We start from the raw sequence: 144179 nt of genomic DNA, 5'->3' as shown, positions 1-144179 counted from the left end.
ACCCCAGTGAATATATGCATGATCTACTGGGACTGAGGAGGTTTACTGAGTCTAGTTCATGAATAAGGAATATGTTGAATATGTTGCTAAAAGACTGGAAACTGACTGATGTCCTTAAATGCCTTTAAATCCAAACTCAAAGTGCTAGAGACGAACTCAATGACTTGCGCTTGTTTTTCATCGTTTGACATGTTCTGTAAATTATTGTATGTTGTAACTGTGCGTTGTATTTCATGCTGTCTCTTGGTCAGGACTCTCTTGGAAAAGATGTTTTTAATCTAAATGAGATCTTTTTCCCTGGTTAAATAAAGTTTAAAAAAAGGAACATTTGAGGTCATGGGCTCCAAGTTTAAACATATTTTCAGTCTGGACTACAACCACTGCTGCTGATAAATAATTATGGAGAAATACTGGAGAAATGTTGGTCTGAAGTCTGGACCTGATATGAGCAAATGTGGAGACGGAACTAGTTAGAAAACGGAACAAATTAAGAAGGAATTCAAACAGGCTGTAGAAATCCACTGGATTTTTGTCCAAATGAATCTAAAGATAGTTTTGCAGCAGCTGGAGGGTTCAAATTCAAACTGTCTGAACTATTAGGGTCCAAATACACAAAGAAATGAAACACAGACTAAGAAAAGTGGGTTTAGTTAAATATGACCCCTTTAAAAATCAAAAAAAAAAAAAAAAATCAACTAAAACTGCATATTTAGTTAATAAGTTAGACCATTCTTATTGCACATAGTTTCACTGTCTGAGCTTCGGTGTCGTTAAAGCTCAGAGAAAGAAACTGTCCATCAGAAATCAATTAAAATAAATATATAAATTTAAAAAATTTATATAATAAAATAAATAAATGAAATAATAAATAATAATAAAAAATAAATAAAGAAAAAGGAAATCAGTTAAAATTTAACTTCATTAAATTCAACTTAAAGCTATTTTATTTAATAAACATTAACTCAACTTGGTCTCACATATTAAATAGGGCTGTGTATTGGCAAGAATCTGTCGATACGATACAAATCACAATACTAGGGTCACGATACGATATATCACGATACTATTAAAAAGGCAATTTTTTGGTTGTTTCTTTTTTAAATTGATTATTACCTTGAAGAATTGAATTACACCAGAAATCTGCACAAATACTAAACACATTTTTATTGGATCCCAACAGGATCTAATGCTATATCACAAAATGTCCCTGTGTTCAAACTGAAATGATATTTGTTCAAATGTTCATATTCTACTGATTCAGAACTAACATCAGAACACTATTTTAGTTCAATCCCAACAAAGGAACAAACATTATTTAACAAAAGAGTGTTAAATAAGAATAAATAAAATATAAACAAAACACAAAAAAACAAAAATGAACCTCCACAATATCTGCATTTGAATAAATACCTAAAAAAAAAATCGATACGGTAACTTTTTTAATATCGATACAGTATTGTGAAATGAAATATCGCGATATATTGCAGAACCGATATTTTCTTACACTCCTAATATTAAAGTACATTTTTATTTTGAATCTACTTGGACTACAGTGTTTTTTTCCCTCAGTTTTTCTGTTCTCTTCAGTGACAGGCTCTCAGTATTGGGTCAAAGACCTTTGGTTTTTCAACAGGACGTAGAAGAAACACAGCGTCACAGTTTTCACACTTTGAGGTTTTGAGAACGTGTTGAGTGGACGTGGAATGTAGTGTAACAGATGAGACACTAACGCCTGAGTCATGACCTCCGGATGTGAACACACACACACACACACACAGTAATGTCTCACTCTTAATTTGACAGGATTTTTCTGTTTGGCTGATGTGTTATATTGCGTAACCATGGTAACCGTCTCACACACCGACCCTCTGGTCCATAACGTGCCACAGCAGGACTTAGTTCCGGTGTCGGAGCTGCATCCTCACATGCTCTCGACCGCAGAACCATCTGATGGATGTACTGTCAAGAACCGGACACACAGGGGAGAGCGGGGTCAGATGGAACACAGCGTGTCCTCCAGAAAATGGACGGATTTGAGCAAAGTAGAAAAATAAACAAGAGCAGAAGTACTTCCTGTGGCTCCATTACTTCTTTTAAGTCCTATTTTTTCTGGTGTCTTCTACCTCATAAGATGTAAGGACATAAGGAACCTCATCAGTGTCATTGCAGTTTCTCCAAAATTTAATTATTTCTAACTTTCTCACTCAACAGATGCAGCATGTTACATAAATGAAAACAGTAAAAACTATGAAAACAGTAAAAAGCAGTAAAAACTCATTTCCCTCATGTTTACATCTAGTCTTGTTACATCTTTTGCAGCGTTTCATTCATTTTCTAAATCACTTTGGTTATGTTTGCGCTGCAGGTCTAAATGAACAAATCTGATTTTTTAGATTAGATTATATAGACTTTATTGATCCCACAGCTGGGAACTTTAACAGTCAAAACAGCAACAAATTAAGTGCAAGAAAAAATGTATATGAATAAATATAGTACAAAAGACACCGTATATAATGTAAATATAAAGAAGGAATATAAAACAGGAATAACAGTAATAAAACTCTAACAACTATATACATGTCATTAACCTCATTGCATCATTGCCTGTATCATACACTATATGGACAAAAGTATGTGGACACATTGAATTCAGGTGTTTCTTTTCTAACAGTGTTCTGGGATACACAACAATAATGACTAATGTCAGAATATAGTTTTATATTATGGGATAAATATTGCATCGCATTGGTTAGTTTGCTTTACAGTAAATAGTTACCTTTGCTTCCAAAATGCCTCAGAGATGGTTTTTACTTAATTTGTTAACATTTTCTTGTTTTTTTGGTGTTTTTAATCCATGACTATGATTTTAAATGTTCTTCCTCTAAATTTCTAAAATATTTTTCCTGCTCTGACTGTAAATAATAATTTTCTACCACAACTAACCATCTACTTTCATCACATCTCACTGAGGAAGAAAAGTCTACCATTAAACTATATGGACATAAATATTGGGGCACATCATGTTTACAGCTTTAAGATGTCCTGTTCATGAGGATCTGGGATACAAACATCAATATTTCTTTAAAGTTTAATGGGAGATTTTTCTTCCTAAGTGAGATGCGAAGAAAGTAGATGGTTAGATGTGGAAGAAAATTATTATTTACAGTCAAAGCAGGAAAAATATTTTAGAAATTTAGAGGAGGAACATTTAAAATCATAGACATGGATCAATGTTGAGAGAAATTAAATAGAAACTATTTTGGAAAGAAATATAACAATTCAACCCAAACTAACCAATACAATATTTATCCCATAATATAAAACTATATTCTGACATTAGCCATTATTGTTTTGTATCCCAGACCCCTGTTAGAAAAGAAACACCTGAATTCAGTGTGTCCACAAAATGTATTTTATTTCCTTAAGTGAAAGCAGTAAGAATATATTTGCCTATTGTCTTTTTTTTTCCTTTCCTTTTCTTTTTCTTGTGATTTTTGCCTATTGTCTTGGTTCTTGTCTATTAGTTTCTTGTTTTCTTTGCTTTTCCTTCATGGCTATTGTTTTTTTATTTTTTTTTTCCCAGATGTTTTTTTATTTCTGGTGACTTGTAGTTTCTTCTTGTTGTTGTGATTTTGTAAGCAAAATAAAAATTAATAATAGAGAATAATTGGGGGAAAAAAAACAGCAGGAAGAATAACATGACGTCTTCTTTTCTTGCTGCTTCGGCTTCACCTCCACCAAACTACTCATCTCTATGACTCTGACTCTTGACCTACAGTACGGAAGATGACTGATCACCCTGCTGGGAAAATTGGGCGGAATATGTATGTTTAAAAAAAAAACTTAAATCGTGCAAGAATTTAGAAAAAGATATATGACTGTTCTTTTTCTAGTCCTATGGTTTTGGGGCTGCATGCTGGGGGAAGGTCTGTATGACTGACAGCCTGTCAGGAGGAGCAGCAGAGTGTATGTTCATCTTTTATTGTCAAAGGAGATGTGAGATCATGGGACGATGTGAAAAAATAGTAGCATGTGGTGGTTGATGAAAAGAGAAAAATAGGACCAATATCCTTGTATGAAAGAAACACCTGGATTCAACGTGTCCACATACTTTTGTCCACATAGTGTATTTTGGATGACAGACTTACCCACTTCCAGTCTGATGTCACATGGTTGTACCTTTGTGAGGGTCTCCTGCAAAAAAAAAAAAAAAAAAAGGCATTTTGACATGAATTAGTAACGACCATAATGTGAAACCAGTGATTTCCATTAGCGTCTGCGTCCTCATTCATAAAGTCTGTACGCTTGGACTCAACGTAAATCAGGAGCACATGCCCGTGAGATGAAGCTGATGATAGGCCGCTGTTCTGCCCGTTCACATCAGGGGTGTCAAACTTATTTTAGTTCAGGTTCCACATTCAGACCAATATGATCAGAGCACTAAAATAATAACATAATAAACTATAAATAATGACATCTACAAACATTTCTCTGTGATTTACAGTGAAAAAAATTAAATTACATGATGAAAATATTTACATCTATAAACTATCCTTTGAAAAATGTGAAAAACATGAACAACCCGAAATTTCTTAAGAAAAATAAATGTAATTTTAACAATATTCTGCCTCAGTTTATCATTTACACATGTGCATTAGAACATTCAGATCTCAGTGGATCTACAAATACACAAAACATTTAGTAACAAGCAGAATATTGGTAAAATTGCTCTTAATTTTCTTTAGACATTTCAGGTTGTTCACATTTGTTCAGATTTTTCACATTTCTTCTTGGTTTAATGTGAAAAAAAATTACACTATGCCTATAAACGGTCCATAAAAACTCAATTTTTTTCTCTGTTTTAGAGTGAAAAAAAAATAAGATTACATTATGAAAATATTTACATCTATAAACTATCATTTAAAAATGTGAATAATATGAACAACCTGAAATTTGTTAAGAAAAATAAGTGTAATTTTAACAATATTCTGCCTCAGTTTATCATTTACACATGTACATTACACGTACAGATCACAGTGGATCTACAAATACACAAAACATTTAGTAACAGGAAAATATTGGTAAAATTACACTTTTCTTTCAGGACATTTCTGGTTGAATATTGGAGTTGTCTTTATTTATAGGTTAACATGATATTATTTTACTGGTCTGACCGACTTGAGATCCAATTGCACTGAATGTGGAACCTGATATAAAATAATTATTAAACCTTTAGGAGTTTTTGGGGGTTTTTTTCCCAGAAAATATTCAATTTTGATATCCAGATTTCAAAAAGTTGTATCCTGGAAGTGCTTAGAGATAAAGTCAGACTGTAAATGACAAAAATATTGGGTTTGACCCAAAGTTTATGATGGGAGTAAATGTACTCATCTAATTTGCATATTGTGACATCACATGGCGGCAGCCATATTGGATTGAGTAACTTTTAGTAAAATTGAATCGCAATGCGATCTTTGGAACACTTTGACCTCACGACCTGTTTGTTTTGTTTGTTGTTTTTGAATCTGTAGAAAAACTTTCATAGAGTTAAAAAAAATAAACAACAAAAACTGTGAACAAACTTTGTAGACATTGTCCCAAAGATGGTAAAATTATTAAATGAATCTGACCAGTAATTTCAGAGGATTATTGAAATATAGACATTAGTGACTTTGAATTTGACCCTTCGAGGTCACTCAAATAAAGACCAAGTACAACTTTCAACCTGAAACGTCAAAGTTAAATAATTATTTTAGTTCAGGTTCCACATTCAGCCCATTTCGATCTCAAGTGGGTCAGACCAGTAAAATAATAACACTCTAACCCAGTGGTTCCCAACCTTTTTTGGCTTCTGACCCCAGTTTAACATCACAAATTTCTGGCGACCCCAGACATTCAAAACAGAGACTTTTTTTTTGCTACAATTAATTTGTTTTGATCATGTAATAGTTTGCTATACTATGTTGCAAATAAACATTAATTTCAGAGGACATTTAGTCTATATAATGTCTATTATTATGGACGGAGGCAGTAAATCCAGGTGTAGATTACTGCAGAAAGTGAGAATTTTATTTTCCTTGGTCAGGATATGTCCAGTCAGTCCAGCTTGGATTTACAAGGCTGACAATTAACACTGACCAAACAAGAACTCAAACTATGAATTATGAAAGAGCTGCAGCATCTGAAACTGACCACAATGAACATTTGACACAGAAACAGAACCACAGTGCTGCAGTTTCATAACCACAGTTTGTCTTTTATGGATTGGGATTGTCTCTGTCAACTCACCATATATATTTTATTGGTAAGTTTTTTATTTTTTATTTTTATCAATTACTAGAAATTTCAGGCGACCCCACGTGGGGTCCCGACCCCAAGGTTGAAAAACCCTGTGATAACCTATAAATAATGACAACTGTTCAACCTTAAGTGTCCTGAAAGAGAAGTGTAATTGTACCAATATTCTGCCTGTTATTAAATGTTTTGTGTATTTGCAGATCCACTGTGATCTGTAAGTTATAATATACGTGTGTAAATTATAAACTGAGGCAGAATATTGTTAAAATTGCAGTTATTTTACTTAACTCTCCGGTATCCGGGTGTGCCTTTTAGGCACACTTTGCACTTCCTGTTCAAAAACTTCATATTATTTTTCACAATTTAAATAAGGTTAGAATTCAAAAGTTGTTCATTTTTGCATGATCTTTAAAATTCTGGCCACCAACTAAAATGTGGACATTGTAAACAAAAGAAAATGACCAGACTAACATCTGTCTGCCAAGTGTGCCTAAAATGCACTATTTCTTCCTTTTGATCTGTATGATTAGGGCTGACCTGGATGTGCAAAAATAAAATCACATTAGTGCAGAAAAATAAATCAATATATAATATTTAATAGTTTGATTTATAGGTGTGCATTTTACGCACACTTGGTGACAGATGCTAGTATTTTTGAACATTTGATCTAGCGCCAAAAATAATCATGTAAATTAACCAGTGTTGGAGTTAATCACTGACATATGCCCGGCTGCAAAAATCAAATAATGTTTGATCCACTTTTTATGTAGTATATTGAAAAAAAACATTTTTTTGTGTTTTTTTACATCCAAAAAAATGGTTTGTTTACATTACAAACACGGCATTTCAAGGGTTAAAAAATGTGAAAATTATTGAGTGTTTGGTATTTTTATTTATGGCTCAAGTTGATGAAATAGAAAAAAAGTGTAAAAGAATTAAAAACAAACTGTATGAAATTTTTTTTGACATTATTCCACAAGTGTGCGAAAAAGGCACACTTGGTGCTTAGTAGGGGCCCTGCTGGACGGGATACCGGAGGGTTAATATACTTCAGTTTTGCTCATGTTATTCACATTTTTTAAAGGTTAGTTAGCAGATATATACCTCTTCATAATGTAATTTTAATTTTTCCACTCTTAAAAAAAAGAATAGAAACACTTGTATTTGTCATTATTTATAGGTTCTTAGTTTACTGGTCTGACCCACTCATATTTAGCTGAATGTCTTATACTTTCGTTATAAACCTGTGCTTTGCCTGTAGAGACCAGAGGTGCAAAGTGCTACTGTATGCCTTTTTACTGCCCTACTTTACTGCCCCAGAGGGAATAGTCCCACTGCCTCTCATCTATTGTACTTTAGGGAGTTCTCACCAACCCAAGAGGAGAGGAAACCCAACACTTACGTAACATCCAGATGGTTTCAATAAGAGCTGTCGGTGAAACACTCACCTCACTACAGCCTCTACAATGGTTTCCATCTGTCCGATCCAGGGCTGAGGATGAGGATGAGGATGAGGATGCACCAGACCAGGGGTGGCAAACCTGCAGCCCAAAATTACACTAAAGATATTAACAGTCAAGGATGTAAAACTCACTGTAGTTCAGGTTCTACATCCAGAATATCATGATTTTAAGTAAAATAACAAAATATAAATAATGACTTCAAATTTTCCTTTTGGTTTAATGTGAAAGAAATATTATATTGTGGCTATAAATACTGACAACTCCAAATTTTTCTCTTTTAGTGCAAAAAAATACCATTTAACTTTATGAAAATATTTGCATCAACGAACTATCCTTGAATAAAATGTGAATAACCTGAACAAATTTGAAAAATCTGAAATGTCTAAAGAAAATTAAGCATAATTTTAACAATATTCTGCCTGTTACTAAATGTTTGTGTAACATTTTCTGTGACGTACATGTGTAAATGATGAGTTGAAGCACAATGTTGTTAAAATCATGTTCATTCCACTCCTTTTCGAATGGTTTACTTTTCTTTTTATATAATTCTTTTGTTGTTTGATTTTATTGCAAATACTCAAAATAAATAAAACAAAATTGCTCTTTTCCTAATAAATTTCAGTTTTTTTCAGATTGTTCACATCTTTTTTGTTTGGTTAGTTTGTAAATGTAAATATTTTCAGAATTTAATGGGGTTTTTTTTGGACTAAAACAAAGAGAAAAGTTGTTGGATATGTCATTCATAGATTTTATAGGTTGTTATTACTAGTGTGGGTCATATTAATACTGATATCTAGGGACTGAAGTTAGTAAATGCATTGTTTCTGTTTTGAACTTTTTGTTTTTTCTATGTTTATTTGATAGGGACAATGCAAATTACACAGTATAACTTCTACCTGTTACAAACAAGCTGTAGTAACTAATGATTCCCATAAAGAGATTACAGCTATTGTTAGTTTCCGTCTCCAGTCCCTAGTCAGGCTTTTAGCAAAGGAAAAAAAAGAAAGGAGGAAAGAGAGAGAAGTAAAAAACATTTAAGGTTGAATAAAATGACAATGTACAGTCACAGATGTTAAAATATATACAAACACACACATACATACACTATATTTCCAAAAGTATTTGCTCACCTGCCTTGACTCACATATGAATTTCAGGTCCATCCCATTCCTAGTCCATGGGTTCAGTCTGACGTGGGTCCACCCTTTGCAGCTATAACAGCTTCAACTCTTCTGGGAAGGCTGTCCACAAGGTTTAGGAGTGTGTTCATGGGAATTTTGGACCATTCTTCCAGAAGCTCATTTGTGAGGTCACACACTGATGTTGGACAGAAGGCCTGGCTCTCAGTCTCCGCTCTAATTCATCCAAAGGTGTTCTATGGGGTTGAGGTCAGGACTGTGTGCAGGCCAGTCCAGTTCATCCACACCAGACTCTGTCCTCCATGTCCAAATGGACCTTGCTTTGTGCACTGGTGCACAGTCATGTTGGAAGAGGAAGGGGCCGGCTCCAAACTGTTCCCACAAAGTTGGGAGCATGGAATTGTCCAAAATGTCTTGGTATGCTGAAGCATTCCCAGTTCCTTTCACTGGAACTAAGGGGCCGAGTCCAGCTCCTAAAAAACAACCCCACACCATAACCCCCCCTCCACCAAACTTTACACTCGGCACAATGTGGTCTGACAGGTATCGTTCTCCTGGAGACCGCCAAACCCAGACCCGTCCATCAGATTGCCAGATGGAGAAGTGTGATTGGTCACTCCAGAGAAGGCTCCTCCCCTGCTCTACAGTCCAGTGGCGGCGTGCTTTACACCACTGCATCCACCGCTTTGCATTGCACTTGGTGATGTATGGCTTGGATGCAGCTGCTCGGCCATGGAAACCCATTCCATGAAGCTCTGTGCGCACTGTTCTGGAGCTGATCTGAAGGACACATGAAGTTCAGAGGTCTGTACCACTGACTCTGCAGAAAGTTGGTGACCTCTTCGCACTCTGCGCCTCAGCATCCGCTGACCCCGCTCCGTCAGTTTACGTGGCCTACCATTGCGTGGTGGAGTTGCTGTCATTCCCAAACACTTCCACTTTCCTATAATCCAGCTGACAGTTGACTGTGGAATATTTAGGAGTGAGGAAATTTCACCACTGGATTTGTTGCACAGGTGGCATCCTATCACAGTTCCACGCTGGAATTCACTGAGCTCCTGAGAGCGACCCATTCTGTCACAAATGTTTGTAAAAGCAGTCTGCATGCCTAGGGCTGGATTTTATACACCTGTGGACATGGAAGTGACTGGAACACCTGATTCTGATTATTTGGATGGGGGAGACAATACTTTTGGTAATATAGTGTACATTCATATATATACACATATAAACAGGAATACAGCATATGTAAATATCTAAAGTCATTTCCCATCATGCAGCGTGGTACTGCGCTTCAAGTGAACCGAGTAACGTGACTGTAAGGTTATTGTATTCCAAAATGACTAATATGTCTCAAAATATTGGTCCAATCAACTTGTGGGGATATTTAATGTGGAGACAGGACTATTCCTCAACTGTAGGAACCAAATTAAACGGGTAAAAGCGTCTACATTTCAGTTCTTGTCTGCAAAAAGGTTGTCACAAGGAACTGGTTACAAAGTGACCCACTTTGACCACAGCAATGGATGGACGTTATAGAGGAAACATATACCATGGAAAAATTAACGTTTCATCTGAGGATTAAGGTGGGAACTTTTAATGGAAGATGAAAGAAATGGACCATATTTAAGGACACTAATTCTTGTTAGTAGATCAAAATCAAAATCAAATCAAATTTTATTTATATAGCGCCAAATCATAACAAAAGTTATCTCATGATGCTTTGCATATAGAGTTGGTCCAAACCAGACTCTAAGCCAATTTACAGAAACCAACAGAACCCTCCAGGAGCAAACACTAGTGAGTGGAGACAGTGGAAGGAAAAAGTACCTGTAACAGCAGAAACCTGGAACAGAACCAGACTGAGGAGGATGGACGACTGCCAGGACCAGTAGGGTTAAAGAGAGAGAGTAAAGGAGGAGAAAAGAGAGAGCGAGAGAGAGACTGGGGGAGAGGGGGAGAAGGGGGAAGAAGGGGGAGACACATGGATGCAGGTGATGCACAGATAACTGAACTAGAACTGTCAAAAGTAGATCAGCTGGTGTTAGTAAGATTACTAGAAACCACAACAAAGGACCATGACTGTTAATACTACTACTACAAATACAAGTACTAACAGTGGATATACTACTACTACAAATACAAGTACTAACAGTGGATATACTACTACTACAAATACAAGTACTAACAGTGGATATACTACTACTACAAATACAAGTACTAACAGTGGATATACTACTACTACAAATACAAGTACTAACAGTGGATATACTACTACTACAAATACAAGTACTAACAGTGGATATACTACTACTACAAATACAAATACTAACAGTGGATGTACTACTACTACAAATACAAATACTAAACAGTGGATTTACTACTACTACAAATACAAGTACTAACAGTGAATATACTACTACTACAAATACAAGTACTAACAGTGGATATACTACTACTACAAATACAAATACTAACAGTGGATGTACTACTACTACAAATACAAATACTAAACAGTGGATGTACTACTACTACAAATACAAGTACTAACAGTGAATATACTACTACTACAAATACAAGTACTAACAGTGGATATACTACTACTACAAATACAAGTACTAACAGTGGATATACTACTACTACAAATACAAATACTAACAGTGGATGTACTACTACTACAAATACAAATACTAAACAGTGGATTTACTACTACTACAAATACAAGTACTAACAGTGAATATACTACTACTACAAATACAAGTACTAACAGTGGATATACTACAACAGTTAGTACAAATAACAGAAACCTCTACCATCTATGGAACTACATAATAAACACTATCATAACTATATTTATAAGTGAGTGATGACGATGAAGGCAGGAGAAAGGCAGGACCACAGCAGCAGATCTGATGTGAAAAAGACGAGTGGAACAGCACCCTCCCCCCCACGTTGTTTTGGGCTGTAAAAATCTTTTAAAATTTATAAAGTTGGAAAAAAAAAAACAGTTAATGTCTCAGAACTGCAGATACACAGACAACCCTTGTCGTCCTGCCTGGGGGTGGACAAATAATCCGCGTCACCTGGGCCCGGGTGACCCTGGCCTATAAACTGAGCTGCCCTTCTGCCCCCCCCGCCATCTTTTCTTCCCAGATATGCCTACAGACCTGAGTGCATGTGGGAGGGGTGATGGACCTCCTGGGTTTCGACAAAAGCTTCAATTTGATCCTTGCATTTTTATTATTAATAAAAGACGACTACTTCTATAAACTCCCTGAGGTCGGCTCTATCCTTGTCATGTTCCCCCTGAACCATAACACACACACACACACACACACACACACACACACACATACACTCTGAGACCTTCCAGTATTATAATATATATTTTACTGGTCTGACCCACTTGATTTCGGAACGTGTAACCTGAACTAAAAGGACTTCCATGCCCCAGACAGTTCAACCAGCTCTACCCGTTTGGTCCAAATCCAGATCAGACCACCTGTTTGGTCCAGATCCAGGTCTTAACACTAAGACCTGATGCATCTGAGACCACGTGCACATGGTAGTCTCACATCAGACCTGTGAGTGTTTCAGTGACTCGTCCACACACACACAGTGACTAAAAATGACACACAAACGCCTGGTATTACCAAGAACAAGAAACAACTTTATTTACAAAACAAACCACTACCCCCCCCCCCCCCCTCCCCCTTTTTATTCCACAAACCCCTAAAATTCGGTGACTACTGAGGAATGCTATGTCTGCGCTTTGTGGCTGAGGTTGGGAATTTACAGGACTGAGCTGAACACCACCCAGCGCAGACCTTGGCTGTTTTCTTCCACCCACTTATTTAGTCTGAGTTCATCCGTCGTCTAATGCAGCAGAATGACCACTACACTGGGTCGGAGGTTAAGTGGTGGCAAACATACAGCCCGCGGGTCAAAACTGGCCCCCCAGATGGACCAATCTGGCCCACGGGATGAACATTAAGTAGCAGTGATAAAGTCAAATAATAGCATCATAACCTATAAATCAAACATATGGCTCATGGACCAAAAGTTGGACGCCAAATGGTCCAATTTGGCCTGTGGGACGAATTTGTGAAATGAAAAAAATACACTTTTAGTTCAGGTTCAATTTGATCTCAAATGGGTCAGTCCAGTAAAATACTAAAATGACATTATGACAATTTATTTATCCTTTCACAAAACAGTAAATAACCTGAACAAATATGTGTAAATGACAAACTGAGGTGTAAAATTATTAAAATTGCACTAATTTTTCTGAATAAATTTCAGTTTTTTTCACGTTTGTTCATGTTATTCATATTTTTTAAAGGATAGTTTGCAGACGTTATTCATAATGTAATTTTACATTTTTTACACAAAAGTTTGTAGTTGTCATTATTTATATGTTTTTTATGTTATTTTACTGGTCAGACCCATTTGAGATCATATTGGTCTGAATGTGGAACCTGAACTGAAATGAGTTCAACACCCCTGCTATAAATAATGAATCCAAATGTCCTCCTTGGTTTAGTGCAGGAAAAAAAAAAATACATTGTGAAACTATTTAAATTCAGGAACTATCCTGTCACTATAAAATGGGAATAACCTGAACAAATACTAACAACCTGAAATTTCTTGAGAAAAATAAGTGCAATTTACCATTAATAATAAGCAGAGACATAATATTGTTAAATTGCACTTATATTTTTTAAAAGATATTTCAGGGTGTACATGGTTTTTCGGGTTATTCACGTATTCATAATGTAATTTAAGTCTCACACTTTAACACAAAGAAAATTTTTGATTATTATGTTATTATTTTACTGGTCTGGCCCATTTGAAATCATATTGGCCTAAATGTGGAACCTGAACAAACCCTGGTTTAGGGGTTGGGGGTCACATGGGAGGGATGATTCTAATCCAAACATATAAAAAACTAGTTTCATTTTGCTGAAATCAAACAAACAATGACGCAGTAAAAAAAATGTTGTCGCTATAAATATCCTTGGCTTTTCTGTTCATCTCTAGACATCATGTTGTTCCTGGAAACAACGACCCCAAGGCGACGCTTTGACCCTGATGTGTTACCGTTTGCAGATGACGATGCAAATAATCTCCACATTTAAGCAAGGTGTGAATTCTGTTCACATCGGCCGTATGTGCGAGTGTTGTTCACACAGCTCTAGGTGTGAATAGATGTGATTATGGTGACACTTATGTTCACGTAATGTTCATGTTTCCATTGGACCGCTGAGGTTTCTGCTGAAAAAGGTGTGAAGAACCGATTCGGTGTCATTGCATTATGTTGCGTGGGTAAATGTCAGTGGTTTCAGTATTAATGTAGGTGTTTGTGTTGGAAAAGATGGTGTGACTGTTAATCGGGAACGATCTCATCTCATTTTCACAGCGATGGTGCAGATGTGTCATTAAATACGCCATGTTTTAAATAGTTGAAGTATGAGTGTAGCTGCTGTGCTTTAGCATTAATTTGGCTAAAATAGAGAATTCATTGCCAGTGGTGGAAAAACGTTTTTCTTTACCCCATGTATTTGTGATTTTTTTACATTGAGAATCACTGTTAAGTCTCTGAACTGTACCAAGTATTGTTCCATTCTCCAAACGCACATGCTCTTTCTGCACATGCTCAGTTCCATTGGAGTCAAAACTGGATGTTTCAGCAATTAATGACATGCATCCAGGACAGGACATGATGAAACTGTCAATTTAGGTTTGTTTTTTTTTTTTCTTCTAAATAAAAAAACAAAAACAAAACAATAATATGCATTTGTTTGTCTGGTGCAGCTGCACCTTTAAAAACAAATAAGATAATAAAGTTTTAAGGGTGTCCAAAAACTTTTTTCCACAACTGTATGTCTGTTTATAGTCTGATTCTGCTGAGTTTCTGTGCTGCTCAAGAAACTGTCTTATTGATGGCGTCAGATGCGACGAAAACACAATGTTGAAACTTTTCTCGTTCCATTCTAAAACTCCGAGACAAATTTTGCCGTCACAGATGCAAAGAGATTAGAAAACGTGGGCCAGTGTCAAGCAGATTTCGGTTTTTAGTTAAAACAGAAAGCATCCGCAAAAATAAAAGTTTAGTTGCGACTAATTTTGTGTTTTATGGAGGGTAAGAAAGTTTCCATCCAGTCTGAACTCATGATCACGGCTGCATTTCCATGTAGTGACACGTGTCTGCCCTCGTTCAAGTGTTGAACCCCGTACTTGTCCGTGAGTCTGTGCCACAGCAGGACGTCTGTCAATGTGTCCGTCTAAGTTTAGAAGGCGTAGCGGGTGCGAATGTCCTCCAGCTTTTTGGAGACCTCGGGCGGCGTCCTGTCCAGCTCCTCGGCCACGCTCTTCTGTTTGTGGGGGTCCATGCTGTTGAACTGCTCGCACAGATCTCCGTCGATCACGTTCTGCAGACACAGAGAACACAGGGACTTCAATGGACGCCAGGCGCTGATAGTCTACGACACTGGAATGTGCACAAGACGGATTAGAGGCCAGATAAACGGGTCAGATGAAAGAACACCTACCTTTACTGGGAAGTAGTAGGATCTGAAGCTGAGGTGGTCCCGGCCGCAAAGTGGAGGGAACTCTGAGCGCATGTGCATCTCCAAGTGTTGGAAGAAGTCATGATCCTGGGGGAGGACGGAGAACAATAAGACCAAAGCTCCTTTTTGGAAAAACATCTGCACATTTCCACTCAAATTACCCAGGTAATATGGGACGAATAAAGCTGATCATCATGTTTTTTGGAGCTGTCCTAAACTGTCTCAATATTGGGAGAAAATAAAATGAAGGGTTTATAAAGTAATTGAGACAAGGATTCGTTTTAAATTTTGAGACTATGTTCTTAGGCAAACAAAAAAAGTATGAAAGGATTTTGTAAAAAAAAAAAAAAAAAATCTGTTTAATATATGTTGGTTGCTAGCAAGAAAGTAATCACCAGAAAATGGATGACTGACAAATAACCTACATTAGAAGACTGGACAGAACTTGTTAAAGTAATGTCACAGATGGAGGAAGTCATATTTGCATTGAGATTAGAACACGACAAATCTGAAAAATGCTGGAAACCATGGACAGACTTTGTGAACGCTAAAAAGGAACAAAACATGACACCCACTGTTGGTTAGATACTACAGTTGCAGAACAAATTATTAGACCACTCCTTGTTTTTTTCAATTTCTTGATCATTTTAATGCCTGGTCCAACTAAAGGTCCATTTGTTTGGACAAATATAATGAAAACAACAAAAATAGCTCATAGTAGTTTAATTTCAGAGCTGATATCTATCCATTTAACATGTTTCCTTGATAATAACCAAAATCACTTCAGTTCTTCCATCAATATCTATGGCATTGTACTGACAAACACAGTGCTTTTAGGCACTCCATGTTTTCTTTTCTGTCTATTTTAGTCACATGATACACACAGGAGTTAGGAATGGATTGCATAACCAGTGTTTTGATGACTTTTGATGGTCTAATAATTTTTTCCACGACTGTATGTTACTGTTGTTTTTATTTACTTTTATATTTTTAATTACTGTTCTGTTGTTTAAAAAAAGGGATAAGAAAATAAGAAGTGAAAACACTGGAGATATACACAGGAAACTAAACGTACAGAGAGATTGTTGCATTTTTCTCTGAAAAGAAAAGAAATATAGAAAAATAACATTGGAAAATGCTATATTTGTACGTGAATGTAAAACATGTAAATTCTCTTACAAAATCAAATAAAAAACGTAAAATATATATATATATGTGTGTGTGTGTGTGTGTGTATGTATATGTCTGTACATGTATGTGTTTGAAGGGAGTTCATATATTTCTGTATGTAAATGTATTATATCTGGCGGTATATAAACTTAATCAAAGTCCAGTACTTGGGGTGGGTGGGATGGGTGGGAGGGAAAGTGGATAGGAACTGGATACAACAATTTCATGTTCAAGTTGTATGTTTCTTCTTGTGCATTTGCTTTTGCATTTGAAAAGGGAAAATAAAAAAGACCTTAATCCAAAAAAAAAAAAGAAAGAATTTTTTTTAACCAAATTACCCAGGTTAAAAAAAAAAAAACTTTCCCACAACCCCAAACTTTCCTTGAAAAGTTCCTGGTTTGGGGGGAGGGATTGAAAGGGCCAAAACACAGACATTTCAGATACAGGTACGACTTCATCCTCATACAAAGGCACAGATAAAACAGTATGGACTGGAGTTTGTGTTTCACCTCGTGTGACGTGAATGGGACCAGTATACCGATGCCTCCAGACAGTGTGGTGTAAACCAGCGACTCAGAACCGCCCGGGATCAGAGTGGTTTTCTGTAGCGATAACACCGTCTCTCCTATGTGGTAGTTGACAATCACCTCAGCCTGGAGAAAAAACAGGAGGAAAACAGTGTAGAGGTTTAGTTGTTTGGTCAGAATCACCTGTTGAACAGTCTCATCCTGTCCCTTTATGTCTCTTATTTACATGACAACACTCACATTACACCAATATTTCAACAAACTGACACATGGCCCAAAAACACCATCGTATGAACTACAGGGTGTCCGTAAAGTCTCTTTAATCATTTGTTTTTGTAATAAATGGGTTAAATTGTAGACAAATCTGTGGAAATTATTACAAAATGAAAGTTAGATGTTGAAGAGTTCTGTCTTTACTAAACATTAATATTTCCTTAAAGTTAAATGTTAGATTTTTCTTCCTCAGTGAGATGTGAAGAAAGTAGATGGTTAGTTGTGGTAGAAAATTGTTTACAGTCAGAGCAGGAAAAATATTTTGGAAATTTAGAACAAAATCAGTCATGGATAAAAAAAAAAAAAAAAAAATCAATGTTAAGAGATATTAAGTAAACACCATCTCTGAGGCATTTTGGAGGCAAAGATAACTATTTAAACCAAACTAACCAATGCAATGATATTTATCCCAATACAGGGTGTATCAGATAAACTATACATTTTGAAAAATTACCCTCAGTTCCGTATTTGATAATTTTTTTGAATTTTCTTTTCTGGACATCTGTAGGTAGGGGATTGGTGGTTATCGGTCCAAATTTACAGACCCAGGTTTTTTAATGCGCGACTGAGCAGGGGCAAATTGTGCAATCCAGGTTAAAATTGGTTTGCGCAAAGTAACGGTGGGATTTAAATCCAATCAAAGGTCATGGGAGGGGACAATGGGCATCCATCTTGTTTTCCGTTAAATTGCCAAGTTACAGCATTAACACTTTGGCCTCCATGTCAGTTTCATTTCTTTACCCATGGCAGCTGTTCCTGCCTTTCAAAGTTACTTCAACTTGTTTAGGCGTGGAAATGGGATGGAGATACGTAAAAATGAGAATGGCAGGATGTATCTCCGCTTCCCAGGTTGCAGTCATCCTGTTATTGCAACATGAATTCTCATGTGCAGACAGGTGCTGGAATCTGGGGAGTGCCAACCTCCCATACATGCAGGCACGTCAGGGTAAATCTGAGTCGGAGATAATGAGAAGCAACACCTACATGTAATTTCACATGTATTCAACAAGGCTGTACACATTATGAGATGACTTCATTCTTCCATGTGTCCTCCATTTCCCTGGATACATACTCGTGCCCCCCTGGGCATATCGAATACCTCTGATTGGATTTAAATCCCACCGCTACTGCAAACCAGTTTTAACTTGGATTGTGCAATTTGCCCCTGCTCACTCATGCATGAAAACCTGAGTCTGTAAATTTGGACAAATATCCACCAATCCCCTACCTACCAACGTCCAGAAAAGAAAATTCCAAAAATTGTCAAATGTGGAACTCGGGGTAATTTTTCAAAATGTGTGTATATATATATATATATATATATATATATATATATATGTATATTTTATACACCCTGTATAAAACTATATTCTGACATTGTTTTGTATCCCAGACCCCTGTTAGAAAAGGAACACCTGAATTCAACATGTCCACATACTTTTGTCCATATAGTGAATAGGGTTGGGTAAAAAAATCGATTTGATCGATTTTGAATTGATTTCTTTTTAAGTTTGCGTAATCGATTAATGGTGGATGAGATCAATTTTTCAGAGCAGGACCGCGAGTAAATGAGCCGGAAACTGCCGGTGTGGAAGCACAGCCGCAACCACAACTGCCGATGTGGTTGTGCTTGCAACGTGCGGGAGGAACGGGGAGGAAGGGTGGAAAAAACCCCTCCGCTGGAGGTCCTCCCGGCCCGACCCTCAAACCCGCAGTGCGGAGGAACAGGCCAGTGGAGGCGGATCGCAGAAACCAGTCGTTCTAGAACTATTAACTTGGATCACCTGTGGCTGAGTTCGGAGTTAGAGGAATAGTAAAGCGGAAATCACGAAGCTCTGCCCACCCTCCCCCTCCAGTGAGCTTCTTGCACCACGGGCCCAACATGAGTCTGTTTCAGGAGGGGCCAGACTGGTGTCAGTGCCCCAGGGTGACAGTAATGTGCCTTAAGACTGGAAGCACCAGGTATAAAACAGAATAAAGATGAGACAGAAGTCTGTTCTGAGCTGCTGGATTAACATGGACATGTTTGTGTCCTGTTCATTATTCAAGAGCAGATTCATCTGTTTCCTGATGAAATGTCATATTTATTTCCTTTGTAATATTAATATTGATTCTGTGTTGCATGGCTGCAGTAGACAAATAATCAAGTTACAACTCAAAATTGTACTTTGGTATCACTAAATGAATCTGAATCAATTAATACTGAATCGAATCGCAATTAATCAATTCAGAACCCTATGAATTGAAACCGAATTGATTAAGGAAACTGGCCATGATACCCAGTCCTAATAGTGAATATATAAACTACCTTAAACCACTGGTCTTCACGTGGTCTTAGATTTTCCCCAACTGGAAGGTCTGTGGACGTTCACATGCATCTAGAGGTATTTGTAACTACTGATTTTACAACAAATGGACCCTGGAAACCAGTCTGACCACTGAGGGCATGTGGAATTCAAGGTGTCCCAATACTTTTGACTGGTATGATGACAATGGACAAATGACTGGTATAAGAACACTTATAATATTTGACCAAAGCATAAACCAAACAGGGACAAATAAGTTGAATATTCAGCGAAAGGGAAATGTGTTGTTGCAGAGGCGTAGACCTCCTGATGGTCCGTTCAGTCAAGTTTAGAGCAGTTTGAAAGCAGCTCAGTGCAGACACAGTAAAGGTATAAGATCAGGTCAGGTCTCGAGACAGCTGCAAGTATAGAAACAGTCCACGGACTGTCAGAAACAAGACACACTATGTTCTTCTTCTCAGAGGAAATTAGTCCAGATGGTCAGATCTAATCCAATAACCATCAAAAAACCGCTTGGCCAATAACCAGGTAATGACCAGGACGTTTCCTGTGTACAAAGACTGCATTGGGGAGCAATAAAGGCCCAGTATATGTCTGAGTAAACCATGGATGAAGCAAACATGACGGACGCCATGAGACCGACAAGGCACATGGGAAATTAAAGAATAAACTGCAGCCGAGACGGAGCTGAGCCAAGCCACGACAAAGAACCCATCACGACCGAAGTTGTGTTTCTGCACCTGATAGAGGTGGACGATCACAGGCCAAAAGATCCTATCGCTGTGTTTAAATCCCCATCTATAACAGAGACGTATGTGATGACAAATTTCTCTATTCGATTGCAAAACAATATTAAAGACACTGCTATAGACGATTACAGCTGCAGGCCTTTTACTTCTTACATGGTGTCGATCATTCTGAGTTGTTCAGCTTCCCTGCGTCCACCTGGGGAAAACTATGTGGACGTATTTGTGCTGTATTACTGATCCAAAATCTGCATCAGCATCTGAAAACCTACACTGTTCAACTTTTTTCTTTGTTGGCAATTTCATAAAACATCTTCTCTAATGAAATCATTTTACTTATAATGGTCCATATTTTGACAGTTTATAACATGTAAATGGTTACAAATATCAATATAGTTCCTATTGATCACTGATAGGAAGTCATATATGGATTTTCATTTGGGTCCATGACCTTTGACCTTGATTGACTTTAAGGGTCAAACTCGAGGTTACCAATGTCTGGATTTCAAAAATCTTCTCCAAAACTACTGGTCAGATTAATTTCAAATTTTATATGCATCATCCTTGGGACATGTTTGTTCACAGTTTTGAAAAATGTAGATTTTTGATTGATATTACAAATATGTCTTTCCTTATAATGGTCCATATTTTAATGGTTTATAACATGTAAATGGTTACAGATATCAATATAGTTCCTACTGATCACTGATAGAAGTCATATATGGACTTTGACTGAATTAGTTGAGTTATTCTCCACTGAAAGTCCCGCCCACTTCTATTAGGAGATTGATCTCCTGCATCACGACCACTGGACTCTACCACAGACAGAACCTGACAACCTCACAAATTCAACTGGGATTGATCCTTGAAAGAACATGACTCTGACATACGGAGACATTGGTCCTATTTTCTGATGCTATTGTGTCTTTGGTTTAACGTACTCTCCTGCACATTTTACTGCCTTGGTCAAAGTTGTTCAGTTCTTAAAGGAGTGATATTTTGCTTTTCTTTAAATGGAATTCTTCATTTTCCCACATTTCCCTGTGGTCTCCATAAACTGTAAATGCTCTGCTTGGGTCTGAATTCTTCATTCATTCAACTCCACAGGTCCATCTTCAACCCTATTTCTGAGTAATGACACCAGAAAGGTGGTTTGGAGCGCTGGCCCTTTAAATGCACATGAGCCACTTCAGGCCCCGCCCCCTCCAGGTTGTCAGCTGTACTGCTCTGTCCCATTCAACCAACAACTGAACATTTTAGGTAATGGGCTCCAAGTTTGCACATACTTTCAGTATGGACTACAACCGCTGCTGCTGACAAACAATTATGTCGAACTGGAGAAATGCTCGTCTGAAATCTGGACCTGATCTGTGCAAATGTCGTGACGTAACAAATTAAGTAGGAATTAAAACAGGTTGTAAAAATCCACTTGATTTTTGCCAGAATGAATATAACAATGGTTTTGCAGCAGCTGGAGGGTTCAAATTCAAACTGTATGAACTATTAGGGTCCAAATACACAAATAAATGAACCAGACTAAGAAAAGTGGGTTTAGAGAAATACGAGCCCTTTAATGCCTCATTTAGGGGTAACTGTTTTGGTTTTATAACCTGGCCTTTGCATTGTTTACTTGTGCGCCACATTAGGGCAGAAGGAGGTATCCGACCTCATCTAATGAATCACATATTATGTTACATGGATCTGAGGGATAGTTGATGTGATGTTAACGCTGATCCACGTTATTAAATCAACTCAAAGTTAGATTAAATTTGGAATGGGAATGACATAAAACGGCCCCATCTCCACCACCGGCCTCTGGAGATTAAACATCTGTAAGAAAGAACATGGTCGATGCATCTAAGGTGTTACCGCCATGTGGGAATAACTCATCTAGACATGGAAAGGTAACTAGGTTCACATGTTACAAGATGTTTTACACATGAAAGCATCTGAGGAAACAAAATGACACAGAGTAAAGAGGCCTGAAGGTGTTTAAGAATGAAAAAGTACAAGGTTTGGTCTCAGTCTTTAGTTTTTTTGTACTTTACTCTGCAGAAATCTGGGAATTTAATTCAAATCATCCACTAATACAAAAACATTTATAAAACATTTGATACGTAACACTGACATTTATCACTTATTGTTGTGTAAATGTGTCCTTGTGTGGATTTAAACTGATTTAGCTTTTACGCAAATTTTATCAAGAAATTCACCATTGCCAAACTGAACAAAATTAGAGCAACAGGAAGAAACAACATGGAGAGAATCCCCCCGCACAGTCAAACCTTTCATTTAATCTCAGACGGCTGTGTCTCTTTGACCTTGATCTTTTCAGATACATTAATCGAATCAAAGTGGAATGCATCTAATTTAATGTACGACCGCATTTAGCCAAGGCATACATAATTAAGTTCGTTTAGATGCAAACACACACAGACCTGTCTCTCTATCTTTAGACCCTTTCAGACGAGGACGGCAACCTTGAACTTATGCAGACGTTAATCCTTTAGCCCCCGACATGTCTGTGGTGAGCGTTCTGAATGTATGATTTTTTTTTTTAGATATTCATAAAAATTCAACCATTTGCTCAATAAGAAATTTTTCAAAACGTGCTGATAGAACAGACCTTGTTCTTTCCATAGACATCTGAGCATGCTCACACAGAGCAGTGAATGACATCAACTCTCTATAAAAATAGACAGTTTGGGCTTTTTAACACTGTTTTCTTTGTGGTTTTTTGTTTTTAATGTTATTTGAAGTGCTGTGGTGATTTTTCTTTATTTTTTTTAACTGTGTTTTTACCAAATTTTGACCATATATTTTCTTTTTGGAGTTCAACCACTTGCCAAAAGTAGCTGGACTGATTTAGAGAAAAGAGCCCCAAAACAAAAACTACTAGGTCCAAATTCAAAAAGTTGTTGTTCAGTGTGTTCCAGTTCACAGTTCATGTTCAACATCCTAAATCTCTTATTGATGTACATTCTGAGTGCCTTATTTAGTAAATGTATGATTTATTGGAAATATTCATAAAAATTCAACCATTTGCTCAATAAGGAAAATTTTCAAAAATGTGTTGATAGAACAGACCTTGTTCTTTCCACAGACATCTGAGCATGCTCACACAGAGCAGTGAATGACATCAACTCGCTATAAAAATAGACAGTTTGGGCTTTTTAACACCGTTTTCTTTGTGTTTTTTTATATTTTTACTGTTGTTTCCAGTGTTGTGGTGATTTTTCTCCTTTTTTTTTTTGCTGTGTTTCTACTTAATTTTGACCGTGTAACTGCTTTTTGAAGTTCAACCAGTTGCCAAAATGTAGCTGGACTGATTTAGAAAAAGAAGAGCTCAAAACATAAACTACTGGGCCCAAATTCAAATCCTTGTTGATGTTCAGTGTGTTCCAGTTCAGTTGATGTTCAACATCCTAAATCTCTTATTGATGTACATTCTGAGTGCCTTATTTAGTAAATGTATGATTTATTTTAAATATTCACAAAAATTCAACTGTTTGCTCAATAAGAAAAATTTCAAAACATGCTGATAGAATAGACCTTGTTCTCTCCATAGACATCTGAGCATGCTCACACAGAGCAGTGAATGGGACCAATTCACTTTAAAAAAAATAGACAGTTTGGGCTTTCTAACACCGTTTTCTTTGTGGGTTTTTGTTTTTATTGTTTTTTTTTTTCTCAGTGTTGTGGCGATTTTTCTTTCTTTCTTTCTTTTTTTGTTTTTTAAACTTGTGTTTTTACTTAGTTTTGACTGTGTAACTACTTTTTGAAGTTCCACCAGGTGTCAAAAAGTAGCTGGACTAAAAAACAAACAAACCAAAAAAAACTACTGGGCTCAAATTCAAATACTTGTTGTTGTTCAGTGTTCCAGTTCACAGCTGATGTTCAACATCCTAAATCTTACTGATGTACATTCTAGTGCCTTATTTAGTAAAAACCTGTCAAACTTCAATTCCTCTCTTTGTCTTTTTCTGTTATTCCACCTGTTTTGACCCTAAAACACACAGTAAAAATAAAATACTGAAGAAAAGGAACACAAGCACATACTCACAGCAGCTTTAACCCTTGTACGGTGTTCAGGTCTGTGGGACCCGTTTTCATTTGTTATTAAAAGAAAAATGATGACTAATTATTTTTTTATGAATTTGTTTCCTCTCATATCTTGATTATGTTACATTTTATTAAAAAAACAAACTAAAAACAAGCAGCACTTCAATTCATAAATGTGATCTAGCAAAGGCAGAAGGCAAATATTCAGCATATATGCTTTTTATGTTGCTTGTAATTGGGATGACGTAAACATCTGTTGAGTATTTTAACATAAAATTGTTTGATTATGTTGAATTAAAAGCCCACACATGCAGCGGGTCCACCACACCCACAAACACTGGCTGAATAACAAAAATATAAACGTCACACAAGGGTTAATAAACCTGAAACAGACGACAATTCATCTGAAATAATGTCTTGGGGGTTAAAGGGTTAAGCTGAGTAGCCGCATTACAGAAGATAAATGTGTGAATCAGTTGGACTGGACATTAGATTTAACTCTGACTGCAGCCAGATTCAGTCCACAGCTGAATAACACACATTATAAGCCAAGAATCCACAGCCAGAGAGTGGACGTGTTGATGACGTTACTATTATCTGATTGTCTGCAGGAACAGAGAACACTTAACCAGATTCTGGAGTTTCTGTCAGTAACGGCCAACGTTCAAATGTTCAACGGAAAAGAACAATCTATCACCACTTTTTTTCACAACCTCCTGGACACTTCAACTAAATGGAGGATTTCCAGAGAGAAGAGTTCTGGCACAAACAACCCCGTTACGTAGAAAAAGACCGAGGGGTTGGAGATGAGCGGATTGAGTCGAGTTCTTATGAGAGACAGCTTCTGTGAGGAACTGAATATTGAGCCTAACCCAGTGTTTTTCAATCTTGGGGTCGGGACCCCACATGGGGTCGCCTGGAAGTCAAATGGGGTCGCCTGAAATTTCTAGTAATTGATAAAAATTAAGAAAACCTTACTAATAAAAAAAAAATTATATATGGTGAGTTGACAGAGACAATCCCAATCCATAAAAGACATGACAAACTGTGAAGCTGAAACTGCAGCACTGTGGTTCTGTTTATCTATCAAATGTTCATTGTGGTCAGTTTCAGATGCTGCAGCTCTTTCATAATTCATAGTTTGAGTTCTTGTTTATTCAGTATTAATTGTCAGCCTTATAAATTGTACTGTACATATCCTGACCAAGGAAAATCAAATTCTCACTTTGTGCAGTAATCTACACCTGGATTTACTGCCTCCGTCCATAATAATATACATTATATAGACTAAATGTCATCTAAAATTAACAATTATGTGCAACATAGTATAGCAAACTATTACACTATCAAAAACAAATTAATTTTAGCAAAAAAAAAAAAAGTCTCTGTTTTGAATGTCTGGGGTCGCCAGAAATTTGGGTTATTAAAATGGGGTTACAAGCCAAAAAAGGTTGGGAACCACTGGCCTAACCTCATCTGCCTTAATTCTAAACCTAAAACTGTGTCTCAACCCAATGAAGAAGACATTTAAATTTGTGCAGAGGAGCTAAAATAGACTATATGGACATGTCGAATTCAGGTGTTTCTTTTCTTACAGGGGTCTGGGATATAAAACAATAATGACTAATGTCAGAATATAGTTTTATATTATGGAATGAATTTCATTGCATTGGTTAGTTTGGTTTAAATTGTTATCTTTGCTTCCAATATGCCTCAGAGATGGATTTTACTTCATTTCTCTCAACAATGATTTTTTTTTGTCCATGACTATGATTTCAAATGCTCTTACTCTAAATTTCTAAAATATTTTTCATGCTTTGACTGTAAATAATAATTTTCTACCACAACTAACCATCTACTTTCTTCACATCTCACTGAGGAGGAAAAATCCTCCATTAAACTTTAAGGAAATATTGATGCTGATGAACAGGACATCTTATAATTTTGTCCATGTAATTTATAAACATCAATATTTCCTTAGTAAGTAGATGGTTAGTTGTGGTAGAAAATAGCTATTTACAGTCAGAATGAAAAATATTTTAGAAAAATAGAGCTAGAACATTTAAAATCATAGTCATGGATTTTTTTTAAAAAAAAATCAATGTTGAGAGAAATGAAGTAAAAACCATCTCTGAGGTATTTTGGAAACAAATATAACAATTTAAAACTAACCAATGCAATGATATTTATCCCAATATAAAACTATATTATAACATTTGTCATTATTGCTTCAACTCCTGTTAGAAAAGAAACACCTGAATTCAACATGTCCACATACTTTTGTCTATATAGCGTACATCTGGGCAGGGGAGCTAAAATGTCCTTGGCAACAACAAAATGTCGTTCTAATTTACAACAATACTAAACACATTGTACAAAACACATGTGTGTACACATTGAGATAGAGCTGTCAGAATATGGGCAAATCCAGACATCCACACCCAAATCTAAAAACAGACGGCGCATTTCCAAACTCAAATGCGATTCTCAATCAGCGTGCACAGAAGCAGAAATAGCTGACAAACACGGTATGACAGAGACGACTGGGACTGACACATTGCGTCTAAATTGGAGGGACTTTCCCAGTCTGTCTGCTACCTAAACAGTTTTTGACCAGGATTGAAATGTGGGATGGTTGATGCCGTGTGTGTGTGTCCATACACACACTTGCATTTGTGAGTAGGTTAAACTTGTGGTTGCCAGTGTTATGCAGTTGTGCATGTCAGCGGTCGGAGGTCAGAGCAGTGGAGGCGGCAGATTAGTGTTTGAGGCCAGAGTCCGGTCCAGGACTGAAACTCTGGCAGCAGAAGGAAGATCGGCAGCAAATACAGCATGAACACTTGACACAGTATCCCATTCCATCTACATCTGTGAATACTGATGGATGGATGAGTTCAAATCTCAAACTGAAAACTGTCAGTGAAACAGCACAGCAGGTATATTTTCATTTTAGACTAAAATTCCTCATAGTTTTGCAGAAATAGATGTGTTACAGCACCACCTGCTGGTGTCGTCTGCACAGTGTAACAGAACTTATGAAATCCAACAGGATTCAACCCATGAAGACCCAAACATCCACCATCAAACAAAATCATCCACATATCTAAACCATTCAAAACCTGCTGATACACTAATCCTACCAACACATGTAAATAGCTGGTGTAAAATGCAGTTCTTTTCATGGTCATGGAAAAATCCCTTTTGTCTTGGAATTTACATGTAATTAAGTTTTGAGTAACGTCACATTCTGAATAAATCTCATGTAGAATAGTGGTTTAGTAGCTTTTGCAGATTCCATCAATGTAAAATCACACCTCCCTTCCATATAAACGGTGCTTTTTCTGTATTTTTAGTTTGTTTTAGTGGGAAAAGAACCTTATTTTTTGATATTGTGTTGTGCAAAAACAAATGCACCAACTGTAAATGTAAAAGTATTGTTGTTCAATTACCTAATTTTCAATGAAAATTGCAAAATACAGAGGATAATATTATAATAAATGGAGATAAATCATTTAAGAAAGGTTAAATAAAGAGAAGAGATTAACTGGTTAACGGCCACAAAAGTAGGACTGGGTCTTTATGGGTTAATTCACGTAACACGTACAATATTAGAAATAAAATGCATTATACTGAGTGACTCTTGGACTAGTTTTTATAACGGATGTATTTATGTGCATTATTTATTTATGAATATTTACATATAGTTTTCTACTGATTTTTTTTTTATCTGGTTTATTTTATTCAGTGTTTTATCTACGAGTTTTTATTGTGGCCAAAGCAACCTAATTTAGTTTTGCATTAATGTTGTGTTATGATGTAACATTATGATGTAATGTGTAAATGACAATAAAGAAATCTGAATTCCTGTAGCAGTAAAAGGACACAGAACGTAGGGAATGGTCACTTTACCTTCTGTGATGCTCCATTAAGGAGGCCTCTGTCCCACAATGCCTTGTTCCCTGTGGGGTCTTCATCTACATCATCGCTTGTGTTTGGAGGAAGACGCACCTGGAAAAGTTAAACAGGAATATTCAATATTTCCATCATATTTAGTCTTAATATTCGAACACAGTGGGGTCAAACATGTGGCTTGACAAGGGGTCCAATCCAGCCCACGGGATGAATTTACAAAGTGCAAAAATTACACTGAAGATATTAACAATCAAGGGTGTGCACTGGTTTAGTTCAGGTTCCACATCCAGACCAATATAATCTGAAGTAAAATAATAACATAATAACCTATAAATACTGACAACAAATTTTCTTCTTGGTTTAATTTGAAAAAAATATTATATTATGCCTATAAAAAATGACAACTCCAAATTTTCTCGATTTTAGTGCAAAAAATAACATTAAATAATGAAAATATTTACATTAACAAACAATATTTTAACAATAAAATGTGAATAACCTGAACAAATATAAACAACCTGAAATGTCTCAAGAAAATTAAGTGTAACTTTAACAATATTCTGCCTGTTACTAAATATTTTCTGCCTTTGTAGATCTGATCCATAATGCACATGTATAAATGATAACTTGAGGCAGAATATTGTTAAAATTGCAGTTATTTTTCTAAAGAAATTTAGGTTTTTTCAGGTTATGCACATTTTTTTTGCTTAAATAGTTTGGAACTATAACATTAAATTCTGAAAATATTTACATTTTTGCACTAAAACAAAAAGAAAAATTTGGAATCTTCATTAGTTATAGGTATAATGTAAAAAAAAAATTTTCACATTAAACCAAAATAAAATTTGGAGTCATTATTTATAGGTTATTATGTTATTATTTTACTGATCTGACTCACTTGACATTAAACTGGGCTGAATGTGGAACCTTCAATGCCTTTGACACTCCTGTTCTAACATAATTAGACAGCCAAAACACTGCCTCCCGCTGCTTACGATGCTGATGTTCCCAAACTTGTCAGCGGACGCCATGGTGTCGTAGTCCAGCAGACAGGCCGTCGTCACCCAGCGAGGATACGTGTCATCGGCGAAAATGATGAGCTGGTTCTCGTTGCGTCTGTATCGAACCCAGAACAGACTCTCCTGCACGTCGGAGATGATGACGCGCTGTCCGATGGTGTGGATGCCCGTCACCAGGTTGGGAACATGCTACAGAAGAAGACAGAGAACCAGAGGAGAATGCTCAGCGAAAATGGATCTACGGACATCCCTGAACTTCTCCTGTCTCCTACAGTTACATCTGGATGTTCAGGTCTCCTCACCCCCGTTCACAAATATAGATGAGCTCAGAATGGGGATGAAGTTACATTTCAACCCTATAAGGTCAATCATAATAAAATCTTCTTGTTCTTACCTTGTTCTCACATTTGCGCAGCAGCTTCTTTTTTCCCAGGTCGTAGATTCGGAGCAGTTTTCCGACTCCCACCAGGACGCGCCCTTGGAACGGCGCGATGGCCAACGGCACATCCTCCACTGGTGTCTGTCAATCACAACACAACCAAGGAATCAGGTCAAACTAAAACTCTGGTCATTTTTTCAGCACAATTTCAGATAAAAGATGCAGAATCTCCCCGGGTCAGCGCTGTGATCATCAACCTTTAACCCATAAAAACCTAAAATGTACATGTTGTTGAGTTAAAAGTAGTAATATTCTGAATAAATCTCATGTAGAATAGTGGTTTAGCGGCTTTTGCCGAATCTGTCAACGTAAAATCACACCTTCATAGTGTTGTTTTTTTATTTTTGTTTGATTTAGGGGGAAAAAGACGAATCTTATTTATATACTGTGTCATGCAAAAGCAAATGAACCAACTGCAGATGTAACACCATTGTTGTTCATTTAACCCTCAAAGACCTCAACATCCACCGGAGACCAAAATCATCTACTCATCTAAACTGTTTAATACCTGTTGATCCACTAATACTGTCAATCCATGTAAGTAATTGGTGTAAAATACGGTTCTTCATCTTTTCATGGTCATCAGATATGACCCACTTGGACGTTCAGAGGCTCCGCAGTTACCGTGGAAACTCTGTCATCTTCTACAACATTAATTCACCAGGAAAACCCATGGAGTTGGATCAATGACAGTGGATGGACACACTGGGTTTATGTTCAGTTATTAATGTCTTTGCTTTAAAAAATGACTTGAAAATTGCACTTATTTTTCTTCAGAAATTTCAGGTTGTTTATGTTATCCGCATTTTTAAAGGATAGTTTGCAGATTTAAATATTTTTTAAAAAAAATTTTTCACTCTACAACAGAAAAAAAATTCATGATAAGGTGGGGCAAATTGATTAGTTTCCTTAAAAACAATTACTGTGTGGTTTGTCTCATACTCCTTTGAAAGGTTATATAACCTGCTGCTCTAAAAATTTTATTGTGTAACTTGATTGCTATTTCATAACTGTAAACTAAATTATCTTTACTGTTAGATTGTGACTTATCTATTGCCGATTATTGTCTGTTATGTTCTATATGACAAAATGATAACTAATAAAAACTAAGTGTTAAAAAAAACAAAACAGGAAAAAAATGGAGTTGACATTATTTATAGGAATAATGAAACGTTTTTTCCACATTAAACCAAGGAATGTGAAAAACCTGAACAAATATGAACAACCTGAAATATCTAAAGAAAATTAAGTGCAATTGGACCAATATTCTGCTTGTTACGAAATGTTTTGTGTATTTGTAGATCCACTGTGATCTGTAAATTCTAATGCACAGGCAGAATATTGTTAAAATTTTTTGTGACATTTATTTACTGATTTTGGACTGGTAAAATGTTTTTGCATCATTTCATCAGGTTTATATTTACCTGTTTTGTACTTTCTGGACATGTAGTTTTGCACTTGGTTTTGTATTCATTTGGTACTATCTTGGATGTATTTAGTTGGTTTGTTTGACTTTATACAGTATGATTTTATAGCTAAGTTGTGTATGGCTAACCATTAAGGTTATTATTATTTAGAAGGGGGCAGGAAATATAAGATTTTCTTCATCCTGCTCCTTTTCGAGCATGGGTGTGTACATGTTTGTTTACTTAATGATTATTGAATGTTTATTGATGAAATGCACAACCATGAACTAAATAAATAAATAAATGAATAAATAAAATTTGCACATCATTTTCATAAGAACTTAAAAAATTTCATTACATCTTTTTTGTTTGGATAATTGTAAATGCAAATAGTTTCATAATTGAATGGGGGGTTTTTTCATCCTAAAACAGAAAAAGGTTGCTGTCATTCTGTTATTATTCAACTGGTCTGACCCACTTTAGATCATACTGTTCTGGATATAATATGACATCACTGCTCTATATGCTCGTCTGTGTGTCTGACCATCTAGACTCATCTTAAAAAACTAAATAAAACATTTCTGATCTGGCTAAGTGGTTGGGAAATTCCTCTAATGGGAAAAGAAGTGGCTAAGAACCCAGTGTAATCCAGCAGTCATGAGTCACTTCCCTGTTAATCCACATCAGGTAACACACATGTGGGCCGGTCCACCCGCCGGCCTCCACCCTGATCCAGTTTCTGGGGAATTACCCGCTGAGTGGTGCTCGTCCCCATGGACACCCACATCTGCGTTCGGTGTCATTAAAAGTTTACTTCAGACTGTTCTGCACGGTGGCCTTTACTCCCACGAACCCGAACTTTATGTAAGCATCCATTTCAGACGGCAGCGTTTTCATAAACACAGGGTACTTCCCCTTTAGCCCAATAAAAAGTCCAGACTTTTTCAAAACTGATATTTTTTTTCCTCCAGACTTTGACTTTATATACATTTATCAAGGTTCCTACAGGTTTCTACAAGTTCAATTTAAGACTTTAAGACAGAATTTAATGCTCATTTCACAGTCATACTGGCAAAAATTTGTGACTCCCAGAAATTAGGAAAATGGATTAATTTACTCCAACGCCTTGATTCTCAAGGTTCTAAGTTGAACTGATTTCTTACACAAGGTCCAATGAACTTCTAACACATTTCCCTGCACTCATGTCAGCCAGGTCCAGAATGATCTTTCCTCCAACCAGGCATTATTAAATGTACACTTCCCCATGCTTACTTTTCTCTTCTGTGATAATTTCTCACCGGGGGCTGCAAAGTTAGCGATAATAGGTTCCTAATTTCAGTATAAATTGTCAGGTTGGAACGGGTAGATCTCTAATGTTACTATCTTTGCAGCTTGGACACATTCAAACACAACATTGCGAACAGTTTACTGAAAACGTAAGTTAAGACCTACCATATGACATTTAATATGTTTTAAAGACTTTTTTAAGGTATTAAATGCAGATTTGTAAATTTAAGACTTAAGACTTTTTAAGACCCCGCAGGAACCCTGTTTTATACTTGTGTGCTGACGTTTTTGGTTGAGATTGAACCTGTTGTGTGTAGTAGAAATTAAGTTCATTTTAATAAATGTATGAATCCATAATTAGCAGTAAATTATGTTTTACTGACAGAAACATTTTCAAAACATACTATATGAAAATCCCAAACGTACATGGATATCACACAAGCAAGTTTCACTAGATATCATTCCAGTACCGACCAGTTAGCGAAACCATATCATGTTTTTTATGTTTTCCTCATGCATTTCTTATCTTACCTGTTTATGTGCCTTTGTACATACTCTAAAATTCAACTATCAGAGAAACTTTGTTCGACTTTCACACAAAGTTCCAGACTTTTCAAGGTCTGGAAACCCACGTTTCGAAATTCCATACTTTTTAAGACTTTCAAGACCTGCACAAGCAGCCTGTCAACACCTTCTGCAGAACAGTTAACTCCTCTATGTCGGTGCATTTTCAACCTGTTCCACTGTTCATCTGTTCATTCAGACTGTTATGAGTTGAACTTATCTGACCATAACCATTTCTAAACCAAACACTAAATTGTATTCTCATCAACAGAACAAGATATTACGATACAATACACAACAGCAAATGCAAGGGTGTCAAACGTAGAGCCTGTGGGCCAAAACCAGCCCACCAGAAGGTTCAATCTGGTCCTTCAATGCAAAAATTACACTGAAGATGTTAACAGTCAAGGGTGTTGAACTGGTTTTAATTCAGGCTCCACATACAGACTAATATGATCTGAGGTAAAATAATAATTTAATAACCTATAAATAATGACAACAACAATTTTTTTCTTGGTTTAATCTGAAAGATGTAAAATTCCATTATGAAAATATTTACATTTACAAACTATCCTTTAACAACAAAATGTGAATGACCTGAACAAATACCTGAAACATCTTTGATTCTGACAATATTCTGCCTGTTACTAGTTGTTTTTATTGTTTGTTACTGTGATCTGGAATAATGATCTGAGACATAATATTGTTGAAACTATACTAATTTTTATTTATAAATTTCAGGCTGTACATGGTTGTTCAGGTTATTCACATTTTCATTATGTAGTGTACTTTTTTTCACACTGAAACGAAGGGAAATTTGGATTATTATTTATAGGTTATTATGTGTTGGATTATTTTACCATACCTGCGTTTAATTAATAAGTTTTTATTTTCGAAAGGATCATACAGACAATAGATCCTCTTGTCCAAGAGGGCTTACCCGAACCATGGGTTGTCCCCAAGCAAATCTTACCTTCACATTTAAAACAGCCCACTTAAGATCAGAGTGGGTCACATGTGGTCCCTGAACTAAAATGAGTTCAACACCCCTGAGCTAATGTGCTCCAAAAGACGCTCTAAATGCCAAATGAAACCCACCTTGTGCACAAACTCTAGCTTCTCGCCACCACTGGTGAGCCGGTACGTGTAGATAAAGCCACCGCCCACCGACCTGGGGTTGAGAATCATGTCTCTGGCCACGCCCACTAGAACGTACCAGTCATCTCCAGTGTTGGTGAAGCGACAAACTGCAACACTGAAAAGAGAGAAATACACGTACTGTATAACCACAAAACTTGAATATTTTTGCAAACTTTATGTACAAGTCTTATAATTATCATATATACATACACATAACACACACACATATATATGTCTGTGTGTGTATAAATTTAGAGCATTATATAATTTTTGGTCACATTGATCATTTCTTTCCTGCTACTTTTTTTTATACTTGCAATGGTGATCTGTAACACACACCAGTTTCCCCTTTGTGTTTTCAGAATCAGAATACACTATTAATCAAAGAGGGAATCAGTGGAGGTAAGAGCAGCTACAACAATCCTCTTTATACAAATTTAACTGAGGCTCCGTAGTTACCGTGGAAACACTGTCATCTACTACATCACTAATTCATCTGTAAAACCCACAGAGTTGGATCAATGACAGTGGATGGAAACACTAGGTTTTGTATATATTAAGCAACACATAAAATGAACAAAAATTAATTCAAAAATGTACAAAATAATGTGATAAGAATCAGAAAAATTTACTAAAATGAAATAGAAGAAGAATAAATTGAGCAACAAAATGTACAAAAACAGCCAAAGCAATATATAAATTTGTCAAAAATGATTAATAAAACAAAATGAGTAACACGAACAAAATAAGCCACAAACAGAACAAAACTGAAGAAAAAATAAACACAGAGCTGGATCAATGACAGTGAATGGACACTTGTATAGATGGATGGATGGATGGATGGATGGATGGATGGATGGATGGATAGATGGATAGATGGATAGATGGATAGATAGATAGATAGATAGATAGATAGATAGATAGATAGATAGATAGATAGATACTTTATTGATCCTGAGGGAAATTCAATGTGTTCAGTAAATGATATATTTTACTAAAAAGGTCACTTTTTCTTCAGTTTTCTGTTATGATATAACCTTTAAATTTACTCTGAGCTTTTATGAACATCTACATGATCAGTAAATTAAATATAGCAAAATACCTGATTCACACTCAAAACTGCAGAGGATAGTATTAAAACAAATGGTGATTCATCACTTAATAAAGGTTGAATTAACCAAACAGATCAAGGTCTTTAAAGGTTAATATTCAAATAGGATGTTATACAAACACCTTTAAACCCAGCCTCTGGTTCAGTTGGACTCCACCTCTTTCCATCCACAGGTAACACCTGTACGTACCTGAATGCAGCTTCGTTCTGCTCCAGCTGCACCTGGTCCAGTGTTGAGCCCTGGATGGGGTTGACCAGTCGGACCAGCGACGCCCACTGCCCGGCGCCAGCTTTAGGGGCCCCAAAAATGGCTTCGGGCAGATTCTCGTTAAGGAAAGCGGCGGCCATCTCAGCGGCCAGTTCTCTTTCATCCTCACCGGCGGCCTCCACCATCTCCTGCAAGGGCGACACCAAAAGAAGAAACAGGTCAACGGGACATCCTGAACTGAGAGACCTGGACACTCAGGTTCTGTTCAGGATTATTGATCATTACATCATCATTCCTACAAATTACTTCTGTCCAGCTCACATACTTATATTCTTAACCCTTTTATAACAGGCCTAGATTTCTTTATGTTGTTTTTGCAAGAAAAGTGTCAGAAAATGTCTGTTTTGCCAATTCTTTTGCACATTTTTTTTAGGAAGAATTTAACTTTCAATATCTGGCCATTATTTATCATAATTATATGAAATAAATGCTTAAAACTGTGTGATACAGCACAAAAATTAAAAAAAAAAATGGACATGAATTTTTATCTTAATCTTATATTTATTATGAAAAACAACTGTAAATGTTCAGAATGAAACTTTGTGAGATTACAGGAATAAACTTTTAACTAATAAAGTATTTTCCATGTGCTCAAACATTTTAGTTTGTCTAGATCATTCTGTGTCCATGTTCTTATTTTTAGTTCTTTCTTGTCATTTTGATCCTACTGATAGTCTATGTTCACATTCTGTCTAGTTGTAGACAGAGCCCCTCATTTCACTGTCAAAAACATCCATCATCTGATTCAAAGACAGACACTGTATCGGTGTATGCCCTGGCTTGCTCTCTGCCTATAGTTTTACATATATAAAAATATACATACATTCATACAATATTTACAGCTAAAATACAACTATCAATGACTATACAATAACTTTACAAACTGGAAAAATACAGATAAAAACAGTGAAAAACAGGTGGAGAAAACTGCAAAAAACAGCATCTTAAAAGGGTTCATTCAAAGGGTTCGACTGCAGCTGAATATAATGGGGTTCTCCTGTAATCTGATCTAATACATGAAATACAACCCCAGTGTAGAAAAGAATGAAGTAGAGAGTGTGGAGGAGACAGCAGATCAAAGGGAGCAAAAAAACAAACGGGCAGAAAAACACATGGAACGAGGTTAAGCCAAACATTTTAGTAACCTCTAAAATACTGCTCCATGTGAACTACAGGTGTAGCACTGGCCACAAATGTCAAATATGTAGTATTACAATATCTATTTAACCCTAGACTGAAATATTTTAGATGTAACAATTCACCTGTAAATCATCTAGATAAGGTTTAGATGAGTTTCAAAATAATTTTAGTTCAGGGGCCACATTAAGCCCAATATGATCTCAAAAAGGTTATAAAATAGCAGCAAATTAATAACTTAACCTATAAATAATGACACCTCCAAATTAATTCTTTGTTTTAGTGCAAAAAAAAAGTAAAACTAACCCATAAAGACCCAAACATCCACTGGCGACCAAAAGCATCTACTGATCTAAACTGTTTAATACCTGTTGATCCACTAATCCTATCAATACATGTACAGTGCGCTCAAGAATAATAATACTGATATCTGTAACTATTTGTATGTTATAAACCACCAAAACAGAAACCATTGTAAGTCTAGGCACATTTTCTGGCCCAGCAGCCACATGTTGCCCACCCCTGGTCTATGGGTGCAGATATACATGCACATACCTCAGCCATCTGCTGCTTCCTCTGTGCTTTGGTCGCCTCGGTATAGGCATTGTGGTCAGTCTCAATCAAAATCAGATTGTTGGTTTCTGGGTGAATGACGAACTTCCTGGGGGTGTACTGTAGAGGAAACGCCACCTGGTTGAAGACGGCGCCTAATTTCTCCAATGCCAAAATCCTGTTGGACAAAGTGACGAAAGTAAAATAGAGAAGGAGTATGAGATATTAACAACACCCAGGTCTGATGATGGGTTTATAATTCTCTAAAGGACTGTAACTTCATTTTCACACAAATACAATGAGAGCTCTGCTCCTTATATACACTGTATGGACAAAAGTATGTGGACACGTTGAATTCAGGTGTTTCTTTTCTAACAGGGGTCTGGGATACAAAACAATAATGACTAATGTCAGAATATAGCTTTATATTGGGATAATTTTTTGTTTTGGTAGTTTTTTGTTCATTTATTTGTTTTATGTTAGCTACTTTTTTGTTTCGTTGAGTAGATAATTGTTGTATCTGTTCTGTACTGATTACTTGTCAGTATTGGATTTACATTAAGAATTGCCTTCTTTTGGGTAGGGTGGGATTATGGGAGGGATAAAAAGAAAAATGGAAGTCCTTTTTCATCACATTGGGCTGTCATGCCTGTGAAATTACTTCCAATAAAGAAAGTTAATAAAAAAAATATTAGGATCATTATCATTGCATTGCATTGATTTTGTTTGTTTTTAATATCCATTACAATGACTTTACATGTTCTGCCTCTAAATTTCTAAAATATTTTTCATGCTCTGACTGTAAATCATAATTTTCTACAACTAACCATCTATGTTCTTCACATCTCACTGAGGAAGAAAAATCTCCCATTAAACTTTAAGGAATATTGATGTTTTATCTCAAATCCTCATGAACAGGACACCTTACAGCTGTAGACATGATGTGTCCCAATATTTATGTCCGTATAGTTTAGAAACATCAATATTTATATCAATCAATGTTGAGAGAAATGAAGTAAAAAACATCTGAGGCGTTTTAGAAGCAAAGATAACAATTTAAACCAAACTAACCAATGCAATGATATTTATCCCAATATAAAAACATATTCTGTCATTAGTCATTATTGTTTTGTATCCCAGACCCCTGCTAGAAAATAAACACCTGGACTCAATGTGTCCACATACTTTTGTCTGCATAGTGTACTTCCAACTGTATCTGTACCTCAGGGTGTTGGTGGAGATGGCCACTATGCCTTCCGGACACTGCTCGGATGCAAAACCAGAGGCGTATTCCAGAGTCTCATAGGACAGAGGGGTCAGATGGAAGCGAGACTGATATGAGTAGCTGAGCCACGAGCGACTGGACATGGCCAACACCTGTTAGTGACAAAACAGACAATATGTTACAGCTCATTTTCACTCCGGTTTGAAAAATCACAGGTTATCTGGACTCAAAAATGACAACAACTACAAATCATGAGGATTATTTACAATTCAATCAGGGCTGTGAAAGTCATATCAGAGTTACATACAGCTTCCTGTCCCTGCATCCTGACTCTGAAGAGTTTAACTGGTCGTGAACCCAGGTAACGTGTTCTGGTGTCGGACAGGTCGCCGGTCACCGGATCCAGAACCGTTCGCAGCAGGACACCGTTCTGACAAAACACCAAACACACTCACATTACCAGGCTGCAGGGCTATGAAGAAACTGCACCATGCACAAATAAATGCAAAGGAAGACAAGTACAATACCAGGTGTTCTGCACATTATACAGATATAATCATTAGATCAGATTAAATTAGATAGAACTTTATTGATCACTCAGGAAATTAAGGTTCCAGTAGCAGAACAACTACTAATGCACACATATAAGAAATATAACAAGACAAAAGGAAAGAAAATAGTAATAACATTAGCTGTAAAAAATAGTGAAAAACAGGCAATTGCACATTAGAAAGTACTAGTGGAAATAGTAATAGTAAAAAAAGTAGCAATAACAGTAAAACAGTAATTACGTTCTACAGATTGAGACAGATAGCAAAACTACTAATGCTAATTATACTAAAGTGACAGTAGCTGTACTATTAGAGTGCTGTAGATGAATACCTGAAGGCCTATGTTGAGGTAGAGGAAGCCGATGGTTCCCTTTTCTCCCAGTTCGTCCTGCTTCTCCACACCGCCCATCTCCACGATACACAGACTCTCAGGCTGAGCTGGTAGAGCCTGCATACTCAGAGGCTGCAGACAGTCCTGTACACGATGCAGAAATACAGCAGGTTATGACACCTGGTTTTAGTCTCACAAACGCAAGACATCCACGATGCAGGGCAGTGCATCTATGGTCTTACTGTCAGTCAAACCATGCAGCTTCCACCAGAGCGAGTACAGGCCTATAACCTTCAACATATCTGCCTACGTGACCAGGGATGCACTGGCACCACTATTGCATATAGGTCCAACGCTGGACTGAATACACTATATGGACACAAGTATGTGGACACATTGAATTCAGGTGTTTCTTTTCTAACAGTGGTCTGGGATATAAAACAGTAATGGAAATAAAAACAACTAAATATTGATGTTTATATCTCAAACCACAATGAACAGGACCTCTTGCAGCTGTAGCCATTATGTGTCCCAATATTTTTGTCCATATCATTTATAAACATCAGTATTTCCTTAAAGTTTAATGGAAGATTTTTCTTCCTAAGTGAGATGTGAAGAAAGTAGATGGTTAGATGTGTTAGAAAATTATTATTTAGAGTCAGAGGATGAAAAGTATTTGAGAAATTTAGAGGAAGAACATTTAAAATCAACGCTGATAGAATTCCCCAGGGGTAGATGAAACACTGCTACTGTTATCCGACAAAACAGATCAGATTATCCTCTTTACATAATCTATATTATAAGAAGCCAAGTGGCCTCTGTGTGTGTGTGTTTGTGTCCAGGGATTCACACAAAATCCATACAGGGCTGACTGCTGCAGTTTGTCATACTTATGTATTTTTGGTCAATGAACAGACTAGTGGAAACGGCAAGTTGATAGGACCAATATTTTTGGAGATATTAGTAATTTTGAAATACAATAGCCTTACAATCACATTGCTATGCCCAGAATACTTTGGCGGTAACTGCTGGATAAATGGGGTACAGCATACACAAATACACAACAGCAAAAAAACTACCACATCTAGAACCCAGGTCCAGAACCGGGTCAACACGCTAGTCACTTAAATAATCTGACAACTCCAGAAATCAGATAATGACCAGAGTATTGGTGTGAGTGTAAACAAGCTCAGTGATGAGTTCCACAGAGGGAGAACGTGGACGTGCAGATCCACACATTCAGTAGTTTAGAAGAAGGAGCACATGTTCAGTGTCACGGTCCATTCAATTTATATGAGCTTGTTAAGATCTTACAACTGACTGAGAATCACTGAGCTACGTTGCTATATTAAGCAGAAAGGCTTCGTCTCTTACCGACGGGTCCAGGGAAATGATTCGGACGGTGTTGTCCACGAGTCCCACAGCCAGAAATCTGGAACGCTGCTCGCCAGGTGGAACATTAGCCAAGCTCATACACACCACATCTGCAGACATCTCCTTCCGCTCGGTGTACTCGTTCAGCTGACCCGACTGCACAGGAAGAGGAAAAAAAAAGACAAAAATCAGGATTAATACACACGTTTTTACCAATCAAACTACGAATGTACTCCTTTATTTTACAGTGACAGATGATGAAACATGGGAACATTCAAAAGTGTAAAAACTTTATTCCAAGTATAAAAAAGCAGAAAAATAAGATGACATTATTAGAACATTTTTTGTTGTCTTTGCTCTCAACATGATTTGTTGTTTTCGAAGTGGATTCAAGTATTTTACATTGTTTGGTGGTCATTATTATTAGTTTGTTTTGAGCTTTACTTGTTCTAGTTTATGTTCCTATCTACTATTTTTAGTAAATCTCACTTCGACATCCATATATATATCAAAGAAATCACTCAAATATGTTTTACTGTCCATTATTTTTAATGTATTTGAGTTACTGTGCTGAGGTGTGGGGAAACCCATACAAAACCAATATACAAACAATATATGCAACAAAAAACGCCATAAGACTGATAAATAATGCAGGATATAGAGACCATACAAATTAACTTTTTTTAAGTTTAAAAACTCTAAAATTTCCAGATTTATGCCGGTAATGGCAGTGTTTAAAGAAAGACATTTAGCTGTATTGTTTTGCGCTTTTCAAGTAGTTCTATCTATCTATCACAGATCTATCTACAGAAGATTTAAAATACATCGATTAAACCTCAGTATGCGTCACTCATTTGTCTTCTCTTTAGTTAATATTTAGTATATTATTTTTATTAATATTATTATCATTCTCTTTAGTTATTGTCTTGTTATTAATGTTTACATAGAAGGGATGTTTTTATAAACCTCTTGGGGTTTTTTGTCTCAGCACAGTCTACTGTATTTTGAGTTGTTTCTGTTGCTTTTCTTTTATTGTGCAAACAAATAAATATAAAACAAGTGGTGCCAGGCACAACAAACCCCGCCCCTCACATGATTTCGCTAATTATAAGTAAGTGGGAAGATTTTTAAAAATCATAAAAAATTTCAACTTTGACCCACTTTCCCAAAATGTAATCAGATCTATTCCGGGTCACTGGAAATTTATAAACTCAACTTGGTATGAATTCAACCAATTGTTTTGCTGCTAGAGTGTTAAACAAACAAACAAACCAAAATCAATACCCCTTGCCCCCCCTTCGGGGGGCGGGGTAATAAATTAAAACGCTCTTACCGGGTCCATTTCGAAGTAGACCAACTCCCCTCCGGTCAGAGCGATGACCACCTGCCTCTGGTTCACGGCACAGCGGACGATGGTTTTTTTGCCGGGTGTTTTCCACTCGTTCACACGCTTATCTGCTCTGATGTGGCGAATACCGTCTGGGTAAACCTGCAGACAGGACATGGAGGAGGACAACGGTGAGCAGTTTAATTTGTGTCTGAGGCAAATAATTCAGCAAACACGCAGGAAAATTAGGAGCATTTGGTTCTTTTATCAGGATACAATATGTTGCAATATTCCAGGTACAGGTCACTCACCTGGACCAGAGCGTCTTCACCGAGTAACGAGCAGGACAGAGTGGGCGTCGTTCCCAAGAAACCAGAGTCTGTCACTTCCTCTACGGTTTCTCCGATGGACAGGACCAAAGTAGCGTTGACGAAAGACACGATGATGTAGGCGTCAAACTCATCTGGTGAAACACAAAGAGAAACAAACATCAAAAATTAGGAAAAAAATTAAGGTTGATTAAGGATTTAAGAACTGAAATGAATAATACATGCAGGAGTAGATGATTTACATGAATATGTGCTACTGAAATCACACCGACTGGTCATTCAAATCTACTTTTGGGTTTTGTGTGTGTGTGTGTGTATGTGTGTTTTATAGTGATTCATGTCTGAGCCTGAGTATCAGGATTCAACAGCAGTTTCTGAAATCTTTTTCATGCCAGCTTTTAGAAAACCTCATAAATAGAAAACTACGTAACAGTACACTTTCAGCTCATTGTCCTTTTACACATTCAAAGCCGATGAAGATATAAAAAACAACACATGGTTTAACTTAATAAGTACCGTCAACTCTAGTTTGTTTAAATACACTTTTTTGTATTAACTCTTAGATGCATAAGTGGGTCAAAATTACCTGGTGAGGTTGTTTTGTTGCAATATCTAATTTCATATTCCAGGTATCCCTCAAAAACATGTTATTGACATCATGCCCTTACTTACATTTGATTGATTTTATGAAATTGTAGTTTTTGTATTATTGCCTCAACCCTCCATAGGTGGGTCAAAACGAGCCGCATTCATTTACAACAGAATTACATTTGAACCTTTGATTCATTCAACAACAAAACCAAAGGACTCACTTACTAAATACACGCTGACGTTGTATTGCTGTTATATATTATATACACTTTGCCTTTCAAATTTTCAAAATATTTTGAAAAGCATTTTAAAATTGTTTAAAAAATGAAAAATAAAAATTTCAAACATGAAATCCTTTTTTTGGACCAAAATAAAATGCAATTTTTTTTTTTTTTTTTTAAACATGACAAAATGACAAAAGTGCCATAAAAACATGTTGACTTCAACACAGGCCATTTTGACCCATTCATGGAAGAGTGGAGTCCAGACACTCGTGCATCTAAGGGTTAAGTAAACTATCATTTCAGAAAAAACAGACTGTTCTCCCAGAGGATCAACATAAATCCTGGACATAGATGACTTTTATTCTGTCCTTCCATGTTATTTTTTACTTCCATAAATTTCCCCGACCTTTGCGTTTTCTGCTCATGAAAAACAAACCATGAAAACGAGTCTCTTTCGTCTTCCACATCAGTGTCTAAAGTGATCTGGCTAAGGTTGATTCATTAAAACTGTTCAGATGCTGGGAAACCTTTTGGCTTCTACTTTAAACTGTGAACCTGAAACCGTATATGTGTTCTATGGGAGGTTGTTGCGTTCGTTACCTTCTACGTGTCGGCGTACGGTCCACACAGCATTGGGGTTACCGGGCAGCTCTGACACAGCCATCTCTGAAACCTACAGATGACGGAGGAATGAAGCAGAGAGAAGAAAAAAACTAAATAACAGCTGTGCTTTCAAAGTGGAAATGTGTGACTATTATCTGACAATATTCAGCATTTTTTACAACTGTCACTACTATAATTCTCATATATTTAATTACCAACGGTAACTTTGTTTTACTGCTGAAGTTGAAACACTGAAGTTTTTGAGTTTGTGCAGTGAGACTTTGCTGAGATCAGAGCTTAAAAAGACTCTTCAGCTTTTACTCAGAGAAGAGACATGAAAGAACTCATCACTTTCTCAGTCTGTAACATGTCTGTGTCTGTATGAGTGTCATAAACCACATGGTGAACATACCTCCAATCCGTGTCGAAGGACTCGGAGAGTAGACTTGGGTCCTCGTCCACAGGCCACATACAGCTGAGGAGTGTCCTCATTGGCCAAATCAGCAATCTGTCACAAAACAGGAAATCATCAACCCTTTATGAACAGTTGTACGCTATTGACATAATTCAAACATCATCTTTTAGCTGATATTGGGTTCCTTCTATTGGTCTGTAACACTTTAGGGTAGAGGCCTGCATTGACTGAGGGGGAGGGGGGGGGGGGGCAGAGAGCAGCAGAGTGCAGTCGGTAAGAGAGAGATGGAAGGTTTTTATTACAATGTGCAGCATTTTAACTGTGTTTTATGGTGAATTCTTGTAATTAATTGTATACAATAGTGATAGTGCTGTTTTGGAGTATTCTACTAGTGTGTTTTCATGCGTTTTTGTGGAGTTTAGATGTTTTTTTTCTCCTTTTTTCAGTTCTTACCCGCATCTTTCCGGTTTATATAGTTCAATCTTAGCTGTATTTTAGCTGTAATTATACAAATATTTCAATCTATGCATATATGTAAATCTTATTTGCGGAGCTAGCCAGGGTATGAGATGCAGTGTCTGTAAAAGAATCAGGTGATGGATGTTTTTGTCAGCGAAATGAGGGGCTCTGTCTACAACTAGACAGAAAGTGAACACAAACTATCACACAGGATCAAAATGACTATAAAGAACTAAAAATATGAAGCTGGAACATGGACAACGAATGATCTAGACAAACTCAAATGTTTGAGTACATGGAACATAGTAAAAAATGTATTTCTGTAATCGCGTAAAGTTTTGTTAATCACATTTACAGTTGTTTTCCAAAATAAATGATAAAAAATTCAGGTCTTTTTTTTAATTTTTGCTATAACACACTGTTTTTTTTAACAGTTATTACATTTAATAATGATAATTAAGGGCCAGGTATTGAAAGTTAAGTTCTTCCTGAAAAAAGTTGTAAAAGAATTGGCAAAAAAAGACAGTTTCTGACGCTTGTATTACAAAAAACCCCCAAAGAAATCCAGGTCTGTTATAATGGTAGTCCTAAAAGGGTTAATGGGCTCGGTGAGAGAGGCACTGTCAAATCCTAACCAAGCAGGACTGTTTCTTACGATATGGTAACATAGGCAGGAGGATTCAAGCAGGACTATGTGAGGAAACACACCTGACAAGACATGATGGGTGATAAGTTCTCCTGTTCATCCACCAGCACCAGGTTCTTGAGGGGGCGGGGCTGAAAGAAGAAGGTGTCTCCCTCTTCCAATGGCATCGCAGAGGAGAACTCTGGCTCCTCATCATCATCACCCAAGTGGGCGATCTGGTAGAGGTAACTGCAGCACAAACAGAACAGTGTGAGCAGTGAGGTCATCAAAGAGATGGGAACTGAGGAGGCATTCTTCTACCAGAGAAAAGTACAAGTGTCAAATGAGCCACAAATAAGATTTAAGTGGGAGGAAAACTAAATGATTACAGACTTACTGGTTTCCAAATTCTGAGGACACAAACAAGAAGCCTGTCTTCAGGACACACATGGCTGCTGCCACTGGGATGGTGTCGAAGTACTTCAGCCTGATTTCTGTGACCTGAGGAACAGCACAGAGTCATTCAGCCTTTCAAACATCATTAAACCATTAAACATACAGCTTAAGAGACATTTCTGTCGCTAATACAGGCCACTGTACTAACTGGCTTATCTTAGTGGATTTATTGTGATGCTTTATCATTTCTCCACACTTAATTGAACAGTTTGTCTACATTTTAATGTGCAGTGTTTGAGTGATGTGTTGTTTTGTTTCATAGGACATGTGTTAAATGATCCCTTTTCTTTTTCTTACCATTTCTTCATCTGTTTCCAGGGTAACTTTAAAGATGTCTCCCTGCTCCGTCTGGGCCAGAAAGAAGAACATGGACTTGGTCTTATGAGTGGCAGAGCATACGAAGATCATGCCTCTCTCTGGGTCATCCAGGTCATTCTGTGTGATGGGACGGACGAAGAACATGAACAAAATTAAAAGAATAAAGGTACAATGTACAGGGGTTGGACAAAATAACGGAAACACCTTCTATGATGCCACAATGTTAGGTGTTTCCATTATTTTGTCCAACCCCTGTAGATAAAGATATAAAACCACATGATACCAGGTCAGAAATTATCATCTTACAGAACTCATCGTCAAAGCATTTCCATATAATGTGGGACTGTGATGCTGTTAAACAACATTATAGAAGTAATCATAATGTCCTACACAATATTTTAAATATGTCATTCCCTTTGAAATCAAAACTTTATATTATGGGTGTATACCACAGGAATGAAGGAATGGAGGGTGGAGAATAGAGAGAATAACTGCATTGGTACATCATCATCCTCATAAAACTACAACACTGTAAGTAAGGTAAATAACATTCTATTTTAGCACTATTATGGCATGTTAAGTTACTTTGTAACTTATTTGTTTTTGGGGGGGGGGGGGGGTTTCTTCTGTTTTATCTGCCTACTATGCGGCCACATGGCTAGGTTGTCATTGTAAATTAGAACTTGTTCTCAATTGACCTACCTACTAAAATAAAGGTTAAATAAGTAAATAAACTGGAACTATTTGCTTCATGTTGGGAGAAATGGGTTCAACATACAAGATAATCCACAGGCCTAATTTTATTTTATATAAATGAACAATCACTGCCACATGGTCATTCCCAAATATTCATTGTTCAAGATTCATTTAATTACTTTATTTCAATTGTCCTTTCCACTGACTGATCAGAAAATGGATATATCAGAGATGAGAAAATGAGCCTGTAGTCCACGTGTAAATATGAACATAGATATGATGTGTGTGTGAATATCTGTATGAGCCTAAGATGTACATGTCTGTGAAAAATTATTAAATGAATAAATAAATAACACACAAATATCTAGTCAGTGGAATAAGATGCCTTCATTCAGGACTCACCCTGCGGCGTGGGATGGGACACCGAATGTCAGGTTGGTCTCCAAAATTCTTGTATGTGATGTAGTTTTCAGAGCAGATCAGGACTCCGCTGGGTCCATCTGAACCACCAGGAACTGGACAAAGAGGAGAATGTACTGGTGTGAGTTTCAACAGTAGTTCACTGACAGTTACCTGAAATATGTTTGAGGTTCGCTGAGATCAGAGATGCTTCATCTTTCTCCAGATTCAGTCAGAGAAGAGACATGACAAACTCATCACATCTCATCTTTTCATGCACATTACAGACATATGCTGTAAAAAACTGAGATAATTTACTCCAAATGTTGACCTTTGGAATGTGTCACCACAACTGGATGACCTTCAACCAATCATCATTTTCCAGGTAGATGGTGCACCACCACATTGGGTTCTGCATGTTGGTGGGTTCTACATCAAACACTTCCAGTTCGCTGGATTGGAAGGGATGGTCCAAGTCCCTGGACACCTCATTCACCAGATATCACTGCCCTGGATTTATGTCCATGGGGTTATGTTACAGATGTGTATCGAACAAAGATTTGAGACATCAATGACCTGAAGTAAAAGATCACTGATGCCATTGATGAGGCCATGATACAGCCAATATGGAAACAAATCCAGAACCGTCTGGATGTGCTTCATTCAACTAATGGTCCCACATAAGGTGGATTAAATGAAGCACAAAAAAAAAAAAAAAAAACCTTCAATATCTACTTTGCATTTTGTAATAATTTCCACACATTTGTCTATTCAGGGCTTGTACATATTTTTCACGGTCAAATTCAAGCACTTTTAAGGATCATCTTAAAATTTTTCCAGCACAGCACCTTATCACCGGGGTCAAATACATATCTAAAAGAATACATATACTCAGGATTTTTTTCCCACTTTCAATCAAAAGGATGTACATTGTATTATAATATAAACATCTAAAATTATGTTTCATAATAACAAAAAGTTTACAAATTAAAGACGAACACAATGTTTTATCCAAAAAAAGGGAAGGCACTTGGCATTCTCCAGATACATTCGTATCGAGACAAAGATAAAAATAAAAATGTACCCGGAGTCGACCTGAGAACGCCTGGTAGTTTTCTTTTTTGACAACGCTTTATTTTTCAAAATGTATCACCTCTCTGTAAGTAGCTTTGGTTATAATAGCAGACACTTTCAAACACTTTTTAGACCTTGAAACGCAACATTAAAATTCAAGCATTTTCAAGGACTTCAAGCACCCGTATGAACCCTGTCTATTTATTTGGTTTTGTAATAAATGTGTTAAGTCGTAAAGAGACTTCATGGACACCTTGCAATCTACCGTCTGCTTGAGCTGCTCACCAGTGATAAGGAAATTTCCGTGCTCCTCCAACGCCTCGCTGTATTTGCGAACCACGTGATTCAAGCCCAGGTCCAGCTCGTAAAAGGTGAGTGTCTGTTGCGTGTTGGCAGCTGCTTCTCCTGTCGGATCATTGTCAGCTTCCTACAGAGAATATGTCAAACAGGGTGAGACGCTGACGGCGGGAGCGTTTAAGTACAAGGTAAATAAATGTCAGGTTACTGATGCATAAATGACTAATGTGCTGAGATCAGAGCTGTTGGTGTTTCTCCACTAGAAGTCAGAGAAGAGACATGATACACTCATCACATCTACAACAAACGGAGTAACACAGGGTGTCCCTAATGTCTGGACACAGGAAATCTAATTAACCCTTTAGACCCTGACGTGTCTGTGGTGAGCATTCTGAATGTATGATTTATTTTAAATATTCATACAAATTTAACTGTTTACTCAATAGGAAAGATTTCAAAACATGCTGAGAATAGACTTTGTGGTTTCCATAGACATCCGAGCATGCTCAGTGCACTTGTTGTTCAGTGTGTTCCAGTTCACAGTTCATGTTCAACATCCTAAATCTCTTATTGATGTACATTCTGAGTGCCTTATTCAGTAAAACCTGTCAAACTTCAGTTCCTCTCTGTCTTTGAATGTTTTGTTGAATGTCGTTGAAAACTGTATTTCTTGAAAATATGCATTTTTATCTACATGTCCAGACTTTGGAGACACCCTATATTAGAATCTTCCATAACCTTAAAAATCATGTGTGATAGTTTTCCAGGTTTTCGTGAACTTACTTCATAGTCCATCTCAAGACAGGCGAACATGGGATTTTCAAAGCCAACATCGACTCCTACCACATGGTACACCAGTGTGTTGGCTTTGTGAGCTTCCAGTGGAGATGAGATGGTGAGTCGAGCAGCTGCGTCTCTGTTCAGAATATAAACCAACTTCTGTTTCTCTATAGCGCCTAAACAAAAGGACAAAAAGCAGGTAAGGCTTTGATACACAGATTTTTCTCATATTTATGGAAAAATGTTCAACATTATAAATAAGAAATAACTGAAGAAATGTCTTGTAACCTTACACTGGAAATACTGACATGCCTGGCTAAGACTTTTATAAGATATGGATACTTTTTACAATTTGTACGGGACTTGTCTTATAAATAATTCAATTTTAACTGCCAAGTATATTTTGTTGCAGAGTATGATACTGTTGGGCGGGTGGGGGGTTAGAGGGACTGTTTTCACCTGTAAGTGTCGTTATCTGTTTCTACATAACAATGTTAGACAACAATAATATATCTATGAAAAAATATATATATGTGTAGAAGAGCCTATAATAAAGAGTGTGTTTTATGGATACACTACCTATCATGACAGCTCTGCCTTTTGGGTCAACAGCCAGGAACTGTCCAGGGACAATGCGTCGGCAGCCACTCTTCCCAAATGTTTCCTGGTGGATTTTCTCAAACATGTTTTTGGAAGGATGATATTCCAGGATAACAATACGACCACTGTCACTTCCCACAACAATGTAATCTACAAAATGCACAGAAACAACGCAGGATAATGATTCTGTTAGCACAGATTCTCACTTGTTTACACACATCACTATCATTTTATCGACCACAAATCCGTATGTGTTTTCACATACACCTAAAAAGACTCGGTTAACCTACCCTTTGTTCCTCCAGTGAGTCTGAAGGCCATCAGGGACCTAATGATGCCAAACACCTCAACAGTGAGCAGGGTGTGCACCTTTCCAGTGTTGGCATCGGGCCTCAACAGTTCCAAGATCTTTCCCCTGGAAACAACAATCTCCTGCATCTTGGTTCCTACCAAGACACAAAAAAAATTCACATCAGCACATCTTGACTGTTAGCAACAAAGTGAAAAGCAAGGCTAGGCTACAATGTATAAACTGATGGTAGCTGAAAAAATCCGTCCCTTATGTGGAAGTTAAAACGAGTATACTGCCAAGCACATCTTTTACAAGTACCGTTTTTAACCGGTTTAATTCATGTTTTAAAAGCAATCTACTGTATATACAAGAGTTATCTCAGACCTTTTTGGCCTAAAATCCAGACCATATGGGTGCAGGATTTTAAAGAACTGATGCAAACCCTGGGGGCAACATGGAATCAACAAAAATGAACAGAAAAGAACATGCAGAGCCAGCTCACCGGAGAAGTTCCCATGGATGGCATGGGTAATGCCAGTGGCTCTTTGCAGGGTGATGTTGTAGAGAAACATGGCTCCTTTTCAGTGGGTTTTCCACCAAGATCTCCAGGAGCAGAAACAGAGGATTCACCCCGGCTACAGGACAGAAAAATATAAATCAGTTAGGTCTAAAAATGTGCACACGAATCTGTAACATGTATAACACATCTCCACTTTAACACATTTCTCGGTTCGACACTGTTATTAAATGACTGTTTCCGAGGGAAGTGCAAACCGTGGAGCACAAGGAAGCAGCACTGCGACTAAATACACCACAACAAAACTATGAAAGTACGACTGGTACCAGTACAAACTGAACCAGGTCCTCACACTCAAGCCTTGATATGTTGATGAAGGCTATAAATGTTTACTGGACAAACTGAGAAGCTTATATTTCTTCTGTTTACATTCCAATGACCGCCAAGCTCTGCTAACGCCTAGCTAGCTGTTAAGAAGTTACAAATGCTAGCTTCACAAATAGTAAGCACACTGAATTTCTTAACAGAATGCCTGCATTGTACAAGGTGCAACCCATTTTGTGTAAGCTCTATTTGATGGCTATATGCATGTGACTACTTTAATAATAAAGACGGCTTATTTAACTGGTTGATTAACTTGTAGAATGGACCGGAGCCCATTCATACAAAGCGCCACTTTTGGCGCTCTGTTTTCTTTCACTATCACACACAAACGTGTATAATTTAAATACAAAAACAATCTACTGGATTTTTGAGAGTTTGTAGATGTGTATAGAAGTATATTTACCGCTGTATCAGGGAAGATGACTTAGATTTCGGATCGATACAGTTTCATTTATTCAAGCGGCTCCTGCGCCACTTCAGTAACTTACGACGAGCCGCCGTACGTGGGTCCTTCATCGGCATACGCGACGGACTGTGAGGTGTCCGACGCACTGCCTGACCAAAAAGACTGGGCTGCAGTGGCGCTACATCCCCGTTAGGTGACGCAAAAGAATAATATAAAAAAAAAAAAAAAAAAAAAAAAACTGACGAAAAATAATAGAATGACCGAGTTTGTATACCTGGTTTTTAAAATGAATTTGGTACAACACATCAGTCTGAATCAACAGAAGAAATAACAACTTTTCTGTTTTCTGTTACTGTATTATTTGACAAATTATGCTGATTAAGTTACACAGTATTGAATTGTATTACGTATAACCTCAAAAAACGCCTGTTGGTAATTAAGCAGCAATTACAGTCTAATCCATAATTATGTCTATTGGGATACATCTCCTGAATAATTGAGAACACATAAGAACAATGTTCATTTGTTTGTTTTTGCTGGACCGAAAGGCTGTTATGACCAAATGGATAGGAGAAGAACCTCCTTCAATACATCTGTGGAAGTGTTTGATATCAGACTATATTTCTCAGAATCAGAATCCACTTTATTGGCCAAGTATGTGAACACATACAAGGAATTTGGCTTCAGTTTTGACAACGCTCATGACATACAGTTCCGACATGAACCCAGACAACATGTGGACCCAGACACAATATAGACAAACAGTCCACTGGAGACAGAGACAACAATGGGTTGAGATTTACAATAAATTTACAATGTGATATGTACAGAGTGCAAATTGGAGTTTTTATACAGTGAGTGGGTGTGTGGGTTCAGTCTATTAAAAATATATGTATATGTGTATATTATTTACAGCGGGTTTTTACATTGTAATATGTACAGAAAGTGCAAACTGAAGTATTTACAGTGTTTACAGTGAGTGGATATGTACAGGAATACAGTCTGTAAAAATATGTTTGTGTATATATATATATATATATAAATTATTGTAGTGCAAATAGAGTTTTTTACATAGTGCAAATTAGACAGTTCTTTGGAAAAGACAAAGATTTTATATTAGCGATCAGAAGGACATCTTTAGAGCAAGGTTTGGCAAAGTGCTGGAGTATCTGGGAACTCGGACTGCAATTGCCTGAAATAGACCTAATAAGGACTTTTGAGATGATTGCTGTGGACGTGTTTTGGATTTCCTATATATTTCTTACAACCTGTATGTACTGTACTGGACTGTTATAATTTTGAAATCGTTCAATAAAAAGAATGTTTGAAAAATAAATAAATAAAAACATCTGTCACTCCAATGGCTGGACAAATGAAACAGTACTTCAGTACTGTGCGTCAAATATGTCAACAGGTCAAGAATTCTAAATGAAATTTATGTGATTTAAACACTGTAAACGCTGGTTCTGTATTTCTTGATGACCCTGATGAAGGACACTAGTCAAAATACACTGGTTTCTAATTATGATGAAACACACATTTATTTTTTTATTTACTGTATCATGATGTCCTCAAGGAGCAAACGCATGACTGAATGCATTTCTGGAAACATTCACAAATGAGCATCCCTTTATTCACAAACACTAAAGAGACTTAGAGCAGTCATGTGAAGATCTTTTATTATTGCAAGGCTGGCCAAAATATGTTTGAACTAAATGTACTCTGGAAGACTACCTCCCTTTATGTGGGCTAACCCTGAGGGATTATCTTTTGTGGATCTTACAATGGCCTGAGAGATCCAAAAAAGTTCAACAGAAGTACTTAGCCAAGTGTACCATATGATGAAGAAATGACTTGTATTGTGTTTATTACTTTGAACTGTTATTTAACTGACAAAAGTAGAAAGTAAACATATTCACTACGAACCACCTTAACTGTATTTTGTAGATATGAACAAACATTGATGATTTCCACAGATTTTGATTTTTGCAATATGTGCAAAATTATGACAGAGGCAAAATAAGACTGAAAAGTTTATATAATGTAGAAGTCCCACTGTTCTGCCAGATTCCACAATCAGCAGGTTAACTGGTTACAGATGAAGGATCGTAGTTGGACATAAAAAGGCTCCATGTTTCAGCTTGTTTTTAGGGAAAACAGATGTCAGGTTCTACATGTCAAACGTGAAATAGGCCATTCAGGCTGTTTTCAATGAATGGTGCAAAAGCCTCCTCTGTGATGGTCTAGAGCTGCTTCAGTGTCTACATAGCTGACCTACATATCATTAGCCTTGTAGCATAATTGTCATATTTTTAGCCAAATTGTGATATCTGCATAACTTTACTCTCCTAACACTGCTCATTAATTTTTCATCATTGGTTATGATCTTTAAAATACATTACTTAGGCAGTTAGGCAATGAGGCTAACAATACGTGTGAAGGAATCACCAATGTGGAGGAATAGACTGAATTTAAGACATACACTGCCATCAACTCGCCAACTTTTCCCTGAAGTGTATGGTTTTTGCAGCAGTAATTTCAATATACTACATTTTGTGCGACTTTGTAATTTTATCCAGTGTCACACTACCCTCTTTTTGTTCTGTGTCGTCATAAACATAATCTAGTTTATGAGCTACATACACTTTTTATTTTATTTTACTTTATTTTTTAAATTTCACTGATTTTCTTAAAGAACTAAAGACAAAAGCACATCTGATTTCACTGCTAAGTGATGTATTTTCTATATATAAAAGATAAAGGAAAACAAGCCACAACATTTTGACACATTCCACATTTACAGCATGGAACAAAAACATGTATGACAATTAGTCATCAAGCCAATTTCTGATAGATAGATAGATAGATAGATAGATAGATAGATAGATAGATAGATAGATAGATAGATAGATAGATAGATAGATAGATAGATAGATAGATAGATAGATAGATAGATAGATAGATAGATAGATAGATAAAAAAACAGATATTGACGTGATCATAGCATACAAGATATGTGAATTAATTTATGTAATTTATTATTCTTTTATGCTTTATTAGATACAGTATTAGAGAATTAAATGATAATTTTTTTTTTTCTTGATCCTTCATATTATATCTATTCATCCTGAATGAAAGAACCATTTAAATTCATAGCTTTAGCTAATAATAACTGTATTGTGTTTTTCCCTGCATTTTGATAGTAATAAAGCATGTGTTACATGTGGTTCTCACGCAGCCTTTAATTTCGAGGACGTACAACCGGAAGTGGTCTGTGTGCTCGCGACGGTGGCCGCAGGGGTCTGCCAGGACCGTCCCTCCCAGGAAGACACGAACCGACGCCGCCTCCTGCTCCTCCTGACCCGCGGTTCAGGGCCGTCCTGGGTTACAACAGTCCGGGTCTTCTTCGGGTCTCCGCCGGACCCCGCCTCATCACTCATTTTTATTCCGCGTGCGGTTTAGCAGGTTCCTCACGCGGACCCTCCACTAGTGTTTGGCTTTAGCTTTAGCTAAAACTGGAACCGTTAAGGTTTGTGTCGAGGCTCGCGCACGTTCCGCTGCTCGTTTAGATGTAGAGTGAAGAAAAAAAAAAAAAAAAAACAACCTCCGCACACATTTGTGTTCAGACGTGACTGGGCACCGAGGACGGGGAGAGCCGATAGATGCCCGAAATAAGCAGCAGCAGCAGCAGCAGCGGCGGTGACGGCGGAGAACAGGACCGAACAGGACCGGCTGTTGGAAGCATCTGGGAAATACAAGTGGAGCAGCAGGAAGGTGAGCCCTGAACGCACCATCCACCTTCTGATACTCAGATGTTTATATATGAGCACAGACACAGTGGGGAGGACAGATGAAGAGCAGGAGGCATCCTCCTCCTCCTTCTCCTCCTCCTCTGCTGCTGGTGTCGGAGGCCATCGGCTCGGTGCATCCCCCTCTCCCCGGACCCACATGCATTGTAGTGCGTCCACGTTTTCTTCTGTGTCATTCTTGTACAATTGAACGCCTCATTGAACCCAGTTAATTCTGCAGATTTTATTATGAGACCAAAAGTTACACACATGCCATAGATTTAGCCTTTCACTCCGGACTCACTGCTTCCTCTGGTGAAGTTTGGACTTTATATTTGTGTGCATTGTAATGTTTGGCTGAATTCACCTTTTGGCTCCTTGATCCTCTTGACTCTTCCTCTCCATCTTATTCTTTGCTCTCTGCCCGTGGCTGTCCGTGCCCTTCTCCCCTCCTCTCACCACTCTTCCTCCCCTTTTGTCCTCCCACCCTTCATTTATCTCTCTGTCTTTTCCCTTTTTCCCCTCCATTGATCTGCCTTGCGGGCGTTGCTAAGAGACGACAGCAGCCGGAGAGCAGTGAAGGAACGAGTAGATGGAGGCTTTGCCTGTTGAAGGGGAAGAGGTACAGATACCAAGGCGAGCTGCTTCTCTCCTTTTGTTGGGTTTCTAGTGGCGAATACACGTTCAATAGTATCAGTGGCTCCTAGAGATTCTTTAGTGTTGTTGGTACAGATGTTTCTTGGTGTTTGGTCAGATTATTTCTTTGTGTTTTGTTGGATTGGGGCAAACTCTCTGGAAAAAAGCCTTTGTAAAATATGCATCAGTGCTGCTGCAGTTGTTGGGAGACCATTGGATGTTGATGCACATTTCAAGACAATCACATGTTGTGGCACCTTATTGGTTTTTATGTCAATGCAATTTCATTCAAGACATCGCAACTTGATTAGAAGCGAAAAGGAATGTTATGGCATGCACATGAATAGACAGTTAAGTTTAATTTCTATGGTTCTTCTTTATTACTGTTTTACTTTACATGCGTGTTCCTGTTCTGCAGCTTCTCAGTGTCATTGCTGTTTCTTTTTGGGCTTTTAACAAAGTTTTTCTGCGCATCAAAAACAGTCTCAAAGAATAATTGATCAACAAAAACCCTTAAACCAGTACCTCTGTCCTGGTCTGTCTCTGGTTACATGTTAATAAATACACCTGAGCCTTAGTAGGAGATTAAAGCCTTATTAGTCTTGTAAGATCTGACAAGGATGGTTAAAATATTAACATCAATAATACCCAACATTAAAGAGTCATATTCTCTAAAGTCTGCTATACTTTACTATCCAACAAGCTAGAGGATAAGGCCAACTAAAGAATGGAGTTGGGTTGATTTTCAGTTTTCTGATGCTGAAACTTAAACTGGTTTGATTTATTCAAACCAGCTGAAACCACATTCATCATTATGATAGATTGTGTAAAACTAAGAAGAGTTCTACATCAGCAGCCTGTCGCTAATGGCATCATGGCACAATATCCTTCTTATTGTGTTTCAGTAATAAACAACACAATGAATGTAATATTATTATATTGTCATATATTGTATTGTTATTAACAGACTACTGAGCCATGAGGGTTTGGTGAAGTGTAAGTGATTTACTGCTGAGCAAAGCCAGAGGACCACATTTCAGTTTGTTTAGGAGAAAGTTTATGGGCTGTTTGAGACAACATGAGTGATAGATGTGAAGTGGCTGATTTGAACATGACCCTAGAAATGAGACAAAAAAAATTTAGATGACACAACATATAAACACTAAAAAAAGTGATGGACAGTCTTCATCACCAGTCCTATTGTAACACTACCAAAGATGGTGTTGCTCTTCTCTATTGTCATTATTTGGTGTTTGGACTGGTTCTGGAATTGCTTCACTCTATCATGGGCTTTGGGAGTCTCATTTCTTCTCCTCTGCTCTGTGGAAGTCTGGCATAGTGGTAAAAGCTGGTGTGCTGATTGGGCCCATATTTTGGCTCCATATCTAACTGGTTTGAATAATTTTACACCTTAGAGAATGTATGTCATGTTATTAGATGGGTTGTGTTTGTGATCTTGTCTACATGTAGTTGCTAGTGAAAAAACCCCCAAAAATATTCATTAAGTTACGGATCTTCATGGTGCTGAATGCACGATACTTCAATAGTGAATTTGCAAAATAGTGTCAGTACAGAAATAGTTTCTCTGGAATTTGTGCCTGAGGTAGTATTTAGTGTGATTAAAATACCTAAATCCCTACCAAACAAAAGAGCACATGAAAGACTGTGTATGTCATGGTTGAAACTTGCCATTTTCAGGGCGTAGTTGCAGCTTGAGGGTTGTTGTTCATTCACGTTTGAAGGACTTTCACAGCGATAATGCACAGAGAGAAGAAGATAGAAGAATGATGATCCACCACCATTACCACTGAGCCATAGATATATTCAGTCAATTATTCCAGCACAATACTTCCAGCAAACCACACTAGCATGCACATTCCAATAACATGGCATGAGGAACATTTCTGCCACAGCAATTCTAAGAAAACCATCATGCCTCGAGTCAGTTTGGACATTCTTAATATAGCATGGAAATCCCCATGAAGTGTCATAACCCTCACCTGGTCCATCTAACTCAAACATGCAACCCAGTGGACAAAACTGGCCCAGCAAAGGTTCTGATCCAGTCCACGGGATCAAATTTGCAAAGTTCAAAATATTACACTGAAGATATTAACAGGGGTGTCAGACTCCTTTTAGTTCAGGTTCCACATACATACCAATATGATCTCAAGCAAAACAACAGCATAATAACCTATAAATAATGACTCCAAATTTTTTTCTTGGTTCAGTGTGAAAAAAATAACATTACACTATGAAAATATTTCCATTTACAATTAGCCTTTAACAATAAAATGCGAATAACCTGAACGAATATGAACAACCTGAAATGTCTAAAGAAAATTAAGTGCAATTTTATCAATATTCTGCCTGTTACTGAATGTGTTGTGCATTTGTAGATCCACTGTGATTTGTACGTTGTGTTAATAACAAACTGAGACGTAATATTGTAGAAATTGTTCTTAATTTAGCTCCAAACTCCAAAATTCTAGCAATGTTATGTCTATTACCAAAGGTTTGTGAAACATTGTGTGTAATGTACATGTACAAATAAGATGAGGCATAAAATTGTGCAAATTTCACTTATTTTTCTGATTAAATTTCATTTTTTTCAGGTTATTCATGTTTTTTTATGAAAGGATAATTTGTAAATGTAAATATTTTCATAATTTAATGTTTTTATTGCACTAAAACAAAGATAAAAAGTTGGAGTTGTCATTATTTATAGGTTAATATGTTATTATTTTACTGGTCCGGCCCATTGGAGATCAAATAGGCCTGAATGTGGCCACTGAACTATAATGATCTTACTGTTAGGAATAACCTCAAACTTCAGCACACTGTCACAGAAAGAACACATACAGGTAGAGACAGGCACCATGAAAAAGGCTAAAAAAAGCAGCTTATCCTTGGTGTTCTGCAGCCTCATATATTTTCACATTTGGGACCTATTGTCAAAGCATTTTTTGCAATGTCTCTGGGGTAATGGACCCTTCCCATGTGTGTCCAATTCTTTGAACACAGAGCTTGCATTTCCATTCTAGTTTTTTCCTGGCTTTGGAAGAGGCTTAGATGTTTCCTCGACAAAGCGCGGCAGGCTTTATAGTCACGGCCAATATAACACCTAAAGCCCCTCTATTCTAATTTTATGCTTGTATAGACAGTGCATTTCGGAATAGGCTCATGTAACACTGCCCTAGTTGTTGCAGTCTTCAGCTTCTAGATCAATTTATGTCATATTTCCATTACTAAGAGGACCACAGCGGACACATCAGTTTGTCAGAATTCATCACCATGAATGGATTCTGTCTTATCTCTCTGGTGCATATATGTAACACAGTGCAATGACATAAAAGACCCAAGGTTTCTCAGTGAAGAGAACAAGAAATAAAGTAATTACTGCACTCATATCTATGAATATATTAGTCCATAGACATGAGTACAGTTAAAGGCAGGGCAGTCAAACTCATTTTAGTTCAGGTTCCACATTCAGCCCAATATGACCTCAAGTGGGCTGGACCAGTAAAGCAATAGAAAAATAGCCTACACATACTGACAAGTCCAATTTTTTTTCTTTGCTTTAGTGCAAGAAAGTAAAATTAATATGTGAAAATGTTAAAATGTCTACATTTCCAAACATTCAATAATGAATAACCTGAACAATCTGAAATTTCTCTAGAAAAACACGTGCAATTTTAACAATATTATGTCTCAACTTATCATTTATACATGTGCATTACAGATCACAGTGGATCTACAAAGGCACAAAACATTTAGTAACAGACAGAATATTGTTAAAATTTTGCAGTTTAGAATTTGTAATTGTCATTATTTACAGGTTATTCTACTGTTATTTTAGGGTCAAAACACAGTAATGTCCCATCAGAGAACAAACTTTAATTGATTGCCATTCCAACATTTATTTCAATATAAAGTAGCTCCTTGTCTTGGATAATCCCTTATGGCAGTGTTTTTCAACCTTGGGGTCAGGACCCCACGTGGGGTTGCCTGGAATTCAAATGGGATCACCTGAAATTTCTAGTAATTGATAAAAATTAAAATAAAAACTTACTAATAAAAAAATTATGGTGAGTTGAGAGAGACAATCACAATACATAAAGACATGACAAACTGTGAGTCTGAAACTGCAGCACTGTGGTTCTGTTTATCTGTCAAATGTTCATTGCGGTCAGTTTCAGATGCTGCAGCTCTTTCATAATTCATAGTTTGAGTTATTGTTTGTTCAGTATTAATTGTCAGCCTTGTAAATCCAAGCTGGACTGACTGTACATATCCTGACCAAGGAAAATCAAAGTCTCCCTTTGTGCAGTAATCTACACCTGGCTTTACTGGCTCCGTCCATAATAATATACATTATATAGTCTAAATGTCGTCTAAAATTAATGTTTATTTGCAACATAATATAGCAAACTACTACATGATCAAAAACAAATTAATTTTAGCAAAAAAAAAAAAAAAAGTCTCTGTTTTTAATGTCTGGGGTTGCCAGAAATTTGTGATGTTAAACTGGGGTCATGAGCCAAAAAAGGTTGGGAACCACTGCCTTATGGTCCAACTAAAGCAAAAATAAATTTAAAAGTAAAAATGTGGGTCATTTAGCAACACTAATCAGTCAAATTGTCTCTAAAATGTCCCATCAGAGAGATTTTGAATACTGTGTTTTGACCCTTTACTGGTCCAACCCATTTGTGATCAAATTGGGCTAAAATGAGTTTGACATCATTGACTGTTAATGTTGTCAGTGTAAATTTTGCACTTTAAAAATTCATCCCACGGGCCTTTTGGAATCTGTGGCAGGCCGGTTTTGGCCCACGGGTCTTATGTTTGACACCAGTGGTTTAAGGAAATAAGGGTAAAACTGGTCTGCATTAAAGTCATGTAGTTTGGAGTTTGTCCTCTTGATGGCCCTCTTTCTATTTTCCAATAGGTCACTCTATAATAAATATGCAAAGCCTGTCTACTTACACACTCTCTCTCTACATTTACTTCATAGTATTGGAGCTGGTCTTTTCCTCTGGAGATTGGTCTCAGACTCTTTCCAGGCCTGAAGTTATTTATGATACTTCCAGGGCTCTCTGCATTTGATGTATACATAAGCCAACGCAAGTGTATAAATCAGCAAAAAATACGCACATACATAAAAAAAAAGATATAAACCCCCAGTATGCAGAGGTAGACTCATTTGAAGTTCTTATGTTTAATATTTAACATATTTAGATATTTGGTGTAGACTCAGACAAACACAACACTCCTCTGAATTCATCTGTAAAGAGCTTAAGAGAAAATATTAAAGGAAACATCCAGTTAAGCTTTTGCATCTGAGTTGATTATTTCACGCTATAGTCCATAACAATGATGGTTCTTTTTTCTGTGATTTATCTTTATACTGGTTTATGTTTCAAGACCAGTCTGCGATGGAACGTAGAGGAGCTAAAAGTCGCCATTTCAAGGCGTCGACACTTTTAATGTATCAGCGGCCATAAAATGGGCCACAACATAAAAATGTCACACCATAAAACTCCCAAAGCGACGATGACCTTGAGGCTCTGCGAAAGTGCTATGTATTAGGGAAAAGGGAAAGAAACCACCTTGTAAAAACATGTGCATGTGGAAAAAAAATCTCGTCAAAATGCAAGTCAAGTAGCAAATTTTTTTCTTCTTTTCAGAAAATATAAAATTCCTAAGAAGCTGTTGGCTAATGAAAACGAATCTTCCTCTAATGTTCCTGTTTATATGCAGCCGAGCAGCCAGACACAGACGTCCCACTGTGGACTGTGAACAATGCATGACACTGTCAACCCTCCCAAAGCTTTTCCATATTTGCTCATATCCAAAACAGGTGTTGTGAGTCGCAACCACTGGTAGAGCAAAGAAGTGAGATAAATATTCAAGGATTAACATTACATGTCCAATGAATCCTTATAAAACCAGAATAATATCAGCATATCCCATGTGTTAATTGGAAAATGCCTCACATGTAAAAGGACATTATTAAAACATGATAGTGGAACATGAGCGTGACTGTTTTGGTTTCTGAAAATGTGACCTGTCGGAGGTGAGACAGTCCATAATACATTCTTTGGCAGTGTGAGTGTTATTATTTGTCATTATTGTCAATTAATTTATTATCTTTATGAACAGTTTGGTTGTTTTGGTCTATAAAAAGTCACAAAAGTAGAGAAATGCATTCATCAGTGTTTACTGAAAATTGATTTTGTTGAGCTTTTAGCTGTCATTCTTCTGGTTACTTGGATGTGTAGCGTCGCGTAGCATTACCATGACAACAGATAGAACTGCAGCTGTGTAAGACGCTACTTATTTGGTAAAGAAAATATCAGAAAATGACCCCAAGACACCTTTTTCATCATCGTATTATCACACAGGAAGAAAGAAGTCAGAAAAATACTGACATTATGATGCTGGAATTTAGACTTTATCTCTTAAAAAACTTACTCAGACCCGTTATTGGTTTAGCAAAATAATTGATTAATGTATTAGTTGACGACCAATTAATGAAATAATCTCACTAAAGAAGAAAGAAGAAGAAGAAACACATTGTCCAATATGAAAGAGTTTTAGAAGGGATTTTGGAGTAAAAAAAAAAAAAAAGACAAATGTGATTTGGAATACAGAATATACATATGATAAATGTTTATGTTACAAAGAAATGATTCCAACTGGAAATAAATGGACTAGAATTAACAGGTTCTTTGAGAAAACATCCAGGAAATTAATCAACCAGTCAATCAAAATGAACTGTTTGATGCAGAGATAGTGGACACAGCTCACTGAAGTTGCAGTTCTTCACTTGACAACGTTTTTACTTATCTTCTAATACAGTCACAGAGTATTTTTGGCTGAATTGGTCTCGTTTATTAGTTTGTTAAGACAGTCTACTACTCCTATTCTGCAGTGTGTGGTGTGTTCCTACATGTTCTTTTTTCACAATTTAATTTTTCAAGGTTTTGTACAGAAAAAAAGAGTAGAATAACAAGAACATTTAAAGAGGGGTGTACATGATCAAATAAATTACAAGAATAATACAGGGAAATACAGTTTCCTAAGGAAAAGAGAATTTAAAAAAAAAGATTTACACAAAGTCCGGTTGTCTTAATAAGATATATGTCCTCCATGTCTCCCATATTTTATCAAATCTGTCATTTTGGAGTTTGTTGTAAAATGTGATTCGCTCCGTCACAAAAACTGTGTAAACAATTCGATGTCAGTCTTCCAGGGTGGGGGCGTTTACATTTAACCATTTTTTAGTAATAGCTTTCCGAGCAGGTATACCTAACATTCCAAACAAACATTTACTGTCCTTATTTGTGTCCAATGAGTAAATATAACAAAAAAGCAACTCATCCCACTTGAAAATTGTCTGCACCTTTAAGAGTTTCCTAATCTGTAAATGAATGACATTCCAAAAATTTGTAATCTGAGGGCATGACCAAAATAGGTGGAAATGTTTTACTGCCTGACTTCCACAGTTTCTCCAACAGCTGGAAGAGCCTGAATAATGTTTACTGTTATATATATATGTTCAGCTAGTGATGGGTTCAAATTTGAGGTCCCATTTCAGTGTGTGTTGCATGTCTACATTTGCAAAATACAGACAAACGTTTTTCTTCTTCTCATTTTGTCGACAACCAAAAGCTGTTCAGTTTATTGTCACAGTGCAGGAAAGACATCAGTTGATGTTGAAAGTTAGGGCAACAGATTTAATCAAACGCTAGCATCAGCCCGTGCAATTACATTATGACAAAAGGCTGCAACTTAATGGTCCAGATGGAGGTGGATTTGGATAAATTTAATTGCAGAAATGGGGAAAAAAAAATGAAAATGTCTCTTGGATATTGATTATTTTGATTGTGACACTGAGCAGATGGAAGTACTGTGTAAGACCTGCCAAAGGAAAGTCAAAAAACACATTTCCTTAGTTTTCATAGTGACTTGTAGGTTTTAGTAATCTGTGCATTTTCTTTAATAATGTGATAAACAGACTCAAATGACAATCGCATTATTACCCACGATAATCACCGAATTGTGCCTTTCTAGTGACAGTTCAAATCACATCAAATAATCATGTGATCTAAATGCACACACTGCAACAGGAAACTGAAGCATAGTATGTGCTACAGGACCTGGGACATCAGCTGACAGACTAATTACAGAGCCAAGAAGCTGCTAATAGGATTCTTAACCTCAGAACAACCGTACTCTTATACTCTTTGAGAATACCAAGAAAGGATTTGCAAATCCCTGCTTTTCTATCGCACATGTTGTTACGGGGTCCTTGATTGGCCCATTGCGTCCTCACAGAACAAACAAACCAACTGTTGACTGTGTCGACTACAAAAATAAAAGCATATCACCTCCGACCACGTATTCACTTACACTCAGAGCAGATCTTTTGGCGGCGGTGGGTTGGAGCCTTGATATGTGGCCAGAGCGACACCAAGCCTGAGTGTAGGTGAAGCTGTTGGATGCCATATACGATCAGTAGGTTTAAAGGGTACCTGTAGTGAAATTTTATCGCCAGCTATTTCAAAAGTTTACGTATAATACTTAGGGGTGTAAGAAAATATCGGTTCCACAATTTATTGTGATATTTCATTTCATGATACTGTACAGATATTAAAAAGCACTGTATCAATATTTTTAGGTATTTATTCAAATGGAGATATGGCGGAGGTTCATGGTTTTGTTTTGGTTTTTTGTGCTTCTTTTATTTCTATATTCACATGGGTATTTTGTTCTGTTGTTTGTTTACTAAAAAAGTAGTATTGTGATATTGCAGGTCATGCATTTAGTTTTTTTAAACTCATAACACTGTTTTGTTAAATAAGAGTTATTTCAATCACCCTAAAAGCATTTCTTACTGTCTTAGAGGCAGATGTTAATTTCTTTGTTGGGATCACACAAAAAAAATGTTATGATGTTGGAGGATTCAGGAACTGTGCACTATGCATTCTTTTCACAACTAATAGAATATGAACATTTGAGCAGGATGTTAAACTGTAATGTCTGTAAACATAATTTTATTTATTTATTTATTAATTATTATTATTTCTAACAAAATTTCATTTTCACAGAGGAAAGTTTTGTGATACAGTATTAAATCTTGTTCTAATCAAATAAAAATCTGTTTAGTATTTGTGCATATTTCTAGTATAATTGAATTTTTCCAGGAAATATTCTCTTAGAAGAAGAAACAAAACAAACAAAAAATATTGCCTTGTTAACAGTATCATGATATATTGTGATATATGGTATCGTGGTCCTTATATTGTGATTTATATCATATTGCCAGATTCTTCCCAATACACACCGCTATTAATACTAGCAGTTCTGTCGGGTTACTTATGTTATAGCCCGTTGTCAATTACATGAGAGGACTAAGTCTACTGACAAAGCTCATAGTATTGTCACATTACCTGGGCTGAGATGGACTGATCACTGACCCTGTGCAGCAGACACCAGTCTATGATGACACATTATCGGCCAGTGCTGGGTCGCATCTCAAGGACAATGGTGGAGTGTAAAGCTTACGACTGCACAAAGAACAAACAAGAACATGTACTTTCCACTCAGTCTTGCTCACTGACTGCTGCTTGTTTACTTGCACTCAGTCACCCAGAATCAACTTGGGTACGTCACTTCCGGCCGGCAATGGCTGCTCCCCTAGGTTCTGCCACCTCCCATAATTCATGTAATAAAAAGATCCAAAACAAAGATGACTTTGAAGACACAAAAGAATGTAAAACAGGGGTGTCAAATATAAGGCCTGTGAGCAAAATACTCCATAAATAATGACAAGCCCAAATTTTCTCCTTGGTTTAATGTGAAAAAAGTAAAATTACATTATGAAAATGATATGTAAACTGTGTCAATAATAAGTGGAGACATAACATTGTTGAAATTACACATATTTTTTATAAAGATATTTCAGGTTGGACATGGTGGTTCAAGTTTTCACTAATACAAAAAGAAAAATTTTGATTATTACTGACTATCGGTTATAATTTTTCTGGTCCAGCCCAGTAGAGATCACTTTGGGCTGAACGTGGAACCTGAACTAAAATGAGTTTGACCGCCTTGGTGTAAAAGATGAAACAAGATGAAAATGACAAAAAACAAAACAGGAAAACAAAGTAAAAGATGCAGAAAGATGAAAATGATGCGAGACACAAAAGAATTAAAACTGAGCAAATGATACGAGACAGAAAAGATGTTGAAGATACAGCAGCACAAAAAATATGCAAATGAAACAAAGTTAGAGGTTTTAAACCACATATAGATGTAAAACTTCAGTGAAAGCTTTGTCAGGATGCTTTGTACAAATTTGGCCGTAGCAGCAGATTTATTGCTAAATGAGTTGGAGAATTTTTTTGTTATGCTCCACTTTAAACACTGCCCTCAGGTAAAAGGTGTGAAATATAGCTCAAGGGCCTGCACGAAAACCCTGTGATACAAAAGCAAAAGCCCTTCAGCCTGTGAAACACATGCATTAGATCGGAGGGGATATGACTGTGTTCTTCTTTTTACCCTCTGACACGCACACAAACACATAATCCTATCACTTTAAACATCTTACAGTAACCGTATTTATGCACACAAACATGCACACACATTCAATCCTATTATTGTAAACTACTTAACTTTCTCACACACATTTAACTCATTTATTTACATGGATATTTGAATCAACACTAAAAACCACTTAGTGTAAAACCAAAGAAAGGCCTGCAGTGGGCTCTGTACCACTGTTAATGTAAATGAATGGAAATCGATTCAGTCTGGCTTTTGTTTGTGCTGATCTTCATTTGTGTCCACATCATTGATTATCTAGTGTTGCTGTTTATGTCTAATTAGTTCTCCAATGGAAATCACATCGCTGCTCCAACCATGACCATGTGGGCCCGTTTATCTTCACTCTTTTTGTCTTGGGTGTTCACAGATGGCTTCATTCTGCAAGTGACCACAGTTACACTCTACGACCCCTAGTCTGGGTAGCTTAGGTCGACTGTGTAAGAGTTAAAGGGATGTACAGGGATCTAATTAGACAAATGCACAAATACACTCACTGACAACATTCTCACTTACACCTTACTAGTACCATCCCTGAACTGCATTAACCCATAAACACCCCACACATCCACTGACGACCTAAAGCGTCTACTGATCTAAACTGTTTAATAAATGTTGATCCATTAATCCTATCAATACATGTCAATAATTGGTGTAAAATACAGCTATTCATCTTTTCATGGTCATCAGATATGACCCATTTGGACGTTCAGAGGCTATGTAGTTACCGTGGAAACACCATCATCTTCAACAACATTGATACACTAGTAAAATCCATGGAGTTGGATCAGTGACAGTGGACGGACACGCATGGTTTTATATACAATAACAAATAAAATCAAGAAAAATGAATAAAAAACCTGCAAAATAATAGATAATGCGGAAAGAAATAGCAAAAAAAATATGAAAATTCAATTAAAAAAGGATCAAATGAGCAAAAACAGCCAAAGTAATGAATAAAATGAATGAAAATGAATAAAAAAAACAACAAAATAATAAATAACTTAAACAAAATAAGCCACAAACTGAAGTAATTTGAAGTAAAATGTTAAATAGGGCAACAAAATAAAATGAAGAAAAACATGTAAAATAACAAAAATGAACAACATAAATAAGAGAATTTATAAAATAATTAACATGAATAAAATAAGCAACAAAGTAAATAAAAAATCGAAACATTGATTCACCAGTGAAACGCATGTCAGTTAGTTTAATAAATGACAGTGGATGGAGACACTTGGTTTTATGTTCAGTTAATGATATATTTGATTGAAAATGTCACTTTTTCATCAGTTTCTCTGTTTCTAATATAATTTCCCTCAACATAAATCTGAGCCTTTATGAACATCTTCATGATCTGTAAATTAAGTATAGGAAAATGTCTGATTTTCACTGAAAAAATGCCAAATACAGAGGATACTATTGTAATTAATGGTGATAAGAAAAGTTAAATATAGAGGAAAAAATATTTGGGAACTTCCACAAAAGTAGCACTTTATGGGTTAATTCATCATGTCATAGATTCAACAGGCTGCTGGAAACGTTTCTCAGAGGGTTTGGCCCATATTGATGTGATAATAGGACACATTTGCTGCAGATTTTTCTGCTGCATCTTTACACAGTAAATCAAGCAGTGTTAAGAGTTGAGTTAATGAGTGTTGATTGGGGTCTGTGGGCGGAGCTAATTCCTCGGTCTCATTGTTTCGAGTCATGGGGACAGTCACAGGGTTCCCAGGGGGTCTTAAAGAGTCTTAAAAGTCTTGAATTTACAAATCTGCATTTAATACCTTCAAAAAGTCTTTAAAAGGTATTAAATCTGATATGGTAGCTCTTAAGTTATGTTGCCATGAACTTGTTTGTTGTGTTTAAATGTGTCTGTTAAATGTCCAAGTTGTAAAGAAGGTAACATTATTCTACTCAGTTCCACTTGTTCCAACCCCACAATTTATATTGAAATTAGGAACCAATTATCGCTAACTTTACCACCCCTGGTGAGAAATGACTGGGAACGGTGGGAATCAAGGTGTTGGAGTAAATAAATACATTTTCCTAAATTCTAGGAGTTATGAATTTTATTCAGTATGGTTGAGAAATACGCAGTGAAATGGGCATTAAATTCTGTTCTAAGTCGTCTTAAAAAGGTCTTAAATTTAACCTTGTAGAAACCTGGGGAACCCTGCAGGCACTTATTTATGTATATTTTTAAAATTATCATCATGATAATATATTGTATAAATTGCTGTTCTAATTGTGTTTAATAGAGTGTTTTAATATGTATATTTGGTAGATATGTGTATATTCAGACCTATACATGTTTTGTATATTTAGAGCTTTATTTTCATTTTTTTTCTTTTTGTTGTAGTGATAATTTCTTTCCTGCTACTTTTTGTTAGAAAAAAATAAAAGGGGCGTGTCATGGAGGATGTCCGGTTATAGCAGCAATATGTTAGATCAGTGATGTTGTAACACCGTAAGTAATAATGATTAAAAAATGCATTTAAAAAGCACTTTTCATTTAAAAGAATCTCACAGTGTTACAGTGAAAAGAGAAAGTGGTAGATTAAAATACTAAAAAATACTAAATGTAAAATGAAACCAAACATCATGGTGGGCCCGCTATAGACGAGGGTGTCTCTATAGCAGCAGTCGAACCTAGTTATAAGAACAACCCTGTGATACATTTGCAGCTAAGAGCAGATATTTAGAGCCTTATTCAGGCGGTATAATATTTCCTGCAAGATATAATTAAGCCATGCAGATTAGTTTGAAATGAACTAAACTAAGGAGCGAGGGCTGCTCGTCTCCCCCAGTCTGTTTTTTTTTCCATCTGTAGGAACAATTCACCGTTCAATGAAGTGACCGAAGTCAACTGGAATCTCTCTAATCTCTAATGTGTTTGCACAGAGGTGTCAAGGAAATTGAGAGGACTAAAAGCCCTAGTAAATAAAAACAAAAAATTCACTCAGGGTAGCGCTGTCCTCCAAGATTAAACTCTCATCAAAAAGCCATGACTGTTGCAGTGTTTCCCCATGGTTAATTCAATGCCCAAATACCAGATTAAATCACTAGGCAGTCTGTGATGTTGCACCACAGTGGACACTTTGGAATTTGAACCCAGCTGGATGTTATAATTATAGATCACCATCCGGTTCTGAGGCCCGAGCTGCTGATGTTCATCATATCATTAACAATCTGCCGTGGCGGCGCTCAGACACCCTTTCCAATTTTGTCTAATTAACTCATCAGGAGAAGCTTCAACTAGGTTAATCTGATACCTAGGGAGCAGACAGAGTTTTAATGGAGTCACACAACCCTAACTGGGTTACCATCCTTTGCTCTCCCCTCCCCTCCTTTTCAGATTCCCTCTCTAGTTTTTGATGGTACGGGTCTCGTCACTGCCGCTCCACAGAGGTTTCAAACTGGGTTAACACACAGGTCATCCTATTGATACACAGCCTTGAAAAGGTTATTTTCTGTCACTCTCAGACTTACTTTGGCTCCACATCTGTTACTCACAAAGGGATAAATCAGTCACACAAGGCACACACAATGAAGCTCCGCTGAATAAATAAGTAAACACACAATATCGAGGTGTCAAACACTCAGAGGAGAGCTGCTGTCACACATGAAGAACACACACACTTCAGATTGAGAACATCGTGTTTGCCAATGGGGACAAACAACGCTGATGGTGGATTCATTTATAGATTAGTGTGGTTTAGCAGGTGCATGGTGGTCCTTGTGAGCAGACACATCTGGACAAATGGACAGAAAACTCCCACAGATGATGACATTTCAGCAGACTTACGAATTTATCAGCAGCCACATTTTTAGGGACATCTGTTAAGATTGGGAGTTTATGCAATGATTATATTGTGTAATATTGTAATATATGATAATACTGTTAATATTGAGATAATATAATATAAGACAAGACTTTATTACCTCCGCCAAGGTGGTTTTGTTTTCATCGGGGTTTGTCTGTTTGTTTGGTTGTCTGTTAGTAAGATAACTCAAAAAGTTATGGACAGATTTTGATGAAATTTTCAGGAAATGTTGATACTGGCACAAGGAACAAATGATTACATTTTGGTGGTGATGGGGGGGACTGGTCTGCCTTGGCGGAGGTCTCCACTCTCCGAGTGCTTTTGTAGTTTATTTATATGAAATTAATATTGTGATCATTCATATTTTATGTCTATTTTTATTTATATTCTACTTTTAGTTCTATTCTATTTTACTTTTTGCAGTTTTATATTCTATTTTCTTATCTTGTTTTTAGTTTTGTAATACTATATTTACGCTATTCCTATTTTCTGAAGTATTGGTTTTTTTTTATTAATGTTGTGGCACTACTAATTTCATTGCTCACATAATGACAAAGTTTGTTCTATTCTATTCTATTCTATTCTATTCTATTCTATTCTATTCTATTCTATTCTATATCTCAGGCTCCAACTTACATTAGGTAAATGTACACGAAACACACATCATGTACCTGTGAAGCTATTGTTGTAAACACTTAAACCAAAATAATGATCACACCGTAACAAAGTGGTAAAACCTCCAAAGTGCAGGGAAAGAGAAAAATATAACGAGCCAATCTAGGATGACAGTTTAGCAAAGTATTTTTAGCTACATAAGCTCACAGTGATCAGCCATAACATTATAACCACTGACAGGTAAAGTGGTATTAATGTTGATTATGTCATTCCAATGGGACCTGTCAGTGAGTGGGTTATATTAGGCACTAAGTGAACATGTAGACCTGGACGCTGATATAGAAACAGCAAAATGTCTAAACTGGGGTGAAAATTCTATTGGAAGTATGTATTTTCATAGTGTGGTTGATTTGTCCGTACATTATGTAATAATTGTAACATGTAATCATTCACCTGGGGACTAATAATTAATGTAAACACACCTCATATCACTACCTAGAACAGGGGTGTCAAACATACGGTCCGAGGGCCAAAAGCAGCCCACCGAAACAAATGTAAAACCAAAACCAATGCAAAAATTACACTCATAATATGCACAATCAAGGATGTTGAGGTTTAATTCAGGTTCCACATACAGACTAATCTGATCTAAAGTGAGTCAGACCAGTAAAATACTATCATAATAACCCATAAATAATTTAAAAATTTCTTAGTTTAAGTGTAAAAAGTACAATTACTTGAAAATATTTATAGTCACAAACTAACCTTTTACAAAAAATGTGAATAACCTGAACAAATAAGAACAACCGGAAATGTTTGAAGAGAAGTAAAGTGTAGTTTTACAAATATTCTACCTGTCATTAGGGGTTTAACGGCACAGAAAAAATTCGGTTCGGTATGTTTTTGGCACAGGGGTCTTCGGTTCGATACATTTTCAGTACAGTGAAGGAGACCAGTGAAGGAGAGGGGGGGTGTTATATGGGGGTGCTCTCTGTAAGTACCGAAACCAAAAGTGAAACTTAACACGCTTTGAACATCCGACCCGGCTTCAGTGCCTGTTATACCCTCTGTTGTCATGTTTACTCCCCCTTATCGGCACCCCAGCCTCAGGGTTAGAGTTAGGGTTATCATTTTTTTTTCAGCAGCAGTGTTGAGAATTCGCCATTGCTGAATGTACCGTACTTTCTGGACTATAAGCCGCACCCACCCTGTCTCCAACATCTCACCATCGATTCATTGATTCCAAGCTTATGTTCAGAAGTTCTATTTCCTTCTTCGACAGCCAGATCGATCGTTAGCCTGGAAAACATAAATTAGCCACATCATTTTTGAGCCGCGGGTTCACAGCGTGTGGAAAAAAGTAGTGGCTTATAGACCAGACATTACGGTATATAGGGGAAACCCTGCACATGGGTTCTGCTTGCAGCCACCCTGCTCATACTGTGTGTCTTCTGCTTCAAGGTTCGTGTGGAAACTTAAGACGAGTGTTTGCGTTCTTCACATAGGCTACATGTATTCATTCCGTATTGTATCAAAGGCTGAGACTGTTCGGTACAAACGAGTGCACCGTTAACACCCCTACCTGTTATTAAATGTTTTGTTTATTTGTAGATCCACAGTGATCTGTAAGTTGTAATACACTTTCAGTTTGTTCATGTTATCCACATTTTTTAAAGGATAGCTTGTATGTTTAAACAGTTTCCTTAATGTCATTTGACTTTTTTCACTCTAAAACATAGATAAAAGTTTGGAGTTGACATTTATAGGTTATTATGTCACAGTATTTGACTTGAGATCATATTTGTCTGTACGTGGCCCCTGAACTAAAATGAGTTTGACACCCTCGGTCTAGAAATGAAATAGAAAGGCTTGTATTTACTGACAGTGAGCTCAGAGGATAAAAGAAGCATTTTTCTTGGTAGATGTCATGGGTCTCATTTGTTTAAAGACTTGGTTGTTCAGTCCTGTCATAAATTCATCATGACATTTGTTCTGTGATGTGTCATTTTTTGCGTCTGATCGTATCTGCGTGGAGTTGGAGGTGCTGATGTGCCATCCTGGAGAGAGGAAAATGCCAGTTGTCATTGTGATTAGGAGGGCCTGCAGGTAATGCAGCTGTATGAGTCAGTGCTGGTGACAGACTCATGTTCCCTAAAGAGTAGCCCCAGAGCAAGACCAGTGGAGTACGGACCTGATGCAACCACTTCAGCTATTGTATGTAACACACTGCAATGTGAGACAGGTGCTCACCGAGGTGATAACAGTTCCCATTAATTATATAGACTATGGCAGCTCATAGTCTCATAACTGAGGATGTTATGACAGGAGGTGAGACAGTGAGGAGGTTTGGATGTCTGTCTCTTTACCATGGGATGTCAAACTCATTAGTTCAGGTTCCACATAAATAACCAGTAAAGTAAAAACATAATAACGCATTAGTAATAATCCAAATTGTTCTCTTTGTTTTAGTGTGAAAGTTGAAGGAGTGATATTTTGCTTTTTTTAAAAAAATGGAATAATGCATCTTAAAACATTTCCCTGTGGTCTACATAAACTGTAAATGCTCTGCTTGGGTCTGAATTGTACATTAATTCAACTCCACAGGTCCATCTTCAATCCTATTTCTGAGTAATGACACCAGAAAGGTCATTTTGAGTGGTGGCCCTTTAAATGCACATGACCCCACCCCCTCCAGGTTGTTGGCTGTGCTGCTCTGTTCCATTCAACCAACAACTGAACATTTTAGATAATCAGCTCGAAGTTTTGACATATTTTCAGTATGGACTACAACTGCTGCTGCTGACAAACAATTATGTCGTACTTGGAGAAATGTTCGTCGGAAGTCTGGACCTTATATGTGCAATAACAATAGACGTAACAAATTAAGCAAGAATTAAAACAGGTTGTAGAAATCCACTCGATTTGTGCCAAAATGAATATAAAGATAGCTTTGCAGCACCTGGAGGGTTCAAATTCAAACTTTTTAAATTATTAGGGTCCAAATACACAAATAAATGAACCACAGACTAAGAAAAGTGGGTTTAGATAAAAAATAAAAAAGAAAAAACCCTTCACATTTAAAATAGAAAACAACATAGCAAAGTCCAGATAATAATAAATAAATAAAAACAGAGAGAAGAAATGGCTGAAATGCAAACAGATTATTGCAGGTTATATTGTAGTAAAGTAGATTTTCATACACAGTAAAAAAAAAAAAAAAAAAAAAAAAAAAAAAAAAAAAAAAAAAGAGTGTCAATTTAACTCTGTTTCAGATAACATTTGGTCTCACTCAAAATTAGAGTAAAATTTACTCTATGGCCAGTGTCAAATTTTCAGAGTTAATTCTACTCAATTCAGTGTCAAAATTAAGAATGAAATGTGTAAAGATATTTAACACTGTGGTGTTTTCACACTGTTAAGAGTAATATGATTACACTTCATAGAGCTATTTTTATTCCAAATTTAGTTTAAAAATGACTCTATAATGTTTTAATATTTATTTCAGTATATCAGTGTTATTTTCAACATCAGTTTACACCCTACGCTAATACTGAAAGACTGTAGAATTGCAGGGATGCCCAAGGTGGGGGCTGTGAAGGGCATAAATTTGCTCTATGGGTTTCAATCACCCTATGACACACTTTGCCTTTGAAAAAGCAAAGTCTTCTCTGCTTGTAATAAAATTATAGCTTCACAGCGACAGTCAGTTTAGTCATTGGTTTGACTAATGGTGTCACCTTAATAAAAAAACAAACAAACAAAAAGGCCAACAAACATTATAAAACAGACATATTAACCTAAATAAACATTAACACAACCCCCCCCCCCCGAATCCCTGCACATAAAATAGAACACAATGAGTAAAATGTCCAGTACCCACAATGCAATGCAGCAGACTGGCACTAATCAACACTCTGTAGAGTTGAATTTTACACTGCATCTGTGCAGAACTTGACACTGACTTTTAACTCTACTGTTAGAGCTGGTTTACTCTCCATAGAGTTATAAATACTCTATCTAGGTTCAAATAGCTCGACTCTGAAATGCTGACTGCATTTTTTACTGTGTAGCTGAATGTTGTAGTGTTATTATTAGGGCTGGGCAAGTTAATGCGTTATTACCGCATTAGCTCATTCATTAAATAACACTGACAATTTTTTTAATCTCCCGTTAATGCCGTTCTGCCTTTCAAGCAAGTCTTAGTTCATTTATACATACGGACTCTTATTTTGAAACTCATGCTTTTATTTTGGCGCTCCACATGCCGGTGCTCTGTGTGAACTGTGCACGTAGCTGAGAGGAGAAAGCGAACTTTCCGAGCAATGCTGAATCAAACTTTGTGTAACTCCTGCAGAAGCAGCGCCTGTATGTATCAATCATTCTGTTGTTTGCTAAATAATTTCACATGCAAACGTGCTGTTAGAAACATGTTTATGACGTTATTTTGGATGTGTTTATTACAATGTGTTATTAACATGTTTAAGCTAATTCGTTTATGCTAGCAGTCGCAGATGGGTTGCTAATTCTTTATGCAGGCTCATGCTAAGTTTATTTAAATTCATTGGTTGTGTTTACGTATAATATGCCAGCCTATATATATTTTATACTATTCATTCTTACAGCAACTGAACATAAAATACTCACAGGCCATACAAACAGAGTGAAAGAAACGTGTCTATTAGTTCCTTATGTCCGAACTGACTACGGGAACGCTGAAAGGATAAAACATAAGTTAGTGCAACTTATTCTGACCACTAGAGGGCCCCCTTTGCTTGCTTTTAACAACTGAACATCACATATTATTGGGCTTATTAGTATTAGTACTTATTAGTGGGCTTAAGACTCCTGTCAATCACTCACAAGCGGAAATAAACTGGTGGGGACATAAACATGGAGAAAAGTAAGTCTTTTACATGGACATTTTCATTTTAAATGTCTTCAGATGCTGGGGTTAAGAAGGACACAGGTGTTTGGAAGCACTGACGTGTGGAATTATTTTTATCACCGGAGTACTTCAAGTCTGAAATATCACTGAAAGGGAAAGGCAAAATATGCTGTTGATGCCGGCACCCCCCCCCAACTATGCGATTAATTGCAGAAATACACACGATTAATTTCGATTAAAAAATTTTAATCGCTGCCCAGCACTAGTTATTATATTTGTACATAATGAGCTGCACTGAAGTGGTTTGAATTGAAGTAATACGACCACCAGTAGTGTCTGCATACACCAATCACAACACATCAGCTTCGAGGTCCACATGTTCAACTTGCTGCCTAATACATCCCGCCCACTGACAGGTCCCACTGGAATGAGATAATCAACATTAATAACACATAGTCTGTCAGTGTTCGTAATGTTATGGCTGATGGGTGTATTTCTAATGCGTATCTGCTGTCGTCAGGGCCTGTTTCTCCATTCTAGCGTCATTGTTCAAGTTGGTAGGAGGGTACACAGACAGATCCATCCATCACATCAACTCACTGGTCAGCTGGGAGTTGTGTTTTCAGGATTATCCGACTGTCTTCAAATGCTCTACCGTCTCCTACAGTGCACATGCAGAAGCCATCAAAACTCTTTCACCTCAGAGACGGTCATATTTAGAGCGTTGAAAACTCTCAGTCCTTAAAGGGGTCATATTTATCTAAACCCACTTTTCTTCGTCCGTGGTTCATTTATTTGTGTATTTGGACCCTAATAGTTCATACAGTTTGAATTTGAACCCTCCAGCTGCTGCAAAACTATCTTTATATTCATTTGGGCAAAAATCGAGTGGATTTCTACAACCTGTTTTAATTCCTGTTTAATTTGTTATGTTTATAACTAGTTACATTTGCACATATAAGGTCCAGACCTCCAACGAACATCTCTCTGAGTACGACATAACTGTTTGTCAGCAGCAGCGGTTGTAGTCCAGACTGAAAATATGTCCAAACTTGGAGCCCATTACCTAAAATGTTTAGTTGTTGGTTGAACAGGACAGAGCAGCACAGCCAACAACCTAGAGGGGGCGGGGCCTGAAGTGGCTCATGTGCATTTAAAGGGCCAGCGCTCCAAACCACCTTTCTGGTGTCATTACTCAGAAATAGGGTTGAAGATGGACCTGTGGAGTTGAATGAATGAAGAATTCAGACCCAAGCAGAGCATTTACAGTTTATGGAGACCACAGGGAAATGTTTTAAAATGCAGAATTCCATTAAAAAAAAAGAAAAAAATATCACTCCTTTAAGCTAGCAGACGAAACCTTCACTATTTTGGAAGCAGCATTACCATTACCTTGAAACTCACCGATCTGAGTCTTACAACTACAGAACTTGGTATTGTCACCAGAAATGCTTGTGTCACAGATTTTCATGCTTCCCTCTACAGTATTTTCCAGGTAATCCGGCTTCTAAAGAATAAGCTGCCGGGTCTGTTCCTCAACTTTAGAGGAAGCACGTTTCCTTTTCTTCCCGTCTGTCGCTCTGTTGTATGGAAACCCATACGGGAACAGTTCCCAGGGCCGCTGTCTGTCAAGTGTTCGCTTCATCTCATCCGTCTCCCAGAAACCTTCTCATTTCTTTTGTCCCCCCCCACCTCCACCACCACCCTCATGTCTCTCGATGGAGTGAGAAACGGCACCCAAGGGAGCACAAGGAAGAGCAAAGGGATCCCTCCTGCGTTCTTTTTAAGAATTGTGTTAGGCTGAGGCCTAGTTTAATCGACTTCCCCCTTGAAAACCAGAGACACTCCACTGGCTCTGAACCACTACCTGACGTGAATACAAGATGTGCTCATTAGCTTACTTTGGCTGATGAGGGATGATGTTTTTAGAGCACTTTAACATGTAAATGGAGATATTTGAGGAGTAGGAGGATAGTTTTCTGTACATGTGCTTCTTCAGCAAATGACCAATGAAAGGCTCGCTGATCGTCATGGCAACAATGAGAAATTTAGGCTGGATGATGATAGGAATTAACAGAGAGCATCGAGGAGGATGTGCAGGATGTGTGTCTGTCTGTGACAAATTTATTGTTTTTTTTCTCTAAAGTTTTTTGTATTGAATTTACATATTGTAACAAACATAACTGTACAATTTAATGAACATAATAAATGACATTTATGTAACCCCACTCTAACCAACCCTAATGCACTTCATACTCCAACTGAAACTGTATAAACTCACGCATCCAAAATAAATACAGAAATAAAATAAAATTAAAATTAAATACATTAAGAAAGAAACAAACAAAGAAAAAAAACTTAGAAAGTTACAATGAGAAGTTGTTTATGTCCATCTTTTTAATGTAAGATAAGACAGGCTGCCACATTGTATAGATTTTGGCTCATTGCCTTTTGTGGTGCATCTTATGTTCTCTAATGTCAGATAATTCATACAGTCTTTAATTGAGATGTTGAATGCTGGGGGATTTCTATTTAGATGTCTGTTACAAATTTTAACCAAATTTTGTCTCTCTCTAAACAAGAGCTGTCAAACTCATATTAGTTCAGGTTCCACATTCAGCCCAATATGAATTAAAGTGGACCAAACCAGTAAAATAACAACATAACAACCTATTAATAGCTAATAATAGTCCAAATTTTTGTCTTTGTTTTGGTGTGAAAGTTAAATTACATTAGGAAAATGTGAATAACCTAAACAACCATGTACAACCTGAAATATCTTTTAAAAAATAAGTGTCATCTCAACAATATTATGTCTCTGCTTATTATTAACACAACCTACAAATCACAGTGGATCCACAAATGTAGAAAACAATTAGTAACAGGCAGAATATTCTTAAAATTGTACTTATGTTTCTTAAGCAGTTTCAGGTTTTGCACATATTTGTTCAGGTTATTCACATTTTATTGTGCATTTGTTTATTTTATTTGTTGGTTTATTTAACAGTAAAAAAAACCCCACATTTTCATCAAATTGGAAAAATAAAATACGAATTAATGCACATTACACATTACAGACAATACATAAGAACTTCCCCCTGAACTCAACCACTGGTCTGGATCATGGCGTTGTTTAAGTTTATCCCATGGTTTGTCAAAGATGCAGAAACATATGCTCTTGGGTAAACATTTTCCTTTTAGTATGAGGTCTGTGTTTATACTAAATCAATGCACATTCCATACTTCTTATTGGTCCATACAGGCTCATACACACAATTATTCACTAAATCAGTTTTCATTGGGCCTATTTCCATGTACGCTGTACACAGGGTTCCTACGCAAGAATGGAAAAGTATGGAATTTGATTTTATAAATTTCCAGGTCTGGAAAAGTATGGAAAATGGAAACAAATGTATGGAAAAATATTCATGTTTCCAAGACTGTGTTACCACTGTTCTATTTTCTAAAACATAAAATTATCTATATCTAAAGAAAGAAATGGATTGATCAGTTTTTTTAAGGTGCTTGCCAGCACAGCTAAAATATTTGTGTGAGAGCACATACAGTAGGCTACGCGTCCCTGAAAACATTTGGGCTGATTGACAAGTTGAATGCCCAGCCTTCTGCTCTTATCCTCCTCCAACCCATTTTAAGGCCCGCCCAGGTGTCGTCACGTTTCACTGCTGCTTCGATGGACAGGTGATGTCCACATACTGTTAGTGAGCGAGCTATTCAACATGCCTTGTATGATCATTGGCAGAACTCATAATGGGTAGATGGAAATTCTCTGATGACTGGCTCATAAATCCCAAATATAAAGAGTGGTTGGAATTTTTTTACCAAGACATCTGGAAATTAGGGTCTGGAAAAAGTACAGAATTTTGGAATTTCAAATGTGTAGGAACCCTGTGTACATTACAGGTTTGATTGTATGCAGCTTCGTCTTTTCAAACTGTAGTGAAGACAATTAAATCAGTGTTTTGCTGCAATAGCCTCTGACTGTAAATGATCTAATTTAATTTTATCATCACAGTGAGTTGGTGTGGCTTGGCTATTTCCACCCCCAACAGAGCAATAAATGTGAATAGTGTTTTCTATTCCAAACTGTTGATGTAAACTCAACTGGAACATTATGACTGAGGGACACTGCAGTGTTTATACTTACGACAGAGGTATTGCACATATCTTGTTGTGTATATTGCTTTATAAAGTCTTTACTGACAGCCCGTCGTTCAATCTGAGCTCATTCTTGGTCATATCCACTGTTTATCTGGAGCTCCTTTTCTTTTCCTGTGTGTCTTTACCTCATAACAAACTAATTTAGCAATTTTTATGTTAGCAGGTGGCTCCGCTTTCATGTTGTAGCTGTTGAGGTACGGGTTAGATGAGGTTAGATAAACAACTCATGAAAATCCATCTGTGTTATTTAAAGATCCCCTCTGCTTTTAATGTTAAAAAACATCCGATCAGCCTTTTTCTTCTCTCTGTGAAGACGCTATCCCCTTTATTGACACATTTGCTCACAGATTTCTTAATGGCAGCCGTGTGAAGGCATTGTTGTAAAGCTGACACAAACAACAGCTGTGATGCTGAGACAGGAATCACCACCAAGTATAGAACTAAACAAAAACATTTAATGCCCCACTTATACCCAGACAGAGGTATTCTACACAGGTAACATGTCCTTTCTGGTACGATCCATGGATATTACACCGTTTACGACTGTAATAACCCAGTTACTGCACATCTCATGTTTCTCCTCCAAAATGAACTTATTAAAGAAGTTTGACTCGGTAATTTAGACATAAATGCTTCCCTCTGAGGTATGAACAGTACTCTATTAATTAAAATACAAGGACTGATAAAGGGCAGTTTTACCATTTACAAGAGCCATCAGAGATAGAATACCCCATGGCCCCCACAAAATGACAAAGTCATACTGGTTACTGACGTTAGCGTAGTTTCATTGACTTGACCCTTTGACAGCAAAATAATGAATAGTTTCAGATCTACTGCTTTTATTAGGAATTAAGGTGATTAATTAAACCAGCAGAACTTGGTACCCATGGTTAGTAATAGGCTTCTAAACTGGAATAACTCATAACTGAGTTAAAATTATACATCATACTTTATAAATCAGTCTCACCCAGAGTTTTAATGGGGCACAATCACATTTCTGGTTAATGACCAAGTTTGATTTTGTATGATTTGAGGTTAATTTATGTACGTTTTAATTACTTTGCCTCAGACACAGCGTCCACAGATACTTAAAGTCTTGAAAAAGTATTAAATATGTCCTAAATTATGGCGTTAATTATAAAACAAATATATAATTAATCCTTAAATCTGACACTGAACGGTCTTAAAAAATCCCAGACAGAATAAATGATATTTTTATATTTTTTTTGTAAATCTTTGTACAGAATTAATCAAATATGTAATAAGTTTTGATCATTTTATTCTAACAGAGATGGGAATGAGTGGAGCCTCCAACAGTCATTCATGGGTGGGGGGGTTCAAGTATGAGCTTTAGCAGATTGAACAAACATTATTCATGGACAATGTCTATTTCAGCAATATTCTTCTCTGAAACTACTGGTCACATTTCTTTCAATTTTTTTCATGCGTTTTCCATGGAACAATGTCTGCAAAAATTGTTCCCAGTTTTGAGAAGTTTGGATTTTTGACAAATTTTTGAAATACTACGAATGTGCCTTTACTTATAATGGTCCACATTTTGATCGTTTATAACATATAAATGGTTAGATGTGTCAAATATAGTTACTATTGAGCCCTGATAGGAAGTCATGCTTTCATTTGGGTCCATGACCTTTGACCTTGAGTGACCTTGAAGGGTCAAACTCAAGGTCACCAATGTCTAGATTTCAACAATCATCTTCTCTGAAACTACTAGTCAGATTCATTTAAATTTTTGTTGATGTAGCTTCCTTGGGACAATATCTACAAAGTTTGTTCATATTTTTGAGAAATTTAGATTTTGGAATTTTTGATGATAATTTTTTAAATATTTCAAATATGCCTTTACTTATACTGTGCCATATTTTGATCACTTATAACACGGAAATAATTAAAGATATCAATGTAGTTACTATTGAGCACTGATAGAAATTATATATGGACTTTAGCTGAGTTCTCCTCCAGTGAAAGAACCACCCACTAATATTGGGTCTGCATCCAGACCACAGGTCTCTAACTAGGGCTGGGCGATATGGAAAAAATCATATCACGATAATTTTTTTCATATCAGACAATATTGATATGTATCATGATATGAATCAAATCAGTATTTTTGTTAAGCGTAAATTTTCCATTCCTCATAAGTTAGTTGTGAAGACATCAGAAGTTTATTTTTGATTTAAATGTGATTTATGAAGAACATTATAGAACTGTTTCAGAGAAATAAAACAGGAACATATATTTGAAACTAAACTAAAAGTCTGATCAGCAGGAAAAAGCTTTCAAGTTTTGAAAGAGAACATGAACAAAACAGACCATCTTTGCCGAACAGTACCGGGGGTATGTATGTGGGGGTGCGTTCCTTAAGTGCCCCAACTGGCGTAAAACCGAAAGTGAAATTTAAGGAAAGGTGAGCGTTTGCGTTCTTCACATAGGCCAGTAGGGCTGTGTATTGGCAAGAATCTGGTGACACAATACAAATCACAATACTAGGATCATGATACGATACATCACGATATATCACGATACTGTTAAAAGGGCAATTTTTTGTTTGTTTGTTTGTTTGTTTTTTTTAAGATTATTTCCTTGAAGAATTGAATTACACCAGAAATGTGCACAAATGCTAAACACATTTTTATTTGATCAGAACAGGATCTAATGCTATATCACAAAATTTTCCTGTGTAAAAACTTAAATTATGTTTTACAGACATTACAGTTGAAGATCCTGTTCCAATATTCATATTCTATTAGTTCATTAACATTATAACATTATTTTTGTGCAATCCTAACAAAGGAACTAACATTATTGAATAAAAGAGTGTTAAAGAATAATAAATTTAAAAAAAATTAAATGAACCTCCACAATATCTGCATTTGAATAAATACCTAAAATATCTTTACAGTACTTTTTAATATCGATACAGTGTTGGGAAATGAAATATCATGATATACTGCAGAACCAATATTTTCTTACACCCCTATAGGCTACATGTATTCGTTGGGTACATCTCCGTATTGTACTGAAGGCCTCAAACCAAAATGGTTTGCACACTACTTTTCTGTACCCTTGTTGTTCTCGGTTATATTTTCTCCAGAGGGAACACTCATTACCTCCACTGTAGCCCAAACATTAGCTGCGGTTACTCTTATGCCTGTGGTGTGTGTGTCAACCAAACTTGACATGGCTCTAATGTGATTGGTTCGGTGTGGTGCTACTTAATTATGACTGGCTGTTGTCAAGTCTGTCAAAACATGGACGAATAAATTCTATCGAAACTGTATCGAGCACGTCTCATATTTCTATTGAGATATATATTGTTAGCGTTTTATCATCCAGCCCTAGCTCTAACAGAACAGAACCTGACAACCTCGCAAATTCAACTCGGTATTGATTCTTGATAGAACATTTCGGTGAGACGCAAGGCCATTGGTCCTATTTTTACCATAAGAGCAGAATGTCATGTAGGTTTGCTGGGAGTTTTTGCAAAATGGGGCTGAATTCCAAAGCGACGTTATCCCCGTCTGCCTGCATTTGGATGAAGAGTCTCTGCAGCAGTAGCAGCTGGCACCGGGCCTCCAGACCAAGGACTCCTCTTCTGCTCGTACACCCTTTTGTATTCCTCTCGCCTCTCTCTTTAAGACTTAAGACTAATGGAAAGAAAAGGAGGGGAGGCCGAGAGTGCAAGTGGGGGGAAGACCAGAGGCACAAGACAAGCAAGAGACAAGTGGCTGCTTCATGCTTCCTCTGTAGTCTGAAATGCAAGAGGATTGTACAAAGGCAGCTCGATCCAGACCCGTTTTTCTGTTTTATTATCAAACAAATTCAGAGTGAACTTGTGCTACAAAATAAGACAATGCAAATTACTGTCTGCCAGAAAATGTCGGTGCAGGCTGTTACATGGTAGCAGTAGTAAACAGAGTAGAAGAGCATTCAGTCGCTGTTGTTTTCATGGATGAAACCGCAGAATAATCTGGTCTCCTCTCATACCTGCCTCGTTTCATGCTTTAGGGGAATATCCGAAAAGAAGCCTTTGAAACTGTGGATCAGCCATGTGAACAAACTATTCACGACAACAGACTTGATTCTAAAACTGTGAGCAGAAAAAGTTTTGGGTGAAATTCAGGATAGTTTTTTTTTTTTTTTTTCTTAAAATGCGGTACTTACAAATACACATGACAGTCCCCTATGGAAACATGACACTTGTAATGTCTTTCAACTAAACTGTAAAGCCTTAAAAGAGATTATTTATTATATTGTTTGCCTTTTGCACTACCTTTTGGATGCACATTTTTTTTCTTGACCATTGAATTTCCCCATTGTGGGACCAGTAAAGTCTAATGTAATGCAATCTAATGTACTGTAATCTCATGTAATCTAATCTAGGGATGTAACGATTACCGGTATAACGATAAACCACGGTAAAATTGCCAACGGTTAGTATTACTGTTTAAATTCTAATTATCATGATAACTGTGTTTGATTACTGCAGAAAACGCCTATGTAAAGATATGCTTTTATGTCAAATATTTGAGTATACTTTTAATTTACTACAATTTTAATTTTCTATGCCTAATATTTGGAACCAATATTCACTTTTAAAGTTTTTGAAAAGGTTTGTTAAACATTTTTGTGTTATTTATGCAATAAAGTATATACATTTTTCAAATCGGATTTTATATATTTTTTTGTATTTTCTGTCCTTTTATGCTTTTATAGTAGGTTAAAGTGGAAAAAAATAATAGACAGATGAGATAGATGACGTTATGCTGAAAAAAAAAAAGATACCAAACATGGGTATAGTAAACATTTGTTTATATAGTATATAAAGGCAAAATCAAAACTACTGAAGAACAGCCAAAATAGGCTCAGACCACTAAAGGTCAATATTTGAATGTTTCTGCAAACAGAAAGTATATTGTGCCAATTATCTGATTTGGGCTTTTTTTTTTTTTTTTCTTTCAAAATACAACTTGGTTAAATTATTTCAGTGTGTGTATGAGTACTTTTTGAACATTTTGAGCACAATTTCAACAATACTGCGATAATAATAATATAATAATAACCGTGATAATTTTGGTCACAGTAACCATGATATAAAATTTTCATATCGTTACATCCCTAATCTAATCTAATCTAATCTAATCTAATCTAATCTAATCTAATCTAATCTAATCTAATCTGCAGGAGGTTAAATCATCAGAAGGAAATGCCAGAATCTGAATTTGACTAGTGAATTTAGACTTTGGTAGAAAACTAAAACTCTTCCAATATTAAAAATTCTGGAGTGTGTAGCTAGAGGAGAAGATCTTAAAACATAGATGAGACAAAAAGACATGATGAAACTGAACAAGACTCTGCTTTAACCTTGCATCACCAGATCTGGGTTATCAGAGCTTTACCAGTGTTGCTTTTCTTTTCCGTTTTACTACCTGGTGGATTCAGTCTTATTTCTTTGACTGGGAAAGTCTGCTGAGTGGAAACACAACACCTGATGGCAAAGTTCAGTATATTCAGTATGTTTAGCTTCACATGAAAGTTTTTACACCAGATTTGGCTCTAATTTCGCTGTGTGTTTAGAATATGACATAAATAATATAATAGTCAAATATCAATGTATTTGGAATAAATGTAGTTTATTTATGAGAGGTATAAAATGAACCCAGAATGACGGCATTAAACTATGTCACTTTACAAACATTCACACTCATAAAACTCCTCAAACTTTCTTTTCACAATTTTTTTCTCATTTCAAAATACATTTTCCTGAAAATATAAGTAATTACCTACTAAAAAAATGTAAGTTTGGTGTAGATTATTGTTAAATGTATTTCATTTTTTTGACCAGATATTAACCCTCCTTTGACTTCGCCCAATAATACTATGATATTACCTTTAATTTTACTAATATTGCAGGAAAATGGCTTTTGGAATGAGAAATCCATGTGCTTGGTTGTACTTACCTCTGTCTAAATACATTCAGGGAAGTGCTGCTAAAGTGACTCCCAAATTCCAACACTACTTGTGAATGACACCACTTCACTTCAGCATGAGAAGTGCAACACTCGACTGGCCAACTGACAAATTAACATCCCTCAACTACATGTGGAAATTCACAGGTTAGCAGGAGGGTTTGGAGAATACTCAAAGGGTTCTTTTCCTCTGGTTCCTATTTTGCACTTTTGTCCGATTCTGCAAAACACACCAGAAAAATCCATTGGTTTAACGGTCAGTGGGCTCCAAAAAAAAAAAAAAAAAACTGCTTTTCACCTGAATTTTGTCCACTGCAGTTTCTGGTTGCCATCAGGGATCTTAAGCAAAAAAATATCCCACTTGCTTAACAGTCGTATAATATCATCAAGTCGGATTTCACAGCCACAGTGAAATACAATTTGTGCAAATGTAGCAGAACTGGTTCCTGACAGTAGCAGAGCTCTGAACAGGAGTCTTTGAAAGGAATAGCAGTGATCAGGCATGTTGTAAAGTGCATATAGGTCATGCAGCGTTCACCTAAATGCAAATTTCACAAAGAATTACAGCACGGAGCAAAGATGAAAAAAGGAAGAGGGGAGGGAGCGTTGGGGAATGTGTGTGTGTGAGACGGCAGGGTGGATGATGAAAAGCACGAGAAAAAAGAAGGTGAGAGACGAGGTGGAAGTGTAGAGATGTCAGAAGTAAATGTTTGGCAGAGAGCATCAATAGAAGTGTCTGCATCAGTGTAAATACGACCAGTAATTGATTTCAAAGAAACATGCATGTCTCCAAAAAACTACTTTGTCTCTGTCTGAGAAACAAGATGTTTACGAATGAAAGAAGGGAGAGAGACAGAAGAGTGACAAATAATACAGCAAATTGGGATGAATGTATCAGAAAAGAGTTCTGTCTTCCAGTTCCTTTGTTGCAGTCTAACAGAATCATGAAAATTGACTGTAATTTACCTGCACGCAAGAAAGACGTGGGTGTATACTTCATGTCAAACTCGATTTTGACAGGTGTGACTAATTGACAGCCAATCAGAAGTTGGCACATCAGGATGAGGTTATGCCCCCGCCCACTTTCCCCGCCCACATGTCCAACCCCTTCACATCATCATATGGTTCCTTTTTCTTCTTCCAGTGAGATTTTATTATAACGCATGGGAAATTTATGCTAATTTTCAAGTGCTTTTCTAAAGTTGTAAAAGCTATTTTTCTCTTTTCTTCAAGTGTAGGATCTTTCTGCAAGTTCTCTTTCTCCAGTCCTGTACACTAACACCAAAGTCGTGGTATATATTGATGTCTTAAGTATCAGGACCCTCCACTCTTCAATAAATGGGTCAAAAATTTGTTAAAATTAATGTTTTTATGCCACTTTTATAATTTTTTCATGTTAACAATAATCAATGCGGTATAGATGTGTGTGTAGATTCTCATTTGTCCAGGTCATCATTCTTCTTGGTTCAATGGGACTGGTTTAGCTCTTTTGAAAGAGCTAAACCAGTCTAGTTAAACTGAGAAGAACTACCAAGAAGAAACATTTGCAGTATATTTTGGTTTCATGCATGTTTAATTTTTTTCTTTTCACAATTTTAAAATGTTATTTTATATTTTGAAAATTTGAAAAGCAAAGTACATATAGTATATAATATATAGCATATAAAAAAAATAGATATTAATCAAATGATCAGATGTAATTCCATTGTCAATGAATGCGAGTCATTTTGACCCACTATGGAAGCTTGGGGTAATAATACAAAAACTACAATTTCATAAAATCTATATAAGTTAAGTTAAAAATTTAAATGGCATGATGTCAGTAACATGTTTTTTGAGGAACACCTACAATATGAAATAACTTTTCATTACAAAGATTTTGCAAGAGAACAACCTCGCTGGGTTATTTTGACCCACTTATGCATTTAAGGGTTAAACAAATTCCACACGCTTGTCATTGGTCAGTTTTAGGTGGAGGGGTGTGGAAAAATTAGCATAAAGTTCCCACACAATATAATAAAATCTCATTGGACAAAAAAAGATACCATTTGATGACGTGAAAAGGTTTGGCATGTGGGTGGGACATAACCTGATCCTGAAGACGTGGCAGCTTCTGATTGGCTGTTAATTAGTCACACCTGTCAAAACCCAGTCGGACATGAAGTCTATATACACCCACATCTCTGTCATGCATTTCAGGCGAGTCACACCGTTAATTTATGTTCCCTACAGCAGCTTATTTGACTAAAATAACCCATGGTAGACTGACAGAATTCTTCCCACCTCACAGATGTTTTACTTAAAATCATTTCTTCTGTAGAGCAGAAGAATTTCATAAAAAAAGACAGATAATAGACAGACAAAAAGAGGCGACCGAGGTTGAGGGAAAGGTGATGAAGATTGGATGGTGGGGGAAAAAGAAGAGGAGGTGAAGGAAGACGGAGCAGGCTGAACGAAATGAAAGTGGGAGAAAGTGGAGATTGTTTTTCTTGATAGGCCACTTCACCACTTCCTTTATTCAGCTGTCGCAGGAGAAATATTGTAAGTGCTCTTTAAGTGCAGCCATTTTTTTCAGTGATTGGACAAATGCGATGCCATACAGTTCAGATGGAGCATGTAACGACTCATAAATCCAAAGAGCAAAGTTGAGTGATCAACCACTGAGAGGAAGCAGCGTCCTTTTACTTCAGAGTAACGACTAGGTGGTCGAATATGCATCTGTGTTATCAGCTTCAAGATGGCAAAGAGTCCCTGAGAACAAGAGCAGGATGGAAATACACTACATGGACAAAAGTATGTGGACACGTTGAATTCTGGTGTTTCTTTTCTAACAGGGGTCTGGGATACAAAACAATGAGGACAAATGTCATAATACAGTTTAATATTGGATTAGGGATGCACCGATACCAGTCTCGGGTCCGATACTCAGCGTATGTACTTGTACTCATAAAAGTACGCCGATACAACCACACCAATACCACTTACGGCAGCATGACACTCACAGTTAAGTGCAGCAGGTACGCATTACGCAGAGTAATGTCAGCAGTGTGGAGATTTTTCAAAATAAATGACGGTGACAAAAGTAACGCTGACAGCAAGTAACGTTAAAAACACAGAGGGATACGGACGAAGCGTTCTGTCCGTCCTCTGCGTACATTCCATCCATTTTCCAGGTGCTGGCGGATGAGTACCCAAACGGAGAATACCAGTGGGAACCGTGGAGGGAGAGGATCTGTTCAAAGAGTGACTGTGTGAGTTAGAGAAAAACTACTGACAGATTTAGGACAACTGCCCTCATCAATATCAACATTAGTATCACATTAGTGTTACCTCTGTCGTCTACATGTTTGTTATTACTGACTTTCTTCTTCTCAAAAAACTTTACTTTTCTTCACGTTATTCAGCCAGTATGGTTAATTCAGAGCGGCGCCCCCTGGTGGATTAATTGACAGATGCTCATTCCAACACATTAAATGTCAGTAGCAGCACTTAGTTCCAATCAGACTAATGACATCGACAGTAAAGCACATTTACAAAATGAACTAACAACTGGAATGGGATTGTTAAGTACTCATATCGGTACTCGGTATCAGCAAGTACTCAAATGTAAGTACTTGTACTCGGTCTGGAAAAAAGTGGTATTGGTGCATCCCTATATTGGGTAAATATCATATCTGTTCAGTTATATTAGTATTAATTAGCCACATGGCTCTAAATCTAAGTTAGCATCTCATATCCATAACATTTTATTTTTCTTTTTATATTCATATGATTTCAAACCAATCAGAAACAACAAGTTGCGCATGACCTCGTGTTAAAGCACAACATCAGTGAGTATTAATGGGATTTTTTTCCTCTTCCTTTAAGAGGCTTTTCACCAGCTAATCACCAGAAAAATACTCTCCGGGTCCCGGCACAGTCAACCCGTGCATTTACGGAATATAGGCATGGTTAAGCCTGTTTAAGTTGGCTAATCCCTTCAGTCCCACTTTAATTTTAGTGTAGGAGTGATGGTAGAAATTCACAGACAGATGGACACACAAGAAGCACTACAATTCAAGAGAAGAAATAAGAACAAATTGCAAGGGGAGCTTACCCGCTGAGAACGTCTTTCAGTCTTTCCAAGCTGCTTCTAACTGCACGTGACAGATGTTTCAATTTAAGCTTTTCAGTTTGATTCAGAGTCCGTGTTCATTATGAAGCTGTACATAAAAGAGGCAAAACATCTAGATGTGCCTATGTGTAAAACAAAACCTTTTTTTAAAAGGTGTTTGCTCCCTGCTTTTCCTGTGTAATAATGCCCTGTGTGTTCTTTTAGTCACTCACTCATATTTTTAATTATCGGCTCAACTGAATAATAGTAGTGTAAGTAGTAAAAATGATGAGCTGCAAAAGAAGAAAAATGTCATTAGAGGCAGATTTGGTTCATTAGAATGACTTATACTACAGTGAGTTGTTAAAAGCAAACTTATCATTCTACTTTTCAAAGCAATATTTAACATTTTAGCTGCAATTTTTTCAATCACTGGCATATTTAGTCATACACTATATGGACAAAAGTATGTGGACGTGTTGAATTCAGGTGTTTCTTTTCTAACAGGGGTCTGGGATACAAAACAATAATGACTAATGTCAGAATATAGTTTTATATTATGGGATAAATATCATTGCATTGGTTAGTTTGGTTTAGATTGTTATCTTTGCTTCTAAAATGCTTCAGAGATGTTCGACTATGATTTTAAATGTTCTTCCTCTAAATTTCTAAAATATTTTTCCTGCTCTGACTGTAAATAATAATTTTCTACCACAACTAACCATCTATGTTCTTCACATCTCACCGAGGAAGAAAAATTTCTCATTAAACTTCAGGAAATATTGATGTTTTTATCTCAAATCCTCATGAACGGGACATCTTACAGCTGTAGACATGATGTGTCCCAATATTTATGTCCATATAGTTTATAATCAGCCATCTCTGAGGCATTTTGGAAAAAAAGACAACACTTTAAACCAGAGGTTTCCAACATGTGGCCTGGGGGCCAAATCCAGCCCGCCGAAGGGTCCAGTCTGGCCCGGCGATGAAATTAGATTAGATTTAGATTTAATTTATTGGTCCCCGTGGGGAAATTCGTCTTCACTGACTGAAACATTACAAGAAAAAGACATTACATAACATACAAGAAAAAGATAACATAACATTACAAGAAAAAGACAGTAACATTATACAACACAGACAACAACAACAGCAGTAGGGGCAGACATAACGAAAAGAGACATGTTGTGAAATGCAAAAATTACACTGGAGATATTAAGTTCAGGTTCCACATACAGACCAATTTAATCTCAAGTGGGTCGGATCAGTAAAATACTATCATAATAACCTATAAATACTCACAACTCCAAATTTTTCTTTGTAAATGTAAACATTTTCATGTCATTTTACTGTATTTACACTAAAACAAACTATCATTCAACAAAAACGCAAATAAGCTGAACATTTTGAAATGTCTGAAGTGCGAGTTTACCAATAGTCTGCCTGTTATTAAATGTTTTGTGTATTTGTAGATCCACTGTGATCCATAAGTTGTAATTTACATGTATAAATGATAAAGTGAGACATAATATTGTTAAAATGACAACTCAGTTTGTTCATGTTATTCACATTATTTTAAAGGATAGTTGGTAGATGTAAACATTTTCATTGCATAATTTTACTTTTTCACTCTAAAACTTTGAGGAAAGTTTGGAGTTGACATTATTTATATATTATTATGTTATTATTTCACTGGTCTGGCCCACTTCAGATCAAATTTGGCTTAATGTGGCCCCTGTACTAAAATTAGTTGGACATCTCTGGTTTAAACCAAACTAACCAATGCAATGAAATGATATTTATCCCAATATAAAACTATATTCTGACATTAGTTATTCTTGTTTTGTATCCCAGACCCCTGTTAGAAAAGAAACACCTGAATTCAATGTGTCCACATAGTGTACTTTATTAACAGCTAAAAGGCAGCAGTAGAGGGTATGTAGGGGAGACACACAACTGTTCAGTGCACGGCCAGAGGAATGTGACCTTAGCTGCAGTGAAGACAAATGTTCATTTAATGGCTTAATGTGTAATTCAATTGAAGAAACAAACAAAATGCCTCTTAAGCCACAGCTGCTGGTGGAGGATGGGCGTATTTACAGTCTGGCCCTGTCGGCTGAACCTTTAAATAAATACTGTCTAGTAATGTTCCATCCTGTGACGATGATTGCTCGTCTTACATCGTGCCCGCTGCGCTGGCACAAAGGTGTGAATGATGTTCCGTAATGACTTCACTGAAAACATCCTCTGTAGTCAGCATGAGGCGCTATTGAGGCCAAAACATGGTGACAAGGGACTTAATGGTGTCTGTTTTATTGTTTGAGTATTCATGTCTGCGGATGTTTAATGAGGAGCCTTCAGCCACACAAACAGACTAAAAAAACCTTTCAGAAAACATTGATGAAAGAGTTTAGCGGCGTGCCAAGTAGAGACGGGAACTGATAGGAATTTAACGATTTCAGTTCCATTATCGATGCTGCTTATCGATTTGATTCCCTATTGATTTTCTTATTGGACTCATTAGATTAGGGCAGGATGTCAAACTCATTTTCTTTCAGGTTCCACATTCAGCCCAATTTGACCTCAAGGTGGTCGGACCAGTAAAATAATAACATAATAACCTGTAAATAATGACAACTCCAAAGTTTTCTCTGTTTTAGTGCAAAAGAATCACAAATATTTACAAACATTCCAAACAAAAAAGATGTGAACAACCTGAAAAAACTGAAATTTCTTAAGAAAAATAAGTGCAATTTTAACAATATTATGCCTCAACTTAGCATTTACACATGTACATTATGGATCGGATTTACAAAGGCAGAATATCATTAAAATTGCACTTAATTTTCTTAAGACATTTCAGGTTGTTCAGATTTGTTTCAGGTTATTTACATTTTATTGTTAAAGTTTCTTATAGTTTGTTCATGTAAATATTTTCATGACTTAATGGTTTTTTTGCAACTAAAACTAAGAGAAAAATTTAGGCTAGGAGTTGTCATTATTTATAGGAATAATGTAATATAGATTTTTCATATTAAAGAAAAAAAATTTGAGTTATTTTATTAACTAAGTTATTATGTTATTATTTTACCTGAAATCATTTTCGTCTGTATGTGGAACCTAAACTAAAACGAGATCAACACCATTGACTGTTAATATCTTCAGTGTTATTTTTCACACACACACATTTTTTTTTTTTTTTTTCCTCAAATTCATCTCACAGGCTGGATTGGAACCTTTGGCGGGCTGGTTTTGGCCCACGGGCTGCATGTTTGACACCCCTGCTCTAGAGGCTTCTGATTCAAAATAAAGAAATGACCTGATGATGCGTATTACATGATGATGACATACAACTGGGTTAGGATTAGGGTGATCATTAACAGGGTTTCTGCAGGTCATTAAAAGTCATTAAAATGGATTTTGTGAAAATTAAGGCCTTAAATGACATTAAAGAGCATTAAATTCAATGTCCAGAGGCTTTAAAAAATTAAATACACTTGATGGAAAAAAAAAGCATTGTTTTTCACGATTTATTTTGAATATATAAATATTTAATAGTTTTGATCAGAAGTATAGTGATTGACAGGCCGAACCCTTTAATTGACTATTGTTTATGGCCGATTCACGAAGTCATCAACACCAGATACTTGGAATGCAATGTGCTGTGAGCGTGCTCATGCCGTGATGAAAGAGCGGAGGGAATATTAGCAAATGTCGGAACAATGGGGAAATGCAAGTTTCAGCAGAACAGATTGGAGAAGGAACTATTCAGAACCTGGTTAAAGCATGTGGACGGTAAACCGACATAAAACTATAAATAAAACTGTATCTGCATTTGGGCGTGGGCATTAAATTTGTTTGAAGTGGCATTAAAAAGGACATGAAATTAGATTTGCTGATACCTGCAGAAACCCTGATTAAACAGACTAATGATTTCAAGGAATTCAGGTACTGGGAACCGGTTCTCGATTCCATTTCTGATCATCAAGGCTTTTACTATCGTGACATAAATGTAATTATCACGTGACATGTGATGTAAACTCTTTATGTGAATAAAGCCCCATGTCTGACTATGGAATTATCTGAGAATATTGGAATATGCTGACTACAACAGGACTCAGGAAAAGGAAATGAAATGAAACATCTTTAGATAGATAGGTAAATATTTTAAAATACGTTGTAGTTATTTAGAACATTTTAATTTATTACAGATTATAATGTAAATTGTGTCCCTCATCACAAGCTGAGGACTGCTTCTGGGGTGTCCTACTACAAAATGTATCTTGTAAAAGAATTGTCGATTTTGACTGTTTGTAATAATTTTGTAATAAAATTTATTGATTGATTGACATGACCTGAACTACATATGTGATAAAATGAAGCGCATAGCAAAATATAACTGATGTTCAACGTCCCAAAAGATCCATTTATTGTTTAGTTCAGAAGTCAGCGTCTGAAACAACAATAATTGCGACCTTTGTGGCTCGCAGCGTGGAGCCAAATGTTTCCTCTAAATGTTAGATCACACATTTTAGTCTCATTTGTCTGACACGAGCAACATTACAGATGAAACAGGTTTACATGACGCGCATATATTAAGGATTTCTCTGTTCTTTCACCGTCTCACAGTCACACATCATTCATTTTAATTCACATGGCAGGAAAACTGTCTGATGTGTTTAATTGGCCACTGGGGAGCCTGTGGATGGGCCTTTAACTCTTTCTTTCTGCTTATCGTTCATTGTTTCAGCTGAGCCTCCTCACTCACATACAGCTTTATTTGTGCCTCCTGTTTCCCTCTGTTGACTACTGATTAAAGCCCTACGTTGCACAAAACAAAGCTTCTTAATTCAGGCTTACCAGTGACAATACTGGCATTGCAGAATACAATGAATTTCAATCACTCCCATTAAAAAGAAGTTGACATCCAAATTAATTTCCTGAGGGAATTTTCTTTATGGCTTCCCCATTTAAATATGCTGCTTGCCAATGGGACTACTGGGGTGTTTTATCTGCATAATGGTTTGCATAGTCCCGGATGTGTTTTACATTCAGTCGACATAAAAGCCCTGACACAAAGAGATTACACCGGTATTGTTTAAGATGATTTCATGCCAGATGTGGAAAATTGAGTAAGTCTTTTAACATGACTCTGGTGTTTGCATGAGAGTTTTCTAAGCAGTGGTGGGAAAGGATTGTGTTGTACCAGAATGTGTGTGTTTGTATAAAAAAAAAAAAAAAATCAAAAGTGAAAAAAATCAGAAAGTAAATGTACTAATTATGTTGGAGATTTTACAAAAACTGTCAAAAAAAAAGCTGTGATTTTATTTGCGCAACCACTGCAGACATTAGTTGGTTTGAAATTACAGTATAATTTAAACAAAGCAAGGATAATGTGCATATGGAATGAACAGTAATTTTCTCAGGAGGTAAAAACAAACAAAAAACAGCAGATTTTACAGTGAGAAACAAAAAGAAACTAAAATCTCTGTAGGTGATAGAGACAGAAAGATACAAATCTGCACAACTTTAAGAGAAGGAAGACTAAAATCAGCAAAAAGTAAAATTATGGATAGATGGATGGATCCATTAGAAAAACATGTTGATAAATTGCAAATACTCAGCTGCGCAAAGACATCCAACACAATAATAGCTAGAAGACAATTTGTAGAGTTAAAAAATGCAGTTAACCAACACGAACTACCATCATAACATGCCTAGATTTCTTTATGTTTTTTATGCAATAAAAGTGTCAGAAACTGTATTTTTAGCCAATTCATTTGCACTGTTTTTCAGGTAGAACTTAACTTTCAGTATCTATCCATTAATTATTATTATGATGTGTAATAAATGCTTAAAACAGTGTGTTATAGCCAAAAAAACCCTTAATTTTGTTAAAACATTTATTATGCAAAAACAACAGAAAATGTGCATCATGAAACTTTTTGAGATTATAGAAATTAACTTCCAACTTTTTTACATGTGTTCAAACATTTTTGTTTGTCTAGAGCATTGTGTGTTCACGTTCCAGCTTCTTATTTTTAGTCATTTCCTCACTAATATGTTGCAAAAGTATTAAAATTCTTCCATCTTTCTCTCACCGACTGCACTCAGCTTCTCTCTGCTCCACCTAATTCCACCCCTCCCCTTCAGCCAATGCAGGACTCTACTATAATGTGTTATAAATAAAATGGAAGCTCCAAATGTCAGCTTTCAGATGACGCTTAAATTTTGTCAATAGTGCAAACGGTTCAGGAGGTACAGAAATTTGAATAACAGTGTAAGCACAAATATGGTGTTGGAGACACAATCGTCTAAAAAGGGTTAATTAGTGAATCCCAGGTACATCTGACATAGGTTATTGTGCAAATGAAACATCTGCATCAGTGTTCTTAAGATTAAGGTTAACTCACTCTGCATTTTACCATCCTAATACACACAGAACATAGCATTACCATTAGCACCATAGGAGCAGTGAGCTGCTGTTGAAGTCACTCCAGAACTTCATCATCCTGAAAAACAATGTAAAGGACACTGTGTTCTCTGGTATGTGAATGGGTGTATCTTTTGCTGGAGGTCAGGGTCAGTGTTTCCTGGACGCTGTACACATAAAACAGTTTGCTTATGAATGCGAATACACAATTAATACACTTCCAGTGCAATGAATCACAGTAATTATTTAATGTCATCAGTTGAAAGGATGGCACTATTTCACATTGTAATCTCACACAACAAACATTACCTAATGAACCCACGCAAAAGTCCCCTTGAACCCTGTCGGAAAATGTCACCGGCAATGTTGGTACTTTATATTCTTACCGAATTTAATTTCCTGTGCTGCTGCTCTGAACCTTGCCTTTGTTTCTCAATATGCAAATCTCCATCTGGTGTGATTACATCTCCATGAGCCTTTGTCAGTTTTCAGAGACCCCTGAGGAAAAAGTAAAGCCTAAGCCGTACCTCTTTTTTGACCTGAAAACACCTGCAAATCCTAAAACAAACACACTGTGTGTCTAAGAAGCTCCGGCAAACTTTATGACTGTAGTTCAAGTTCAGTCCCTCAACGCCTCTGAAGATGGTGAATGAGTCAGGATGGATCCGAATGATTACATTTACTGTAATGATGAAACTGTGAAAATGGGCATGGAAAATTAATCTTGTGGAGTGTAAACATCCTACTAGGGCGTCTCATTAAAGTTTGTAAAGAAACTTTCTTCCACATTTCAATCTGTTTTAACTCTTAAAGACTCAAACAGCCACTGGCGACAAAAACCATCTACTGATGTAAATGTTTAATACCTCAGATGGCTTCATTCTGCAGGTGACCACAGTTACACTCTACGACCCCTAGTCTGGGTAGCTTAGGTCGACTGTGTAAGAGTTAAAGGGATGTACAGGGATCTAATTAGACAAATGCACAAATACACTCACCGGCAACATTCTCACTTACACCTTAGTAGTACCATCCCTGAACTGCATTAACCCCTAAAGACCCAAACAGCCAACGGCGACCAAAAGCATCTACTGATCTAAACTGTTTAATTCTCCTTGATCCACTAATCCTATCAATACATGTAAATAACTGGTGTAAACTACAGTGATTCATTTTTTCATGGTCATCAGATATGACCCATTTGGACGTTCAGAGCCTCCGTAGTTACCGCGGAAACGCTGTCATATTCTAGAACATTGATTCACCAGTAAAACCCATGGTGTTGGATCAATGACAGTGGATGGACACACTGGTTTTTACATTAAGTTATTGATGTTTTTGCTGAAAAAGTCACTTTTTCTTCAGTTTTGTCTGTTTCTGATAAAATCACCCTCAACTTTAATCTGAGCTTTGATGAAAATCTACATAATCAGTAAATTAAATATGGGAAAATACCTGATTTTCACTGGGAAAAAAGTAAAGTACAGAGGATAACATTATAATAAATATTGAAAAATCACTTAAAGGTTAAATAGAGAGAAAAATTCTTTTGGGAACTGCCATTAAAGTAGCTCTGGGTCTTTATGGGTTAAAAGAACCTTCAAGAGGCCTCTGCACAGTTGAGTTAGTTTTGTGTTATGAGGTCAAAACATGGCAAAAAAGCAAAACATAAGACAAAAACTAAGAAATTTTTACAGAGAAAAAACAAAAAGTCTGATTATTTTACCAAAAAGCTAAAAACAAGGTAAAAATAAAGTTATTTTTACAGAGAAGACAGAAACTCTTGCTCTTAGTGATGACTATACCTCAAAAAGAATTTCATAAACTGCAAATTTTATAGAGTGAAACTAATAAATCAACATATTTAACAGAAATGAACTGCACTGGAAATTTTAAGGGCAGCTAATAAAGACTATTGAAGAGGTCTCTCTATGCCTCTGATCTCTACATTGATAGTTTCAGACATAGGATACGTTATGTTTCTGGTTTTATCAAGCAGTAAAAGTGAAATCAAAGATTGCTGCCACGATGAAAGAGTAACGAGGCCACTTGTTCAGACGTGAAGCAGACGGTCATTTATGATTATATTAAGTGAAAGTGCTGTCTGTGATTGAGTGTTGGGTCAGTGCTGTTCCATGAACGTCTCAGATTTTATTCTAATGCCATCCTTCGCCATAGGACCCAGGCTCCTCTAATTATAGTCATGCTGACTGCACTAAACTCGGAAGTCGTTCTCAGCAATTGCAGAGCTGTAGATTATTCAGAATGCCACTGCCAGGGCCTTGGCTAAGACAAAAAATGAGAAACCACATACAATACCCATTCTGTCGGACTTCCTGTGTCAGCGAAAACTTATCTGAACGTCGTCTGAAACTATCTGCAAACTAATCATGGATTAGTTTATGGGCAACCTGCTGTAAACCGTGACAAATGTTTAGAGTTAAGACCAACAAGGAGGGTATTGTCAATAGAAAAAGAACAGATTCGAGATAAGATCATATACTATATGGACAAAAGTAATGGGACACGTTGAATTCAGGTGTTTCTTTTCTAACACTGGTCTGGGACACAAAACAATAATGACTAATGTCAGAATGGATGTAAATAGACTTTATTTTGAACATATATAGGCAAAAGAAATTCCAGATTTAAAAGGACACTCCAATATATGGAAATAAATCAACCAAATAAAAAAACAAATGTCACACAAGTGTATAACAATTTCACTGTGTCTCTTTGACAATACTTTATGTCCATAAAGGAGCAGCTTTATGCCAAGCTTATATTGTCCAACCCCAAATTTACATGATTTGGCTAATCAGCTAATGTATACAGTCCACATAAAGAATAGGTCAGTCATCAAATTACTGAAAAAGAGAACAAAATAAGTTTTTATACATCTTTTTAAATTTTGTGATGTTTTTACATTGATTGATATTTAGATCCAATCCATTCCATAAAACCACTTCACAATCTGAAATGCACATCTTTTTAATTTTAAGATTTGTTCTAGATTTGTGATAGGCCTATAGTTTTATATTGGGATAATCATCATTGCATTGGTTAGTTTGGTTTGAATTATCTTTGCTTCCAAAATGCCTCAGAGATGGTTTGGACTTAATTTCTCTCAACATCAATTTTGTTTTTTTGTTGTTTTTTTAATCCGTGACTATGATTTTAAATGTTCAACCTCTAAATTTGTAGAATTTTTTATATTGATGTTTATAAACTATATGGGCAAAAGTATTGGTACACATCGTGTCTACAGCTGTAAGATGTCCTGTTCGTGATGATTTGAGATAAAAACATCAGTATTTCCTTAGAAATATTGAAGAAATGGTAGAACATTTAAAATCATAGTCATGGATAAATGGCATTTTGGAAGCAAAGATAACAGTTTAAACCAAACTAACCAATACAATGATATTTATCCCAATATAAAACTATTTTCAGACATTAGTCATTATTGTTTTGTATCCCAGACCCCTGTTAAAAAAGAAACACCTGAATTCAACGTGTCCACATATTTTTGTCCATATGTCGTATTCGTAGTTTCTATTAAATTCACTTAAATGGAAACATTCCAGTCAAACTCCAATTAATCTCTGCTCTTTAATAGATGTTTTCCATCTGCAGATCCATCTGTATCAGAACATTCACATACACTTATCACACAGACAAATGTGAATTATGAAAGTGCATAATGAAGCAACTGCAGTTGAATTGAAGCGCTATTTTTCTGTCATTTTGTGTAATCAGAATGACGGAGCCACAATTAACTGAAAGCAGAAATGAAAAGGCGAATCTCTTTCCATAGGATGCAGATATTGGTTTCCATGGCTACAGCCTAGTTGCAGAAAAAGGCTTTTTGCTTTCACTCGAAAAATAAGACACTTGAATTTAGTGATAAATGACCCATTATCTTGTCTTCAGATTGGTTACTCTTTGACTTTATGTGGGATTATTTTCTCAATTTAGTGTTTTTTTTTTCTGCACTGATTTGCTTTTGGCCTTACATGTCTGTTTTTACAGATGGTGAGGAAAGTTTTGTTAAAGAATCAAGGTGAAGGCTCGACTATTTTTAGACTTTTGAGTTTGTTTTTTTGTTTTAACAATATTTTTGTGTATTTTCTTTTGTATGGCCTATATAACAAAGTTCCCCCACCCAATTTGGTCAGCACAGAACATCATTCCACTCTCCTCTCAGTTTCAAAGGAAATAAATAGACCAATAAAGTTTACACAGGATAAACAAAAACATTATGGATATTCAAATACAAATATATATGGCATCTTCATTTATATATATAATTTTATATTCTATTATACATTGGATAAGAAAACACCTTCATATGTCATTCATATTCAAACACCACAGAGTAAAAATGATAATACCATAATACAATACAATGAGACCTACAGTACTTTGTCCTACATTTCCTGTAAGATTTGTCCACTATCTGTTTTTTAAGGGTTTCCAGATACCCTCTTCTCCATCTACTTATACATGTTTTTTTCTCCAGGGCCATACATTGTGCCATAGTATTAAACCAAGCATCTATTGTAGGTGAATTGGACTTTTTCCAACATGGAACTATACTTCAGTGTTTACTTTCTCATTAACATTTGGCAGTATGGCTCACACAACATTCACGCCAGTAAAGTACACTGGATAGAAGTGAACCGACACTGAGTAAGTGTCATTGGGGTCAGTAAAGCTCGTCACACTGATATCACCTATAAGTGAATTAAGTGGTTACAGTAAATTAATCGGCTGTCAAATAACACAAAAAGGTCCTTACATTCCAGATTCTGAAACCTGTAAATTTAGGTAATAAATACAAATTAATCACTCTTCACTCTATTAGTGAATCACTCATTTCACTAATCTGTACAGCTGTAGATCTACTCAAGCAAATCCTCCCAAAACAAACATTAATAAATGAGACAAATTCAGCCAAAAATACAGCGTGCCTGTATTAGAGTATGTGTAAAAATGTTGTCAAGTGAAAAACTGCAAGTTCTATGAGATGCATCCACCATCTCTGCATCAAACAATTAATTTTGGATTGACTGGGTGATTTACCTTCCAGTATTTGGATGAGCATATTATGCACACTTTGCACTTCATGTTATAAAAGGTCATATAATTTTTCACAATTTGTTTTAGGTCAGAATTCAAAAGTTGTTCATTTCTATATGATTTTCAAAAATTCTGACCCAGCCACTAAAATCAGCACATTGTAAACAGTGGAAAATTATACAGTGACACCATTCTACCAAGAGAGTAAAAGATACGCATTCACACATTTTAGCATTTAACATTTAAGCTAGTACAAAAATAATAATGCATATTAACCAATGTTACTGTTAATCAATGGCATATGCCAGGCTGCAAAAAAAAGTAATCCAATTTTTATGTAGTATATTGGAAAAAAAAAAGTTTGTGTTTTTTTTTTCATCAAAAAATATGGTTTGTTTATTTTACAAACATGGCATTTTTAAGGGTTAAAAATATGACAGGTATTGAATATTTGATATTTTTCTTTACGCTCAAGTTGATGAAATGTAAAAAATATGTTAAAAAAAAAAAAAATTAAAATATTTTGACTTTACTGTGCAGATTATGCTCTTTTGGTGATTAGGAACAATCTCTATGAGTGGGATACCAGAAGGTTAATATCCTGACTGTTTTCACAATGAACATGTTCAATTCTGAGCCATTTGTTTCCAATCGGAATCATTTTACTGTAACAAAACATTTATCATAAGTATATTCTGTACACTGAATCACATTTCTGAAAGTTTTACTCCTAAATCCCCTCTAAAAATTTTCCATAATGTTTTGTGCATTTGTAGATCCATTGTGATTTGTACGTTGTGTTAATAAACAGCTGAGACATAATATTGTTTAAATTGTACATATTTTTCTGGATATATGTCAGGTTGTACGTGGTAGTTCAAGTTATTCACATTTTCATAATGTAATTTTATATATATATTTTTTTTTAAATTCTAAAACAGTTTTTATTAAATCAATGGGAAAAGAATAAATCCGGATGTAGATGTTTTTCTAATTTACTGAATGGCATTCTGCTTTGAGATGCTTTTAAGGAACATTGTTGTTATACTTCCAGTGCCTTTTAGATTATTGATGGTGTTTTATATGCATGTTCTGAGTTTAGCAATTTATGTATGTTTTAGAACTGACTTTTATTGTGTTTTATGTATATTTTTAGCGTAGATGTATGGATGAAACTTCTGCTGCTGCTGTTTAGGCCAGAGATTTTTAATCTCAATGACCTTGTTTCCTGGTTACATAAAGGTTAAATAAAAGTCATTTATTGGTTAATATGCCTAATTAATATGGTTAATTAGGTCTGGCCCACTTGAGATCAAATTGGGCTGTATGTGGCCCCTAAACTAAAATGAGGTTGACACCCTTTTTTATTCAATTCAATTCTTTATTGTCATTGTCTAATAAAACACGAGACTGAGGTTGAAGTATCTTCTTTGCATGATTGAAGCTTCTGCGATTGGCTGATCCATCGTTTTGTGTTACATTGAAATGATTCTGACTAGACACAAATGGTTCAGAGTCTAACAGGTTAAACCGTCTGCAAGATATTTTTTCAAGTCATAGCTCTGTTGTGTGTTCAGTAATTGGGGAAATATCAGAAGGGGGTATTGTCGCAGTAATGGCGGAGAACGTGGGATTGGAGGAAAATCGGTTTGAACAACCACAAAATATGAAAATGTGATTAAAAAGTCGACAGGAGAAGACGCCGGTGGCAGACGCATTGTGTATATTTTGCTAAGTGCAGATAAGGCGGAGAACAAAAATCTAGATAGCAGAGGATGGCCATCGAAACCACCATTTGTAATTTATGTTGATAGGAGGAAGGAGGCCTCTGTTTTATTAAATTGAAGTATTGCTGCTGTCAAACGGCAGACACAAGCAGGACGACACAAAGAAGGAGGTGATGAAGAGGGATGTAAAGAAAGACAAAGCAGGAGGGGGGGGTGTGTGGCAGCCAAAATGACTTTTTTGTTTGTTTGTTTGTGACTCATGCCTTCAAGAGCGGTGATTGAAATAAAAAGAGAGGGTTGTTGGAGGCTGGAAAACAACGACTGATGAGACTTCATGTGAGGAGTGGAAGACAGTGATGGAAAATGATGAGGAACCGCACCAAACGGGAAAATCTCAATGTGGAAAGACGCCAGTGGGTGTCATGCACCTGTAAGAGCGACATCAATCTGCCATCATCATAAGCACACTTTAGATTAGAGGTGTCAAACATATGGCCAGTGGCCCAAAACCGGCCCGCCAAAGGGTCCAAACTGGCCAATGGGATGAGTTTGTGAAATACAAAAATTACACAGAAAATATTAACACTGAAGGATGAAGTTCCACATGCAGACCAATAGAAAAAGTGGGTTGGATCAGTAAAATACTGTCATGATAACCTATAAATAATGACAACTGCTAATTTTTCTTTGTTTTGTGTAAAAAAAGGAAAATTACATGAAAATTTTTACATCTACAAACTATCCTTTAACAACAAAATGTCAATAACCTGAACAAATATGAACAACCTGAAATGTCTTAAGAGAAATAAGTATAACCGTACCAATATTCTGCCTGTTATTAAATGTTTTGTGTATTTGTAGATCCACTGTGATGTGTAAGTTATAATGAACATGTGTAAATGATAAACTGAGGCAGAATATTCTTAAAATTGCACTTATTTTTCTTAAGAAATTTCAGGTTGTTCATGTCAGTCACATTCTTTAAAGGATAGTGTGTAGATGTAAACAGTTTCATAATTTACCTTTTCCACTCAAATATGGAGAAAAGTTTGGAGTTGACTTTACTTACAGGTTCTTGGTTTTATGTGGAGAAAAAAAAAATTACATGATGCCTATAAATAATGACAACTCCCATTTTTTCTCTTTGTTGTCGTGCAAAAAAAATCACAAAACATTAAATTATGAAAATATTTACATTAACAAACTATTCTTTAACATTAAAATGTGATGAACAAATATGAACAAACTGAAATGTCTAAAGAAAATTAAGTGCAGTTTTAACAATTTAATGCCTGTTATAGTCGCAGAAAAAAATTATTAGACCACCCCTTGTTTTCTTCAGTTTCTTTGTTCATTTTAATGCCTGGTCTAACTAAAGGTACATTTGTTTGAACAAATATAATGATACCAACAAAAATAACTCACAGTACTTCAATTTCAGAGCTGATATCTATCCATTTTCCATGTTTTCTTGATAATAACCAAAATCACTTCAGTTCTTACATCAATATCTGTGGCATTGTACTGACAAAAACAGTGCTTTTAGACATTCCATATTTTCTTTTCTGTCTGTTTCAGTCACATGATACACACAGGAGTTAGTACTTGATTGCATAACCATTGTTTTTGATGACTTTTGATGGTCTAATAATTTTTTTCCGCAACTGTATATAAATGATAAGTTGAGGCATAATATTGTTAAATTGTACTTATTTTTCTTAAGAAATTTCAGCTATTTCAGGTTGACTTGATATTATTTATAAGTTATTATGTCATTATTTTACTGGTCGGACCCACTTCAGATCGTACTGGGCTGTTTGTGGCCCCTGAACTGAAATAACTTTGACAGCCCTGCTTTAGATACAGCGATGACTGGAGCAGATGTGGATGAATGAGAGAACTGGGATGTCATCAGAAACAAATGGTAGCTGGAGGAGAAAGTGGGTGTCAGGAGCAGATTATACGAGAGGGAAAAGTAATGGTAAATTGTTGGTGTTATGATAACAGCTGCTAATAACACTGTTTCTAGTGTGAAATTCTGCTGGCATTTGGACTACTGACAATTTTAACTGTGATGATGAGGAGGAGGAAATGAAAGGGCAGATGTGTGGGGACTGAAAACGCCCCGGTAGGTAAGCAGAAGGCCAGCAACATGTGCAAATCACTAAAGTCATATTTAAAGATAGTGATTAAGCTTTTGGAGCCGGTTTGCAGTAGTTTATAGTATCTACGCCTTCATACGTGACCTGCAGCAGATAACTGCAGTTTGGGTCACTGAGTTAATGTTAGTGCGTGGCAAAGATGGACATTTCTTCTGTTTTTTTTATTAGTTTTTTCAGACTTTATTAGTTTTTACTGATGTTATAGTATGTAACATTTACACATTAAGCATGTAAAAGTTAGACCAGTGTCCCTCAGTGTCATGTTCTATCTGAATCAATCCCCAGCTGAATTTGTGAGGTTGTCAGGTTCTGTTCTATGTTCCAGTCCTGTGGTCTTGATTCAGGAAATCAATCTCCCAATAGAAGTGTGTGGTACTTTCACTGGAGGAGAACTCAACTAATTATATCAAAGTCCATATATGACTTGTTTTTTTCTGTTTTTTTTTTTTTATACTTTATTTTTATTGTTTGATTTCTGTACAATACAAACATGAGGGACATTTGGGATACACTGACCATAAAAAAACTTCTGTGACTAACAACTGGTTTTAGTCATGTGACATTGAAATTGTCCATTTCTTTCACTTATCACAACATTGCTCTTCTTGAGTCCTCAGTCTATGCGTCAGAATCTCCATCTCAAATATTCCATTCACAATTTGTATCCAATCGTTCGTTGTAGGTGGTTCTAATCTGCACCATTTTTTGGTAATAGCCTTTCTACAGGCTGCTAATAGAATTTTAAACAAATATCTATCATTTTGGATTACATTATTACCAATTATACGTCCGAAATACATCACTAAACATGTTTTAAGGATTGTATAACCCAATATCTTAACAATTGTTGAATAAACTTTATCCCAAAATGATGCAAGTTCTGGACAAAACCAAAAGACATGAACATGATTTACACTGATATCTCCACATTCTCTCCAACAAGGTTGAACTCAGGACACATATTTGATTGTAATTTTAGGAGTTATGAAAAATCAAATTATGTTTTTCCAGCAATGTTTCCTCCATATTCTTGAAGAAGTGGTTGACTGTTGAGTTGTCCGTATATGACTTCTATCAGTGATCAATAGGAACTATATTGATATCTGTAACCATTTACATGTTATAAACCATCAAAATATGGACCATTATAAGTGAAGGCACATTTTTAATATTTCACACATTCATCAGAATTCAGAAATTAAAGCATCTCAAAACTGTGATCAAACTTTGTAGACACTGTCCCAAGAAAGCTACGTGTAAAATTTTGAATGAATCTGATCGGTAGTTTTGGAGAAAATAGTTGACATGTACATTGGTGACTTCGAGTTTGACCCTTCAAGGTCATAAATTGAGGAATAATATTGTTAAAAATGCACTTATTTTTCTTAAGAAACTACAGTTTTTTCTGGTTGTTCACATCTTTTTTGTTTGGATAGTTTATAAATGCAAATATTTCCATAATTGAATGTTTTTATTGCACTAAAACAACGACAAAAAACTTGAAGTTGTTATTATTTATAGGTTATTATGTTATTATTTTACCGGTCTGACCCACGTGAGATCAAACTGGGCTGAATGTGGAACCTGAACTAAAATGAGTTTAACACCCCTGATGTACAGCATTTACATAACATTTACTCATTTCATTCCATAGGAGTTACTGTAAGAACATTTAGGAGAAAGAAGGAACATTGGAATAATGTAAATAGAGTAACATCGCACATATATGAATGAGGAGGAAACACAGAGGAGGGTCTGTTTTCAGGTTCAACGCTGTGATTCACTGTCATTCATTAATGTATTTTATTTTTTTATGGAAAAGTGGGCTCTGTGTTCACTCAGGTGTTCTCTGTCTTTGGACTGAGGAAAAAAAACTGAAGGCAAATTGAGGAAGGAAATAATATGCACTCTAGTTAAAATTCCATTTTAGTCTGACATTTTCCAGATCAATTGTTTGATACACTATACACTCAGATGTCTCCAGACTCAGAAAAATCCATTAAATAAAGCTCAATTTTTTAATGACTCTTTTGTCTACACCCAGCCCGTGGAAGTGTTCATTTATCACTAAAGTAAGTAATATTCCTCCGGTAATCCTGATTTAATAAAAATGACACTTTTCAATATGAAGACGACTAATTAAAAATGTCATGAATACTTCAACGTAAATTGAAATGGAGATTTTATTGAACATGTTATGGAATTTCAGGAAAAATCAGCATCATTTTTGTTTTCGCTTTCTATCCTTTCATCTTAACATTTTCAGCTTCTATAAATCACAAGTTTTCTTCCAACATTGACAAACAAACAAATCAATCCCCAGTTGAATGTGTGAGGTTGTCAGGTGCTGTTCTATGTTCTAGTCCTGTGGTCTGGATGCAGAGCAATCTAACAACAGAAGTGGGCGGGACTTTCACTGGAGGAGAACTCAACTAATTCAATCAAAGTCCATATATGACTTCTATCAGTGATCAACAGGAACTATTTTGATACCTGTAACCATTTACATGTTATAAACCATCAAAAGGTGGACCATTTAATATAAAGGCAAATTTGGAATACCTGCGCAAAACTTTACTGATATTTAATAGCCTAAATGTCGAAAAAACAGAAGTGCGTAATGTCGTTTTTTTCATTCAATCACAAATGCGATGATTTGTTTATTTATTATCGCAAGATGACATGAGAAGTCATTCCATAAACATGGCGACGAATGTAAATATGGTGTTGATTTACAGATATATTCATTATTATTACATATTAACCCTCTACACCGCACTAAGTTAAAAAATTATTGGATTTCCTGATATGTCCACACATACCGCACCATGTTTCTTTTAAAACTCTTCTTCTTCCCTTGTTGTAATGTCTGTCAACATTCTTTTTTTTTTTTTTTTTTAAATTCGGGTGACTCTAGTTGCAGAGAGAGGTTTTTCCATTGCAGTTTTGTGTGATATACCAATTGCGCTACGCCCGAAAAACCACCTCTTGCCCGTGCAAAAACTTTTAATTGAAAAATGAGACTTTTGGTGAAATTGTCATTTTTCCATTAGGTAAATTTTTATGTGCAAGTTATATTCATGCAGTTTGAGGGTCAATGGAAAAGCAACTAATTTCCCAAGAAAGCTACATATAAGATTTTAAATGAATCTGACCAGTAGTTTTGTAGAAGACTGTTGAAATTTAGACATGGGTGACCTTGAGTTTGACCCTTCAAGGTCACTCAAGGTCATGGAATCAACTGAAAGACCATATATGACTTCCTGTCAGCGATCAATAGTAACTATATTGATATCTGTATCCATTTATGTTTTAAACCATCACAATATGGACTATTAGAAGTAAAAGCAAATTTTTTTATATTTAAAAAAAATTTGTAAAAATTCCACAAATCTAAATTTGTCAAAACTGTGAAAAAACTTTGTAGACATTGCCCCAAGGGAGCTACATAAAATTTGAAATAAATCCGACCAGTAGTTTCGTCAGAGAAGATAATGAAGACGCCGGCGGACACAGCGCCTTCAGAATAACTCAAACTGAGATAAAAACTCAACCAAACCAGAGAATAAAACTAAAAATACCCGTATACTTATAAAATCAAAAAGAACTGAACTGAAAAACCAAAACAGAAAGACTAATTAAAAACAGAATTTCAACCTCTGGCTGCAATTAGGGTAGCATATCCCTCCTTAACGTGTTGATAATCTTTCCACGTATTCCTAAGCCTTGGGCGTCTGGAATAGCGCTGCTGGTACAGGCTGTTCTGCAGCACTGCACACAAACCTGGAGTCTACAGTTAGCAGCTGCCAGGAGTTCAGCATTTAGTAGATGCCAGGCCCGTCTGCTGCACACGTACACTGTGGAGCATGAGGCCCAGGACGTGGACCAGTCCACGTATGGAAACTACATTTGCACTTCAGTTAGTCATTGTTTGGTTGAGTCACTGTAAAGAATCACTTCCTGAATCCAAAAAGGAGGTGAGACCGAGGCCATTACAGAAGGCAGCTCTCAACTGGAGGCACAGCAGAAATGAGTGAAGTTTATTTTTTCCAGTGTCTGTAAAGAGCCATTTTTACAGAATAAGACACTCAGAAACCTTAAGAATCCCACAGACACAGTAAATGATACTGTTTTTGTACAGAATTAGTCAAATGTCTAATTATTGTTGATCATTTTATTGTAATGGAGATGGGAGTGAGTGGAACTATTTGTAGACAATACTTCATACTTTACCTTTTTGCATATTTATTCAAATTTTACACCTTTTATCACCTAAATCCTTATTTTTAAGATATTTTTCAAACCATGGGACTAAAAAAGGATTATCTTATCTTACCTTTAAAAAAAGTCTTTAAAAGTCCCACATGAAAACCTTAATTCTTCTTAAAATTTATGATTAATCCTTAAATCTGGCCCTGAAAGATCTTAAAAATCTCACAGACACAGTAAAAGATGTTACTGTCTTTGTACAGAATTAGTCAAATGTCAAATTATTGTTGATCATTTTATTACAACGGAGATGGAATGAGTGGAACTATTTGTAGAAATGCATGTAGTTTCTTCAGGACCAGAGGAAAAATAAAAAATGCTCTCCTTAAATGAACATTCATAATATTCCCAGTGAATCATTAACAATTTGAAAGTGTTAAAAACAAGATTTTTAGAAAATAATACTTGAATCAAAAGTGAGTATTAAATATTTTTTTTTAACTTACAGATACTTCATACTCTTGCATATATTTTTCTTAGAAAATCTTTACTGTTAATATATTTTCCTTTGTTTGACTAATAAAGGATTATCTTATCTTTTATAAAAGTCTTAAGAAGTCATAAAAGTAAACTAAATTAAAGCCGTAATTCTCCTTAAAATTGGTAATAAATCCTTAAATCTGACACTAGGAGGTCTGAAAAATCCCACAGACATAATATTTATTTATTTTCTTTGTAAATCTTTGTACAGAATTAGTCAAATGTCTAATTATTGTTGATCATTTTATTATAACAGAGATGGAACTATTTGTAGAAATGCATGTAGTTTCTTCAGGACCACAGGAAAAACAAAAAAAAAAAGGTTCTCCTTTAATTAACATCCATAATGTTCCTGGTGAATAATTAACAGTTTGAAAGTATTAAAAACAAGACTTTTCTCCATGAACATTAGATTTACGTTAATTAATAATAATAATTTAATCAGTAGTGAGTATTGAATCAGTTTTTTTTTCTTCTTACAGGTACTTCATACTTTGTCCTTTTGCACATTTATTAAATGTTTTATATTTTTCTACCTAATTTCTTACTTTTAATGTTTTCCTCGTGGGATGAAAGGATTATCGTATCTAAAAAAAAGTCTTAAGAAGTCATAAGAATAAACCAAATGAAAGTCTCAATTCTCTTTGAAATTGATAATTAATCCTTAAATCTGACACTCACAGGTCTTAAAAATCCCACAGACACAATATTAACACATTTTCTGTGTAACTCTGTACAGAATTAGTCATATGTATAATTAGTGTTGATCATTTTATCATTTGCTTAATCCTTAAATCTGACACAAAGGTTTTCAAAATGCCACAGACACAATGCATGATATTTCTATATTTGCTTTGTAAATATTTGTACAGAATTAGTCAAATGTGTAATTATTTATGTGTAATTGTGAGTCATTACTTATAGGTTATTATGTTATTATTTTATTTTAGATGAGATCACATTGCTCTATATGTGGAACCTGAACTAAACTGATAACTTTGACTGTTAATGTCTTCAATGTAATTTTTACACTTTGCGAATTCATCCCCCGCGCAGATTGGAACCTTTTTGGCGGCCACATGTTCGACACCCCTGTTACACAGCCTCACCTACTGAATCCAAAGAGGAGGTGAGAGACGTCAGAGAGGAGGGTTCTCAACAGGAGGCACAGACAGAAATGATTGAATTTATCCTCCAGCACCTGTTAAGAGCCATTTTTACAGGAAAATGACACCGACAGGAGGAGGCCGTTTCGTAATTGCTAGTTGTATAAAAATGCGACGGCATCAAACTGCCGAGATTAGGACAGGACAATAGGTAGAAGCCGATGGCAGAAGAAATGAAGGTGGAGAGTGTGCGAGGGAGGTGATTGACAGTTTAAAGTGGTGCGCTCTGTTAAAGTTTGACTCAAAGTAGAAAATGTGAGAAGTACAAAAATCTGGATGGAAAACAAAAGCAGATGTTGCGGTTAAATACTGAAATCTAGAATGTGATGTTGACGGAAAAACAAGCCATATTTAACCCTCGAGTATCAGTATGGTTTACTACACCTCCAAAAAACTGCCTTAAAAACTTTGCAGATTAATATTTTCTTTATTTATACTATTTTCTTTCTGCCTTTTTTTTTTTTTTTGCATAAATCTCTTAAACAATTTCAGCTCTGCTCAAAATTACTAAACATTCAAAAACATTCAATAATTTTAAGGATTTTAACCCTTTCAGTGTTTGATTACTTGAAGTCATGGTTGTTATTTTTGAAAAATAACGAAAAATTTGTTTTTTTTCCATATAACAGATGTTTGATGTGTGGGGAAATTCTTGGGTTGGGGGAATTCTGTCTGAGATTTTTGTCCGACTGATTTCTCAGGCACTATTCACCTGATTCTTTTCAAATTTGATATGTTCTTTAGCATGAGTAGAAGTGCACAGTTTAATAGCTGAATTTCATATTTTTAGTTACGTATTTATTTTTTTCAATTTTTTTTTAAAAATTTCACCTTAGAAAATTCGTCAAACCAATGTCTCAGACACCATTCACCTGATTCTTTTCAAATTTCACACACATGTTCTTTAGATTAGTTTAGACTGCAGTGATCCCATAATGGGGAAATTCAATGGTCAAGGCATCAACAGAATAAAGTGCAAGAAAAAACAAAACAAAACATGTCCCTCTCTCAATTTTTGCATTTTTTAAAAACAATTCTTTTTAAAGATTGAAAGTTACAACTCAAAATCAATAGGGTGAAGTCCACTTACTTTTTCACTTGTTTTAAATCAGTCTTTGCTGTGACAAACATTAGCCAAAATATTGAATTCTGCACATTGTTATTGTTTAGCTTCAGATTTTAAATTTGCTACCCTATTTTTTACTTTTTTGTTGTAGTTCTCAGATTTTTGTCCTGAATGACTAAAGAGGGTGGTAAATTTTTTTCACAATGTTCTGATGATCAATTAGGAAAAAATTCAATTAAAATTCTAAACTGTTTCAAGAGAGAGACTTGCAAAAAAAGTGTGCCAAATGCAGTAATATAGACAAAATGATGCCAGATGAAGAGGAAAAATAGTTCCAAATGAACAAGAATGTCCATAGTGACACATGGGGGTTAACTCCAGTATTCCAGAGGAGACGCTGCTGAGTGTCTGCACTAGTAGATTAACAGTGTTTTCTCTCATAGCAATGATCAGAAAAACCCAGAGCAATGAATCTCTTAACAGAACATTTTATTGGCAGTGGTGGAGAGTCTGAAGGACATCACGGATAGCAGAGGGAAATTTGGTGAAAAACACTGGCAGCTGTTTTTATTAACAGCTGCCAGACTCAACAATTATCCGCTTTGTGGAAAATGAATTATGAATGCGATAAAGAATGCTTTCCATTGCACTGGGAGCATTTCTTATTAAAGCCAAAGGGGCAGAGGCTAGCGTTAATTGTTTCCCTTGGCTTCGGTGACAAATGGAAGGAATGCTAACAAGCTATTACATGGAGAAAATGAATGGTTTCCCTCAAATGTAATTGGTAGCGAAAACAAACCAGGTAAAGTTCGCACTGTGGCTTTATCCTTCTAACTTTGATGTCAAATCGGCAGCTTGTTAGGAGCCAGAGGCTGCCCGGTTTGTTTGTTAATCTAGGCCTCACTTCTCACTGAGCTTTTACACCCAGATGACATCTGCTGACAAACACTGAGAGGAAAATCCATCCAAAGGGGAAAGTAAACCCAGAACGCAGACTGAAGGCCCATCTGTAATCCAAATGTATCACAAATTTAACCAAACTCTTAGAAAATCTGCGAAAGAACCAGCAAATTTGTGCATGTCTTCTTCCACTGCTGTCATGCACGTATGGTTCTCAATCATCCTCATTATCATGGTTTAGAACAGGGGTGCCAAACATACGGCCCGTGGGCCAAAAAACGCCGCCAGATGATCCAATCTGACCCATGGGATGAATTTGTGAAATGCAAAAATTATAATGAAGCATTTAACCATTTCAAGACAATGTGTGTCTCTGGTTATTGACAAGATTCAAATGGTATCTGAAAGCTGAGGTTGGGTTCTCTCTATTAGTCTATAGCACATTAGGGTAGAGACCTGCATTGGCTGAGGGGGACGGGTGGAAGTGGGTGGAGCAGACAGCAGCAGAGAGCAGTCGGTGAGAGAGAGATGGAAGTTTTGTTTTGTTTTTTTTACCTTTTTTTTAGGTTATGTTTTCATCGGGGTTTGTCTGTTTGTTAGCAAGATAACTCAAAAAATTATGGATGGATTTGGATGAAATTTTCAGGAAATGTTGATACTAGCACAAGGAACAAATGATGAAATTTTGGTGGTGATCGGGGGGGGGGGCACTGATCTGCCTTGGCGGAGGTTTACGCTCTACAAGTGCTTTTCTAGTTTTATATCATTGTATTTTTTTCATTTGGAAAGATACTTTACAACAGACAACTAAGCACATTTGTGTACCATGTCTGATAAAATTGAGAATGGTAAAGCATGAAATTTAGCATATACCCATTCCATACAAGTTCTCTGTTTAAAAATAACAAAACAAAACAAAGACAACTGTTCTTAAAGTAAATCTTCCCCCTTTTTTTGTTATACTTTGTTAAACATACCATAGAACAAAAAGATGTCACATTTTTCCCTTATTCTCATTTTTCCTATTACTTATTCTTATAACTTAGAACTTGTCATTTTCAGTTAAGTTAAATCTGGCCTCAATGGGGTGATATAAAAAGTCCATTTTGACCACATTTCCATAAATTTATCCTGTTTTACTTTTAATGAAAAGGACAGTTTCTCCATTACATAGATTGCTTTTAACCAGTCTTCATGTTGTGGTGCATCTGGTTTTAGCCACTTTCTTGTCAGAGCTTTTTTCGCTCCAATAAGTAGTACTCTCATTAAATATTTGTCTCCTTTAGTTTGAATGTTCTGCGTCATGGCTCCTCCTGTTTTACTTTTAATGAAAAGGACAGTTTCTCCAATACATACAGTAGATTTCATAGATTGCTTTTAACCAGTCTTCGTGTTGTGGTGTGAGATGGAAGTTTTTATTACGTTTAGCAGCGTTTTAGTAAGATTTTAGCTTTGTTTTTGCAGTAAATTCTTGTAAATAATTGTATATAATAGTAATAGGGCTGTTTTGAAATATTCTGCTAGTGTGTTTTGCCATGTTTTTGTCAAGTTCTGCTGTTGTTGTTTTTTTTTGCCTTTTTTCCCCACTCTTTTTATCTGTATTTTTCTGGTTTGTATCATCCATTGATAGCTGTATTTTAGTTGTAAATATTATATAAATGTATGTATAAATGCTAGCCAGGGCAGAACGAGATGCAGTGTCTGTAAAAAAGCAGATCCTGGATGTTTTTGTCGGTGAAATGAGGGGCTTCGTCTACAACTACACAGAAAATGAACACAGACTATCACACAGGATAAAAATGCCTTGAAGGAACTAAAAATAAGAAGCAGGAAGAAACAGCTGCTGAAAAAATTCTTAGACCACCCCTTGTTTTCTTCAGTTTCTTGTTCCTTTTAATGCCTGGTACATTTGTTTGGACAAATATAATGATACCAACAAAATTAGCTCATAGTAGTTTAATTTCAGAGCTGATATCTATCCATTTTCCATGTTTTCTTGATAATAACCAAAATCACTTCAGTTCTTCCATCAATATCTATGTCATTGTACTGACAAAAACAGTGCTTTGAGACATTCCATGTTTTCTTTTCTGTGTGTTTTAGTCACATGATGCACACAGGAGTTAGTACTGGATTGCATAACCTTTGTTTTTGATGATCTAATAATTTTTTCCGTAACTGTAGACACCAATTGATCTGGACAAACAAAAACATTTGAGCACATGTAAAATAGTTGAAAGTTTATTTCTGTGATCTCAAAGTTTTGTTCTGAACATTTACCAGTTTTTTTTATAAATACCATAAAAATGAAAGTCTGTGTTTTTTTTTTTTAAATTATAACACACTGTTTTAACCTCCTGAGACCCGGCAATATCATTTTTGTCCTCTGGAGGGGACAAAAGTTTGACAGTTTTACTTAAAAAATGCTGTCAATTGCAAAGGACATTCCATTAAATAAATAAATGAGAATAACTTAAACAATGTATCTGAAAAAAACTGTTGGATTATGTAGTTTCCAATCAAGACAACTGTTTAATGTTAAAAAAAAGCTAAAAATTGTCATCCTGGGTCTCAGGAGATTAAGCAGTTATTACATAAAATAGTGATAATTAATGGCCAGATATTGAAAGTTAAGTTCTTCCTGAAAAAAGGTGCAAAATAATTGGTAAAAAAGACATTTTCTGACACTTTTATCGGAAAACAACATAAAGAAATCTAGCCTGTTATAATAGTAATCCTTATCAAGATTTTCTTTAAAACCCAAGTAGTTTTTGTAAGTTTGGGTCATATGGAGCTAAAAAAAAAAAAAAAAAAAGTTTGGGAACTAATACTGTAGTGTTTTTCACAATAAAAGCCTTATTAACAAATGGAGATCTAACGGCTAAAATCCTGCGAGGCCTTTAATTTTTTGTTGTTTACACTGACAGCGTCGCTTCAGTAAATACTGTATTTTTTATCAATTCTAAAAGCAGATGCAGGAAAAAAAAGTAAACAGTTGCAGGTATTCACTGTGTATGTCAATATGTGAACCAGGTTTCATGAAGATTGATGTATCCGTCTGTGAATTATTCTCCTCACACACTCAGACAGACCTGAGTGAAAACAATACCCCGTTCACCCACGGCGCTCGGGGCAGAAAAACACCAGGCGTGTGGTGAAACTGTGAGCACCTCTCAGGTATCATATATCCAGCAAAACATGAAAATGAAACACACAAGAAAGAATTATGTCAGCTGGAGGAAAGCAAACCCTGTCCTAGTTGTCTAGCATTGATTAGACGGGTCAAGGTTGGGGACTCTGTGGTTTGTGTTGCCGTAACAACCATGCATCACTCGCTTGGCTGCCATGGCGATGCCTCAAAAATAGAGCGGTGGAGAATAATCGTCGGTTGCAGAGTTGGCAGCGAGGAAAAGAAAGCACTTGGTTATCAGAGGTTTGTTTGGTGGAAATTAAATGATCAGGGTGACATTCCAGGAGAGTTGTGCCCTATCGACCTGTACAACAGAAGGGTTTTTTTTTTTATACATATTTCTGCTTAGTATTCTCCCCTGACTCTTTGATTGTGCATGCTGTCAGTCTGGTCAACATTTCCAATTCAGCAGAGTGACATTTCAAAATATATTCAGTACCAATCAACAGATACACAAACAGGACAGGTGCAGGAGACAGAAAACTACCAGGGACGAATCACAACAGAAGAGAAACGGCTTGGATGTGCATGAAGGGAAAAAAGGGGGAAGAGGATCAAAGTAGGAGGCTTGAAGATGTCAATGCGGTCAATGAGCCTAATGGTGCTAAATGACACCCTGACTTTTATCTCCGTGTGTTTCTCTGCAGGTTTTCCGCGGCGCTGAAAGCCAGACATCGAGCCCAGACGCGATCCCTCAAGCGGCACAAATGATCGCCACGGAAACGCCGTAATAACTCCAACCTGGACGGATGTTTGTGCCTTAAAGGTTCTGGTTTAGAGCTGGATAAAGCAGCCAGATCAGAGCAGGATAAAGGTAGTGCTATCACTAAGTGTTTCCAGGCCGCCAGATGAACATGAACGAGGCAGAGCGCTGGCATAAAGTGGGCACTGCCGGGGTCCTACCCTCAGATTACAGTTTAACAGATTAGAGGCGAGGCAGCAGTCACCTCCACAACGCCAAGCCCATGAAACTTCTGCCTCTGGCCAATGGGCTATAACACACACCAAAAAACACACGTATACACACACCGGCACAGCTGTAGGACACAATTAAATTAGTGCGACTGGCAGACGGTGTGCAACCCAAGCTTACACTGTACACATTAAATCACCAGGACAAAGGCGCATATACACACACACACACACACACACAATTATTGGGCTGCTGGACAGATGCTGCCCCCACCCTCCCACCCATAGTCCTCTTAAAGCCAGCTGGAGAGAAGATGGGATTTGGGGCTGATTGGTTTTGTCTTTTTTTTTCCCCCCAATGCATCCCCTGTGCACCGCTGTTGCCTTTCCCTAGTGCACGACAACATCAGCCAGTTCGCTTCTAGAGCTCCGATTTGCTTTTCCTTTCCCGAAACTTCATCTGCTCAAGCAAGATTTTCCCCCTTTAACCACTATGAAGATTCAGGAAAGTCCTTAAAGTTTGCAAGGGACAAAAGCAGCAAAGAGGGCAGTGCTTTACCGCTATTCACCGAATAGCTCTCAGTTCCCGAAGCAGACAGTGTGCTGAAAAGGGGGGGAAAAAAAAGAAAAGAAAGAAGGGACCTTGATACGAAGTGAAGGAAAGGAGACGAACTGGACGAGGTGAAGTGAACACCAGGAATAGGAGATTAAAAGCAAGGGAAAAACAGAAACAAAGAGCGGGGAGAGGTTTTTTTTTCCCCATTTGGGATGGCTATAGACTTGATGGAACACCCTTGGAGCCAGACCTCCTCCTTATCCTCCCTCCCCGTGCTCCTCCCTCTCTCCGACTCTCTCAACTAGTCCGCCAGCTTTTCTTCAGCTACGTCGCTTCAGTGCAACGAGAGACAGCAAGAGAGAGAGAGAGAGAGAGAGAGAGTGGGGAGGAAAAAAAGCAGAGCACCAGAGCCGAGCCCGACATTTATACAGATGGCACCGAAAACGAGAAGGACCTGCTGCATCCATCAGCAGCGCCTCGCTGAGCGCTGGATTTCATGAAAAATGGACGTTGCAGTTAGTACAGAAAGAGAACAAGAGAGAGGAGAGAGGTGGACTGTGGCAGCCTGAGAAAGGGAAGTTGGAAAGTAGGAAAAAAAAAGAGGAAACAAAGGATTTAAAAAAAAAAAAAAGAAAAAGAAAAAAAGAGTCTTGGCTTAAGGGGAGATCACTACGAAAGCACGGGACCTCTGAACCAGGCAGAATACAGCTGTGGGTAATTCTGCCCAGACTCCAGTGTCAAGTCGGAGCTGCATGTGAAGCGAGTGCATAGTCGTCCGTGGAGAGAGAGAATCTAGCAGAGACAGAGCAGAGAGTGGAAGGGTAGGAGAATCGCAGCGCACAAGCTTGACTGTGAGACAAATCGACTCTGACACACTGCTGTCCCACAGTGTGTGTATATGTGTGTGTTTTGTCACTAGTCTGACAGAGTGGGTGTTAGTCGGGGAGTCATCCCGTCCACGCTGACCGGGCCTTGGTGGTCGTTACGTGGAGGACGTGGGCTGGGGACAGTGGCAGGCCCAGGGGTGGGGGCATGGCCATGGGGGGGCCGCATCCCGTCCTCCACCCTGCACCGGGACAGGCGCTGGGGCTGGGGGACCTGGGGCGGGGGAGGGCCGTCCAGGGGAGCGTCCAGACTGTCCGAGCTCAGGCCGTGGCTGAGCATGGGGGGGGCCGGGGCGGCAGGAGGTGGGGGCGCAGGTAGTAGTAGCAGTAGTCCAGACGGGGTGGAGAAAGGAGGGGGGGGCAGGGTGAGGTGTTCCCGCAGACTCTGTGTTCTCCTGGGGTCGCTGGTCCTCGTCTTTCTCACCTCGCTCTTCTTCTCGGTGTCGCTCCGAGGGGGGGTCGGTTTTAACTACCTGGAGCCCCCCGGGTGGGAGGAGTCAAGGCGGGTGAAGCTGGTGCCCAGCTACGTGGGGGCCCACCGCCTGTCTCCACCCGACACCCAGCAGCAGAAGACGTGTGCCTGCCCCCGCTGTGTCGGAGACCCCGGGGTCTCTGATTGGTTCGATGAGAACTACGACCCCGACATCTCACCTGTTTGGACCAGAGACAACATCCAGCTGTCCTCAGATGTCTACTACTGGTGGGTGGTAAGTAACCAGATGAGCTACTCACATATAAGTTTGTGCTTTGAAGGTCTTCATTTTGTTGGACATGAATTAACCCATAAAGACTCAAACATCCACCGGTGACCAGAAGTATCTACTGATCTAAACTGTTTAATCCACTAATCCTATCAATACATGTAAATAATTGGGGTAAAATACAGTTATTCATCTTTTCATGGTCATCAGATATGACCCATTTGGACATTCAGAGGCTCTATAACACAGGCGTCAAACATGCGGCCCGAGGGCCAAATCTGGCTCACCAAAGGGTCCATTCCGGCCCTTGGAATGAATTTGTGAAATGCAAAAATTACACTGAAGATATTAACAATCCTTTTAGTTCAGGTTCCACATTCAGACAAATTAAATCTCAAGTGGGCAGGATTCAGTAAAATACTATCATAATAACATATAAATAATGACAAATCCAAATTTTTCTGTTTGTAAATGTAAATATTTTCATGTATTTACACTAAAACAAAGTATAATTTTGCAAAAAATGTCAATAACATGAACAAATATGAACAACCTTAAATGCCTTAAGAGAAGTAAGTACAATTTTAACAAGATTCTGCCTGTTACTAAAGGTTTTGCGTATTTGTAGATCCACTGTGATCTGTAAGTTATAATGTACATGTGGAAATGATAAAATGAGGCAGAATACTGTTAAAATTATTCTTATTTTTTCAGTTTGTCCATGTTTTTCACATCTTTTGAAAAGACAGTTTGTAGATGTAAACCTTTTCATAATGCAAATTTACTTTTTTGCTCTTAAACATAGAGAAAAGTTTGGAGTTGACATTATTTATATATTATTATGTTCCTATTTTACTGGTCTGGCACACTTCAGATCAAATTTAGCTGAATGTGGAACTGATCTAAAATGAGTTTGACACCCCTGGTCTATAGTGAACATGGAAACACCATCATCTTCTACAACATTGATACACCAGTAAAACCTGTTGCGTTCAATCAATGACAGTGGATGGAGGTGTTTAGTTTATGTTCAGTTAATGATATATTTTGCTGAAAAAAGTCGCTTTTTCTTCACTTTTCTGTGTTTCTGGTGTAATAACCCTCAACTTTAATCGGAGCTTTTATGAACAGCTACATGATCAGTGCATTAAATATAGGAAAATACATAATTTTTACTGAAACAATGCAAAACATAGGGTAAAATCACAATAAATGGTTATAAATCAATTTAAAAAGGTTAAATTTAGACGAAAAAATCAAATGGGACCTGCCGCAAAAGTAACACTGGGTCTTTATGGGTTAAATGAATAGTTCAGTGTTTTGCTTCCTTTTATCTCACCGTCTTGTTTGGGCATGAACTATTGTGAAGGCGCTGTGTCTGGTGTTCTCATCGTTAGCAGTTTCTTCTCTGATGAAACAACTGGTCGGATTCATTTCAGATTTTATTTGCATTTTCCTTGGGACAATGTCAAAAAAGTTTCTCCACAGTTTGCAGAAATGTTGATATTTGAGGAATTTTTGAAATATTAAAAATGGGCATTTCCTTCTAATGGTCCATATTTTAATGGTTTATAACATGTAAATGGTTACAGATATCAACCTAGTTCCTATTGATCACTGATAGAAGTCATTGAATTAATCGAGTTCTCCTCCAGTGAAAGTCCCGCCCACTTCTATAGTTAGATTGATCTGCATCCAGACCACAGGACTGGAACATAGAACAGAACCTGACAACCTCACACATTCTACTTGGGACTGATTCTTGATAGAACATGAAGCTGACATACAGAGACATTGGTCCTATTTTTGTTGCACCAGCTGATATTGAGACTTATACAGTCACAGAAAAAAATGATTAGACCATCAAAATTCATCAAAAACAATGGTAATGCAATCCAGTCCTAACTCCTGTGTGGATCATGTGACTAAAACAGACAGAAAAGAAAACATGAAATATCTAAAAGCACTGTTTTTTTTTCAGTACAATGACATACATATTGATGTAAGAACTGAAGTGATTTTGGTTATTATCAAGAAAACATGGAAAATGGATAGATATCAGCTCTGAAATTAAACTACTATGAGCTATTTGTGTTTTCATTATATTTGTCCAAACAGATGGACCTTTAGTTGGACCAGGCATTAAAATGAACAAAGAAACTGAAGAAAACAAGCGTGGTCTAAGAATTTTTTTCCACAACTGTACCTCTGTTTGACATCAAAACTTTCATCAGTCCTATAAAAGAGGTTGTATAAGATTGCCTCACAGTGACACAGCAGTTTGAGGGTCTTCAGGGGTCATGCTGCCTTCAGGTGCTGTTGGGAACTAATGGTCCTTTCTACTTGTTAATTAGAAATTATGCTTGCATTGTGCTGAAGTGCTTTTGTGTTGTAGTGAAATGAAAAAATGGCAATTTATTGTAACCTGCTACTTGGATAAAACAGTTTTGGGTGTGTTAATTCATCTGCTACAGCATTTTTCATATTTATTTTTGCACATTGTATATACTATAAATGTGCAAAATAATCAGCTAACAGCAGCAGAACATTAATGAAAGCATTTTCAAAAGTTATTTCATCTTGGCAGCTCGTAATCAACATTTTTTCTCAGTTCTCCAGTGGAAAATACGACGTGAGGGGGTGTTTATATGTCATTTTTGAGTTTGTAACTAATATTTACCATAATTCCCATAGCAGGTAAAGGCAGGAATAGACACCAAATTAGTCGCTTCTTCTGTGATACATCCACGTCTACCACATTAAAACCAGCCTGTAAACATACGCAGATGAGGGAAATGTGGTTTCCTCTGGATAAAAAGCTCTATAACTTTGCTTTTCTCCACCAATTTCAGCGTATTATTTTTCTTCAGGTTTATCATCTTTCAAGGTAGAAATGTTTGGAGACAAAAAGGCTTTTTAATCTCATACTGGTACTCAGATCTCCTCAGATGTAGAGTCTCAGGAGATGGAAAAAGTGCTTCTTGCCCATGTTCTGTGGGTTTATTGAGCAGTGTTGACCATTTCAGTATGGGGGACAATGATATACTACCCAGAAATCAATGCAACATCTATGTGTGTGTGTGTGTGTGTGTGTGTGTGTGTGTGTGTGTGTGTGTGTGTGTGTGTGTGTGTGTGTGTGTGTGTATATATATATATATATATATATATATATATATATATATATATATATATATATATATATATATATATATATATACACACACACACACACACACACTGTATGTCTATGGGTCAGACCACACTGATATATGGTACCTTCAATTTGGTGGATAAAAAAAAAAATCAAATATCAACAGTGAAGCTTAAAAAAATTAAACTCCTTTTTGTATTTTTTCAAGAATTGCAATATTTTCAAGGGTTTATTTTTGTTCCCTCATAATTATTTATGTATGGACACTTTCATACATCATAGGTGGGTAAAGCACTTACTGTTTAGCTTTTTGTGGTTGTAGCATTTAACATTTACAGCAACCATCAATCTTGCATTTTGTGAAAAATGTTAAAAGAAACCAGCACGAACGCAAAATTTACAGTGTTACAAATTGAATGCATGCATTTAAAAACAAGTTACTTTCTGTCTTTCCATTTATTTGTTTCGAGCAGAAGAAAAAAACAAACTTTTGTGTACAAGGAACTAAGAGCAGAGCAAATAAATTAATGAATAGAGGTGATCAAGACAATATAGAAACTGCCATGTACACTTTTAATAACAAAATAAATTCAATATGTATTGCTCAAAAAGGACTTCATTCTAACCCAGGGGTGTCAAACTCTTTTTAGTTCAAGAGCCACATACGGCACAATTTGATCTCAAGTGGGCAGGACCGGTAAAATTATAACATTAACTTGTAAATAGTGACAACTCCAAATTTTTCTTTGTGTTTTATTGCAAAAAAATAAAGCTAAACTAAGAAAATGTTTAAAATTAGCTATCCTTTCACAAAGCATGTGAATAACCATGAACCTGAAATTTCCTAAGAGAAACAAGTCCAATTTTAACAATATTATGCCTCATCTACTCATCTATACATCAGTAGATGAAGTACAACTAACAGCACATAGTGGATCTACAAAGGTATAAAATATTTAATAATGGGAATAATGTTAAAATTGCACTTCTCTTGAGACATTTCAGGTTGTTCATATTTGTTCAGGTTATTCACATTTTGTTGTTAACGTATAGCTTGTAGATGTCAACATTTTCATGTAATTTGCTTTTTTTTTTTTACATTAAAACAGAGAAAGATTTGGCGTTGTCATTATTTATAGGTTATTATGATAGTATTTTAACAGTCTGACCCACTTCAGATTATATTGCTCTGTATGTGGAACTTAAACTAAAATTATTTTAACAAATTCAACCCATGGGCCAGATTGGACCCTTTGGCGGGCTGATTTTGGCCCACGGGCCAGATGTTTGACACCCTCATTCTAACCTTTATTTATCACTGACTCAAAATAAATGTAAAGAATCTATGTTTATTTTTGTGATACAAGTTTGTGTGAACACAGCATAGGGGTAGTAATACATCCCAGTTACAGATCTCTCTTCATCCTCTTGATCCTCACAATCCCCTCTTACAAGTACTACATGCTCCCCATATATCCCTGCCAGTTAGGAGCATTACGGGGTTGGCAACTGTGTTCCCTCTTACATATGTCTGAAAAACACAAATAAATATGTCTGATGAGAGAAAGAAGAGGGAGGAAGTCAAGCATTACCAACCCATCAGTCAGTTTTGCAGTGATTCATGTGAGCATCTCGTTTTAATGCGAGGTGTGAAGTGGTTTCACGTGGGTGTGTTTCCAGTCAAACGTCCAGTTTTACACAGTGTCCTTCAGTGTCTGGTCTAGAGTCCTGTTTCAGAGCCGCAGCCTCGGTCTATGAAATGGCTGAAAACTGCAAACACAGGCCAACAGCTGCCAAGTCATTAGGTCACACTGCAACAGGGAGGTGATGAACCAGAGGGGAGAGGGAAGAAGGGATGGAGAACGGGAAGAAAGGAGGAAGAGGAGAGGAAGGAATGACAGTAGAAATATGAAGGAGAAAATGAAAATGAGTGAAGGAGAGGCGAAGGAGGAGGAGATTGTCAGAGGGACAAAGGGACTAAAACAGGAAATGGAAACATGAAATGGAAAGCAAAAGCAAAGACAAGAAAGGTACAAGAAGAAACAGGATAGACACATCTGTCTTTGCCACCAAACAAAATAACTTCCTGCACCTCTGAACTTGTTTTTCTTCCTTTTTTATTAGAAATTCTCTGGTCCAAACTCTGAAAACATCTTAAAAATGTGTTCTGAAGGGGTGCACATAAACTGTCGGTGTTTCTGTTTCAGTATCTCCATCACTGCTCTGCAGATTCATGGCTGCTGTTAGTGGCCAATAATTCCTGCCTTTATGTTACTTTTCCACAAAAATAATTCAAGTTCCACACAGACAGATATAGGATTTAAGTTTAGGAAAAGGAGAATACTTACAGGATCAGTATATTAGTCTCATATCCAATCCTCAATCTAAAGTTCTGGAATTGGGGGAAAAACTACCTGACTTGTTTGTATTTCCTTAAACTGGGTGCATCGGTCTCAGGGCCGTTGACTGCATGTAAAACTGATTAGTTCTTCAGATGTTACCACATTAAAATATGCACTAATACTACTTGTGAAGGACACTAATCATCAATAGCATCCCTCTTTAACACACTATATGTTGGTGTATAGACTCTGAAAACACAAAAAGAGGTATACTGCTTCTATGGCAACGCTGGACATTTTAACATTTGGGTAGAGATGCACCGATGCCGATACCAGTAGGGATGTCCCAATCTGATTTACAGATCGGTATCAGCTGCCGATTTGGCATTTTTTAGAAGATCGGATTGGATTTAGTCATGAGATTTTGGGGGGGGGGCAAAGGTTGTAATTTGTCCCTCACTATGAATTTGGAAAGTGCAAAACTGATACTAAAGCTATTAATAGTCAAAGGCGTCATAATTGTTTTAGTTCAGGTTCCACATTCAGCCCAATTGTGATCTCCAGTAAAATAATAGCATAACCTATAAATAATGACTCCAAATTTAAATCAAATTTTTTTTGTAAAAAGTCATTATCGGCAAAACTAATCCTAAAAAAAAAAAAAAAAATCGGATTGGAAGCAAAAAAATCCAGATCAGGACATCACTAGATACCAGTATTGGGTATTAGTCCGATACTGAGCACGTGTACTTCTACTTGTACTCGTAAAAGTGCTCCGATACAAACACACCGAAACCACTTTATGGTGACAAAAGTAACGGTGACTGAAAGTTAAGTTAAAGACACAGACGGATACGGACAGAGCGTTCTGTCCAACCTCTGCCTACATTCTGTACACAGTTCTATCAGTTTTCCGGGTACTCGCGGATTCGTTCCCAGACGCAGAATTCTGAGCAGTACCACAGGGAACCATGGAGGTAGAGGATCTGTTCTAAGAGCGACTGTGTGAGTTAGTGAAAAACTACTGACAACTACCCTCATCAATATCAACATTAGCATCCACATAAGTGTTACCTCCTCTGTCGGTGCCATGTTTGTTATTATTGAATTTCTTCTTTTTTGTCTCAAAAAATGTTACTCTTCTTCATGATATTTGGCAAGTATGGTTAATTAAGAGCAGCGCCCCCTGGTGGATTAATTGAGAAACGCTTATTCTAACACATTAAATGTCAGTAGCAGCACTTTGTTCCAGTCAGACTAATGACAACGACAATAAAGCACATTTTCAAAAGGAACTAAGAACTGTAATGGTATAATTAAGTACTCATATCGGTACTCGGTATCGGCAGGTATCGGTGCATCCTTACATTTGGGTCTATGACATTTACTCGCTGTTGGATTCAGCTTGGTTTTTTAGTAGGGTTGCAAACGATAATTCCCACAAACGTTACATAATTTTAAAGACAAAAACTGTTGCGCATTGACTTTTAGATTAAGGTCCAGCCCATAACTAACACCAAAGATGGACAAAATAATCTGGATTTGTGAGAACTTGAGACATAGTCCAACCCCAAAATTGTTCTGAGGCTTTGGATTTAAAGACAATTGAGCAGCTGCATTGCTATTAGCTTTTGTCTTAGTGCACTATGTAGAGAATACAGTATTTTTTGGAGCTGCAGTCTCCAAATATTCACTATTAAGGACCAATAAAAGCATTTTAACTCGACTTGAGTTAACGGATGGCTGGGTGGACATGACAAATGAATAGAGGAAGGAAAAATGCATCACTTTCGACCAGCATTGGCTTATTGTAAAGGTCAAGAGGAATTAAATGTCAGCTTTTTGGAATCAGATGACAGGAGAGGTTTTGGATTCTTAAATGGTGTTAAATAGGAAAAACAAAATGAAGAACTTACGTCTCTGGTGTTTCTGCATTTGTGCTTGACTTGTTTTAATTCTGATTCTAGTCAGCCCGATGTTTGGGAGCAAAGAAAACAAATCATTACACGATGTATGATTTGACTTTATGCTCGTCAATCAACTCTAATGTGTTTCTGTGTTTTTGCGCCCACGGGGAGGACAGAAGTGAGTAGAAAATGAATGAAACGTTTTAGAGAATGATTTGTTCCGCAGGACCTAAACAGTGTTTTATTTGAGTGGAACATTTAGGGAGGGAGAGATTTTAATAAAACCTGGGTTCATTCTGCTTATTCCTCCGATGTGAAAATGTTCAAATCAACAAGAAAAGTTGAAAGTATGGAGGTGGATGCCAGGTAGTTTATATTTCAGGAGTCAGAGGACAGCTAAGAGGAAGGAGGCAAGACAGTGTTTGGCATGGCTGCCAAGGAACATCTGCCAAAAATTAGTAGTCCCTGAACAAAAGTGGTGCAGCGAGCCAAGCCGACGCTGGCATCATGTAGGGAGGAAGAGACAGAAGCAGAGAAAGGGTGGAGGGATCAAGGAGAACGGGGGAGAAAAAAAATGAAACGGAAGGGGGGAAAAAGCACGAGAAACTAAGTGGGAGAGCACAAAGAAAGATTAAAAAGAGAGAAAAAAGATTTAGTGGTCTTAGATCAGCAGTGATGAGCTGCATGGTGCAAAGGCATCCCATAGAGACGAAACCATGAAGAAAGACAAGAGGAGGAGGAGAAACAAAGAGGGAGCAAGGGAAATTAAAGAAGGAATTATCCTGCACTCACGTACTATGGGAATTATGGTAAATACTAGTTATGAACTTGAAAATTGGACATGAACACCCCCTCATGTTGTATTTTCCACTGGAGAACTGAGCAAAAATGTTGAGCCATGAGATGAAAATAACCTTTGACAATGCTTTTATTACTGTTCTGCTGTTGTTAGCTGATGATTTTGCACATTTGTAGTATACACAATTTACAAAAAAAAAAGAATAACTCTTATAACAGATGAATTAACACGTCCAGAACTGTTTTCCTCAAGTAGCAGGTCATGATAAATTGTGTCAGCCATTTTTCATTTCACCACAGCTCGAAGAAAATGTTTCCTCTCACACATGAAATCCAGCTTGAAAATCATGTATTGATCGGTTTATATTGATATCAATGGTCTGGGACTCTGTGTGCGCTGCATCTAATGCTGCCTTCACATGCTATGGGAATTATGGTAAATCCCAGCCACGAACTTGCAGACGAATGCTCCCTCACGTCCTGTTTTCCATGAGCTGCCGAGATGAAAATAACCTTTGACCTTTTCAACATGGCAGAGAGCAACGAGGGATGCATCGTGAATGATAAATAACACTTTTATTAAAGCGATGATTTTGCACATTTATAGTGTACACAATTTGCAAAAAAAAAAAAAAAAAAACCCAAACAAAACATAAATGCTATGGCAGATGAATTAACACATCCAAAACTCTTTTACCCAAGTAGCAGGTCAGCCGTTTTTCCATTTTGCTACAACAACAAAAGCATTTTAATCATCAAAATCAGAATACTTTATTAATCCCAGGGGAAATTATTGGGTGTTACAGTTGCTCCATTCAAGTCTAATAAATAGTAGCAGGAGAGAAATTATCAATATAACAAAAAAGACCAAAAAATAAATACATAAATATACACGTTAAATTAAAATACTCTATTAAGACACAATTAGAACAGCAGTTTGTACAATATGCACTTGACATTTTATTATCAGTATGGTAATTAAAGAAATGTACATAACTAAGTGTGCAAAAATATTGTGTGTAATTATAAGGTTATAATGTGGACGTAAACAGTCACTGAACACAGCATTCTTGTAATTTCGAATTCACAAGTGGAAAGTATCATCTTCCCGATAGCACATGAATGCAGCATTAGACAGGAGGTTAAGGAGGCTGGAGAGGACGTATGAATGGAAACACAAACCAATGATGAGGTGTGTGTGTTGGGAACAGTGAATTAAGGCCGATGGTGGGTGAAAGCAAGCAGTGACAAAGGAGAAGATGTGTGTGGGAGAAAAGCAGAAAAGGGAAAAATGCTTATGGAGATGAACAGCTATGCAGCAGCTGCCAATGACTCTGATGGGACTGGAGTGTGTGTGTGTGTGTGTGTGTGTGTGTGTGTGTGTGTGTGTGTGTGTGTGTGTGTATTTTTTGGTGGTGTGCGTACGCAGGTGTTCCCTTTCTCTTTACATGCATGGATGCACATTGGCTTGTGTGGTTTTGGCAGAGGCTCCAGTGTTTGTTAAGGTTTGTCAGGCTAAGCTAACGCGTGTGTGTCATCATTTCCTTTACATCCCTTCTATGAGGCAGGTCAAAACAGTGATCCACAATCCACGTTCACATTCAAAGACGATTCGTTTCTCTTCTATGCTCAACAATCTGAAGTGTGGCGAGAAAGCAGTGACGTTACATGACAGAATAAACTTAATTCTGGCTCAGCTAATACCTGCTAAAACAATACATGCAAACAGGAGATGGGGTTACACTGTAAAGATCAAGAAGGTCATGCAGAATTGGCTCACAAAGACTCAAAATAACTAAAGAAATGGAAGATAAATGATGTGAAAATGGCTGAAAAATGTTCATCTGATCTTGTGCTAGCTTAAATGGCTACTCATAAAGGGTTAAGTTCCCTATTTACCTTCACTTCTGGCCTAAAGGATCTGAATCACTGACATTTACACCCTGAATTTTTATATTTGTTCCATGAAAATACATAAAATTACTCCCAGTAGTCTATTGTCTTTATTCCAGCCGTGTATCTGTATATTAGCGCATTAGAGCATTTGACCAATCATATTTCACGATCTTGTGTCGCCGGGTAAAATAAATCTACCTTGAGGCTCAGAATCAACAGTGCAATCTCTGACACTTAAAAATAGATGCAATGAACTTGTTAATTTAACCAGTCAGATTTCATCTTGGCCACATGGGGGTGATCCAGCAGGCGCACAATAACGAGGGCATTTGATTGGATGGTCAAAGAGCGACTAGTCAGAGCAAACTGAGCTACAACCCACATCTGTAGTGACTGGTAAAAGATAAAATTTACTGGTTTAGATTTGATATCTGTTTTCAACACAACAGAGCGGAGATGCGGAAAAGAAATGCATTTAATAGCAGACAGACTAAAAAAAAAAGGCTGTAATTTTGCTAAGTATAATGAATTTGTTTAACATTCGTATGTTTTGGTCGTTTTGTTCAGTAAATATTGCTGATTGCGTTGAGATGATGTAAGTGGTGTGGCTGTGGCTGACTTGGGTTCAGTGGTTTTCCTACTTTAGTAAAGACATTCATTCTCTACGTCAGATACCTGTGATGCAACACCCTGTTATGTTATGCTGTGTTTTGTATATATTGATGGTATAGCATTAATATTAAAAGGTGGCCTAAGTCAGGAAGAACAACACTGAAGAACTAGATGTGAAATACACAGACCGACACTGGTATTTACCAAATATGAGCTGCAACTGAGTAACTACTTATTAGCACAGATATATTAACACAGTCATTTAAAAAAAATTGTGGTAGAAAATCAGTAAAATATGATGTGTTTGGGCAAAAACATAGACGTGAGCTGAAACCAGATGGTTATTTGTGGTTTTAAAGGGCTCATATTTATCTAAACTCACTTTTATTAGTCTTCGGTTCATTTATTTATGTATTTGGACCCTAAGAGTTCATACAAAAAGTTTGAATTTGAACCCTCCAGGTGCTGCAAAACTATCTTTATATTCATTTTGGCAAAAATCAAGTGAATTTCTACAACATGTTTCAATTCCCGCTTAATTTGTTACATTTTATAACTAGTTACATCACAACATTTGCACATATGAGGTCCAGACTTCAGACGAACATTTCTCCAGTTCGACATAATTGTTTGTCAGCAGCAGTGGTTGTAGTAAAAACTGAAAATATGTCCAAACTTGGAGCAGATTACCTAAAATGTTTAGCTGTTGGTTGAACGGGACAGAGCAGCACAGTCTACAACCTGGAGGGGGCGGGGGCCTGAAGTGGCTCATATACATTTAAAGGGCCAGCGCTCCAAACCACCTTTCTGGTGTCATTACTCAGAAATAGGGTTGAAGATGGACCAGTGGAGTTGAATGAATGAAGAATTCAGACCCAAGCAGAGCATTTACAGTTTATGGAGACCACAGGGAAATGTTGGAAAATGAAGAATTCCATTTAAAAAAGCAAAATATCACTCCTTTAAATGATTCACAAAAGACCAAAACAATAACAGCATTTTATTGCCATTGTTTAGATTGAGAGCCCCCTAGTGGCAGAAACGCCACACTGCGCATTTAATTTCTGTTCCTCCATCAATCTGCCCCCCACCATTTATATTCTAACTGTACCCTTTTTTTCTCCAGACTCTATTTATTCTGGTCGTTTTTGACTCATCCAGACGAGACGGCCTTGTCATCTTTCGCTGTCACTTTTATTTATCCTGGCGACTCAGAACAGGAGGCCCAGTTTGACGTCTTATTGTGCCTGTGAATGACAGTGTAAAAGAAAACGTGTCTGGGAAGAAAAAAAACAAAAAAAACCACAAACTTCAGCACTCTGTCCTTTAAGGTAAAATTAGAACATTTTCAGGTGCAGACAGATGGTCACGTGTAGTCTGGAAGATGCTAAAAACAAAAAAATCATCTGTAGGAGAATGACGTGTACTGGACTGTTAGAACCTTCCTACATATTTTGCTGTTTTGACTCAGCTTTAGAGCATCATTCTACTCCTTCCTCTATCTCTTCCTATCTGTTTTTTCTATTTTTGGTCATTTGTTTTTGACTTGTTGTCAGAAACGCCTTCGCTCGTCTGACCACAGTTCACCCGGTCTGACGGCATCCCATCAATCTGACACATGACCGTTACCCAAAAACACACAAACACACACTGAGGCACAAACACCTGCTTATTTGCACATGAATGCAGCCGTACGTATACATGAGCACACACAAAGTTACTAAATTTAAGGTCTGTTGTCAGATCCAATTTGTCTGCAGAGAAGCAACTACAAATCCTAACCATATTTTTTTCCTCTCTCTCCGTCTCTCTCTAGATGTTACAGCCCCAGTTTAAACCCCACAGTATCCAGCAGGTGTTGCTGAGACTGTTCCAGGTATTTTATATTATTAATTCATCTTTCCATTACTGTGGTTCCCTCAAATCCACCAAATCATTACCTAACACTCTTGGGCACAGGCTGAAGGCAGCGGATTGTCTTTAACCCTATAATGACTACCATCATTACAGACCTGGATTTCTTTATGTTGTTTTTGCAATAAAAGTGTCAGAAAATGTTGGGGTTTTTTGCCAATTCTTTGGCACCTTTTTTCAGGGAGCACTTAACTTTCAACATTTGGCCATTAATTATCATTAAAATATGTAATAAATGCTTAAAAGAGTGTTATTGCAAAAAAAAAAAAAAAAAAAAAAAAAAAAAGACTTGCGTTTTTATCATATTTATTATGAAACAACTATAAATGTTCATAAAAGTTTGTGATTATACAAAAAAAACTTTCAACCATTTTCCATGTGCTCAAATATTTTAGTTTGTCAGGATCATTGTGTGTTCATGTTCTTCTTATTTTTAGTTATTTCTAGTTATTTTTATCCTGTGTGATAGTCTGTGTTCATTTTCTGTCTAGTTGTAGACGGAGCCCCTCATTTCACTGACAAAAACATCCATGATCTGATTCAAATACAGACACTACATCTGTGTATGCCCTGGATAGCTCTGCATATAGATTTAAATATATTTATATAAATATATATACATTTATATAATATTTACAGCCAAATTTCAACTATCAATGAATTGAATGAACAGGAGAAATACAGATACAGTGGAAAAAAAAAAGGTGAAAACACTTTCTGTCTACCATCCAGAGTTCATATGGTGTCATTTTCATTCAGTTTTGTTGGAAAACTGGGTTCTCTGTCCATTATTCTGCCACCATCAGGTCGATGTGGCTCAAATTGAGTTCATATCGATTGTCTAACAATTATTGTGGATAGATTTATATATAGCAGAGGATAGAGGAGATTTCGGGAATATACTCTTGCCGTCAGCCCCCGACTGCGTAAGCCTCGTTTTACTGATGGTGAATGCAGAAATGTGGCAACGGAGACACAATCGTCGAAAAAGGTTTTAATAGACATTAGGGTTCATCAGCCACCTAGGTCATGCTTTTTTAATGCACTTCTCCATCCTTTTCTCAGTCTGTGCACTTTTTTTTTTACCTCATATTTAAATATCTGTGTGGCTCCCTGGGGACAGAAGGGACTCATGTATTTTTCACAGAGGGGTCTCATGAAGAATTCACCCCCACTAGTAGTTTGAAGCAGGATGTACTTTTACAATCAGGTCTGAGCTGCAGGTTATTTGACGTCCTCTGCTATTTTGGTGCCAGTGTCCTATTTCATTTCCTCTGTAGCTTGGATTCAGTCTCATTAATTTGATTGTGGGTTTCTGTATCGCAGGTGATTCCCGGAAGATCGCCGTATGGATCATGGGATCCGAGCCGCTGTCTGCGCTGCGCCGTGGTGGGCAACTCCGGAAACCTCCGCGGGGCCGGATATGGCGCCGCCATCGACGGACACAACTACATCATGAGGTTAGAGGATGGATGTAATGAAGAGATGGATGGGGTGATACAGAGCAGAGAGTGGATGCAGGGCTTTAATGCAGGTAGTGCATCAGATGAGGCTGAAGACAGTGTCTGTCTGAGGCAGGGCTGTCAAACATACGGCCCGTGGACCAAAACCGGCCCTCCAAAGGGTCCAATCTGGTCTATGGGATGAATTTATGAAATGCAAAAATTACACTGAACATATTAACAATCAATGATATTCAAATCATTTTAGTTTAGGTTCCACATACAAACCAATTGGATTTCAAGTGGGTCTGTAAAGCAAAAGTAACTTACTATCATAATAACCTATAAATAATAACAACTCCAAAGGTTTGTTTTTGTCTTAGTGCAAAGTTAAATTGCCTGAAAATGTTTACTGCCACTCAAGTTGTGTATTACAGGAAGTTTTACATTAATTATTATTGCAAATGTAAAAGAACATAAGATCCTGGGGAAATTTCTCAGTTGACAGCAGCAAATACAAAAAGTGCAGGAAAGACAGAAACCAGAAAATATACACTTGTGAAACAAAACAAAGAGAAAAAAGGTGTATTTATATAAATTTAGATTTAAATGTAAATATTCTATACATATTTACAATGTATTTGCACATGCACATATTGTGATATGGGGGGGGGGGGGGGGGGGGTGCTGTGAACTGTTATATAGTCTGATGCTGTGGGAGGAATGACCTGCAGTATTTACTTAATAACACATGATTCATCTGAAAGTCCTTCTATACAAATAGAAACAAGCCTATAGAATAAAACCTTAACAGATGTGTGTCTGATTCCATATTTAATCTCACTGTTTCATTCTGTCATCTGTGTGGCTCTCCTATTGGTTGATTAAATGTCACCTGACTCATGTGAAAGACCACCACAAAGAGCTTTATGTCCTAAGAAGCGGAACTGTTTAGTGGTTCTCACATACACACTCACTCAGAGCCACATAAATCCCTTTATCTCCAGCGATGCTGCAACGGTGATGAATCACAGGCCTAATTGTTGTCACTTGGCATGAACACACAGCTGTACACCGTCTCCTGCGGTCTACGTGTGTGTTTTGTAGAAATCCATCAAAGTCACCATAACCTGAGCAGGACTAACCAGTATTTCCATTAGCCTCCATCAGCGTTTTATTTAGTCTCCGTAAACCTGAGTGAGTGGCCCCCAGCTTCCATCATCTCTGCAGATGGATCCTCATTTCCAGCAGCTTCACGAACCACCAACACTTCTGCCCGTTTTCATCTCTGCATTCTGTTTGTCCGCTTTGTTCGCTAACATATGGGAAGACACACTTGATGTCTGTTTTATTCACCTTGGTGTTGACATAAACAGCTCACTCCTCCAGACTGTGAGTCACATCTACTGTAAATACAGCCGACGAAGACAGAGCTGAAGGCTCCAGTTTCTGCCATAAAAACAGTGAACTGTTCACATACACATATGGACAAAAGTATGTGGACACATTGAATCCAGGGCCCAATCCCAATTCACCCCTTGCCCCCCCCCCCCCCCCCCCCCCCTTAGCCCTACCCCTCCATTTTGCGCGTTCATGTGAAGGGGTAGGGGTGTCCAGATTCTCGGTGAGTCAGAGGGGAAGGGCTAAGGGGGAGGGCTGTTTGGACCTCCAAACTGAGATTTTTCAGGACCACACTACAAACAGAAGGGTTTGAGAAATCTCCCATAATTCTGTTCAAATCATCACCAAGATGTAGGTAAACGCGGCAAAAAAGTGCAGCAGGGTCGAAGGGTTGTCCTGTTTCACAGGGGAATGTTTCGACCCCGACCCCTTACAACTCCGTTTCAAGTGCCAAGCGGTAGGGGTAAGGGGGAGGGCCATGGGGCGAATTGGGAATGGGCCCTGGTATTTCTTTTCTAACAGGGGTCTGGGATACAAAACAATAATGACAAATGTTATAATATAGTTTTATATTGGGATGCATATTATTGCAGCGGTTAATTTGGTTTAAATTGTTATCTTTGTTTCCAAAATGCCTCAGTCACCACGTCACTGTTTTAGTAATATCATCATCGTCGTGTTTCAGCTGCTCTTAGTATGAAATCTAGTGGGATTTTCCCTCAGGATCTGTTAGTGACCAAATCAGATTTAACTGGAGTGTATGTATATTTGTCGATTTACTAGAAATACGACACTGAATGTTTGTGTGTGTGTGTGTGTGTGTGTGTGTGTGTGTCAGCTTGTTAACACCTGCCATGTTCAGTATCACAAGGTACAAAATGTTTTTACAGCTGGCTGTGCTGCGTAGAAGAAACCAAAAATATATTTATACAGTTTTACAACAGAGACATTAAACTGTTGTTGATTTTACACTTTTCCAAAAGTGCAGAACTACAACTCCCTTAAGGGTGTTTTCATGTTTCCATGGTTCAGTTCATTTATAGCGTGAAAAGACTGACTGTCATCACCAATGCACAAAACAAGAAAAACGGAAGATGATAAAGAATATTTTGTTAAAGTTAATAATTATAATAATAATAATAATAATAATAATAATTGATTAGATTTCTATAGCACTTTACATTATTGATCCATTATTCATTCACTCTCACATTCACACTCTGGTGGTGGTACACTACGTTTGTATCCACAGCTGCCCTGGGGCAGACTAATGGAAGTGTGGCTGCCAAATCACGGGAAGCGACCCCTCCCACCACCACCAAACATTCACACACATTCATACACCAGTGTGAGTGACACTGGAGGCAAGGTGGGTGAACATGGGCAAGACATGGACCGACATTCGAACCGCCAACCCTTCGGTTATTGGACGACCCACTCTACCTCCTGACCTCCATGACCATGAAAGGATGAATAACTGTATTTTACACCAATTATTTACATGTACTGATAGGGTTAGTGGATCAACAGATATCAAACAGTTTAGATCAGCAGATGGTTTTTGAAGTTAAACTAAATACAGGGTTCTGGATGAAATGATGAATTCTCATTTTTCTAGTATTTTTCTCATTTTCTCCTCACTTGAGAAGGATTTGTTCACTTTTATGCCATATTTCAATGTTTTTGATTAATTTTTTTCTATATTTTTCAAGTATTTTGCTTATTTTATTTTCATTTTACAAGTTTTTGTACATTTTATTCTATAAATAATTGAGGTAAAACTGCATTTTACACCAATTATTTACATGTATTGATAGGATTAGGGGATCAACAGTTATTAAACGTTACAGATGACTAAATGCTTTTGGCTGCTAGTGGCTGTTTGGGTCTTTAAGGGTTAACCTGCAGCATGACTTTAACATTTGTGTCTCTTTGGTTCAGGATAAACTTGGCCCCTACGGTGGGCTACGAGGACGACGCTGGCAGCCACACCACACACCACTTCATGTACCCAGAAAGCGCCAAGAACCTGGCGGCCAACGTCAGCTTCGTCCTGGTTCCTTTCAAAACCCTGGACCTGGTGTGGATCACCAGCGCTCTGTCCACGGGCCAGATTAGATTGTAAGACACACATGCAGATTAATATAGAATGTGAATACACACATGCATTAGCCATAATTATAACACACACACACACGCATGCTCACACACACACGCACGCGCGCGCACACACACACACACACACACACTAGACCTACCAGAGAATCATTGAACTGGAAAAATCAGTCTGCTGCCAATCATAAAAAATGAATTGCTGCTGCAATCACATAAAGTGCTGATTGAATGTGTTTAATCAGTGTCTCTCTCCGTTTCGCAGTACTTATGCTCCAGTGAAGCAGTTCCTGCGAGTAGATAAAGACAAGGTGTGCGCACACACACACACACACACATATACATACACACACTCATGTTGACCCCGCTTTGCTGCAATTATATCGTCCCCTCCCATTGTTGATCGGGATTACTGTTTAGATTATAAACCATCCCATAGTTTTCAATAATCTTCTGCTTACTCTTTAATCCATGAAAATAAATAAACTCAATCTAATCCCTGCCATGCGAAGACTTTGCGGATATCTTGTCAAAAGCCCAGAAATATAGAGTTATAAGATTTATTTCTCAGCGCTAAGCAGCCTAAAGCCCCGACGATTGGAGCTGAGCATCACACAGAGGTAGATGATGAATGTGTAATTACTATTCGTTTGGTTAAGGGTGCTCTCGGCACAATCAGAACCTCAGGCGGTATTAAAAATTGAACTTGACAAAATCTTTTGTTCGTTTGGCTCTTCCCCTCATGCACATGTAATCTGGGTGCAAGGTTTAACACTTGGTTTGGACTGTTCTGTCTGAATGTCGCAACACAGCAGGAGAAAATGACATTATCTCCTTTACTCTGCATCTACTAAACAGGTTCAGATCTTCAACCCAGCATTCTTTAAATACATCCATGACCATTGGACCAGACATCATGGGCGTTACCCGTCCACTGGCATGCTGGTGCTGTTCTTCGCTCTGCACGTCTGTGATGAGGTCAGTGTTGTACTTTTTGATTTTACTCTTTCATTTACTGAAGGAGCTCTACTCCACAAAATGTTAAAAGGTTCAATATAAACTCTGAAGACTATTTCATCAAATTGACAACAGTGTTCACATTCAGGGACATCTGTAACTGTATTCAGTCTGGTTCATTTTGTCACATGTCAATGGCATCACAGAAAGCATGGTGAACACACACACACAAAAAATCAAAGACAACAGTACGTGATGATTAATCTAACAGTATTGTAGTCTCTGTACAGTATTATGTACTTAAGGAATGAAATAACATAATATGATTACAGATCCATGAATAATTATCACCTGTGATCATTAAACAAAGACTATCTTCTATACATCCTTTATCTAACCCTGTGAATTCCTCATTAACATTAAACATCCCTTTTCAAGCAGCAGGATCAGTGTGATTACACTGTGTAGCTCTGAATAAAAAAAAAACATTCCTGGATTTGAACTGTTTGAAATATTATATTATACTGTAATATTGTTGAAATTGCACTCGGAAATATCAGGTTGTTCATGTTTTTTTTTTCTATGTTATGTACTTTTTTTTTAAATGATAGTTTGTAGATGTAAACATTTTCATAATGTAATTTTACTTTTTTCACTCTAACTCTTATTTCACTGGACAATAACTACCTTTGTGTTATGTATAACTGGTCATAAACCTGATTAAATGGCATTTTGCACCTTCATCCTATTGAACATTACAGTTTATTTTGCACCTTACAGTTAAATTATATTGTTTTGGGGTTTTTTTTTTAAGTCCAGGTCTATTTTTACACTTCTAAGTTATTTTGTGTAGTGTGTTTGTTCTTGTGGTCTTTTTTTCTATTTTATTTACTGTGTCATTCTGCTGCTGCACTGTTCTTTCCCAGTTTGGGATAAATAAAGTACATCTACCGTTTTATGAATAAGAAGATGACAAATCCAGAAAGGCAGATCAGCTACTGTATTTGGGGAGTATCAGAGAACAGCCTTTAGTCTAAACAGAAACCTGAACGCTTCTTGTGGTGTTTACTAACCTTTAAAACTCCACCGAGAGAGCCACGTTTTCACCGCAGACCGTCCTCCAAAAGCCCCGTGATGGAGTCCGCGTCGGTGGCCTCAGATTCGGTCCAATGTGTCGAACCGTGTCCCGCTCTTCCTCACATTAGCTCCGCTCTGGTTGTTGTGCTCCTTTACTGTCTTCAAGTCCTGTTTCAGTTGGTTTTATTTTCTCCCTGTTGCTTCACTGAGATAAATCCCTGTGTTCACTAACTGGAGACTTATCTTCCCGAAAATATTAATATTCCGCGTCCAAATCTCTCCGAACCTCCTCGTCGGTCTATTTATCGCTGATTCTGTCCGATTTGTTGCGGGGAAAAAACAACTTATTACAGGTGCTTTTAAAAATGGCGGTAGACCGGAAGCGGAAGTCTTCTTCTTCGTCGTCCATTTTCGGCAGTAGAAGCGGGAACCGGTGTTGTGCCGAGGTTCGTATCCCCGCCGAGAATTGTTTCCCAAGGCCTCCAGAGCATAATTTTGCCTTTTTTTTTTTTTTTTTTTTTAAATCTCCTAATTATGGCTTTCTTATCTCACAATTATGACTTTTTATCTCATAATTGTGACTTTTTAATCTCATAATTTCAATTTTTCAGTCTCATAATTTCGACTTTTTATCTCATAATTATGACTTTTTATCTCATAATTGTGACTTTTTAATCTCATAATTTCAATTTTTCAGTCTCATAATTTCGACTTTTTATCTCACAAGTATGACTTTTTAATCTCATAATTTCAATTTTTCAGTCTCATAATTTCGACTTTTTATCTCACAATTATGACTTTTTATCTCATAATTGTGATTTTTTAATCTCATAATTGCAACTTTTCAGTCTCATAATTTTGACTTTTTATCTCACAATTATGATTTTTCATCATAATTGTGACTTTTTAATCTCATAATGTCAATTTTTCAGTCTCATAATTTCGACTTTTTATCTCACAATTATGACTTTTTATCTCATAATTGTGACTTTTTAATCTCATAATTTCAATTTTTGAGTCTCATAATTTTGACTCTTATCTCATAATTATGGCTTTTTATGTCATAATATGTTATTTTTTGCAGTGGTGGAAGCGGGTTTCCTATGTATGGAAGCCAGTTTCCACCACTGAATAAAAGAAATATCCCCATGGTAAGTCATAATTGTGAGATAAAAAGTCAAAATTATGCTCCCACAGACAGGGGAAACAATTCTGAGCGAGGATACATACCTTGGCACAACATCGGCAACAGGCGGCTTTCACCAATCGCCAAACACAATTTATTTATTTATTTATTTATTTAATTCTATTTAAATAAAAAAAGATTTGAAATACAAACAGTATACAAAGCACAGTATACATGTATACAAAAGAACATGAAGTAATAGATGTACCAAGGGTAATAAAATGGTTGTATATGTCACAGAAATCTGATGTTTTTGATGCCTTTTCATTTGTCAAATTGTTAATGAGCTTGAAGTAAAGTTCCATCTCTTATCAGAAAACAACAAAGCAAGGAGTTTTCTTTATACTTGTACTTTTATGAATACATTTTTTTTTCTGTTTTTTCTTCTTCTTCTTCAAACATTTTTATAATGTAATTTTCCTTTTTTTTCTTCACTAAACTGTATAATAACGAACCTCTATGTGGTGTATAACTGGTCATAGACCTGGTGCCACTGCACCTTCATCATACTGAACATTTGTTTATTTTGCCCTTTACGATCTGTTTTTGCACCTTACAGTTTAATTATCCAGATCTGTTTTTATATTTCTAATTTATTATGTATAGTGTGTTTGTTCTTGTGTTCTATTTTTCAGTTTTGTTTATTGTGTGTCATGCTGCTGCTGCTGCTGCATTGTAATTTCCCCAGTTTGGGATGAATCAGAATCAGAACACTTTATTAAACCCAGGGGAAAATTGTATGTTACTGTTGTACCATTCAGGTATAATAAAAAAAGAGCAGGAAAGGACAGCAATTTGGAAAATATGTACTAGACAATATATCATCAGTATGATAATAACAAGAAGTATTCATAAACAAGTGTGCAAACATTGTTGTGTTATTAAAATTATATGGCTTATCTATCTATCTATCTATCTATCTATCTATCTATCTATCTATCTATCTATCTATCTATCTATCTATCTGTCTGTCTGTCTGTCTGTCTGTCTGTCTGTCTGTCTGTCTGTCTGTCTGTCTGTCTGTCTGTCTGTCTTTTACTTTTTTTCTTTCTTTCCATGCCTGTAACCTCCCACTTTTTCCGACTCTCCTCCAGGTGAATGTGTTCGGTTTCGGCGCAGACAGCCGAGGGAACTGGCATCACTACTGGGAGCAGAACCGCTACTCTGGAGAGTTCAGGAAGACCGGCGTGCATGATGCCGACTACGAAGCCCAGATTATTCAGAGACTGGCGAAGGCTGGTAAAATCACTGTGTTCCCTGGGAAATAACCGACACATCAGAGCATGTGTTTGACAGCAGGTGGTTGAAGATGTTCTGTTTGATTTGGAGTTGAAACAAACACAAAATGGCTCTTTACGTGAAGTGGAAACAGTGTCATTCTATTAACCTTAACTCGGATGGGAACGCTGGACTTGAACCTGAGGACCCAGGATCACATACCTTTGATCCAGCTGAGATAGATGACGTAGAAGTAGGAGGAGCCTCAAACTGAGACAAATAAATAATGGGCTCTTAGTTGTTTTCAGGACTTCGCCTCTAATGGGCAGAACCACGACTGAAGATAAGACTGCTGATCTTCAACTCAGGAGTGAAAACAAGATAGAGCTGGAGGAAAAACATTAATAACCCCCCCCCCCCCCCCCCCCCCCCCCACACACACACACACACACACACACACACACACACACTTCTGGACTCTGACATCAGTGCTCACAGCGGATGACTAATCCTCATCTATTTACTCAAATCCAGCGTCCACGGTACTGATGAAACCATGAGAACATCCCTGTTGGCGACCCAAAGGCCCACGCACCGGCTAACTGAATGCATTGTGACATGCGGACTGAAACCTTGGACTTAGTTTCCAGATTTCAGAGAAAACCCTGAGGCGTCGCTTTCCCTGAGAGAAAATCTTTTCTTTTTGTGGCAAAGCACACACTGTCACATTTGGCTCCACTTTATAGGAGCTCTGCCTCGCAGGACAGTCTTGCTGGGACCTTGTCTGGCTGTGATGGGTTGTAAACGGCCGCTTATGAGAGACCAGAGGTGATTGCTGTGTGTTTAATATGGTATGACTGTCCTCTAAACCCCCCCAGGACCTCAGTGAGGTGAGGCGTTAACACCACTGAAACACAATGGAGACTTTTCTTTTCTGCCTTTTTATTCGTTCTGACTCCGATATGTCACCGCGGTAGCAGTAGCATGAGCTTCAGCTTCTGTAGAGCCTGGCTCCAAACACCACAGAGAACGCGGCGTGGTCGGTTTGACCGCACAAAACTTTAATGAGGCCATCTCTTGGGATTTGACATGTTTGGATAGGATGGAGGCATGCTGCTTTCTGGACTCGTAGTTTAATCCCCATGTGGTCTGACAGGGTCTCATTTAGGAGAGGCTCGGAGAGAAGGAGCTGCAAAGCCACTAGGAGAAACGCATCATTAGCTTGTGTTTGTGGACAGTGAGAGGAAAAAAAGGAGCAGGTTTAGTCGAGTTCAGATGTAGAAGGGTTTTTTTTTTTAAGGGACATCAAACTCCCAGCCTGACCCTGAAGTCCCATCAGACCAATCACTGCTCGTATGATGGGGTTGAAGGAAAACAGGGAACCGCCACTGGATCTGTCAGCAGCTCGTCATCATTAACCACTCATCAAGGGAAGGGGAGGAGCCACCAGACGCCTTAGCCTTCACTTCCTGTTCAGATTTTAACGATAATTGCACACACACACCTCCACCTTCCATTCAGACTGCAGATTTAATTAGTTTCATATATTGTGTTGCTTTCTGTTTACACTCCGCTCAGATTTATAGTTTTGGCTCGGATTTTATTTCCCACCCGGGTGGCACAAAAGTAAATGTAGTAGCGTATTTACATATTTACAGGCGCACTGGTATCAGCATTGGATACAAAGAGCTGTGTTAACCCTTTAACCCCTGAGCCCTGATTCCAGGTAAAGGTGCTGCTGTGAGTCTGCGTCTGTTTCAGGTTCATTAAAGCTGCTGTGAGTATGTGCTTGTGTTCCTTTTCTTCAGTGGTTTTGCTTTAATGTGTGTTTTCGGGACAAAACAGGTGGAATAACAGAAAAAGACAAAGAGAGGGATTGAAGTTTGACAGATTTTTACTAAATTAGGCACTAGACTGTACATCAATAAGAGATTTAGGATGTTGAACACGAACTGAACAACTAGTATTTAAATTTGGACCCAACAGTTTTACTTTTGGCCTCTTTTTTTCTAAATCACTTCAGCTGTTTTTTTGGCACCTGGTTGAACTCCAAAAAGCAGTTGCACGGTCAAAACTCAGTAAAAACACAGTCCAAAAAAAAAAAAAAAAAAAGGAAAATCACAACACTGCAAACAACAGTAAAAACAAAAAAACGACAAGGAAAACAGTGTAAAAAAAAAAAAATGCCCAAACTGTCTATTTTTATAGTGAGTCGGTCTCACTCACTGCTCTGTGTTTGACCCCCCATTCCACAGGTGGCGGGGGTGAACTGAGCATGCTCAAATGTCTATGAAAAGAACAAGGTCTATTCTATCAGCACATTTTGAATTTTTTTCCTATTGAGCAAACGGTTGAAA

General features: G+C 36.9%; 2 protein-coding genes and 1 long non-coding RNA gene across 3 annotated transcripts; 2 read left to right on the top strand and 1 right to left on the bottom strand.

Moving 5' to 3' along the window:
• Positions 1-14958: 14958 nt before the first annotated feature.
• sf3b3 (splicing factor 3b, subunit 3) lies at positions 14959-51760 on the bottom strand. The gene is made up of 27 exons (XM_030136926.1): positions 51656-51760; positions 50856-50986; positions 50352-50507; positions 50041-50211; positions 49465-49637; positions 48670-48811; positions 47314-47426; positions 46195-46332; positions 45839-45942; positions 45525-45690; positions 44355-44450; positions 43940-44012; positions 42507-42658; positions 42202-42357; positions 40869-41024; positions 39495-39638; positions 38920-39042; positions 38610-38764; positions 37391-37565; positions 35621-35826; positions 34278-34434; positions 29878-30003; positions 29460-29672; positions 28462-28560; positions 17148-17291; positions 15451-15555; positions 14959-15330 (listed from the first exon to the last, which is right to left on the bottom strand). The coding sequence occupies exons 2-27, from the start codon at positions 50923-50925 to the stop codon at positions 15190-15192; spliced, it is 3654 nt and encodes a 1217-aa protein (XP_029992786.1). The 5' UTR covers positions 50926-50986; positions 51656-51760; the 3' UTR covers positions 14959-15189.
• A 3191-nt stretch (positions 51761-54951) lies between these two features.
• LOC115421271 (uncharacterized) lies at positions 54952-118905 on the top strand. Its single transcript, XR_003935657.1, has 2 exons — positions 54952-55434; positions 117404-118905. It is a non-coding gene; the product is annotated as an uncharacterized LOC115421271 (long non-coding RNA).
• A 253-nt stretch (positions 118906-119158) lies between these two features.
• st3gal2 (ST3 beta-galactoside alpha-2,3-sialyltransferase 2) lies at positions 119159-143611 on the top strand. The gene is made up of 7 exons (XM_030137072.1): positions 119159-119815; positions 132332-132391; positions 133756-133889; positions 137214-137393; positions 137650-137695; positions 138243-138362; positions 141699-143611. Exons 1-7 carry the CDS (start codon positions 119387-119389, stop codon positions 141870-141872), a joined length of 1143 nt encoding a protein of 380 aa, XP_029992932.1. The 5' UTR covers positions 119159-119386; the 3' UTR covers positions 141873-143611.
• Positions 143612-144179: the final 568 nt, after the last annotated feature.

Source organism: Sphaeramia orbicularis, chromosome 6 (genome assembly GCF_902148855.1).
Source record: "Sphaeramia orbicularis chromosome 6, fSphaOr1.1, whole genome shotgun sequence".
Classification (NCBI taxonomy): Eukaryota; Metazoa; Chordata; class Actinopteri; order Kurtiformes; family Apogonidae; genus Sphaeramia; species Sphaeramia orbicularis.
Note: the sequence above shows the minus strand (reverse complement) of the source record. Positions and strands in the feature narration are given on the sequence as shown.

Bases quoted from the DNA above. Each gene is read 5' to 3' on its own strand.
- sf3b3 (XM_030136926.1), bottom strand. From the start codon at position 50,925: ATGTTTCTCTACAACATCACCCTGCAAAGAGCCACTGGCATTACCCAT. The intron at 44,013-44,354 runs GTATGTTCACCA...CGTCATCTGTAG, and splicing joins TCCTTCGACACGGATTGGAG to GTTTCAGAGATGGCTGTGTC. The intron at 38,765-38,919 runs GTATGTAACTCT...TGTCACTAACAG, and splicing joins GGATGCAGGGACAGGAAGCT to GTGTTGGCCATGTCCAGTCG.
- st3gal2 (XM_030137072.1), top strand. From the start codon at position 119,387: ATGGGGGGGGCCGGGGCGGCAGGAGGTGGGGGCGCAGGTAGTAGTAGC. The intron at 119,816-132,331 runs GTAAGTAACCAG...GTCTCTCTCTAG, and splicing joins ATGTCTACTACTGGTGGGTG to ATGTTACAGCCCCAGTTTAA. The intron at 137,394-137,649 runs GTAAGACACACA...TCCGTTTCGCAG, and splicing joins TCCACGGGCCAGATTAGATT to TACTTATGCTCCAGTGAAGC.